The following is a 107698-nucleotide window of genomic DNA, read 5'->3' on the forward strand; positions in this document are numbered from 1 at the left end:
ATGACTCCTAATTATATGGAGAAAGTAAGATACTAGAACGTATAGTATAAGTGCATTGCCTGGACACACTTCATGAAAGTGGATTTTTTAATGAAAAATCAACTCAGAACTAAAGAAGCCTATGAGAGAAAGCAAAGGTTTAATCATGTTGTGTTGGACAATAGCAACCAGGCTATGATTTCAAATCACCAATATTTATGCAATCAAGGATGTGTGATTTGAGGAGAAAATAAAATTTTTGCATCTAGGAAATTAATAAGAAGGTACCAAGTAGAATTGGTTTGGGAATAGTGAAAAAAAGGATCCAAACAGCCGGCCCCAACTAGTTTGAGATTAAGGCTTAATTGTTGCTATTGTTGTTGTACCAAATATACTTGAATCTCTATATAGTATGTCTTCGATAGTTAATTTATTGAGCAATGCCCCAAAACCTGTAGTGTTGTTTTTTCTGATGGATCTTCTCTCCTGAAATTTCGCATAGTTAGTACAACATTGACACCATAATCCACTGTAAGGTGCTCGCCAAGATCATATTCGGATCTTCCATGGACATTGTCATAAAGTTGTGAGCAGTTTGTGTTTGTTATATAACCTGATGTTGTTAAATGTGTAAAAATGCACATTTTCTTCATACTTTAAATTACAGTTAAATGTGGTGTAGAAGAGGGTGATTTATTAGAAGAAATAGTCGGGTCTTGAAACTGCATCATCTTTTACTCTCTCACACTCCTTTAACAAACTTTTTCTACATCTGGGATTACTAACCTTTCTTTCCATATTTTATGATTGTTGTTGGATGACTAGATCAAACTTACAATATCTGTTTAGTATTTATTATTATATATAGTGAATTCCATAATTTGATCACAACTAAGTGGGTGATGATTTTCCTTTTCTCTTTCCGGTCATTGATTCAATCTTTGTGTGCTTTCTTGTCATTTAATAGCTTTTCTCCGGAAGTAATGATGCAACTATCTGAGTTTGGGATCTTGTAGCCAAAGTGTATAGCAACATTAGAAAGACATTTTTCAGCAGTGACCTCTTTGGCAGTATCTGAAGATGGATGGACATTACTTAGTGCTGGAAGAGATAAGGTAACATTTTGGCTAACATCACCCCAAAATGGTAAAATATATCTGTCAAATGCTAAACATGCCTAAATCTTCTTCCTTAATGGTACCATACAGACAATAATATCATTAAATAGAATACAAAGCACTTTAAATGCAAGAAGTCAAGTAGGTTTGTTGGTCCAAGAAGAGGATAAAGATGACCTTGAGATTTGGCTCTGGTTTTCATAAAGTTTGATTGGCGTTCTTTTTTATTCAGTCTGTTGCAAATGGCTACCAGATGATGACATTATTGGCATAGGCAATTTGTTAACCAGAATGCCAGATACTGATGCTTTAATGGTTTTAGGTTGTGAACTTGTGGGACCTTCATGGCTATGTCTGCAAGATGACAATTCCAACTTATGAGGTGTTGGAAGCTCTCTGCGTAATTCCTTCGGGGACTCAATTTTCTTCATTTCTGAGTTCATACAGTCAGCAGATTGGAAAAGACAGAAATGGATCATCAGCAATTTATTTTGTCACTGTTGGTGAGCATTAGGATTATGCGGATATGGAACTCTGAACGGTATTAATATAAAAATTCTTTTTGAGTAATTGTATGATTAAGGGGCGATGGAGGCTGCTTGGCCATGTTTTTCCTTAATTGTCGAACATAATTGGTTGTCTTTAGATTGAAATGAGTTTTACGACTGTAGTTTTCGTTATTTATCTCTTTTGACAGTGCGATTTGCCTTTATGAACAAAAGTCCTCAGATGTTACTGTCACCTCAGATGCTGATGAATCAAAAAGAGGCTTCATTGCTGCTACTATGCTTCCTTTAGATCAAGGATTGCTTTGTGTGACTGCAGATCAGCAGTTTCTGTACTACATACCAGTTGAACACCCTGAAGAGAAGTTCAAGTTAGTACTAAGCAAGAGGCTTATTGGGTACAATGAAGAGATTTTGGATATGAAATTTTTGGGTGAGGAGGAAAAATTTCTTGCTGTTGCTACAAATCTTGAACAGGCAAGTGGTTAGACAATTTCCATAACCTAATTACCTAAATCATTTTATGTGCTGTTGTATGGACGAAAAGGTTTTAGGTACCATATATTTGGAAGTAGTCTATTTGATATTGTATTTGATTAACAGTACATATCAGCTACCATATCTATTTGCTAAAAGGTTAGTATGATCTCTAGATTTAACTGTTTGTAAGATAGGAAAAAAGACGATTTTTGGTGCTTTGATACGATAGATATGATATGCATTGAGCATCTAACGATAGTTTTCCGGTTTTTCTGTGTTCATGAATATACTAACTAAACTATTCCTTATATTATTATCGTGATGAAATTTCACTGTCTTGCATGCTTGTCTCGAGAATTAGAGTGCTTTCATTTATGCATGCATGTGCATGCTGTACATTTTAAATTTCTTTCTGAAGTTCTGATTCCTACTATGTATCTCAATTTGCATAATGCAGATTCGAGTGTATGACCTGGAATCTATGTCATGCGCTTATGTATTGACAGGTCATACTGAAATTGTTTTGAGCCTTGACACCTGTATATCAAGATCTGGGAGGACACTTATAGTTACAGGAAGTAAGGACAATACTGTAAGTTTTCTTTCCTTCTTCTGATAATGTGGATGTAGATGGCTTGCCTTCAATTTTTTTACATTGTATAGCCATAATGGACTAATTTTCTTTAGATTTTTTGTGCATAGGTAAGGTTATGGGATTCAGAAAGCAGAAACTGCATTGGTATTGGCACAGGTCACATGGGAGGTGTTGGAGCTGTCGCACTTTCAAAGAAGTGGAAGAATTTCTTTGTTACTGGCAGCAGGTAAGCACTTTTTCTGGCACATGTATTCACCAATTATTTCTGTAGGCTATAGTCTTTTACATAATGTTATATGAGCAAATAACTACTCTTAGAGGCAATATCCAAAATTGAGAAATCAGTTGTTTTAAGAAGTTGTGATCCTAGATCTAAAATTGCAGTTGTTTGCAGTAGAACCAGGGCCATTGTGCCCTATATTAATGGTTGTGGCCTGCCACTATGTTAATTAAGAAATGCAACTGAATGATGAACATATATACATCAAAAAAAGATGTTGAATCCATGATTTATATTCATTGTCATCAATCAACTTCAGTAAGTAGCACAAAACAAAATGGAGATTAAAATACAACCTTATTGTGAGCAAAAAGAGTGGGGGATACTGGGGAAATGAAACCAGCCACCATAAAAAAATGCTGTTTTATGCTTGGATGTCTGTTGTTGTACTATTAATGGCTGTTATACCCTTTAGCATTACATAATGCATGTTACATAGGCAGTAATTTAATTTAATTTAATTTAATGGCTGTTATTTGAAGCTATGGTCATGTTTAGCCATGCATATTTATTAATTTGTATCATGAAACTTATGAACAATCTATGTCTATTTATAAATGAAACTGTTAGCTTTCATTTCTTTTAGTTTTTTCTTTTATCACATTGATGCGTAAGAGAATTAAGTGTGGAAAATACCTTCTCTCATTCTTCTCATTCAATTTGATACCAATTCTAAATGCTTTTTTCCTGAAAACAATCAAGCTAATTTCAGCTGGTCATCACTATTCATAATTTGATTTAGGTAAATCCTGCTTCTTTTTTAATTTTTTCCCAGTCTGTGAAAGTCATTCTGTTTTGGATTAAATAAAAAGTATTTGTTTATATATATATATATATATATATATATATATATATAATTTTTTTATATGACAACAAATTGGTGATCAATAACATATGCCATTCTCTTTTAGTGATCGAACCATCAAGGTATGGAATTTGGATGGTATCTCAGATGACATGGACCAGCCTGTTAATTTGAAAGCAAAAGCAGTTGTTGCAGCTCATGATAAGGACATAAACTCTCTGGCTGTTGCGCCGAATGATAGTTTAGTGTGTAGTGGTTCTCAGGTCCGTGGCATACAAATCAATAGCTCATAGTTCTCTCTTCTTTTTTTCTGGTAGTTGACAAATATGAATTTGTTGTTTGTTCAGGACCGGACCGCATGTGTCTGGAGGCTTCCAGATCTAGTATCTGTTGTTGTACTTAAAGGGCATAAAAGAGGAATTTGGTCCGTAGAGTTCTCACCAGTTGATCAATGTGTGATTACAGCTTCTGGTGATAAAACAATAAAGATATGGGCTATAGCTGATGGATCTTGCTTAAAAACCTTTGAAGGGCACACATCAAGTGTATTGAGAGCATCATTTCTTACTCGTGGCACCCAATTGGTTTCATGTGGTAATGGATCTTGCTTTTTCTTAATGGAATTTCTATATATTTGGATGATGTTTAATCTACTTGATTATTATTTTTAGGTGCTGATGGTTTGGTAAAGCTATGGACAGTAAAAACGAATGAGTGCATTGCCACATATGATCAACATGAGGACAAGGTGACGAAACTCTCTCTGTTTTCTTTGAACTATTCACCTCTAAAAATTTGTCTCCTTTGGTTAAATGATTCTGGATCTTGGCATAACTGTGCAGACATCATAGCCTACAGTTTTCTAGAGTGTCACAAATTGTAAACATATGTGCACTGCCTGTATTCATGCAAATGATCAAGAAGTTGAAAAGCTAGGCAGCATGAGTGGTGCTATCAATTTGTATGGTTGCAAAGGATAATTGTTGTGATGTTAACCTGGCTTAAATTTCAGTTTACAGAAGATTTTTAACGAGACAAATTGCTATCCAAGTATGTGTACTAACTGCAAAGTGATTTTTAATCAACTTCACTACTATAATAGGAGTCACAACATATCAGCTTTGGGATAAAGTAACCAACCAATGCTAAAAGTCGGGAATAACAGTATTCTCATGTCTTATGACATATCCTCAATCTTGTTAAATTTCTGTGAGGCCAAGTTGGAGAGTGATTAAGTGGGGTTTATGTGTGATAAAGGCTACTTCTAAATGCATAATTGACATAAAAACTAATCCTGCATCAAAGAGAAATCCAAGTACTGCAGTGAAAAGAGTTTCTTTGATAGATTATCCTGTGGCTGTTTCTAGAAATTTAAGTTTCTTCTGGATTATAAAACTAACACAAAAGCTGGTGAGGTAGATAGATGAATGAGGTCTGGGGCCAGGGTAGTCATGTTAGTTAGCATGTATTACATTACTTAGTACTTAGCAATCCACTTCTGATTTGTGACTTCACTGTCTTATTAGATTCTCAGTAGAAAACAAAATTTAATTATTACAGCTGCTCGCTTCCACTGGATGGGTGTTTAAGAAAAATATCAGTAAGAACTAAATGAAAAACTGCTAACATTCCAAGATGGCAGACGAGCTCAATTAGAACGGTGCAAATTATTAACTTCAACTTTTAAGGCAACAGCTCATTCCAGAATTCTTTTAGCATTTTGCTGCCTATCTTATGCATGCACATGATTGATGCCAAGGACTTTTGCATGTATATTCAAGTTTAAATTTATTTAACTTATTTATTTATTTTTTAAAAAAAAATTTGTTTGTTTTTCATGCATAGTCTATTCACAGAATTGGGAAGCCTTTAAATCATCAACCAATTTTGTTGTGCTCTATTTTGATCATCAAATTTTAGTTTGCAGGCTTGGGCCTTGGCAATTGGTAAAAAGACAGAAATGTTTGCAACCGGTGGCAGTGATGCAGTTGTTAATCTGTGGTATGACTCAACTGCTGCTGATAAAGAGGAAGCTTTTCGTAAAGAGGTAAATAATCTTCGCCTTATTTTAGTTTTGTCTTTAGCAAGCAAGAAAGAACATGGGCCTATTTTTTCTGCAAGCTTTATTGTTCTCTCATTACTTGGACATGGAATAACAAATGTAGTATCAGTATTGGATATTAGCTGACATTACTTTAATTCTCATAAATTATTTCTCTATGTTCAATTTATTGATAATAAAATTTGTTTTATATGTCCATCCTGTTATGTATGCAGGAGGAAGGAGTTTTAAAAGGCCAAGAATTAGAAAATGCTGTGTTAGATGCTGACTACACTAAAGCTATTCAAATAGCATTTGAACTCCGCAGACCTCATAAACTTTTTGAGTTATTTGCTGAACTATGCGGGTAAGCAAGGATATGATAATATATACAAATATGTCTATATGTGTTTGTGTCTGCACTGCTCTGATATCTTACCAAATGTCCTGCAGGAAGAGGGGAGTTGACTATCAGATGGAGAAAGCCTTACTTGCTATTGGTAAGGAAGAATTTCGTCTACTTCTCGAGTATGTTCGCGAATGGAATACAAAGCCGAAGCTGTGTCATGTTGCACAATATGTGCTCTTTCAAGTTTTCAACATCCTTCCTCCGACACAGATTCTAGAGGTGATTATTGGCTGTAGCTCAACTTTATTTTTAACTATTTCAAGGTTATATGAGAAATAATTCTAGGAATTTTGTACCATAGACACGGTCTATTTTAGATGTAATACTATCTGTAAATTACTTGTTGAGCATGCCTATTTGATGTTTTTGTCTTTCAGATTGGAGGGATCGAGGAGTTTCTTGAAGGTCTTATACCATACTCCCAGAGGCATTTCAGCAGGATAGACCGACTAGTTAGAAGCACATTTTTGGTGGACTACACTTTGACAGGAATGTCAGTTATTGAGCCTAATATTCAAGCTGCAGAACCAAAGGAGTTGTCCCATATACCCACTAATGTTAAGGATGATGACATCGTTCTTTTATCAGAACAAGCTGAGAAAGAGCAACAGCAGACTCCTGAAATGTTGAAAGAGAGAACAAGTTCAAAGAAACGGAAATCAAAGCGAGCCAACAAACCTAGTGATAGATCACATAAGAAAGTTAAGGGTGCAGCTTCTACAAGCGCAGCAGCAATTCCATTACAGGCATAGAACAGTTCATTCCTGTAGTGTACCTTTTGATTATTTCTTAGAACTGGGCTATTAATTTTATTGGAGAGGATGCAATTTTGACCATGTAAATTGTAGAAAATATCTTCCAATTTTCCCTCCAAAGAACTCTCCAGTATTCTCTGAATGGCTCCATTTATTTAATTTTTTTTTATCACTTTGTATCTGAACATTGTATGCTAAATTTTGTTTGTATAAGAGAGATTTAGCAACTTTTATTCTTTGGTCGGTAATGGACATAAATTTCATTTTCTACGAATTTCTGTTTAGTTTTGAATTTTATTTTATCAGAGGAGGGAAAATTTTATTAAATTTTAAACATAGAAATTCAAATAATGCAGTAATAAATAAATTTTAATTTGAAAATATTAATTTTTTTTGATAAAAAAAATTAAAATTATATATTGATATTTATGAGATTTCAGAGTTTAAATTCTAAGCTTTATAAGCTAAATCAACATTAAAAAAAAATGCAAATAACACAATTACAAGGGAAAAAAATTATTTTACAAAAATCATATAAAAATAATAAGAAAAAATTAATAAAATGGATATACTGGACAAACAACAGTGGAAGTTTTAAACCGTAAGGATGAGATGGGATGGCAGGCTGTCAATATAAAGCACTAGGAGGAGCGTTTGCCTTTTTTTTGGGCCTGTCCGGCGTCGGGCTGGTGATCTTTGGAACGTGTATTTTAAAAAAAAAAAAAAAAAAAAAAAACAGCGGAAGGCCTAAACTCTCACAGAGCTCTGAGCTTCGACCACTTTCGTCTCCTTCTCTCTTTCAGTCTCTCTCGTGCTTCTTGTTGTTAGCAGTGTGAACATAAAATGAACAACTTGGTGATCAAACGCTTTCTGGACGCCTCATTCTTTCGCTCCTTCTCCAGACCCACTGCTTCTCTTACTTTCTTGCTTTACCCGAGACGTGTGAGTCCTTCTCTGTCTCACTATGTACTCGCTTGCCTATATATGTTCTCATAGTTTTTCGTAGCTTGTCATATTGGGTTTAGGATTTATTGAGGTTTAATTTAATCAGTATGAAGTGTCAACTTTTTAGTGGGATTTCGTTACTGGGTCATTAATTTTGAAGCGGTAAATGCTACTTCTCGGTTCTGTTCATAATTTACCATCTAAATTGGACATGCTTGATCAACAATGTTTACCATCTAATGTTTTTTCTTTTTTCGCTTTTGGACTACTGCAGAACGTAGTTTCAGTGCCATCAGTTGAGGAGGATGGTGAAACAGTCAATTTTCCTAGGTGAATCTTCACTTGATGAGTTTGCAATTAAATGTTGTTATCCCAGAATCTATCTGGAGTTTGTATTAGCTTCTCTCTCTCTAGCTCACGATCCTGATGTTTAAGTTTTATGAAACTCAGAAATTTGTTGTGTTTAGGTATGATCTGATTGGATACTTTTCCAGTGTTCAAAACTATATTAGTTTCTTGGCAATGCTACATATTTGAAAGTAATACTAGGATTCTATGCCACCTTTGTGATAAGTTTATTTATTTTATATTAATGGAATCATTTTTTTTCCTCTTGGAGACGAAGAATTATTGGGGAGCATGCTGAGTTCAAATTTGCTCTTAGTAAAGGGAAAAATGAAAATTGGAAGGTTGGCATGGTTTGATAACCATTAATAGAAGCAGCTAATTAACCAAAATGTTTTCCATTGTCAAAGGCTCAAAATGCTTGTTGATGGGGTTTTTACTTTATTGTCAATGTGTTTGTTTGTCTTGTTCTATCTATGATAAAGTGTTTATGCGATTGAGAATGCTAGGAAATTAATTTGCATATAATTAACAGTATTCGATATATTGAAACAATCACACTTCAGACTTCAGAGTCACACAGTTTGTCAATGTTTCTCAGACGTCATTAATGCAGGGACAGGGAGGACACTGGATTTTCATGTGGTCTTAATTGGGCTTTAGCTGGAAAAGGTGTAATTGTGAAGGATAAAGCATTTAGAAACTTGAAGACTTCTGAGCTACGGCAGAAAGGTGCAACTGTTGCAGGTAAATTTCTGCACCTTTTTTTCTAATGCTATTTCTAAACTATAACTGAATTTCTCTTAATATTTTTTGTTTCCTATTAGAATCTTTGTCAGGACTTCCCGTTCTTGTTAGAGGAAATGCCCTTGGAGGAGCTTCTGAAATTTCCAAGCCACAATTTAGTAAACTGCTGAAACATGCATGTTTTTACCCTGTAATTTCAACATGTTTTACTGATGTATCCAAATGGCCGTGTTCTCTGTTTTCACCTAATATTCAATCTCTGCAGCTTTTGGATCTCTTCATAGAGTTCACAAGTGGAGATCAGTGAGGACACATTTATATGATGTCTACCATGTGTACTTATTAGTTTAGGGTGATTAAATCAATTATTGTATTTTCTCTGTCTAGTGAATTAATAAGTGAATTTCTTGCAGAAAAATGTAAAATTTTTGTGTAATTTTTAGCTAGGTGTAGTGTCCCTTAAGAATTTTGAGTCTTAAAAATATTTTTTTCAAGGCCAAGTGAATCTTTTGCTAGTTATTAGAATTTCCCACATATTTTCTTGCTTTTATTTTCTTTAAGTTGGAGAGGGTCTTTTCCTTTGCTAATAACTAGATTTTTTTTTTAATCTTTTATTGAAGAGTTTTAATCTGTGGCACTGTGCTCACAAGGAAAAGTTTTGAGAGTTTCTGTATTATATCAATATAATTACTAGTTTTCGTATACTTTTGATGATAAAGTACTGATTATCTTCGCTTGCTTTGAAGGCATACATGTCTAATGTGATATCTCTCTTTCTGTTTTTTTTTTTCTCTCTTTGTTCTGTTTCTTCTTTTTCTCTTTTATTAAATTCTGCTGCTACTGAACCTTGGGTACTACATCCGTGAAATTCTAACCATTCCTTGTTTTATTCAATCTTTAAGCTTATGCATGCATTTCCAACATAAACTATATTTCTCGCATATTTTTCCAACACTTTCTCCGAAGCACTAATTAACCATAAGTTTGAATTCTAGTCTCACATTGCTGGCCCAGCAAACATGTCCTCGCAACAATGCTTTAGAATTCCAATTCTAAGAGCTATTTGTTTCCAATTTCCATCACATCTCATCCAGTGAAATGCTATTCAAATCAAGCCCTTCAATCTTTTTTCTTATAGTTGAAAACCTAAAATTCCTAATTTTACCAAGCCTGATCCCTCTACAACACAAGTGCTTGAAGAAGAAATCGAATAACTTGAATAAATTAATATTTTAATTACCGATGCATTTACCGTTCTTTTACTTACCATAAAGAAGTATTACAAAACATTAGCGATGTGTGATAGGTAATGATGTTTATTTTGGAACATGTTGTGATGCTTGCCTTTTCTGCTACATCTGACATTTATTTTTCATTCTTGTTAGGTCACAACACATATATCATCCGTCTCAGATATTTATGTTCTTGATGGTGCTATTGCTTCATCATCAAAATGCAGTGCAAAAGTTCGCATAATAAGTGATAGTCCTTCTGCCATATTTAGTCTATCCAATGTACTATGGAAAGTTCCCTCTCGTGCCATTTCCCATGATCCTTGTCCTTTGACAGTTTATGTTGCTTCGTCCATAAGGTAGTTTAACCTTTCTTACATTCATTGCTTTGTTGCCTTGAGCAGCTTATAGCTGAACAAATTCAAGTTGCTTTTCTTGAATGACTTTTAACTATCTTCTTCATGATGCTATATTCATCTTTTAAGGATACCCTTGGTCACCAGCTCAACTGATAGGGAGTGGCTTTGTATCTAAGCTTCAAATCCAAGCAAACAAAAGAGATCATTTGGGGCCGTCAGTTCTTTTGGTTCTATGTGATGCAATGAGTAACCACCAGTTTCCCTGTTAATACAAATATATAATATTGACTACAGAAACACCACCAGTGATATCAGCAGTGTAGTTTACTTATTGCATCATTTCAGGGCTGATTCGCGGTATTAACGAGGCACAAATGTTTTATGCTCTTACAAAATTATTTTTCTGTAGGGATATATCTGTTTAATGTTTGAACTTTTGAAGGATTATGCATGTGTAGTCAGTTCTTCCTTGATGAGCTATGATGGGTGCACATGTTGATGAAGATGTTTCTTTTGTTGATTTCTTTATTTACCTTTTCGTCTTGCAGCCAAGGTGTGGTGGATGCTGTTCGTCTGGGAGCTCAAGCTAATGAGAATGTTATAGCTGCTGATATTGATTGTGCTTCACTCATTTTATGTGGTAAAGCTTTTTCTGATGCTAGTGCAACTAAAGAGGCACTAGCTACTTTATCTGAACCTGTCATATCTGCACGAGGAGGCATTCCTTTACCTGCAAGGTTAAATTCTCAATCCTTTGATCTTGTGTATTGTTGTGAAATCCACAATCCACTATTTACATCTGGAGGCTGCTAACTTCAGGCTTCTAGTTTCTGATGACTCTGTGATTCTACTATTTGCACCTGAGGATATCATCCAGAGCTGCGCATATCAGTTGGTCTCTGCGGATTCAGGGGTTGTTCTTTCGTCACAGGATGTTGCCCCATATTTTCCAATTAAAAATTCTTCAGGCCCTAGTCTTTTCAAATTCCCAATAGCTGTTGTCCTTGTAACCTCTGACAGGTAATAAATCGCATGATGTTCTGTGCACTTATATATCTGCATAAGGAAAAAAAAACATGTTCCTTGCATCATAAAATTGTAAACTTTATCACTATCGAGATAAATGTTCATTGATGATACCTTTCAGATTTTTGTCCCCCCCTTGAATGAGCATTAAAATGCCCCAGTTCTACATGTTGCACAAGAAGGTTTTACTGGTTCTGTGAAAAGCATTATGGGGAGGGATGCTGTGCCATGCAGAAACGTTATTTTCTACTTATGATAGCATACAATGTCACTTGACATTTATCAAGAAACAACAAAATTCACAAGACAATTGAACCATAGCAAACATAGTTAGTAAGTGTATCCCGGTTGTTAAGTGCTAGAATGTTTTCTAGTTGTAGACTTTATGTAGTCTTGGGAATTTCTTTTGAGGGAATATCTTGCAAACAGGCACTCCAAGTCCAAGCATGCAACATTTTGGGAGAAGAATTTGTTCTTAAGGTGCCTTTAGATTAACTACCTTGAGGTTGTGTTTGAATAGGTGGGAAATTTAGGGATTTGAAATGAATGCATGTGGTTTTGAATGAGATTCATAGTACATATATATTCTTTGAGTCATCAATGGAAATTGGACTCACTAATGTGGATGAGAACTTGTTTATTAATATGAATACCTATTGAAAATTTGGGGTGTCAATTACATCCTCTAAGATTTATTTGAAGCATTTTTCTTCCCTCCTTGTTTTCAATTCAAAATCTTTATCTATGTGAAATTTGAACTAAAAGCAATTTCAACTTCCCTATCCAAACTCAAAATTGTTTAGAGCACTGTGGTTTGCTTGGGATTTGGCAACTCAACTCAACTAAGCTTTTATCCCAAAAATTTGGGGTCGGTTATATGGATTCTCTTTCTCCACTCTAAATGATTTTGGGTTAAATCCTCGGAAATGTGTAATGCTTCTAGGTCATGTTGTACTACTCTCCTCCAAGTCAGTTTAGGTCTACCCCTTCTTTTCTTTCTATCCTCTAACCTAATGTGTTTTACTTGTCTAACTGAAACCTCCGTATGTCTACGCTTTACATAACCAAATTATTTCAATCTCCCTTCTCTCAGCTTATCCTCAATTGACACCACTCCTACATTTTCTCTAATACTTTCATTACGGACTTTATCTAGTTTAGTATGGCCACTCATCCACCTTAACATTCTCATCTCCGCAACTCTTATCTTAGACACATACGACTCCTTTAGTGCCCAACACTCACTACCATATAATATGACCCGGTTATATTTGTGCAGTAAAATTTTTCATTCAACTTATTGGGAATCTTGCGATCACATAAAACTACCGTGGCACGTCTCCACTTCAACCATCCGGCTTTAATCCTATGACTAACATCCTCCTCGCATCCTCCATCTACTTCAAGGTAGTCGAAATATTTAAAGTGATTAATTTAGGACAGTACCACTCCATCTAAACTAACTCCTTCCTTATCACCAGTTCGGCATTCACTGAACTTGCAATGCATTTATTTTGTCTTCGTTCTACTTAACTTAAAACCCTTTGACTCTAGAGTACTTCTTTAAAGCTCTAACTTTCTATTTACTCCTTCTCGCGTCTCATCTATCAGATATATATCATTCGTAAACATTATGCACTAAGTGATACTCTCTTGTATATGTTTCGTCAATTCATCTAAAACTAATGTAAAAAGGTAAGGGCTTACAGCTGAATCTTGGTGTAATCCAACTGAGATAGGAAAATCTCTTGCTCCCTCCCCTTTGTGCGTACACTAGTAGTTGCTACTTTATACATATCTTTCAACACTTATATGTACCTAATAGATACCCTCTTTTGTTCTAACACTCTCCATAAGACATCTCTTGGAACACTATCATAAGCCTTCTTCAAATCGATAAAAACCATGTGTATATCTTTCTTCACGTCTTTATATTTCTCCATCAAGCTTCTAATAAGAAAGACCGCTTCTATAGTTGAACGACCGGGCATAAAGTCAAATTGATTGGGAGAGATAGAAGTATCATGACGTAGTCGATGTGCCACAACTCTCTCCCACAACTTCATAGTATGGCTCATGAATTTAATTCCCCTATAGTTTGAGCAACTCTGTATATCTCCCTTATTTTTAAAAATGGGTACTAAAATACTCCTCCTCCATTCATCAGGCATTTTCTTTGAGTTTAGAATCTTCTTAAACAATTTAGTTAACCATGCCACTCTTATATCTCCCAAACACTTCCACACTTCAATTGGTATTTCATCGGGTTTACATGCTTTACCCACTTTCATTCTCTTAAGTACTTCCTTTACTTCTAAAGATCTAATCCTTCTAGTATAATTCACATTCTTTTCTATTACTCTGTAGATATTCACACTATTACCATTTTGACTATTATTAAAGAGATCATCAAAATAATTTCTCCATCTTTCTTTAATGTCATTATCTTTCACTAACACTTTTCCTTCTTTATCCTTAATGCACCTAACTTGGTTGAGATCTTGACATTTCTTTTCTCTCCTCTTTGCTAATTTATAAATATCTTTCTCCCCTTCTTTAGTTCCAAGTTTCTCATATAACTTTTCAAATGCCTGCACTCTTACTTGACTAACTGTCTTTTTTGCCTCTTTCTTTGCTATCTTGTACTGTTCATATGCCTCATTATTATCACACTTAGGTAATTTCTTATATCGTTCCCTCTTTCTCTTCACTGCCTTTTGTACGTCCTCGTTCCACCATCATCTCTCTTTTGAGGGTAGTCCATGTCCTCTAGACTCTCCAAGTACTTTTCTAGCTACTTCTCTAATCTTTGATGCCATCTGTATCTACACATCATTAGCCTCCATATCCAGCTTCCATGCTTCGGACTCAAGAAGCTCATTTTTAAACTTCACTTGCTTTACTCCTTTGAAGTCCCACCATTTTGTTCAAGCTACACTATTTTTTCTAACCTTACTTGAATTGTTACTAAACTTGACATCCAAGACCACTAACCGATGTTGACTTGTTAAAGTCTCTCCCGGAATGATCTTGCAATTCTTGCATAGAGCTCTATTTGTCTTTCTGGTTAAAGGAAGTCAATTTGGCAATGACAAAAAAGTCATAACTTGATGAGGGCTACTTCAAGGATAGCTCTCAACCCATCAGACCCTTAGAGGCTTTACAAGCACTAAATATATAGTCCTCAATTTTCTCATTCTCAAGATCCATTTCCTTGGTTCAACTGTTGTATGCCTTGTGCAGCTTATAAGTGTGCATATTACTTTGATTATACTACAAATATCTGAAGAAAACTTTTGTTGTTACATCGTTTCATACTCCTTTGTCATTGCCATTATGGATGTTTAATTTTTTTTTTCCCTATTTTTTGTATTTCGTATTAGAGCAGTTCTGGGACTATTCCATCAATATCAAAGCTCTCACCTGGCCAAGCAGCTTATCACTTCCTGGCTGGCTATCATAATGGGAAATTCATGCCTGCATACAACAAGGGCCCTTCATCTGTAGATGCCTTAGAACTTGCGAAGGCTTTTCTATCCAAGGTCAAATACAGAAACATGATTATTTAATGTGTGCATATTTTTCCTTTCCTATTAATGACTAGTTTAGCTCATTGATGTGAATTAATTTATTTTTCTACATTTAACTGCAGTTGAAGGACAACCAAACCACATCCTTCCTAATTAATGTCAATGAAGGTGAAAAGAGTGTTACAGGTAAGTGGAAAAATGTATGACCTGAAAATTTTCATAATATAAGATTAGCTATTCAAAAGAATCATCTGTTTTTGGATGAGATCTATTTCATGACGCCAATAGTAGGGATTATTTCTTCTGAAATGGTTAAGATTATGTACTTACTGGCCTACTGATATGTACTTGCTGAGATTTTAATCCTCTTATAAAGTATGGTTGATCCCTTTTATACCTCTTCATTTTCAGGCAGGGGTAGTTCTTGACTGGGTCACACAAGCTCTTTCATCTTTCTTTTCTGATCCAAGCCTGACCTGGCTGTGTAGCTTTTATTGTCATGTGGCCTGATCCTGACTTGAAAGATTGCCAGGTTACACATGGTTGGATCTGAAATTTTATCCATGGGTAAATTACAAAAACCACCTGACATTGAGAAAACATACACTTGGATCCCTGCGTTTCAAAACTGAAATAAATGGTTCTTGTCTTCTGGCAAAATATACCCTTTAGTCCTCCTTGTTTTAAGAAAAATAACCTTTCAGTTATTCACCTTTTAAATTTTATAATTTTTTAGTCCACACATAAGTATATTTTTAGGGAAAGTTGAAAAGTTGACTGCTGAATTCATGTTTGAAAAAGCAAGTTTGGAGCATGCTTCATTCAGCAAAGTCCTGACCATCGTGTGGTTGGGGGGTGGGGGTTGGGGGGGGGAGGGGGTGGGGAAGGGTGGTGTGGTTTTACAGCCCCACCTCTTCCAATATTAACCCAATTATTTACTCTTTTTGATCCAATATTAATCCAATTATTTACTCATTTTGATCCAATATTAACCCAATAATGCCTAAACACAATTCCTTTATTTAGTTTCATTTTGATCTACTAATTTTTATAGGCTTTATTACAAGCTCATTATTAACCATTAGACGTTAGTTTTATTCATTATATATAGCCTTATTATATTTACAATTATAACACACTAAGAGTCCGTTTGTTTTGCAGAAAATATGGAAAATGTCTTCCATAAAAATATTTTCCATTGTTTGGTTATAATGTTAAATTAATAGTATGTATTTATGTCATAAATGTATAAAGTGTTTTCACTTTTTTAGATTATCAAAGTCAGAAAGTCATTTTCCTTAAAAAATGGCATAGTAAGAAAATATTTTCCATTGATCCATTTTCTTGAGCGATGCAAACGTTAGAAAATGTGAAAAATATTTTCCATAAAACAAACAGAACCTGAGTTTTAATTTTTTTTTCTCCCCACTTGGAACACCTCTCAACCATACCATTTACTTTTTTCTTTGCTACTTATTATTCTTCTCCAATAAAGGCGCTCTTCACCAACAACTATTTCTCATTTATTTTTCAAAATTTCAAGGAAAAATTGTTGGATGGTGAGTGATACTGATGTATTGGAATTAATTTTTTCATTTTCTTAATAACATACTTTTGTTGACAATAAAAAGCTTTGCAACAAGCATGAACTTAAAATCAAATTTCTTGAAAGTAATAAGGTACTTCTCTCTTAATGATTTTTCTGGAAATTTATTTTACAGAAATGATTACTTTGTTATCATTCATATATATGATTGTTATGAAAATTTATGTGTCATAACACCGCCCCCACCCACCCCTCCTCCACAGCAAACTTGAAATCCTGGTTCTGCTACTGCAGAGTTGCCTTTGTTGTTATGATAGGCTGAAGGTCTTCTGTGATATTGCATACTTTTAATGTCTACCTAATGCTTTAATTATTTATTTCTAATATCATTTTGTTTGTTTGATATTCTAGGCAAGGTTTTCCTGACATTGGTGCAATCAGCTTTGTCAAAGAACATTCCATCATTTCATCCCAAAGGTAGCACTAATCTATCCATGGTCCATTTAGTTTACCTGTTTTTCTCTCTTGCCAACTTGGGAATTTACCACACCATATCTTGTTAGGTGGAGATCTTAAAGGAAAGTACAAAAGCTTTTTATCCTGTAAATTTCAAGAAATTCCAGAGGAGTTGTCATTTTGAGAGTTGAATCCCTTTGATGCACAAGTTTTTCACCTCACATGGCGTATGGTATACAGTACCAAAAGTGGAAATAAAATTTCACCTGTATATACCCCAACATATATCAGAGATTTTCTTTTGTTTTTTTGCTTCCCTTTAAATGAAGAATGAAAGGAACATTGGAAATTGAGAATTAATGTGAAACCCAAAAAGAGGTCTGCAGTTTCAGCATCCACCAGGCACCAGCTTCTCCTATTGCTGAAATAGCTGGTACCAATTAGAGGCTGAGGCTCCTCTCCTCAGCACCATGTGTTGTCCACTTTGTCGGTTAAATAAAGATTCAACTAATTTGTAGCCGTGAGTTATTACATCAACAACCAAGCAATTTCCAAAAGTATAAACTTAAAGAAATAAAGATAATAATAAAATTTACTTAATCTATCTATTTTAAAATAAATGTTATTAGTTTTTTAATTTTTAATCTGTTAAATTGTTTAACATATTTATTAATTTTTTTGTTAGTTAATAAATTTTAGTGTTTTTTAAATTATTATTTAATTTCTCTATTTTAATAAAATTAGATAGTTAATTTTTATATTTTAAAAATTATTTTATATATAATTTATATTTTTATTTAAGAATATGTTAGTAAAATATTGTGTTTTCTCAAATTATAAAGATGAATTAATTATTTTCATTAAGATAAATATATTAAATAATAAAATTTTTAAAATATAATTATTAATTAATTAATTTTATTAAAATGTAAAGATTAAATAATAATTTAATTAATATTAAAATTTTTTTACTAATATAAATTAAATAGTATACTCTTAAAATATGAAAATTATTTAATTAATTTTATTAAAATATAAATATTAAATAATAATATATATATATTTTTTTTTTTAAATCAATCATGCTTTGCAATCGCAATCACAATCACAATCACACACCTGCAATGAAATTATTGGTTTGAATTAATTGGTTTGAATTAATTCTTTATTGAAAAAAAAAAAAAGCCTAAAACAAGTCTATTTTCGGGTAAGAAAGCGGCACTTCCATTTTCTGTCAACCACCCACGACCACTAGTTGCAACAATCGGGCCAGTTGGTCCAACTCTTTCTTTGAAAGCTCTCTCATAAATGGATTCACTATACGTCTCACTCCTCCTTTCTCAATTACGACAAATTCTACAAATTTTAATTTTATATTTTAAAAATTTAAAGTTTTAAATTTAAATTTTTCCCATTTATTTATTGTAATATAATTCGTCATTATAAATAATTATCTCTTATTATATAATTAATTAATTATTATTGTAAGAAAATGTAACACCTCTGATTTTTTATATATTATTATTGGGCTTCGTGTAGGTATCCTCAATTCGCGAAAATTCGACAGTTGTCCGGATCTGTGAATTTCCGGCCGAACAGACCTCTAGGAAAAGTCTCGGGTGGATCGAGGTTTTGGCTCTCGGGCATCCGGCGCGTTCGAAGTCGGAATCGGCAAATGGCGGAACCTTTCTTTTAGTAATTTTCTAGTGCTTAAATAGGATTGAAAATCCATAAAATATTAAGTAGTAACTTAGAAAATTACGATTCTTTTTGCAATAACAGTAATATTTCTAATGACCGCAGGGCGAGTTTTATAATTTTTAGAGCTTATTTGGCGATTTTGCAAAAATGATCAATTATAAGGACTAAATTAAAATTTTACATATTGTGATGAATAATTGATTTGATGGGCGGGAGAGGCTGTGTGATGTGATTGAGTTGTGGATATATGGATTGTGGATATAGAAGTGTGTTTTGAGCCCTTTTGCGGGTTGGGTAGGTCCTAGGTATAGGGAGACTCTGCCGGATTTTACACGACTTAGGGCGTATTGGTCTTTTTCTTTGTTTGTATTGAGTCAAATTTATTAAATGATTGTAATAAAAATTGTCGAGTCTTGTATGACCTTCTTCCTCCATGACCGCCTCGGTGACCAATCAAGTGCGTGAGTAAAATATTAATTTTAATTGTAATTTCGATATTATTATATATTCGACATGCCCATGCATCACTTATATGCATATATTTATTTAGTTAAACTCTAGGCACGAATTATGTTGCATTCATAAGCGTTAATGTGCCATGGATGTTGTTGTGGTAATTTGGGCGGTGTCGTGCGTTGGCGTGCGTGTGATGTGGTGTGGACTATGGATGGGGCAGGCGATCACGGCTTGAGTAATTGACGGGACCCGATCCTTGAGGGTAGTCACGGCTTGAGTAATTCATTTGGGACCCTCGATTTGGTTATTAAGTGGAAATCAGAGCTTGAGTAATTGGCACGAGTTGGATTTAAGAGGCGTATGGGGATCGGCTCCATATGTTATGATTGATACTACGAGTGTGTGAGTGCTCCAAATTACCTTTTTGATGTTATGATGTGAAAATGTTGTGTATGTTGCATTTCACTCTCAGGTTGCATTAGTTTGAGATAGTTATAGAGATTATAGTTAAGATTGATATTTTACTCTGCAGTGACGCTCACTCTGTTCAAAAATTTTTACAGCCACGGAGGATATTTTGTTAGGTTAACTGCCTTTTTACCTCATGAGTTGTTTATCAATATTGTGTAATTTTAATTACTCTAGAATTTCGCATGTGTTAGCGATAATTATTTGAAATTGATGCGTAATATTATATTCATGTTGGACACTGTAAACTTAATATTTTAAGTCTGTTTGATGGATTGGATGAGGAGTGAGCTCCCATTTATTATTATGTTGATGAGTATGTGGAGGGTGGTGGGCTCCCCAATGGATTGTTTATTGTGTTTACAGTCGGGTGAGTGAAAACTCCCGTTGGAAAGTCCATTTTATGGCGGACTACTGTCAGTTTGTTTTCTTGATATTGGGCCCAAATGGGCCTTAGAGTTGGGTTAATGAATAGTTAAGGCTTACTACGGGCCTCGGGGCTTTAGGGTGGCCAGTCCTAGTGCGATCCGGCCCATAGGTTGGGTCGTGACAAATGTGGTATCGAGCTTAGGCTCCAGTTCATAGGGAAAAATTATCTAAGTGTTGGGAAGAGTCTACTAGGAGTCACATGCGGAGTATAGGATTACTGTTTCGTCTTTTCTGTAATTCTTTGTTTCTAGATTCTCGTTATACCTCGGAAATATAAGATTACCTCGGTTAGTGTCTTGATTTTAGTGGAGTACACGGAAATGTGAAATAGAGTTAGTAGACATGTGAGATCTATCATGAGGATCGTACTCCAAGAAATGTTATATTTTTGTCGGTATGGGTTTAAATGGTGTGCCCATTTCGTAAGAACAGTACATAAAAGTGAGTCTTAAAAGTATAGTTGCCTAGATAAGGATGAGGATACCACTCTTTGGCGGTCATCGATAGATGACCAGTCGAGAATAAGTTTGTGATAATAGAAGATTCGGAGAGATAAGAAATTAGGAGACCTAGTTTGTCGGGCGTATCGTAGTAACTATACAATATTCTCGATATGCTGCTCTGTAGCTGCGGATTCTGATGCAGACATGAGATTATTGTGTAGAGCTGCGTGCATCAGTGGTGCTCCATAATGAGGTGTTTGAGATGGCTTGTTTTGGTGCAGTTATGCGAGCGAGTTCTATATTTGCTGAGGAGTTAGGAACTCTGGCTGGAGTTTAGAGTTAGAATATTGAAAGGTCACGGTTAGGTGATAACTAAGTCGGTGACTCGATTACTGACATGAGCTAGAGTTTCATCAAGAGTTGCCATCAGACCGGAGGTTTCGGACTATGTTCAAAGTAAAGGTGACACTTATAGAGTGAGAATAGTATAACTTGTTTGTATCAGTATGGAATAAAGTACAACTCTACTACCTAGAGTAGGTCGAATCTATTAATTGATGATTTATAGAGCTATGATATGATAAAAGAGTCATTAACTTGACATGGTTACGGCAAGGTGGTAGATGTAGTACCTTTGTTGCGACAAGTTAGGATATAGTCCTATCTTTTGAGAATGGATCGAAGGTTATTCGCGATAATGATGACTTATGGAATAGTGTCCCGGATGGGATTTGTAGAGTGTGGTAGAGAGTAGTTGGCTCGGGTATCACGGAGAGGATACAAGTTCCATTATAGGAATCATATATAATCGGATCACGATGGATGTAAATCCTTTGAATTGGATAGCGGGTTTGGGTGCCCAAAATCTTAAGTTTTGGAATTGAGTAAACATGGAAAATAATAATAATAATAATAATAATAAAAATAATAATAAATAAAATTACTGAGAATCGGTTCTAGAGGTAGTAAGGGTATTATGTAAGTTAAAGGATAAGAATAGAGATCATACAATAAAAGTATGGTGTAATTTCTTTGAGTTCCTTTCTAATTTCAAATTATTCAAAACAATAGTATAATCTAATTATAATAGTGTTAAGAGTAATAAATTAGTGAAGATAAATCACGAAGGCCAATGGATAAAGAAAGTGCAGAATGAAAGTTTGGGCAATTGATTGCGGATGCAATATAATCTAAATGCTAGTGGAAGTACTAGCTAGAGTGGTCAAAGGACCAAATCGAGTAGCACGGACATATGATAGCAACGATAGAGACTCTAAAAGATATAGTTAGCAAGTACAACTATTATGTTAGGAAGAAGAATGGAACCGAGGATAGAATAGTCAAGTTCTATTTTGGGTAAGACAAATGAAATAAATGAAAGGACAACCTAAAGGCGCATAATAAAAGGAACAAAGTTAAGATATAGGATAGGCTAAGTGTTATTCTTGGCAAGGAGAATGACAAGGATGGAAAACCCAAAATGGGATCACATTAGTGAGAAAAGTGATGGAGTATGGAATACAATAATAATGAGTAAATGTTAGAAGGTGTGCGATGGTATTGCGGACTACCTAAATAGGTAGAGAAAGAGAAGTTAGTAAGCGGTAAGTTGAATAAAAGTCGATCTAAGGGATCAAATTAATGACCTAGATAAGGGTGGAATTAGTGTTGGAAGAATTTATTAGTGAGAGAAATCTTTGAGGAATCAACAAAGTTAAGGGCACAATAAAAGCGATGATAGATATGAATCATAGGTCAGTATAAGTAAAGTTAATAAATTATAAAATATTATGTCAAGAAGGAAAATGATGCAGTAAAGGGTTTATGCGGATGATAACTTATAGGTAGAGCATAATTGTTCTAGGAGATGATGAAATTTGGAGATAAAGACCAAGAAACTTAGGTGAAACGTTATAATATGACAATCGGGTGTAGTTGAATATAAGAGGATATTTTCTTTCTTTTCAAGTTTAGCTTGTGCTTTTAGTTCTAGAAGGTTATATAAGGAACAAAAAATGAGTCAAGGAGACCTAGTTATTGAGAGTTTAGTAGGCATAAATTCATACATAATTTCTGATATGAGAATGACGGTAAGTGCATACCTAGTATTAAGTATGAAAGGAATGACAATTAATGACGGGAGTTAAATTGAGTTAACTACTAAGGCTTACAATTATTTTAAACTATGGTGGAGGAAGTACTATTTATGGTTGAGATTCAATAGATGAAATTATTCTTTGATGGGTAATTTGAGGTTGAAATTTAGAAAGCTATGGGCGATATATATGATTATATTAAGGAGAATGAACACGTGAAGTATCTTGTTTGGAATTAAGGCATGACACATATTTCCTACAGTAGTGTTAGTTCGGATGGAACTTATAGTTTATGGGGCTCATATTCATCGGGATAAGCAATTTCCTACTAAGGTGATAGGGAATGATAATGTTACGATAGTTAAGTTGGAAAAAGGGGATACAAGAAAAAAAATTTTCTATAGGTAATTATAAGTGTTACATAAGGTGAAGAATGTCTTTGGTAGGAGTAAATCATAGGGTTAGAATTCTTGAAGTAATGAAACTAGTATTCAAGATAAGACTAAGAAATAAAAAGAAAGTTAAAGTTGATGATGGGATAGACATCTTTAAAGGAAAAGGTGTAAGGATGAGATAGGACTAAAATTAAGGAATAAATGCAATGAGTTGAAATGATACCAACAATACCAAAAATAGGAAAAGGGAAGTGGATAAGATGCAAGGGCGGGAAGAGAGCTCGATAAGTCGGTTATAATGATGAGGATAAGGAGTGTCTAACCACTTTGTGTTAACACTACCTATGGCGGTGAAGGATACAGTGTCTTTGTGATGCCTCCGAGTTGGCCTAGGGTGTGTTTGATGCGGAATGGAAAGGTAGTGGCTTATGCTTCAAGGCGGTGAAGAGGCATGGCGAACTACCCCACCCATGATTTGGAAATGGCGGGTGTAGTCTTTGCACTTAAAATGGAGACACTACATGCGGTGAAGTGTGCGAGATATACAGACCACAAGAGTTTAAAGTACATCTTCCAGCAGAGGATTTAAACTTGAGGCAGAGGAGATGGATGGAGCTTACGAAGACTATGATTGCACCATCGGTACCACCACAGGAAGGCCAATGTTGTGGCGGATGCCTTGAGCGAGAAAATCTTACGCGATTTGGCGCACATTTGTGGAAGAAAAGACCATTGATTCGGGAAGTACATGAGTTGATGGATCAAGGTCTAATCCTAGATCTTTCGGATGAGGGGTATTGTTGGCTCACTTTTGGTGAGGCGGACTTGAGGCGAGTTAGAGTTTCCCGGCCAGACCAACAATTGATGAAGATCATAGAAAGAAGTCTGACAAGGTGAAGGTGGTGAGTTTGGATTTGCCAATGATGGCGCCCTAGTGCAAGGTTCTAGGATATGTGTGCAGATGTGGACAACCTCGGGAATGAAATCATGCGAGGCACACTATACATGCTGATGTCCACCCGAGTTCCACCAAGATGTACCATGATGTGAAAGATAGCTATTGGTTGAATGTCATGAAGAGAGACATAGCGTACTTTGTGTCCAAGTGCTTTACGTTTCAGAAGTTGAAGTTTGAACATGAGAGAAAGTCAGGGAATATGCATGAGCTCCCTATCCCAGATTTTAAGTAGGAAATGATCACTATGGATTTTGTATTTGGTTGCCTCGTACCACGAGGATATGATTCGATATAGGTAATTGTAGACCGCACCAATCAGCTCACTTCTTACATAAAGACTACATACTACGTAGCACGGTATGTCAGCTCTACATTAGAAATAGTCGATTGCATGGAGTTAAGCTTCCATAATATCGACAGAGGGCTGATTCACTTCTCGGTTTTGGAAAGTTGCAGAGGCACTTGGCACAGTTGAACTTTAATCTGGCTTTCCACCCTCGAGACAGACGGACAGTCGAAAGGACAATCCAAACAACGGAAGACATGCTTGCATGAGTGTTTTGGATTTTGGAGGTCAATGGGATGATCGGCTAGCTTTGGTGGAGTTGCCTACAACAACGATTATCACTCCACCATAGGAATGGCGCCCTATGAGGCACTATATGGAAGAAAGTGTAGGTCTTCTACGTGTTGGGCCGGAAATGAAGCGAAGGTGCATGATGTAAACCTAGTGCGGTACACTTGAGAGATAGTTCCTTTGTCGAGAAGCAGTAGCTTGACTTTCGATGGCGAGAAAAGTTATACGGACCCAGACGGAGGATGTGGAGTTTGCGATGGGCGACTATGTATTCTGAAGGTTTCTCAATGAAGAGTCATGAGATTTGGAAAGAAGGGCAAGTTGGCACCTCGGTATATTGGACCTTTTGAGGTTCTTGATAGAGTTGGGCGATTGCCTCTGGTTGGAGCTACCACCCAACCTCTCTCACGTTCATCCGTGTTTCACATCTCCATGCTCAAAATACATTTCAGATCCTTCTCATGTCTTTGTAGGATGTGATAGAACTAAAGAGAACTTGACATTTGAGGAGCGACTGTAGCCATAGTGGACTACCAAGTGAGGCAGTGAGATCAGCAGATCCCTATGGTTAAGGTTTTGTGGAAGTCGATCGGTGGAAGAGTGCACAGGAGTTAGAGCGGGACATGCGTAGCAAGTACCCATATCATTCAATGTATAATCATGTGCTTTATTACGCCTTGTGTAAAATTCGAGGCGAATTTTTACGTAAGGGAAGAATGTAACACCCCTGATTTTTATATATTATTATTGGGCCGTGTAGGTATCCTCGATTGAGAAATTCGGTTGTCAGGATCTGTGAATTCGGCGAACCAGACCTACGGAAAAGTCTCGGGTGGATCGAGTTTTGGCTCATTGTCGGGCATCAGCGCGTTCGAAGTCGGAATCGGCAAAGGTAAAGGAACCTTTCTTTTTCGTAATTTTCTAGTGCTTAAATAGGATTGAAAATCCATAAAATATTAAGTAGTAACTTAGAAAATTACGATTCTTTTGCAATAACAGTAATATTTCTAAGGACCATGAGGCAAGAGTTTTATAATTTTAAAGCTTATTTGGCAGTTTTTGCAAAATGATCAATTATAAGGACTAAATTGAAATTTTACATATTGTGATGAATGATTGATTTGATGGGCGGGAGAGAGCTGTGTGATGTGATTGAGTTGTGGATATATGGATTGTGGATATAGAAGTGTGTTTTGAGCCTTTTGCGAGTTGGGTAGGTCCACAGGTATAGGGAGACTCTGTAGGATTTCGGTTAACGACTTAGGGCGTATTGGTCTTTTCTTTGTTTGTATTGAGTCAAATTTATTAAATAATTGTAATAAAATTGTCAGTCTTGCGGGATGACCTTCTTCCTCCTTGCCCGGCCTTTCATTGACCGTCAAATGCAGTGAGTAAAATATTAATTTTAATTATAATTTACGATATTATTATATGTTCGGCATGCCCATGCATCACTTATATGCATATATTTATTTAGTTAAACTCTAGACACGAATTATATTTGCATTCATAGCTTGTTAATGTGCCATGGATATTGTTGTAGTAATTTGGAGGCGGTGTGCGTGCGTTGGCGTGCGTGTGATGTGGTGTGGACTATGGATAGGGCCAGGCGATCACGGCTTGAGTAATTCGGGACGATCCTTGAGGGTAGTCACGGCTTGAGTAATTTGGGACCCTCGATTTGGTTATTAAGTGGAAGTCAGAGCTTGAGTAATTCGGCACGGGTTGGATTTAAGAGAGTGTATAGAGATCGGCTCCCATATGTTATGATTGATACTACGAGTGTGTGAGTGCTCCAAATTACCTTTTGATGTTATGATGTGAAAATGTTGTGTATGTTGCATTTCACTCTACGAGTTGCATTAGTTTGAGATAGTTATAGAGATTATAGTTAAGATTGATATTTTACTCTACAGTCGACGCTCCTCTGTTCAAAAATTTTCACAGCCACGGAGGATATTTTGTTAGGTTAACACCCTTTTACCTCGCGAGTTGTTTATCAATATTGTGTAATTTTAATTACTCCTAGAATTTCGCATGTGTTAGCGATAATTATTTGAAATTAGTGCGTAATATTATATTCATGTTGGACACATAAACTTAATATTTTAAGTCTGTTTGATGGATTGGATGAGGGTGAGTTCCCATTTATTATTATGTTGATGAGTATGTGGAGGGTGGTGAGCTCCCCAATGGATTGTTTATTGTGTTCTGGTCGGGTGAGTTGAAAACTCCCGTTGGAAGAGTCCATTTTATGGGACTATGTCAGTTTGTTTTCTTGATATTGGGCCCAAATGGGCCTTAGAGTTGGGTTAATGAATAGTTAAGGCTTACTACGGGCCTCGGGGCTTTAAGGTGGCCAGTCCTAGTCTTGATCAGGCCCATAGGTTGGATCGTGTGAAATTTCAATAATAAATATTTTTAGTAGGTGTCATTGTTTTGTTTAATTTATTTTCCTTGAAAAGAAAGAAAAGAAAAACAGTTAAAGGGTTAGGCAGTTTGACTCTACATTTCAAGTTTATAAACATTTTTTAAGACTATCACAAAATTCTTTTATATTAATTTTTATTTAATTTTTTTTATTCCTCTTTTAATTTTTATTATTATTTACAATACTATCTTAATATTTATAATTTAAATTATTATTTTTTTAAATTTAAGTTTTTAAAAAAATCTTTTTTAATAAATATAATATTTAAAAATTATTTATATTATTTTATAAATAATAATTATAATTTATTTTTTATTTTTCTTTTAATTATCATTATTATTTATGATACTACCTTAATATTTATAATTTAAATTATTATTATTATTTTTAAATTTAATTTTTAAAAATTAAGACCTATAATATTTTTTTTATAAATTTATTTATACAAAAATATTATTTATCACATATTACACTCTATAATAATAATAATATTAATAATAATAGTAATAATAAAAGGTTTTTGATGGCCATTAATTTAAAATAATTTATTATTAATTTGTGATCTCATAATCAATCATAAATATTATCTTTTGTACTAATTATTATTTAATTTTTTTTATTTCTCTTTTAATTATCATTATTATTTACAATACCACCTTAACATTTATTATTTAAATTATTATTTTTTTAATTTAATTTTTAAAATTTAAATTATTTTATAATTAAACGTAATATTTAAAAATTATTTATCATTTTATAAATAATAATTATTTTTTTTTACTTCTCTTTTAATTATCATTATTATTTACGATACTATCTTAATATTTTATGATTTAAATTATTATATACATAAAGCATAAATGTATTTCAAGGGAAATGACACGTAGCATTTTCCTTAAAAAACTTGTCACATGTTACCTTCCATAAATACTTTTATTTATACTAATTATTATTTAAGTTTTTTATTTCTTTATTATTTACGATACTAATTTTACCATTTATTATTTAAATTATTATTTTCTTTAAAATTTAATTTTTTAAAAAATTAAGACATTTTATAATTAAATACAATATTTAAAAATAATTTATATTATTTTATAAAAATTAATTATTATTTAATTTTTATTTCTTTTTTAATTATCATTAATATTTATAATACCACCTTAACATTTATGATTTAAATTAAATTTTTTTAAATTTAATTTATAAAGATTAAGACTTTTTATTATTAAATGTAATATTTAAAAATTATTTATATTATTTTTTTATAAATTTATTTATGTAAAAATATTATTTGTCACATGTTACCTCAATAATAATAATAATAATAATAATAATAATAATAATAATAATAATAAGTTATTGATAATCATTAGTTTAAAGATAATTATTATTAATTTGTGATCTTATAATCAATTATGAACAGTCTCTTTTAAATTAAGTATTATTTATTTTTTTTATTTTCTTTTTAATTATCATTAACTTATTTTATAATACTACATTAACATTTCTGATTTAAATTATTTTTTTAATTTATTTTAAGAAATTAAGATATTTTATAATTAAATATAATATTTAAAAATTATTTATATTATTTTTTAATACTAATTATTATTTAAATTTTTATGTTTCTTTTAATTACTATTGTATTTACAATACATTAACATTTATGATTTTAAATTATTATTTTCTTTGAAATTTTGATTTTTAAAATTAAAACTTTTGTGATTAAATGCAATATTTTAAATTATTTATATTATTTTTTTTATAAATTTATTTGTGTAAAAATTATTTACTACATATCACCCTCTATTATAATAATTATAATAATAATAATAATAATAATAATAATAATAATAATAATAATAATAAAAGATCATTTATGACAATTAGTTTAAAAAATTAACCCATTAATTTTGTGATCTTATAGTACTTTATCATATAATTTAATTAACCTTAGAATTATTTTATATTTTTAATAAATATTTTTTACTACTTGTTAAAAAGAATTTGAGAGATAAAAATGTAGTCTACATAAAAGTTATAAAAATGAAATACAAAAGACTTAACTTATTTGCCGTTAATTAGTATATATTATCTTTATAATGTTAATAATTTAATATTCTTTTTGTTTCACTTTTCTAAATTAAATTATTTAATTATATATTATTATTATTATTATTGCCAACATGATGATTTTTTTAATTGAAATGGTCAAGTAAATAAGAGAAATATTTTACTATTATAAAATTTCAATTTAAAATGATTTTTATTATCATTTTTTAATTAATAATTTTAATTATAAATTAATTTTTATTTAAATAAGTTTTTATATTTATTTGTCTATATATAGTACATAATATAAGGACATTTGATACACATCAAACACTTTTTTCACTAAATATTTTAATTCACCTAAATACTGTACTATTTTTTTATAGGTACTATTTTTATTATTTTTTTAAAAGTTTACTAGTTATCATTTTCAAAATTTATTTATTTAAATATATTCAATTAATATTTATTTAATTATTACTTTTTATAAATTTCTTTTTAAATATTACATAAACTTTTTAAATATTTTATTTTATTATAACTATATATCAAATGCAATGATAACTAATATTTTGATTATCCATATTTTGTCTTATTTTTCAATAGATTTGTTTTTAGAATTTTTAATCCACCCAGAAAACATGCCTTTAGGTTCCGGTTTCAACTGCACCCACTGATCATATGTAATGACCTCAGAAGGAAAATTGCTCAAATGAATGGTCCTGGAAGAAGAAGTTTCACATGTTGTAAATAATACACTTGCAAATCATAGTAATGAATATAGACTCAGCAAATACTTCAAAAATATTTGTTTCTCAAACTAGAAATACTTAGAATTTCAAAGTGTATCTGGTAGATTAAACTTTAAAATTATGTCCTTCACAAAATATAATAATAATGATGATGATTTATTGTTATTTAATATTGTTATAATACAAAAGTTTTAACTCATGCAACCTTATTTATAAAACACAATTTCAATCTAGAAATTTATTATTGAAGTTTCCTTTTACAGAAGATTTTGGAAACCAGGAAATCTGAATCATAATTTCATAAATAAATCTGAATGGGCAAGTCTGTTCATTTGCCAAAAGATTTTATGCATATATATTAAAAACTAGTTGAATTTTTTGATATCAAAGTTGTATGGTCATAAACAAACCATTATTCTACTATGATAGAAGATGAAATCCATGCAATGTCTAATGCTCAATAGTATGACAGCTTGTTAAGGTTTTGTAGTTGCACCATATCCCATGACAGCACATTTATGCTAACATTTACATTGATGACTTGTACAAGCTCCATTTCGTTCTTCATACTTGATGTTTTTCAAAACTATTTTAGCACAACATGATGCAGAGCATGTTCATGTGGAAGCTGATGTTTCATAATTCTTATTCTAATCAGGTTTTTATTTTAGTTTCCTATTCCATCTAGGACTTAGTTTCCTATTCTATTTAGGATTTTAATGTATTTTCCTATTCTAGTTAGAATATGTTTCTTCCAATTTTAATTAAGATTTAGATTATTTCTTCCTATTCTATTAGGATTCCTATTTTGGATGTAACAAGACTTCCTACTTTAGTTAGGATTAATATTTTCCTATTAGGTTTAAGAGATCAACTCTACAAAAAGCCCTTACTTCTAAGTATTTTCAGTCACTGTTGTTAGAATCTTACAATTCTCAATTCGATTCATAAGATTCGATCTGATTCTCCATCCTAGCAATTCGAATCTATGGGATGAATTGCAAATGTACCTGGATCATGACTGAATCTTACAAGTTAGTAGTGAATCAAGTGAATTGATACGAATCAACCGATTTAGTCGATTCTTTTTCTAAAGAGTTGTTAAGTCCTATAACTTCAAAATTTAAGATTTTAATTCATTTTTACCTTGAAAAGTGCACATAAAACCTTCCCCTAACTATTTTTCTTCCGCCAACCATTCTTTACCCTCTCCCTTTCCTTTCTTTTCTTTTTTTTTTTAATTTACTACTTTAATTATAATTGTCAAATTATAACATTTTATATTAATATATTTTGACGTTTAACTTAACCCGCTATCGTTTTTTACTATTTAATTATTAGATCAAATTTAAATGAGAGTTTCAACACATGATAATCATTGTCTACAACTCAAGAGTTCATAATTTATAACATAAGACTATATAACATGATAAGAATATATTGTTCTATTATAATGCATACTTCTAATTAGCTAAATGATAATTCTATATTTATCAAAATATATTATTGTGACACATTTTTTGACTTATTTTTTTTAGAATATATATCATTTTCAATTAATTTTGAGAATTTTTATCGAATCTTACGATTCGATTCAATTCAATTCTTGATTCTTGATTAACAAAATAAAGATTTTGATTCCCTATTTGAATCTCTGAATCTTGATTTGACAACCATGTTTTCAGTTTTTTGAGTTTTCAGTTAATAAAATTTCAGCAGAGATTTTCTCTAAAGCACTTGTGTTTGTTGTGTTTATCTAAGCTTCATGCTGCGTCACAACATTAAGGAGGTGACCTGAGATTGTATATAACGGGTTAAAGAACCATAATTGTGCCTCAAATATTATGAAAGTTAGTCGCCCTAATATTAAATGAAGTTGTTCACTGCTAAAACCCAATTACTCCAAACCTCTTAGAAGACATAATAAAGGATATTTAAGGCATATTGAATCCAGTTATATTAAATCAGACAAGCAAAAAAAATTCCAATAATCTAATGAAAAATTGTAGCCACAACCACAAAGCCCAAAGTGCAAATCTCAAACCAGAACATACCTTGTCCAGGATCGGCACGTGTGTGCGGGTGTATGTGAGCTCATTTCAATAATTCCCTTTCACCATGTTAATAAATACATCCTTAAGAAGGTTCAACACATACCAGAACTTTGGATTTGGAAGCACAACTTTGTAAGACAAATATCCTTCTGGTAGAGCAACTCCCCTTTGTTCTAAATATGATTCAAGAACAGATGCTTGTTTCTTTGTCTCCCCCACCTAAAAAATATTACTAAGAAAGCTTCAGATAAAAGGCAGCCACAAAAAAAAAAAAAAAGTGCAGATCTTTGTTTAATTGCACTGGATTCTCAAACAGCTTCGGCCCTTTTTTAAGTAGCTAATAAGAGCAATGGTATTTTACAGCAATCCTTGCAGAACTAAAATGTGGTTAAATTCTCTCACTGAGAAAGCAGCAACGATTTAAAATATGACTTACAGGATCAGGAAAATGCTCTGCCTTGTGTTTACTACTTTCACAAACCCAGCTGCCATCACCACTAATTGTTACCAATCCTGACAAATTCTTGACAGAGATCACCACTGCCTCCCTGTACAAATCCATAAACATTAGCACATTAAATAACGATCACTTTTTTTGCTAGTTTATATCCCATGAATGAGCATAATTGTTAAATTGAGTTTGGGAAGCATTCATGCTTGCTAGTCCAACAAAAAAATATAATTATTGAAACATTTGGAACTGCACTATGCTTTCCTACGCATTCACATCGAGCAAGTGCACAAGGGGGAAAAAATCCAACAAATTTGTAAGCATTTACCCTTTGGTAACAAGTACCATATCCACGTTCTGTCGTGAACCAGTATCAGCATCTGGAATTCGAAGACCGACATACACCTTTCCTCCATAAAGCTTTTCAAGTCTACAAGCCAGAAGTAAAAAAACAAATTTATGAACATACACACACATGAAACACAAAAAGCACATCAAATTTCAATAATTGTATGGACACAACTACTACACAATTAAAAGATGAAAAAAGAATCATCTGATATCAATTAACCAAAAACTTGAAATGAATAATATCAACATAGTGAGTTAAAGAGCAACGCGATTAGGCTATAGGAAGCATTACCTATTAGCGACGTTGAAAAGAGCAGTGGTATCCGAGGATTCGACCTCCAAAAGATCGTCGTCGTCGGAGAAGAAGCGGCGGTACAACTTGTAAATGATTAGACCACAAAGGATCTCCACCCACATCATGATGATAATGATGATGGTGATGCTGATGAAGGGTGTTTGGATGCTGAGAAATTGAGAATATTTTCTGATTTCTTCTGCGAGAAATTAATATTTGGGGAAATTATGACTTTTTTTTTTTTTTTTTTTTTACATTAAAGTGAGCGAGACAGCGTGGAAAGCAAATGAGAGAATGCCCACGCATAGAGAGGAATTCAACCCCTAAAATTATCTGGGAAAAAAAAATTATAATTACAAATAATTAATTTTCAATAATTTCAATTCTTATATTTATTTAATTTAATTGATCTTCTACCTCTAACTTTGATATAAATTATTAATTTTTTTATGAAGTTTTCAACTCAAAAAAAATTTTTTTTACAAAGTTTAATAATTATTAATTCAAAATAAAATTATAAATAATGAAAAAAAAAACATAGTATTAATTTTTTTTAAAGGAATTAAAGAAGATAAAAGGTGATGAAATGGCAGTAAGCATTGTACCAAATGACCCATTACCAAATGGACCTAGCTTTTGCCAAAAGCATTTTAAAATTATTGCATAAAAATCTTGAAATTGAAGGATTTTTTTTTTAAAAGGATAATTTATTTTTTTATTTTTTATTATATCAGAATCCTTACTTGAATTCATGCATTTTAAAAAATAAATGAAAATATTTTTAAATTTTGGTTTCATACACTTTCTTCTTTCATTCGTTTTCATCAATTTAAATATTAGTTAAGAGATTAAAAAAATACCGATGAAAAATAAAAATATTATTAATAATAAAAATTTAAAAATAAAAATATTTATTATAATAAAAATTGAAGAATAAAAGTATTTATCATTAAATGTAAAAATTGAGAAAAATAAAAAATAAAAGAAATGAAAGTATACGAATTCAAATTTAAAGGCATTTTCATTATTGCTTCATTATTATTTAATTGTTTTAAAATTTTTATATTTAAATTATAAATTTAATATGAAATTAATTTTTAATAATCTCTAATATAGTTAAAAAGCTAATGCCAAACAAATCTTTAGTATCATAGAATTTCAACAATTGTATTTTATTATTATTTTTTATCAAAAGTTAGAAATTGATTTTTATCAAAAGTTAGAAATTGATTTATTAAAAAAAAATGGCCAGAGGCCTAAATACATAAGCAAACTCATGAGCAGAATAAAAACTTTTTCCTGGAAACCCATAATGGACAGCCAAACCAGATAAAAAGAACCTTAAAGAAGGCAACGTCCAAGTTCCAGCCTCAAGAAGGATCTGTCTAAGCATTACTCGGTTTAAATCGAATAAATTGAATCGATTCATTTTAATTTGATAATTTAGTTTAGTTTTTAAAATAATTCGATTCGATTTCATTAAGTTTTATATTATAAAAATTTTAATTATTTCGATTCGGTTCGATTTTAAAGAGAAAAAAATCAATTAAATCGAACTGAACTGAATAGTTTTATTAATTTGTGAATTGATTTATTTTTATGGGAAATTTATGAATTATATGTAATTATATTTATATAAATTATTTAATTTCATTGATTAATGGTTATTAGGTTCAAATCAAGGTCAAAATCAAACTAAATAACTTGAAAATCAAGTCTAAATTAAAATATAATTAAAAATTAAAATCGATTGATTTGAATTGAACTGAACCGAAATAAAGAGATTTGATTCGATTCGATTTGATTTTTCATCCATTTCGATTCAATTTGATTTTTAAAATATATAATTTAATTTTTATAATTTGATTCGATTTAATTCGATTCGATTTAAACTGAATGCTCACCCCTACTACCTTCAACGCTAAAATTGAAGAGGAAAATAGAGCTCCATCTTTATCAATGAACACTAGGAGGTGTTGATAAAAACCTTGAGAATACTTTCCTCTCTTATATCGTCTCAAAAGCCCAACACCACTAAACAGATCCACACAAACCAACCCTTACTAAGAATCACCTACATCCAACCCATCCAAAGGCAGATGAATAAAATCCCTCACTCAATATGCACTAGATCTACCTCAAAATTATATAAAAAAAAAATATTATTTTTTTACAATCCCTGCTCGCTCGAAGGTTGAGAGGTAGAGACTCACTCTCCAAGCAATGGGGAAGAGTCATCACTTGCCCGGAAGGGACAGGAGATCACGACTCCAACAAAGAAAGCAGTCTAGACCCACAAAAACGAAAACTGTCGAGAACTTTCGAGAGAGCTAGCAATCGATAAAACAAAGTAAAGCATTTTATAGTAAGACACTGACACTAGATAAATGCTGACAAGTAGACTCCCAAGTCCCAATTCTCGGCAATTTCTTGATGCAATCAAACAGATTCAGGTAATTTCGTTTAGGTTCTCGTCCAGGAGACATTAAATCTTTAGTTGGCAGTTGCCAGAACAGTAATTTAACACAGTAGCTATTCCCATATATGATCAAACTATTAAGATATCAGTTCCTGGCACGTTCATGTTGCTTTGTAAATAAGCTATCCAGTACATAGAAACATGTACACAGAACAAGTTCCTGGATTTTCTCATAGTTGCTGGGAGTAATGGATGCATTTCAGGCTTTCTTCATATGAAATATCAAACATCGAGAAATTATCTCAATTCTACAAATTCTTATCACAAGCGTATCGTTTAACCGAAGCTGAAAGCATCTAGAATTGTCTCTGCCACCCAAGTAGGTTATTACCTGAGGCCATTGCTGAAACCCAAATGATTTTGTTTTGCCTGCATGAGCCATGAGCGAGGCATGTGTTGCCCAATAAGATAGTCATTTTGGCAGTGGATATACTCAAACCCAAACCCACAATCCTGTCAGAAGTGCGAATCAAAGAGATCTTCACCAAGACATTTTCCACCAGCATAAAAGTTTTATTCAAGCATTCTACAGTTCATCAGCTTTCATTTGGACAGGTTCAAGTTGAATAAAGTACCATGCTATGAGGAGATACTAAACCATATGAGTACACCTTGAGATTACTGGAATTTCATAAGCTGAATCAACTAAATAAACCATTTTTTCAAGAACAATATTTTTTCCCATGTAAAATAGATGCAAGCATATTAAAATACAGTTTCGAAGTCACCACTCCTTTTCATGAAAAGCAGCTAAGAAGGGTAAGGGGAAAAAAGAATCTCCATCACATACAATGTACTCCCCCAACTGGTAATCACATCAAAGGGGGGGAAACTAAAAGATAATACAAGCCTTTTCATTTTTAACCTATTCTGAAAATCAGATGCAAAAGCAATAATGCAAACACTCCGGTGCAAGATATTATCAAATATACCTGCCCGTTAATTGGACATAAGTCAGGCCATAACTTGTCTCTTCTCCTACTTTTGATTGCTAGTACCCTTCTTCTTGAGTAGGCTTCCAAACTTGCGGAACAAAGGTTTCTTCTTCTTCTGTTGTTGCTGCTTCGAAGGTGAGCTCTCACCATCACCATTTTCTGTTGAAGACAAACCATTTATCTGATCGAAGTTCTCAACACCCTCAGCCTTGGAGTCCACTTCATCCTCAAAGGATTCCTGTTCTGGTTCTCTTTCTGGTGAAAACTCTTTCTTTTCAATCTTGCAGCTCTCCCACATCTTAAACTCAACTTCTACCGAGTCATTTTCTTTTTCTTTGGTTTCATCTTCTTTTGGTTTCCCATTCACATTCTCAACTTTGGCAGCTACCATTGGAACAGTCTGGTTGTTAAAGCCATTATTCTGTTCCTGTGAATTTTCTTTTCCCAAATCCTCGTGTTGTTGTGGTGGAAGCTCTATTTTGGGCTTCTCTTCTCTCACATGCCCATTTTCTTCAGAGAATTCAACCACCTTTGGAAGCAAATCATAGTCCTTGTCACTGTCTGTAAGCTCGCCATTCTCCTCAGTTTGCTTCCTGGCCATAGCTTCTTCAAGCAAGTTAGACAACTCCTCCACCTTCTTCAAAGAAATAGCTTCCCTAGTTCGGAGCTCCTCGTTTTCTTGGAAAAGATTCTGCAGGTCATTTTCCTTGTCTAATAAACTTTTCTTCAGTTTCATGCCCTCAACATTCGATTCCCCAAGAGCTTCTTGCAATGAAATCACCTCAGCTTCAACTTCCTTTAGGCTATCTTTCAACTGAGCTTCTTCCTCCCTTGTGGCACAAGCTTCTTCCTCAGTCTGCCTGAGCAAATTTACCAGCCTATCAATTTCTCTTTCCAAAGAAGAGTGTTCTTCTTCTGATTTCTTTACACGGTTCATTAGATTTTGTTCTTTTTGCTCCCACTCAGTCTTGGAGTTCTGAAATTCATTCTTGGATTCTAAAATATTATTTTTAAGAAGATCAATCTCATGTTTTGCATCATCTAGCATAGTCTCATATCTCTGGTTTGCTTCCGTCAGGACCAACCTTAGATCCTCTATCTGGGTTTCGTAATTTTTATGCTCCTCTTGACCGGATAGCAGCTTTTCTTTGGCTTCCCTTGCTTCTGCAGACACTTCATGTAAAGCTGAAGCTAAACTTTCCATTGCCTTCTTGCTCTTTTCCTCCTCATCTCTAGAATACTCCAACTCATTTATAAGTTTGTTTCTCTCTTCTAATAGACTTTGAACACTAGAAGCTGCAAGTTTCTCATTGTTTAAAGCCTGAGCTTTCTCTTCCTTCACTATATCCAAATCAGAATTCAAAGACTCAACCTTTTTTGCTAATTCAGAAATTTCTTCCTTTGCCACACCAAGACAATGCTCTGATTCCTCAAGATTCCCTTTCAGTTTTGCAATTGTCATTTCGAACAACCCCACCTTATCTTTAAGGGCCGCAATTTCACTTTCTGCATCATGTAAGAGATCATTGTTTCCCTCAAGTTGTTTCATGACTGAACATAAAGATTTAGAGGCAGATCTCTCCAACTTATTTGATTCTTCAAGCTGCATCTCTAATTCCTCTACCCTACTTTTCCACTCCTCCACTAAACTGCGCGCATAAGATTCAGCCATCTTCGCAGCTTCTAACTCAACATTAAGCTGTTCTATGGAAGCCTCTCTTTCAATAAACTTATCCTCAAAAACCCTTGCTTTCTCAAGTTCTTGTTTCAAAGTCTCTATCTCGTCCTTAAACCTAGCCTCCATCTTGTTGCTTTCAGTGGTCTCTGTTTCAAGCTTTGAATCAAGTAAGGCCTTCAAACGTGTCAACTCAGCTGAAAGAATCTCCACCTTATCAGCATGAATCTCAGCAATCTTAGTTGCATCATCAGCATGGCTCAGTGCCTGATTCTTTGCATCAGTAGTCATGGCCAGTTCTTGCTTCATCTTTTGAAGCTCCTGAGTGGTAGAAAGAAGAGCAGCCACATCCAAAGCATGTTGGTTTCTCACAGTCTCCAGCTCTTTCTGCCATTCCTCTTCCTTCTTTTGGGCTGCGTCAATCCCAGCCTGTTCCAACTCAACAGCACGGAACTTCTCAATCTCAGAATTCTCCTCAGCTCTTCTTTGAGCCACCAAAGCTTCTTGAAGCTTCTCATTTGCCTCTTCAGCACCCTTCTGTGCTTGTTTCAGTTCATCAATTGCTTGTGCCTTCTCTTTCTCAATCAATCCTATCTGCTCCTTTGCTTTCTTTAGATCCTCCTGAAGAAGACTCAATTGAGCCTGTAATTCTGACCCCTTCACCACCCTTGTCTGTGGTTTCTGATAACCAAATAGAATCAATAAATGCAGCAAAAAATAAAAATGACAAAAGCATATTTGCAAGTCCAATACTAGTACTCTGTAATTTCTCCACAATAATGCCCATGTCAAGAAATATCACAAAGAAATTTTTCGTACGTTTAATTCCATTTTCTTCAAAAGAAAATCAAATCCATTAACACCCCAAAAGCACATTCTTTCTATTTACCAAAGTTCTTGGGGAATTCCAAATGCCAAATTGGACAAAAACTGAACATGATAAAATGTTGAAGAAAAAAAAAAACTACTAAAACATATGGCCATTGAGTAGCACTTACTTCAGGTGGTGGAGTGACCTTAGATAACCGTCGATCAATTGTAGGCTTTGAAGTAACAGATCTTGGGGATCGGTCAACTGAAAAGCGTGAACTCTGCAGAGGAGCAGGTGAATCAGGCTCTGATTTAGTGGCTCCCCGGCTCAGTTTACTCACTCTAGGAGTTGCTGGTGATGCTTTGCTGGGAGTTTCAGATAAACCAGATCTGTACAAGTTTTAAAGTATCATTATTACATCATCAGATGAAAATTCGTTGCAGGTAAAAATCCCAAGTTTCAGAAACACAATGCAAGAATGCCCATTCCGTGAAAATTGAATTATTTTTAAATTAACAATGGATCTATGCCAAATATGAGAACTTTGCAACAACAGTTTTTTTGTTCCATAAAAATATCAAATTCACCTGATAACATATGCATACAATTGTATAAACCAAATTTCCAAATTCCAGAAGAAACTATAAATGAAAAGATTCAAGTACAAAACAAAAATATCACAAGAAAGTCACCAAATGGACAAAGACCAGCAAAAATGAATTATAACCCATATCAAATTTTATATCAAAAAGCAAAATTGAGAAATATGTGTGTGTGTGTGTATACAGTAAAGAAATAGAGTAACAGTGAAGAATATGGAAGGAGAGGGAGATAAAGAGATACCATTTGAATTCAAATGAAGAAGTAAGGGGCAAAAAAACAAACAAAAGAAAAAAAAAAGAAGAAACCCCTAACGAAGATAGATCCAACACACACACACACACAAAACAAAAAAAAAAAGGAAGAAAATTCCATAACCGCACTAAAAAATTCAAATTTACAAGACCCATAAGAGTGAGCAAGAGATTCAGATCTAGGCATAGAGAGAAATAAGCAAGCATGGTCCTCTCCTGTATACTTACTTGATCTTGGAAGACATGTTAGTTCTTGATGATGATGATGATGATGATATAGAAGAGAAGTGGAAAATGGGAAGGAGTTGAAAATGAGTGAGTTTTGTTGAATGGGGCTATGGGTTATTTGTTGCAATGCTAAAATGCTGACATAGTGTAAGAGAATGTAGTCGCTGTTTCCTTTCTTTTTCAGACTAACAAAAGCAGCACAAATTGAAGATAGAAGAAGAAGGAGGACGAGGAAGAAGAGGGGAGAATTTACATAAGCAAAGAACCAAATAATTTGGGTTGGCGTTCCTGTCTGTAGAGTGCCCACACTTACAGAAACAACATAGTTGCATACTCTTTCTTTCTCCTCTCTCCGTTTCTTTCCCTGCAAGTTTTATAACATTGATATTCAATTTAAAAAAAAATAAAAGCATTGCTTTTCAGGTTCATATGGCTATGGAGAAGTACAGAAATGCCCCTGCTGGGAACTGTTGGTTTTTTAAATTTATTTGTCCCTTTGCCCTGTATCTGTCAAAGGCATTTCTAGCTTTATCCATTAGCTTTAAGCTTTTGCCCAATACTTGAGTATATAAAATTTCAAATTCAAATCATAATAAATATTAAATTTAAAAAAAAAAAAGGTATTTCCAACTTTGGCATAAAGGTGATAATTATTAAATTAAAAAATATATATATATTTTAATAATTTAATAATTTTAAATAAATAAATTTATATTATTAAAATATCAATATATGTAATTGTGTCGCAATTTGTATAGTTGGGAATAAAATAATTTTTTTATAAATATTAAATTAATAAAAAGAAAACATAATTTTTAATATAAGCATCTCATTAATAAAAATAATTTAAAAATTAACTATTAAATGATATAAGGATTTTTTATTAACTAAATTAAAGACTAAGGATTTTATATTATAAATTTAAATTTAAATATTTTATTATTACATATTCTTTTTAAGTTACTAAATAAATTTATTGTGGGTAATTCAAAAGGATTAATTAAATATTAATCATTCTTTTTCTAAACTTGTAACTTGCTTTGATATGCATTGCATCCCTTTAAATGGTGGCAAATTCATGCCAAAGTGAACAAATATCAACCATTAAATATCTTCAAACCCAAAAATCAAAGTCTTTTTCAGTTATAAATTTGCAAAATAAAATGGCATTTATTAATATTTATAGCATATAAAATTACTGTGTTTTTAAAAAATTAAATGAGCTAATGAATTGGTCTATTAATTGATTTATTGGTTTCATCAATCCAATTAGTTCCACTCAATGAAAAAATTTATTAAATAAAATTTTAAAATAAAAAATAGCAACTCTAAGATTTTTAAAAAAGAAAATAAATCATCTTTTGAGTAAAAATATTTGATGGAATCACCCTTCATAATACACAAACAAGTCTATATATGAGAAAATTTATAATATTAATATTATATGTATAATAATTTTTTAATTAATAGTTAAAATATATTTATTACATATAGATCAATTATACTAAATAAATTATGGAAAAAACTCAAAATATATAAAAATCAAAATTTTGTCTCAATTAAAAAGATGAGTGTGCTATCCACAATGTTATCAAGATTAGATTCCTAGATTAGATCATTAAAAAAAAAAAAAAACTTAGGGTAAATTTTTTAATTTTAATATGAATAATATATAATGGAGTATGGAAAAGTTGTATTTCCATCTAACTACAGTAAAGAAGAATACAACAAAACTCATTCTCCAAATCTTGATTTGTCTTTCTTAGTTAAATTCACTTGTCCATTAATCTTAAAATCACTTATCTAAATTTTGCTATTATTTTGGGATTTTGACTCCAATGGTAGCCTTATTATGATAATTTTTTTTAACAATAAAAAATAGGTATTTTCAGTGTAATTGATATCACTGGTTAATGTTCTCAATTTAACTCAATTCCATAAAAAAAATCTACTATTAAGGGCCTGTTTAGTTTAATTGTTGAATACAACTGATAGCTGTTAGCTGATAGTTGATAACTGATAATTGATGATAGCTGTTTTAAGTTAAGTGTTTGGTAAAATTAAATTTAGCTATTGCTGTTGATATGTGAAATGACTAATAAGGGTATATATCATATAATTTATTTTATTATTAAATTAAATATATAATTATTAAATTAATATATTATATTATTTAAATAAATATATAATTATTAATCTTTTATATTATATCATTTATTTTATTATTGAAATAAGAAAATAATTATTTTTAAGATAATTAAATAATTTTAAAAATATAGATAAAATAATAAAATAATTATTATTGTTAATAGAAAAATTTATAATTAATTTTAAGTTTTTAGATATAAATAAATATTTTATATTTTATGTTATTAATAAAAAATATTTTAACAAAGTTGAAATATGTTAATTAAAATGTTAAAATTATAAATAAAAAAAATAAAAATATTAATGATATTAATTTTCAAGTTAAATAAAAAAGGATAATATGGTCAAAATAAAAAATAAAACCAAATCAGCTATCAGCTGATGAAAAATAACTCTAAAAATAGAGCTGATACAAACTGCAGCCGATGGGTATCATATCAGTTGCCCATCAGCTATCAGCTCTATTTTTTTAAGCTTGTCAAATACTATAATTTACATGTTTGGGTGTCTATCAGCTATTAGTTACACCCAACAGTTAAACCAAACACCCTCTAAGTCTAAGATGACATTTCATAAAATGCACTATTAAACAATCTGCTCCCAATTTGTTCACACTTTTCAAATAGAAATAATATTTAATTATCAATACTGGTGTGAGAAAACGAATGAAGATGGAGTAAGACTATCTCAGCAAACTAATCACCAAATTATCAGACTTGGTGGTCATTATTATAATGCTTTCCATTTTCTTGGCTAAATAAATAAAGAAGTTGCACATTGAGACTTGCAAGTTGCAAAATCATATTCATGCAAATTTTATATATCTACCTAAAATATCTCTTTACAGACAACCTAATTCATGGGTTGGTCCCATCCAAATTAATAAGATCATGCAACTTTGGGGAAAAAAAAATGGAATTAAAGTCTCTCCTCATCTAGCTCACACACCATTAACTTCAACCATATCTACACACACATATATTAGAAATATTTACCACTCATGTGAACATTTTAATTAAGTAATTAATTATACTGAATGAGTAAAATGTCTTTAAAAACTAAATCAGACTGTAATAATAAAATTTTATAAAGATTTAATTTTGATGAAAAGTTAATAAAAATTATCATAAATAGAAATTTAAAAATTATAATTAAAGCATTGAAAATTAGGGTTTAAAATAATAAGATGTTAACCCTTCAATCACTAACTATTAACAATTAACATTAATTATTAACCCTTGAGAATAACTAGTAAACCAAACATGCTTAAGAACATAAATCGAAATCTTGATATAAGATTTGGGGATCTATATATATATATATATATATATATATATATATATATATATTGTGAAGTGACAGTAGATAGTGCAAGCACACCATGCAATTGGGTCTGCATAGCGTAATAAACAATTTTGAATTGTGAAATTAAAGAAACAATTTTTGTATGGTGAGAAGCTGACTGGCAACCAACAAACTTTCCTTTTCTTTTATAGGTGTTGCTATTTCATTGTTAATTATGAAAATTATATCTTCTCAAATCCCATCTTAATAAATTTTTTTTATTTTTATTTGTGTCTTTATTTGCTGACTGTTCCGTTTTTGAAAGGAAACTATGACTTGATTCATTATTATGATAGTTTATTATTTGATCTTTGAGTTTTGACTAATACGATAATTTGATATTTATATTTTAAAAATTAAATAATTTAATTTATTATATTTTTATTAAAATTAGAGGTGTTTTTATTTAATATTATCATTAATTCAAGTATAAAGATAAATATATTATTATTTAATTAAAAATAATTTACTATTTAGTTTACAACTTGATTATCGTATTTTGGAGTTTGAAGGATTTAGTATTTATATTTGATAATTGCTGAAGTTATTAAAATTTTTTTCTTATTAACTTTGTTCTTATTAAAATTTTTTCTTCAATTCTTTTTATAAAATAAAAAGGATTAATTTATTGATAATAATTAATTTTAATTTAAGAAAAATATAAGTGAATGATTAAATCGTTTAATTTTTAAAATATAAAGACTAAATCATAATATCAGTCAAACCTCAATGGCCAAATAATAAATTTTCTTTCATTAACTAAAAAGTATATTTATCTTCCACTTAAACTAACAGCTGATTTTAGCTAAATGACTAAATTATTTAATTTCCTAAATATAGGGATTAAGTTGTAATATAAATCAAAATGTAAAAATTAAATAAATTATTATTATTATTATTATTATTATTATTATTATTAAGTAAGATATTGAAAGAGTGATACTTGAATTTGAGTAAGCTTATAAATTGATCTAAGGATTATAAAGGGTTAATATATATATATATTTTTTTAAATTTTTTGTTAATATGAAATCTTTACCCAATTAACAGCAAACTAAAGCAGAAGCACATAAAGATAATCACAATCAAATTTATGATGAACAAGAACAAGAAACATCAATTTTCAACAAGTTAAAAGGGTTCCATCCATAAAATGAATCCACAATTGAAAGGAAACAAACAAGAATTGGTAAAAATTAATCCACCAGATTAAAGCAATCTTGATAACTTTACCTAATCCTTACTATTAATCATTGCTGTTTAATCACTGTCCATTCAGAATTCATCTTCTTTGCTGTGTTTATTTTCTATAGCTTTCCTTGATTTGTTAGAACTTCACTTTCATGGCTAAAAGGCAAAAGTGATTTTATGTATTTTTCTATTATTTCACATTTTTATTAAATCACGGTCACATTTTTTTCTTTAAAAAAAAAAACTGAAAAAATGTTATTAAATGAATTAATCACATACTAATTCAATTCAAAATAGTTAACTAACTAATAATTAATTATATATTAAAATATATAATATATCTAAAAATTTTCGAAAAAATATAAAAAAAATTAATTTTAATTTTTTTAGTATAAACTATTTTTTAATTTAACTCTTAATAAAAAATTAAAATCAAATTATTAAAATAATAAAATAAATTTAATCCAATACAACTCTCATCGATACAATCCTTCAGTTTGAGACCTAAAAATTGTGCATACTATCCATGGAGGTATCACCAACTTCAATTTTATTCTTTCATTTCATTTCTATTTAAGTGAAAAAATGTTAATGAAGCAATTAATGCATGAAAATTGCACTAGAATGCACATAATTAGGTAAAATCCATTACGAAATTATTCTCTCTCTCTCTCTCTCTCTCTCTCTCTCTCTCTCTCTCTCTCTATATATATATATATATATATATATATATATATAATTAACTTACCACATACAAGTTTACAGTTTAATAAAATATAATTTCAATTGAAAAACTAAGTAATAAAATATGGCTAGTTATTAAAATATTCTTTATGTATTTTTAATTAATTTATTATTAGTATTTATTTTAATTTTAATAATTAAAATTCTTAATAAGTGAAAATATAAAAAATTATTAATATAAATTTATATTTATATAAAAAATGAACTCAACAACCATTAAGTTAAATTAAATATGTTACATATAAACTGAAACTTTTATTAGATATGCCATTTTATTACAATTTAATTTTAAATACCACATTAAATTCACTCGGTTGTAGCCAAAAGCTGAAAATTGTTTGTAGTTGGGACCATTTGTTTCTTAATAACTGTGGAAAATCTGACAATATAAATGTCTGCTAAAAATACCATTTTATTAGCCTACTTTACAGATTATTCAACTGCAATCTGACACAGCATATAAGATTTCACAGCTAATTCTTGTGGCTTGATTTTTAAAGTTAAATGAATGATGTGGCCACTCAGTAACATGTTTAAGCAATCCACGTGTTCTCCCACATGGCACATGCCATGTTTCAATTTAATTTTATCCAATCTAATGCAAATTTAATCTTTAACAAAATTAAAAAAAAAAACTCATATAACTAACATCAACTAGTCTGATTAGCTAAGATGCAAAATCATTCTTTCACAAAGCAGATGGAGCTCATATCAACTGCCTTAATAAATAAATAAATAATAAGTAAATAAATAAAGATGTATTTAATATAAATTTAAATTTATATAAAAATAAATTTAATTATTATTAAATTAAATATTTATATTAAGATGTATATAAAATTAATTAAAATATATTTATAAAATATATAAATTTATATATAAATATTTAATATAATAATTGAGGAGCACATTTTTATATGAATTCAAAATAAGCAAAAGGCCAGCATTGACACCTAAGCTCACAATCCATGAACATTAAAAACTAATAAGACAACTAAGTCTAATAGTCAAATAGTATTAAAGAGAAAGTTGTACTTATTAGGGATCCAAGAACCCACCAGCAAAAATCCAAACTGTCAGGCACATGGAGTGGGATCATAAATGCCTGAAAATGCAAAGAGAAACAAAAGGTGATCGAGGTCAAGCAAAGACAACATGCACTAGCACAGCCTGACATGCCTTTTTTTCTTTAAGATAATTCTTTTGCCACGCTCAATTATTCAAAACAAAATGCACTCACTTCATGAGATTCATGCCTATCCTTAAAAAGGGTAGTGCTTCAAATTTTCAAATTCATCACCACGCATGTTCGTTCAGATTTCCTTTTACAATGCACAGCACGGTTCTGTCCTATCTTAAAACATGAGGATGTGAAAGGATAAATAGAAAATGTGTTACACTGTTTGTGATAATCAGCATAGTACAGTATTATCTTAAAACCCAAGGACCTGAAATGACAAATAGATAATGTGTTATACTGTTTGTGATACTTTTCTAAACCCTGATGTGGATACTGGATAGCTTGTTCAACTGTTCTGCACTTATTCCCAAAGACAGCTGTTTCTAAATGGAAAACTACTTCCACAAGTAGATTCTGGGTTCATATCCACAAGTAGATTCTGGGTTCATATGTTTCAACTATAAAGACAGAGCATGGAGGCTTTTTTTTTTTTTGGCCTTTTTTGTCACTTTCGAGCATTTATTAGAGAGCAAAAGAGACCAACTACATGAAAACAGAGAAAGTAATAAGGTTGTCCCAGAGCAAAATACTCGAGAAGAACTTCATCATTAGATGCTACATCATTAGTAGCATCGAATCCCATTAACATGCTTTAGACTCGAAAAGTAGGTAGGTAGGCAACTCATTTCAGTATCCAATTACCACTGGTGTTCTTGCCCTTTGTTTTCTCGTCCATACCTCTTACAATCCTTTCCTTTTTCTCTATAAATGCAAACCTTCTGCAATGATATAGCTCAGGTCACAGGAAGCCAGAATGCGTCTCATCAAAAGGATCTCACAGTTTCATGAATAGTCTTTCACTTGCACATCAACCTGGAAATCAAAACCTCATCTACCTTACTACAAATTTGCGTGATTTACCCACTCAAATGTTCCCATGTGGCCAACGTGAATCACCATAAGATATGATAATCCACTTAAAATCTAGCCACGTGGAAATTGTTCCCAGCAAATCCCAACAGGTTGAGTAAAACACATGCCATCTTCAAATGATCATTAGGAAGCACCTAAGACCTAACTACAGGCAGAAGATGTTATTATTTATTGTTCTATCTGAAGCAATTATTGCATGATAAATTTATTGAGGCACAAAGCTGCAAAGTAAATATGAAGAGAAATAATTAGCTGGAGAGGAAGTATGGAAACATATACAAGTTTAATCCAGTCAGACTCTAGGTATTAAGGAGAAACATTACATCAGTCATCATATGAAACATGAAAACTGGTGGTGCAGCCAGGCGCCTCAGGATACTCAGCCCCACAACAGTCATAAAATTTGGCAGCATATGGTGGATCATCAGGTCCCAATTCATAGTACCTTCAACCAACCAAAAAGCATAACTTAAACCTCCAGATTAAAGAGAAAAAATAAATAGTAAAAAATATATGTAAAAAAAGAGGAAATTTTTCTTCAGTTGACTGATAGACATTTCATCAGAAAAAGGATAACTGCAAAATCTTGCATCCTCTGATTATTTGAAAGATCTAAGCTTCCCAATTAAAACACCATGATGCAGGTGTGTATCGTTATTTATTTAACAAATAAAACAAGCACAGCGTACCAACTATTTCCTTTCTCTATTCTCCCTCTATCTTTCAGTAAACATACTACGCTACCCCCACCCATTCACCAATAAAAGAAAATTTTTTGATCCAATAGAGAAACAGAAAATAATCACATTAAACCTTAATTCAAAATTCATATACAACCCAAGTACTGTTTATAATTGGAACCATTTCCTCTGCAGTCAGTCTACAATAATGTAGACAGACTACCACCGTTTACATAATTTATGGGTTTAAAACATCAGCAGATCACCACGGCATTGAGACATAAAAAACTCCTACATTCTTTCTGAACTGGAATTACTAGAAAGACAATTCTGTGAAAGGAAAGTTTCCCTAGCATTTCACGCAAATAAAAAATTCTAACTTTTTTTCTTTAATTTTCCATTTTCTCATGATGCGTTGCAATTACTTTCTACACTTTGTTCCAATTTAATATAAAAAAAAAAAGAAAAAAAAAAAACCCTTTACCTCCTCCTGTTTATGATGCCCTATGTATTCATCCTTATATCTTATAGACATTAGGATTTTAAGATGAAAAAAAAAAAAAAAAACACAGTGAATGAATGTGATATGTACCACAGTGATCCAAAATGCAGATATCAAGGTTAAGAATGAGCATGCTCACGCTTGCAAAAAGAAAATCAACTACCACAGTTATTACAGTAAAATTCTTAAAAGTTTCAAAGCTAACAAACAAAAAGTTTTAAAAAAATCCCCAATACTCAAGGAACCAGAATACGATCATACGCATATTTTTCACGTTTCTTGCTTTTATTAATGCAGTTTCAGCATTAGTTGAACAGCACACGATGCTTTTATTCAATGTTTAAGAAAATTAAGCCGGAATAAATTGTTTACACGTTCCATTTTATTACAATCATATAACCATAATGACAAAAAGCACTAACTTTCCTTCTTTTGGAATGGCTAAACACATGCTACCACCACCAATAAAATCACCATCCCCACCTATTTTTAACACTCACCTTCCACACTCCACAGCCTTCAATACAGCCACCATCAGGACCACTGCTTTTGTCATCTTTTACAGCTCTACCAAAAATACCTTTTTCTTTTGTTAAATAACAAATGAATACAACAGGAAATTTTCATGAGATATTCAAAATAATGTATCCGCCATCAATATTTGTTAACATTAGCAATGTGACAGCAAGTGTAATGGCATTTAGCAAAGAAGATTGCATAAGAGGCATTGATTGCAGAAATGCCAAAATTCACAGTGAAGGGGTACCAACAGCAGTTCTGCTTGAAAAGACCATTTTTACAGTCTAGGAGTGAACTTTGCAATTCTACTGGAATTTTCCCCATTTGAATGTGGTAACAAGTTACGATCGTGTTCATGTGCAAATAAAGGGGAAAATCATCCAATTACTTCAAAATTCATTATCATTCCAAACCAAAACACTAATTAAATTACAAGATCAACTGAACTGAATTCCACTTATGGAATCATTTGATTGAATTCAGCATAAATCATGGAATTGTAACATAATTTCAATTATCATTACTCTGAGTTCTATTAGCAATTAATAAACAAACAAACGACAATTGGATTGAACATATGAACCGTAAAACCTCACATAGGCATCTAATTTGGGAAAAAGGGTATGCAAAATTTGCACCAAATGATCGAAGTGGAGTACCTTTTCTGGTCATCGTGACGGCGACAGACAAAGAAGGAAGGATGGAAGCGGCAAGCAGAGGAGGCGTTAGAAGAGGAGGTAAAAGACTGTTTGCACCTCTTGCACAGCTTCTCCTTCTCCTTGACCTTCCCTATCTCTTCTTTCTCCATTTCACACTCTTTGCTCAAGCTTATGGCTCTGGCAGAGGCACTACAAATCGTGCAATGGATTTTCGCGTCTTCCGATATCCTCCTCCTGCTTTACACAAACCAGACCACAGATTCCACCTGAAAAAATACAAACTAGCCCACCGGCCCCGCCCTTGGGTTTGGAAAACAAGCGCACAGTACTGCCGGCCCAAAATATGCACCTTAAACGACTTGTCGTATAAATCAACTGCTATCGTTAAAATGAGATCATTTACAACTTTTTTTTTCTTAAAATGCATTTATGCAATAAATTCTTTCCTTGCATTCTTATCATATTATATATGGAATTTCAGCTAATTAACTTTGGATTAAAAATGGAAGCAAAACCTAAAATTGGATTTCATTTGGTTTGATTAACAAATAATTAATTTTAGTTTTTTTTTCTACTTTTATGTTTCACTCGTGCGCCTTAATTTAGGCAAAAATAAAATTTAATTTTGGATATAGTTTCCAAATTTATCATTCGATGTGTTTCATTGTCATAAAATAATTTGGAATGAATATATAAGAAGAATAAAGTTAATAAATTATATCATTTGTATTTTTGGACTGACCCAAATTAAATAGGTAGTGATTAATTAAAAGGAATTTTTTTTAATATTTTAAGACTCTAACTTTAAGCTGTTGGTATTTAGTGGATATAATTCAATAAGTCAGCATCTTATTTAGATTCCTTCTACTTATAGTGCTTGAGCTGTTACTTTTTAAGAAGTTGTTAAATTTTTGACATACCATGATATTTGGGATAATATATATATATATATATATTCAGGTTTTTTTTATCTTTCTTTATTTCTAATAATAAATATTTCTAGATAATATTAAATTGATTTCCATTTCACTAAAAAATTAGCTTATTATCACAATATTTGTCATTGAGAACATTATTTTCTTCAGGATATTTTTTGGTGAGAAAAAATTAATGCAATGCTATATTATGACTGTTAATTCCTTAAACAAAACTAATTAACTGCGGTTTATCTCAGCCAGATCTCTCTCTTTTAGCTGCTGGGTATAAACCATATCTAATTACTTCAATGGCATCACCACCTTCATCATCCTCTACTGTTTCTGATTTCATGAGTGCAGGGAGTACTGGTGGCTTCCTTAGCAGTAATATTGAAGGTCAAATAATAATGGAAGAGTTGATGATGAAGAGAGCAGAACCCTGTGACCATGGGGGTGTTGAAGAGAGTGGATATGGACCATGCAAAATCAACAAGGAATACCTTCCCCCGGTGGCTCTGTTGGGGAAACCAGCCAATATCTTATGCCTTGGAAGTTAGTCAAGAAGTACACTAATGGGAGGCTGATAATTGGAGCTGAGATACTGAAAAATCATCAGTACTTTGAAGCATATAGAGTTAATAACAGGCTTACCTTGAATCTGGTGTATGAAACCATCAAGTTTCCTTGGAGTGTTGAGAGCCTGGAACAAGCAACAAGCGTTTGCACAGTGAATCAATGAACAAATTCAGGTGCATTTTTATTAAGCGAATTATTAACATTTTTTTTTCTAATAAGGGATTGAGAGAGTGAAAATTTGTCTTTGCCAAGTGAATAATATACTTTCAACTACTAAATCAAGTCAATCAATTAATTAATCATTTTTATCGGTTTTTTTTTTTATATGATTCTGTTACCATGGGATGGATTCATCCAGAAGAAAAAAGGAGCACTGAAGGCCTCAAATGATGAATAATTCCCTGAAATTCAGTCATAAAACTGTTAGCAGCAGAGAGAAGGGGTTAAAAAGCTGCATAAATCAATGAATTATAGAAATAAACTCCAAACATTCCCATTGTGAGATGGCATTATTGAACAACCAAGGAACTATCGGATCATACATACACCCAAAAAGAAATTAATAAATAAATAAATACCTCAGAAACTATAAAAAATATTCCGCAATTTGGTAAAACAGACTAATTCTTTCAGTTTGCAAGTAACTGAATGTCTAGTAAAGAAGAGTTCTTATCAAATATTAATCATTGTGACAAATAACCAAGAAGCTGACTTCAGGGTCCCTTCATTTTATGCAGTCCCACAGCAGATGGCGTAAAACCATTGCACTATTATTACACACTTTGAACATCGAATCATGCCTGCAAAAAGCTTGCGTACTTTGCGCCTAGGAAAAGCCTTTGAATGCAGAGTAGAGCATTTTTGGTAACTTCAGCATTTTCATGGTTCATCAGTTTCATTGCCCGTTCCTTGGCCTTGAGGTCTGTCACTACAATCCGCCCAGCAGGGTGGTGCTGGATAAATTGTGAGAGATCAAAGCAAGCAACAGCCAGAGCTCTTGGGTCACTAGATGTGTCCAAAATTGTAATAAGGACCCTCAGAATCTGTCACAGAAGATCGCACATTAGTATTGCAGAAAGTTGCAACTTTTGAAGTTCAGTACTCCAAAACAATTACTATGTAATAAGGTCCAAATTGCAAATTTTGATCTATCAATTTTGAACAAGATTTGTTTTTGTTTTTGTTTTTATTCTTTCATGACTAATTTTAACTTATTTGTTTTGTTTTTTAAAAAATTTTCTTAGTAACTAATAGTCTTGAAAGAAGTTGAAAATTTTTATGTTAATTAGTATAAATAATTCTATAAACATCAATTCAGTCCCAGGGAAAAAAGATTTAAATGGAAACTAACATATTAAGAGCGTAAAGAAAAATGCTATTAGTAGTAGTTGATCAGAATATTTCTAAAAAAATATATATATAAGGCAATTTTAGAGCATTAGCCACAAGGACAATTTTGTCCAATCAAAATTTAATATCTTGCCCAGACAAGGCATTTATGCACATGAGATCACTAGTTATTTTCTTTTTTCTTCTCCTCACCACTGCTTCTCTTGCCTCATGTAGGCTCAACCAAGCAGTTACTTTATATGATTCATCCATTTATCAAGTGACTCGTAACAAAACATTCTTCGATCAGTTGACCACAAAGCAATGGATCAAGGCATGAGAAGAAAGACAAAAAATACCTGGAAATCATTCTCTTCAAAATTGTTAATATTTTCACGCCAGAATATAGGATCTTTGTGCATAGGAGACCAGTCAAGATGCCCAAGGAGGGCTTCTTGCTTATACTTATCGAAAGAACTCAGTTTCTTAATGTTATCCCTCAAGCCTTCTTCCAGTTGGTTCAGAGCCTCCAACAAGTCCTGCAAAACATTCAAAGCAATTATGAGACACTAGTTAAAAAAGTAGGAGAGTCCAAACATTGAAATTGAGACTAATTTCTTTATGGAATCATATAATAAACTACCAGATTAAGCTTGCAAATTATTTAAATTTGACTCAGTTCTAATTGAGTCAAGCTTTGAGTTTAAGTAGCAAGTGACCCTCTACCAAAGACTATATATATCTAAGAAAACAAAATGCTAAGACACTTAAGATGTTAACTTTGATCCTAACAAAAGATAAACATGAAAACTCCAAATTTTGGGAGGGGAAAAACCTAAACACAAGGACTGCTACAATAACCCCTCAACCAGACCTTAAGCTTTTTGCCTGTCAGAAAGCAATTGTACTGCTCAGAACATAGTATCATTTATGAAGAGATACAATTCAAGTTGCTCAAGATGATACAAATTAAATTGAACATTTGTCAAGGAAAGAAAAAATGCAAGGCCACCCAGCCATACATATAACTGAAATACATTATTTGACAGCATAGCCATACAAAGTGCTGAGCTAGTGGCTGTACTTAAGAAATAAACAAACAACAACAACAAAAAGATAGAAAAAGATATGCAAGGATCATCACCAGTAATGATCATTAATTACTATAACATAAAAGACGAACTCTATACCAAATTTATATTAAATGTAAAATGATTGATAATAGTAATCGTTCATCATAGCATGATATCAATTTAGGGGCAGGCATGAAAGTGGACCAAGATTCATAGTATATTAAAAGATCAGTACATCCTCATTACCTTCCATTCCTTATTCAATATAGTCACAAAATAAAAACAGCTGAAGAAAAATAAGCTAGGCCATCTAGTTGTCTTACCTCATCACTCCATGCTTGTGCTTTCAAACTTTGAACAATTTGTGGTAGACCAAGGTCTACCATCTGTGCACCAAAAGTACCTTTGGCAAGCAAGTTCCTAAAGGTCAAGACAATCACCCTGACAACCTAGCAGAAAATATTGCAACCAACTTCACAAAATCAGATGGAGCATAATATTTAATCTTTGAATAGGGATAAACATGACAAATTGCAAAAAAAATGGCATGGTTTAGCTCAGAACCATGTGCAGATTTTCCATGTGACTAGTCAATTTATAATCCACAAAAAAGCAATATAATTGCAAGAATGGAAATGTGAGAACGGTTTACATTTTAATTAGTAGATTGAATACTTATAAACACAATCTAAACGACGCAAAAATGAGACCTTACCTTTTCTTTAGTGGAACTCTTTACAACCTCTATTAGTCGCGGCAAGGTTCTTGAAGTAGCCAAGTATTCAATTGCTGGTTCATAGTACGATAATAGCCAGACACAGAGACATGTTTCATAGAGAAGCTGTAACAAAGAATAAGTTATCAATATTTAATTTTTCATTGCAAGGTTCAAATAAAATGTTCTTAATTTTCAAAGATTGCATAACAAATATGGGTCCAAATAAAATGTTCTTAATTTTCAAAGATTGCATAACAAATATGGGCATGCTTGTTCAGCCTGCCAATAAACATGATAAACTCATGAAAATCCACAAGTGATCAGGACATATCAGTAGCTAATGTGTAGAATTACATAATTAAATATAGAATACATTAATGAAAGACAGCAATCTGGAACGTGGTGACAGCTACCTGGATAGATTGCAGGGTAGATGCAGGAGAAATTAAAGGTATCAACAGCTTCACTCCATCTGCTTGAACAAATGAAGACCTCACTACAGGTTCCCTGAGTAATGTTGCTAGGCAACTAATAGCAGTTGGAACACCCCGACTCGGATGAGAAGGCTTCTTCAACTGCATGACATTCGGTATCAAGAGCAAAGCATGGCAATTAGTATAACCCAACTTAAAGCACTAACTGATGTTCTTGAAACAGTACACAAACCTGAGCACAAAGCCATTCAACCAATCCTTTTAACACATCATCAATGAAAGTGACTTTACTCTTTGAGTTTGACGCTTGTCCATTTGCAGTGATGCCATCTTGAGTTTTTGGCCTAGCACTACGGCAGTAGTGGAGTTATTATAAAAGATTCAATTTTGTTATTATGTAAACTTCACCTCTTCAACAGTTGTGAACTAATATTTTAAGTACCTTACTATTAGAGCAAGAATCTTGCAGCTCTTTTCTTGGATGTACCAGTTACCTTTCCAAAGCAACCTGAGAATGACCAAATAGGTTGTTTTAGTTTCCAATATTTTAACTGAAATAGAATGACTTAAGGTGGTGAAATTCAAATAAGCAAAACACAAATGAAAAAGACCAATTATTTTGTTTATGTCTTGGAAGAGATATGGCCAAAGGTAGAAGGTTAAAAATATAAATCCAAATATGCATATATTTAAAAATATTAAAAAGATTTAGGTATAATGTACAATGCCCCACAGTGTTCAACGAACTAACCATAAACCATGTTTCCAATGGGCGTAAACCAGCTACTATATTTATGCCCCAGGAATACCTTCATACATACTTTCAAGTGCTAATGTGGGCCACAACGAAAATAAACTGATACTCATCAGATCAGCTATTATTGGATTTTTTTTTTTTTTTTGGAATTGGAAGGACGTGTTTGATGCTATTAAGTGTAGGAAACTAATATTCCCTGGAATGCAAGAATAACCAACTTAAATTCAACTTATTAAATTGAGTTAAGCACATTCAACCAATAGGAAGAAAAGTTGGGTGCTCATATTGCAGTAGCCACAAATCAGCTTTTGACAGAGAAATGGCTATTGAAATGCTGCACTCAGAATAACCAGAGTGCTGAGTCTCAAGAAAATTGAAAAAAAAAATAATAATAACTCAAATTCAAACAAGAAAATGATGGATTCAATAACTGAATTGAACCTTATTGCATTGAAAGATAAAATCCCATCATACATCTAAAACATTGCTTAAAAAGAAATAAAGCTCAAATAAAACAACACAGCAAACTTTGAACAAATACTCAACTTAAGAAAGGTTCATAAGTATCCTCATTTGCAAGAGACTTATCATGGAATAATCTAGCTCTTTTTGGATTAGCTGCCAATCAAAATCAACAATAAGTTAACATGTAAATAACAAAAATATAATTTGTAAAGCAAAAAAAAAAAAAAAAAATCAGTTACCTGTTAGCAATTCATCAATTAAAGCAAGAACATATTCAACTGTTTCTTCCTTAAATATATCCCGTAAGATCCTAACAAATACCCGAACATAAGCTGGACCATCCTGTCATAATCAAAAGCAGATTCAGGCAACTCTCCTAGAATCGTAGTAAGGTATTGAAACTAGAAAAACACAGCTTGTAACAAACCAAAGGAGGAATATAAGTACTGAAGTATTAAATAGCAAGAGAGAGAACCAACACATCAGACATATTCAAATCAAACGAAGTAGAAATACCATTGATTGTGCACCTCTAAGTTACCTCTCATTTTTCTTAAAAAAAATAACATATGGTAAGCGTAAAATTGCTATTCCAGAGATAAGAATTCCACATGGCTCATCATGCCTGCCTTTAAATAATTCCAGTACTCATCAAGTGACTGGTGACATATTAAACAGTTTCGAAAGAAGGAACAAAATTTTTGCAAAAAGATCATTACTTATATTCCCACTGAAGAGAGTTCTAAGTAGGAGAATTCAAAGACAATCCTAGACTCGCATATTCTATATGAAGAAGCTACTCGCAAGATATGAACCTAAAATCATAGGCCGCAGACCCATAATTGCTACCATGGACCAAAAAAAAGTAACCTCTACAACAAGCATACAAGTCTAAACACACATATACAACTTGAACTTTATGCCCAACAAAGATTAATAAGAGATTACATCATCTAACAATTGTGCCCTGTAACTTTCAGATCGATTTTCATAGCGCCTCAACAGCTGAAGGTCAGTTCCTGAGATCAGCTTTGTCATCATATATGTCTCCCATGGGATATCCCTCTTAAGAACCTATTAAATGGAACAGAGGTGTTAAAATCAAAACATAATCACATAAATAAAAATAAAAATAAAATTTAATATCAGACTAGATCACTAGACCATTTAAAAAAGCATTATTTCTATGAAATTCAGAAATTAAATGGTCACAACAGCAAGTGAAGAAAAAAGAGAAATTCCAAATAAAATTACAAGATTAAGAAAAAAAAAAAGGACCGTAAACAAGATATTTTGATTTGCATAAATTAAATAGGAGTGATCAGATCACCAACCTGTTCCGCAGTCAGTTCGGCTTGGGCCATTGATACTGAAACAACTCAAAACGACACAAAATTAACACCAATTCAATGACCTACAGAATCCAAAATTAGATGAATCTAACTCGAGTTTCTCTTCAATTTTCCACCAGGCGACAAAAAATCCAAATTCAGAGAGTGAAGGAAGAGGAATACAAAGAATTTTTCACTACAAAATACAGAAAAAATCAGATCATGAAGCAAAAATCTAGATTAATTCTATTTCACATCACTGTAAAGAAAGGTAAACAAAATGCACCTGGAATTGGCCACTGACAGATTATGATTGATTAAATGATAAACGAATTAAAAGGAAAAAAAATTGCAGAAATTAAGCATTAAAATCCAGTGAATTTAGCAGAGATAAAATGATAGATTTTAGTTCAGAAGACAAATCGATCGTCTACTTACCTTTTTTTTTTTTTTCTTCCTTCTCGGTGTACTCTGGTTATGTTGCGAAAGGAAAGAGCTGTGCTCGTGAGGAGTTTCTTCGAAAGAGATTTGTGATTGGAGTGTTGGAGAGCCACAATTAGGTACTTGTATGGTTACTTTGATCTACTAATAACTCCTAAGCTTATGCGTACACGTGTCCTATATGAGTACCCCAGCTTCTTTCTATTAAGAAATAATAGCAAAAATTTTAGGCTATTTGGGCAAATCACAAAAAAAAAATCTCAACTTTACTATTCCTATAATTCTATTTCTTTTTTTTAATTTTATCCTAATCTTTAATACCTAATTTAATTTTATCGTCAAAATTTATTATTAAATTTAATAATAATATTATGTCATCATATTTAATAGAAATTATAATATTTTATTAACTACTAACTCTAAATTATCTTAATAATAAAATTTAGATCTTTATCCCAAAATCGATTCTACACCTTTGATTTATTCTTCTATGAGTAAGAATAAACAAGAGAAAAATGAAATATAATAGCATAATTAATTTTGATTTAGAGATTATAAGTGAATTAGTGATTAATTAGATATGATAATACTTATTAAACATGATGATATGATATTATTGTTAAATTTAATAATTAATTTTGACAATAAAGTAAAATTAAATCGAGAGCCAAGATTGGAGTAAAATTATTAAAAAAAAACGATAGAATTATAAAAATTGTTAGAGATTGTGTTTTTTTGGGCGATTTCTCTTTTTATTTTATTTTTATTTGTGAGATATTTCTATTTCTTTTGAAAAAATAAAGAGATGCGTCTATTTTTTATAATTTTTTATAATTAACTTGAATTTAAATTTGAGAATTCATATTATTAAAAATAACTCCAATAAGTTCACTAATTGTTTTTATTTATCATTTATTGATTCATTTTATATAAAAAAACCTTAATTTTCTATAACAGTGGAATTAAGGATTTAAAACTTATAAAAACTCTAAAATAAAATAAATACATAAAAATGTAAATTAATTATATATACGCATATTATAGTGTATATGGTTTTTTAATAATTTTTATTTTTTTCAATTTTTTATATGAAAGTTAATCAATAAGATTTTTTTGGTTCATTTTTAATAAATAAAATTACATATTATTTATTAATAATTGAAGTATAAAAGATCAATAATTCATCGAGGATAAAAAAAAATTAATATAATTAAGATTGTGTGATAAAAATACTCTTTAAATAATTTTGGTTGCCCCAATTCAAGCTATAGGTATAAATAATAAAAACTATTTATATAACAAACATGAGTTAATTAATGAATATATATATATATATATATATATAAAGGCTTGCTCAGTTCATTTATGAGAAATTACAAATGCAAGTACATGGGTTTAACTCATAGATCCCAACTCGACACGACCTAAAACCCAGCTCTCTTACGAAAAACTTTAACTTGAAAGCCTAACTCAATCATCAAAAGAAGGCACTTGAAAGCCTAACTCAATCATCAAAAGAAGGCAGTTGAGATTGCACTTAAGATTGAGTAACCAGGTCAATGGTGGCACCAAAGATGGTGAGAAGCTCGAGGACTAGGGAAGTTGAGAACCAAGTACAGAAGTAAGGTAAAGCTCTAAAACCAGCTCAACCTGCAACTCAAGTGAACAAGCTTCTGTCAAGGAAGGACCCCTCCTTCAGAGATTAACCGGGAGGCAGGCAAAACTCAATAGGCTCTTATGGCCACTTAAGAGACTGGGTGCCTATAGATGGCATCGGAAATGTCACTTAGAGATACTAACACCAAAAATCAGACCCAGTAACACACAAACCAAATGATCAATATCACAACAGTAATCATTTCTTCGTCAAAACTAATGGAGTCTGGAAGAAGTGCATGCAACCTTCTCAACTTAAACAAACACCCTGATCAACGCAACAAACAAGCAAGCAAGAAACAAACCCAAAGCCACTAATAAAGAAGGCAGATTAAGACAAGGCTCTCTCTCCATTGAAGCTCTAATTTGTCAAGAACCATGAACTAAAAACTTACATACAGCCTCCAAGGGGTGAAGGAGAGTAACCCACAACCGGGAGAAGGGATGGAGAGCCACCCCTCCCTTGTAGGGGCAGGGGCAACTACTACTTCGCAATAGAAAGACTTGAAGTCTCAAGGAATAAATTACTTTTTTCAGAGAAAATTTCTCTCTCAAAATAAAAGAGAGAGTATTTAACTTAAAAGATATATAAATTTCGGTCCAAATTTTACTTGAAAAATGAATTTAAATCACCAATTCGCCGAGTCTAGCTAAAATTGTACCCATCTAAAAACTTAAACAAAACAAAATCACTGATATAATACCATTGCAACCTTTTACTATTTTTTTTGCTAACTTTATCAAGTAAGATGCTTCATTGATCAAGGATACTTTGATATCTTCTAAAAAGAAAGATGAATCATCTGCACGCTTTTGAGTTTCATTTGCAGAGATGTGAAATTAATGATGGGAATTGAAAATGAGCTATCAAATATTCATGTCTTTTAGCTATCACCACTATCAAATTAATATTAGTAATATTTATGTGAATTGCATGAGTTTACATTTTTAATAGTTTAATTTAATATATTTTTCTATACATCAAAATAATCATATTGGCAATTATATTTGAATTATGAGCGTACATAAAAAATATTTTACTCAATAGGTGTGTTATATTTGTTTAATGATTATGTGATACATACGTTGAATATAAAATAATTAAAAATATGTGATAATTATTTTTTTTTAGACTGTAATATTTATAAATTAGAAACATATATAAGAGAGTATTCCTTGATGCATTATGTTTGCGGATGATATTGTTCTGATAAATAAGACGCGAGAATGAGTCAATAGAAAGCTAGAGTTTTAGAGTAAAAATAAAGAGTGCAAGGGTTTTAAGTAGAACGAAGGCGAAAGCATTTTGAGTTCAGTGAAGGCCAAACTGATGATAGTGAAGGAGTTAGTTTGGATGGAGTGGTACTGTCCTAAAGTAATCACTTTAAATATCTCGACTCAGCCCTTCAAGTAGATGAGGGATGTGAGGAGGATGTTAGTCATAGGATTAAAGCCGGATGGTTGAAGTGGAGACGTGCTACGAGAGTTTCATATGGTCGCAAGATTCCCAATAAGTTGAAAGGAAAATTTTACCGTACAGCTATACGACGTTATGTTATATGGTAGTGAGTATTGGGCACTGAAGAAGTCGTATACGTCTAAGATAAGAGTTGCAGAGATGAGAATGTTAAGGTGGATGAGTGGCCATACTAGACTAGATAAAGTTCGTAATAAGAGTATTAGAGAAAATGTATGAGTGGTACTAGTTGAGGATAAGTTGAGAGAAGGGAGATTGAGGTAGTTTGGTCATGTAAAGTGTAGACATACGGATACTCTAGTTAGACAAGTAGAGCACATTAGGTTAGAGGATAAAAAAAAAAAAGAGTAGACCTAAATTGACTTGGAGGAGAGTAGTTCAACATGACTTATAAGTATTACACATTTCTGAGAATTTAACCCAAAATCGTTTAGAGTGGAGAAAGTGAATCCATATAGCCGACCCCAAATTTTTAGGATAAAGGTTTAGTTGAATTGAGTTGTAACATTTATAAATTAATTAATTAATCATATGATAAACTATTTATTAAATTAATTTAATTAAATAGTTTATTAAGTATATTTTAAATATTAAATATCACAAAATAGAAAATTAGTAACATCCAATGAAGTTTCAATTTTTAATGATATATTTTTCAAAGTCATAATTAATTATAAATAAATATTATTTTTAAATTTCAAATAAATAGGTTAATTGATCCAATCAATCCATAAAAAAATAAAAAAAATTCAAAAATTCCTTAAAAAAAATATTAGCTTGTCCTTTACCATTATATATATTTATATCTATTTATATAGATATTGACATCCTTTTTAAAGGGAGTAATTTTTATTTTTTCATGTTATTATAAGTGAAAAATATGATATTTTAAGAAACTAAAATTTTTAAGAAAATATATATATAAACCTTGATTGGGCCAACGGAATCCGGCCCGGCCCCGCCCCGCCCCGCCCCTATGGCCCGAAAAACAACTGGTCTAAAAGGAACCAAGTAAGGGGTTTTGCGACGTAAAAGAAAGACAGGCATTGGTTTTATGCTCCATCGTTATACACAAAAAGCTGTTATCTTTGTGCTTGAAAGCTGAGGCCTGAGCCTCCCTTTTTTGTGGATGCATCCATCCTCAACAATCTCACGATAAAAGTACCAAGAACCCATCAACCTATACTTAGACAATGTCCTTCTCTCTTCTCTCTTCTCCTCCCACCACAACCTCTCTTCTCTCCCCTCATTATCATTCTCCTTTCTTTCCTCCTATTTTCTCTCTTTATCCCCATTCTTCCCTATATGGCTACACCACCACAATAACCATTCTTCCTTGTCATTACAGACCAAGAGAAAGGTGTGGACGAGTTGGTTCCATGGACAAAAGGCTAGATGGGCATTTCAGGGTAAGTTCTTGTTCTAGCTTTGAAGGTGGTAGAGAAGAAGGAGAATTAGAGGGTAGGAGTTGGAGAGGACAGAATGAAAAAGGGCAAGTGGGGGAAGAAAATTTTGAGAGTGGTCGCGAAGAAGAAGAGGAAGATATTGAGGCTTTAAGTCCTACTGCTGTTTTGCCTGAGAGATGGGATGTTCTTGGTCTTGGTCAAGCTATGGTATTTCTCCTTTTCCAACCTTCTTTTAAATGTTAAAATTTCCCTGTTTGTTGTTTTGGATATCAGATTTTCTGTTTCTGTTTATTTGCTGGGAAAAGAAAATGATGGGCCAATTGACATACAAGGAAAGTTTGCTCAACACCACTCTTCCTTCCTTTCGTCCTTTCTGATTGTTTATTTGGGGTATATCATGGTTCAACTATTTAATCAATTATCTAGAATTTCTTTAATGGTCATGAAAATGTAAGAGCTTGTGTGGTTCAATTCAATTCCACAAAATTTTGTGGAATTCAATTGAATTCTATGTTTTATGTGTTTGGTTTGAATAAAATTTAGATTTCAATTTTAGGAATTCAATTATATAGAATTGGTTATAACTAAAACCAATTATGGTACTTGAAACAAATTCCACATAACTCATAACAATATTTTTATGGACTAAAATGTCCATATCAAACAATTTTTTCTCAATCTTAAGTTTGAAACTTTGACCACCAATGTGGTCAACAAGAATTTGTTACATCCAGCAAATACCATTAATTAATTAAAAAAAATTAGAAGTGATCTAATAAGAATATGCACTTAGTAATGACACTATTTATGTTGTTATATAAATCTCTTATATTATGAGACTTGTGACTTTTATTAGTATATTATTAATTGGTTTACATGTTTGTTAATTGTTATAAATTTTTTAGGAATAAGATTTTTTTGATAGAGTAGAAAATTATAATTTTTTTTACTTTTACTCTTGAGAGTATTTTAGGAAATGAGGACAAATGAATTTCAATTATGAAATTATATCAAGCATGATTTATATGTAATTCAATTGAATTATGTATTATTATGTATTTTAAGTCATGTCATATCAAACAGTGGAATTCATTTCAAATGAATTATAGCAATAATTCAATTAAAATGAATTCCAAGTTTGTGATTGAATTGAACCTCACACTATGTAAGAGATAAGTGGAAAACACAAGTCCTCAGTTTGTGTTGGGTGGATTTTGGATACTATAATAATTAAAACATCCTCAGTTTTTGATGGGTGGATTTTTCATACTCTGCTATTTTGGTGAAATAATTTATTTGTAATCTGCTTAATTATTCTTCTGCAATTGATGAGCATGCTTTTATTTTTGGAGATGAACTCTTTTGTGTTCATATTATCAGATTTCATAATAAGTTCGTATATGATTAAAGTAGTTGTTACCTTTCAGCCATTGTATATACTGGAAATTGTGTTGTGTGGAAAAAAAATTATGAACTCTGACAATGTTGACTATTTGATAGTTGCTTTAAGTTTCATTTATGGCATATCTTTTTTGTGTGTGTGTGTGTGTGTGTGTGTGTTTCTTTAAGTTTATGGTACGGAAAAATCAATTAATACTGGTGTTTCATCTCTGTTATTACATATTTAGGTAGATTTTTCTGGCATGGTGGATGATGAATTTTTGGAAAGATTGGGATTAGAGAAGGGAACAAGGAAAGTTGTGAACCATGAAGAGAGGGGTAGAGTTTTGCGAGCTATGGATGGTTGCAGCTACAAGGCAGCTGCTGGAGGATCTCTTTCAAACAGCCTAGTGGCATTGGCAAGGCTTGGCTGCAAGCCCATTTCAGGCCCTGCCTTAAATGTAGCCATGGCAGGCAGTGTAGGGAGTGATCCATTAGGTGGCTTTTACAGGTTAGGTGGTATTTTGATTTCATTGTTGTTACTTATTCTCTCACCTTGTTTATATAAAAGACCAAGTGGATGAGACTTTGGCTTTCAACTTTCGAGATTATTCTTTGTTTGGCTCAATAATGTTGGACAATAGATCTATGATGTTCTCCCTTTTTATATTAGGAGTATTTATCTTCTTTAGTTGCTGATGATATCAATTGCATATTATTGCTATAATAGAAATAAAATTGCATATTGATGACTTTTGGCCATTTTCCCTTAGTGTTTTTTTTATTTTTATTATTTTTTTTTTAACCAAGTCATCAACAAAAAGAAACAAGACATTGGTGGTTGCTTTATGAGTACTACGGCATGATTGCTGATTTTCCTTGAGGATGATAGTTATTCTCATTGAGCAATTTAATTGGGTCAAGAGCTGCTGTGGTACCATATGTGACAAAAACTCTGCATGATTCAGAAATTGGTCATATATATATATATATATACATATGTATATATAAATATATACATATGTATATATATATATATATATATTGATGCAGAGTGCAAGCTTGTGCATTTCTTATAGTTTTTCCAGGAGTATAAGTAAACTACTCACCTCATATGATAGCTATGGATCCATTATGGTGAAGTTAGATTTATTGGAAGATGGTGGTCTGTCCTTGACACCCTGTGGATTCTTATGGCATTGGATTAAGTTAAGTTTGAAACAGCTCAACTAAAGGCACATAATAGATACATCTGATAGCCATCAGTGCTCAGGTTGATATGAAGTTTCTGATTCAATAGAAAGGAATTTGCTAATCCTTGTGGTATTGAATTGAGTTCAGTCTGAAACAACTTGATTCAAAGCCTATATATATAGTATTTGACCACTGATCAGGCTTCAAAATTTTCCCTATGAATTAGATTATAAGCCTCAGAATGAAAAATTGATAGTGCTTCATATTCTTCTTCTTTTCTTTAAATTTTTGAGCCTATTGGAAGTCCCATTGGGCCAGAGATGCACAACAGGGTTTGCCTGTCTTGTTTCCTAATATCATCCCATGCAACAACAATTCTTCTTTTCTAGAAGGGTGCTACTTGCCTGAGTGTCTGATCCTAGAACTTAAGAGTTAAGGCAAGGAATCACCAGGCTGCTGGACGGTTTTTTGCTTTTGTCCCTATCAATATTGCATCTCTTCCATCTGGTTTACAAGTTGATTGTTGTTGATTAGTTTATCAATCTTCCTTCATGATAAAAATTTGTGGTGTCTACTCTTTATGTTTTCTATTTTGCTACTAAGTCCAAAATTAAATAATCTTAATTGACCAATCCCAATCTATAATCAAAATTTGAATTATTTGATCTTATCATCGCATTTAACTATGATCAGATGAACTTAAGCATTTTCTTTTGATACATTTTATAGAGCAAAATTACGTCGGGCAAATGTGAATTTTCTCTCTGCACCTGTCAAAGATGGGACAACAGGAACAGTGATAGTTCTTACAACTCCAGATGCTCAGCGAACTATGCTTTCATATCAGGTAATATCTGCTTTGAATGACAGAATTGGTGACAAGTCCTTTTAATGTTTCATTTTTAGAGATCTATAGGTTTTTTATTTTCCCAAAAAGAACTTGGTTAATCTTTAAAGTTATAAGTTTTTCTCTTTCTTTCTTTTGATGCAAATATGAAAAATATGACTTGTGCTTTCTAAAACTGTGGTTTCTGCTTGCTAGTTCTATCCATTCATGTCCAATAATTATATTTTTACTTCATTCAACATAAGACTTATGCTGCTTGAAGGTTGACTATGTAGTGAACTTATTTTTCTTTGTTGAATTGTGGAAAATATTTATGGAATTAACTGGAACCAAAAGGCAGGTTTAAGATCGTGCACATTTTTTGGCTTTATTTTGAGAGTAGATTATTCATTTTATTCACTTTTTACTCTCTTCAGTTTACAACATTTATGAACTTGTGTTGCATGCTACCGATTGTCATTTTTAAGCAGGACACACATGAAATTATTATTGGGTATGTATTGGCATCTGAGTCTTTCCTTGAGAAATAAATAAGAAATTGGAGGTGTACAGTATTTAAGGGTAAGGACATGCAGATTCAAATTGGAAATGTAAATGTCATTTGAGCTATCAAACATAAAGTTTGGAATTGATCCTTCATGTATAATCTTTATGTATTTAATTAGTCACATTAGAAGCTTACTCCTTAGTACATTTATCCCTTAATTTGCTTTAGAATTGTTTTTGGTACATTAAGTGACTCTAATATGAGCCTCTTTTAGGGTACATCTTCATCTGTTAATTACGACCCATGCTTGGCTACAATAGTTTCCAAGACAAACATATTAGTAGTTGAAGGTTATTTGTTTGAACTTCCTGATACGATTAAAACAATTACAAGAGCATGTGAAGCAGCACGCAGAAGTGGTGCATTGGTGGCAATCACAGCTTCAGATGTGTCCTGCATTGAGAGACATTATGATGATTTCTGGTAAGCTACATGATTCTGTTGATTGTTTAGTTCATTTGTTTTTGAATTTTACACTTTTATGTTGGAGGAATTAGGAATTGCATTACCAGAGGGAAAAAAAAAAAATCTTAATGAGGAATTGTGATAGAAGTACGCTCAGAGAGTGTTGATGGAAAAACAATCACGACATCAAGTTTTTGTGTGTGTTGGATAGAACTTGTACTTGATTTTTGTTTAATTTTGAATAAGAGACATCAAAATAATGATGATAAAGCTTTAATGAGGCAACAGTTTTCATCCTTCATGAGAAGCCCTTTCAAAAGGGGTTTTTATTTTCTGAAGTCCTTTGTTGGAAAACTATCTTCTTAACCAAAAGTAATGCTCTTTTTTTTTTAAAAAAAAAAAAAAAGAAAAGCCTGCCACAGAATTATTCACCTCCTTTGCCATGTTGTAAAATTTGGTAGTCACTTTTGTGGAACTTGTGGCTGTTGTGAACTCCTTTTGAGTCAAGATGAATATGCTCACATTTTTGGTAAATGAGGCATGCATGGAGATGAGATGGCCATGTTCAGATGTAAAGGGGAACAAGCCTAGTGTTCATGGTTTTACCATCTTTTGACTAAAAAAAGATTCGCTTTTAAATGGAACATTTTGTCTAATTCTGAATGTAGGGGAATGATGACATCCTGTTGGGTTTTATTAATTCCCTGAGATAAACAGGAGCTAACAGAAGATTAAAAGTGAGACTGTTTACTAAAATACTTAAAAGTAATAAATTACTCTAGTTTGTAAGTCCAAATGCCCTAAGTTCATGGCTATTTAAACATCTGGATATTTTCCATCTAACCATGTGCCTTGTTGGTTGTGTCTTTCAGTGGAAGAACACCCATGTTTTCAAGAACAAGTTTAACTGTATACCTCTATTTGAGATTACGAATTGTTCATGGTAATGATTCAACACAAAGATTTTAGAATTCGTCAAGGTCCCATTTTGTTTTCATCTTCTTGGTGTAAAGAAAGAAAAAGTATATTGTTGCTTAACCCAACAATAATAGTGCTCTTATGATCTATTTCCAGCCGCTAGTCTTTGCCAAATCCACACTTAGCTGGTTTAATCTAGCAATGGTAACTTCTCTACTGTTCCACAACCCCCCACTTGCGAAACAGAAAGAGAGTTTTGTAAGAGGGAAGGGGGACAGTGGGGTTGGCTTGTCTTTTGATCATCTCAAGTGTCTTCTTGGGGATTATGAACATTTTCTCTTTCATGGTCAGTATCTAATAAAAGTGTCATTTTTCTCTCCTTGTGGCTCAGGGAAATTGTAGAGAACTATGCAGATGTTGTGTTTGCAAACAGTGATGAAGCAAGAGCTTTATGTGATTTTGCCCCAGAGGAAAGTGCAATTTCAGCTGCAAGGTATCTTAGTCACTTTGTTCCCCTAGTATCTGTTACAGATGGGCCAAGAGGCTCCTACATAGGTGTAAAAGGAGAAGCTGTATATATTCCTCCTTTCCCATGTGTACCAGTCGACACCTGTGGTGCCGGGGATGCATATGCATCTGGTATTTTGTATGGCATTTTGCGGGGCATATCAGACCTGAAAGGAATGGGTACACTAGCAGCTAGGATTGCAGCCACAGTTGTTGGGCAACGGGGTACTCGACTTAGAGTTCATGATGCTCTTAAGCTAGCAGAGTCCTTTGCATTTAATCTCGAGATTAACACCATTAGGTCAGATGTTGGTTCTGATCATGTTTCCAGCTTATAACATGGTGGCTCTAGCCATTTTGATTTCTCAATTCTTTTTGGAGACCGTATTCTCTTTGTCAATAGCCTTTTACCTGTGTACATTATATTATAAATATATTACATTGATTACATTGAAAATGAATTTGCCATGTTCATCTAAATTTGTCAGGAGTAAAGTTCTTGTGCAAGAGAATACCACCTAAAAATGTTCTTTATTTGCTCAGCTAACTTGAATTTTGACTTGTGACATCAATAGAAATTTATCAGAACAGTTTTTATTTAGGCAAGAAAAGGCATTGAGATGCAAGAATTATTTCTTCATGATATGAGTAAAGATTGGGATCATAAGCCCCTGGCAGGATAATTTTCTTAATTTGCTTCCCAGGCAAAGCAAACAAGTGTTGCTCCAAGAAACAAGGGCCTGAGAAAGAGGGAAAGAAGAGAATTAACCAGCTGCCAATCTTGGCAAACCTGCAGCAGATCACTGGTCCTCTGGTAGCTAAGAAATGAAAGGACAACTAATATCTGAGTTTGGACAAACAGCCCTTAAAGTGATGTCCTCGAAAAATTTATTCAGGTGATAGGGTTTGGTGCAATGGGAATGGTCCCATTCCCACATAGCCAAATGGCCTCTGATAGTGAATTGGTGGTTACGCATGCCATATGCTACATTTAAGTTGTCTGCCAATTCATTCTTTGGCATAAGCTGGTGGTTGGCCTCACAACTTAATCACAGGGAAAGAAGCTTATTTTCTCGCTAAAGCAGGAATAGATAGGGTGCAATTTTGTTGGTCGTAATTGTGCCAGCTTGAAGCAACAAATTTAGTAATTTATCTTCATTTCAAGATATAGGTTGTCAATTGTAAATACTTTTAAGTTTCTTATTAATGGTTTCTTTAGTTAAATCTGCTAAGGATAGATGGAAAGAAATTCTTAAAAAAAAAAAAAAAAAATCCCAAATCAATTCTATTTCTTAATTTATATAATTAAAAACTTAAGCAGCATTATGTCAGTCCATTTATAAATTCATTGAAGCATTGACTTCTTCATTATCAGTCACTATATTAAAAATTTTCCAACTAACTCATTAAAAACCAAATGGGTAGCTGGAGTTAAATTGACTTAATTCAGCTAGGATTTTTTTTTTTTTTTCAAAGGAGAGAACCTCTAAATTTCATAGAGGTGAAAGCTCTACATTAATAGATGAGTAGAATTGAATTTGTGATTTTTTTTTTATAATTTTTAAAATATATAAAGAGATTAATCAAATTATGATGGAATCAATAATTATTAAAATCACTATTATACAGTTTTCTGTTAGTTAATAGGTACAAACTAAATGCATTAACAATGCAATAAATTCTTAGGATATATTTGATATTATTGTTGAAGCTGTCGTTAAAAAAATATTTTTTAAAATATATTAATTAAAAAGTATTAAAAAAATAAAATAAAATTTTCAAAATAACATTTTTAAGTTGTTATTTTCAACAATGACTTATTTTTCTTTAAAAGTAGATTTGGACGTTCAAATTTAATATCAAACAAACACTTAGTCTGACTTAGTTTAATGACTAAAAATATATTATTTACCTAGCAAAATTAAGTTTAAATCTCTCCTTCTCTAATGTTTTATTTAAAAAAAAAAACCAATGATCACTTAAAAAAAATAGTATAATCTATATCTTAAGGGTGAAAAATTGTACAAGAAAAAATATTTGGCTATAGAAAATTAAAGATGAAACAGAAAGTGGAGAAGGTCATACATTCAGTGGTTTGCTTTATGTGAGTTTGGTCCATCTTCTGAGTGGAACATTTTAGTGGTCAGAATGATATGTAAGACTTTAAAAGTGGATTTCATTGAGGCTTTTAGTCAATTTTGGTCTAGAGAGCTTTTGATTTTTGAAAATCACTTTAAAAAAATACTTGAAAATGTTAAATTTTGATAAAATTTCACATTTTCAGGAAAGTTAAATTTTTAATTATGTAAATTTTATCCTTACCTTTTCATGGGTGTGAAAAAATATAAATATATATTTAGATATTAAAATAATATTTTTATTATAGATAATATTTGAATAAATATATAATTATTTAAATTTTAGGATAAATTATAAAATTAATAACTTGTAGTTTGATGTCTTTTTCAATTAAGATTTTATAATTTGATTATGATAAAAAAAGATATCATGTGATTTCATGTGGATAAAAAATAATTTTTTATTGTAAATATAAATCTTACTTGAAATAAAATATAAAAAAAAAATATATATTTTTTTTGGTCATACTATCCTCTCTTACCCACCCCTCACACGTACTCTCTCTAGTGACTCTCTCCTCTACAACAAACTCACCATAATAATTAAAGAAATTAACAATTTCAATTTAACTAGGCTTTCTGCTTGGCCTTTTCAACTTATCATTATCATCACAAAATAAAAAAGAATATAATGGTTTCATTTTTTTCATTATAAAAATAATAAATCTTATAATAGATAAATAAAAGTTTAAATTCAAGATCTTTTTAGTCTTAATTCATTAAATTTAAATTTTAAAAAAAATAATAATTTTAAGAAAATAAAAAACTTAAATTTAAATTATTAACTTCATGTATTTTATAATAAATATTTGATGATTTAATTAATTAACTATAATTTTTTGGGGTATATTTTCTTTCCAATATGCAAAGAAAATAAACTGAGTCTAATTTTATTGAAATTTTACAAGCAAATACATCATTTACTGATCTAATATTAAAGTATAAAGAAAATAGATCAGATTTAACTCTATTTCAAAATTTAACTCATTGAAATAAAATTTTATTCAAACATTATATATAGTATAAACACTTTAATCCAAATCTATATGGGATAACATAACACATAATACATATATTAGGTCAAAAAAGAATACCTTAATTGGAAATTTGAACCTGCAAAACTTTATGCCATATAGCTCTAGGTCTTTGTCAAACCTACATCTACCACTCATAATTCACAAAAAGGAAGGGTTACTATTCATATTACCTTTATCATGTAAAGATTTAAAAAAAAAATTATCAATTTTTTTAATTTTGAGACACTAATCTATTAATAACTTAATTAAATCTCACATTAATTTTAACAAAGCTCAAATGAAACAAATGTTTATAGTGTGAAACACATGTAAAGCTAGAATTTAACATACCCAAAAACCCAAGTTGGTGATGTGGGTGACCTAACAATAAGATTTTAGCCAATGGAATAAATATATAAATGGGGACAAGAAGTCCTAGTGGAAGTGCAATCCTCTTTTCCTTGCATTTATTTTTAACTAAATAATGTGAAATAATTGTCACCACAATATGATAGTAGAGGATTGGGTTTTGGGGTTTGAGAAGTAATTGACATCATGGCTTAGGCAAAGTTCATTAAAGAAGGTGGGGTCCAAAACCCTATCTATCCTTTAATGTGATGACTAATGCATAATATGACCCCATGTTGGAGCAAGTGGACCAAAAAGGAGGAGGAAAGGCAACCATTTTACAGTTATTACAGAATCCATATCTCTTAAAATATGGTTATGATCACCCACCCAGTTACAAGGCCATGATTTTATTATATGAAAATTTATTTTATACATAAACTCATTCATATATTTAATAAAGAAATTTTATTATTTATTTTATATTTTGAATTTATGATGAATAGATTGTAAATAAGAAAATTTTTATTATATATATAATTTTTTTAGTTTAGTAGGTCAAAGTTTTATCACCACTTATTTATGAAAATATTTTAATTAAAAATATTAATAATTAGTTTGAAAAAAAACGTATTTTTGGAAATTATTAAACATATAAAAAATAATGTTTATGATAAAAAAATTAATAATTAATAAAAATTAAATACACAAAAAATAATGTTTATACTCCATCCGTTCATAAATAATAGTTATATTTAACTTTTTATTTTATCTAATATTATCTATCATATTTAAAAGATCAAAGAGAATTAATTATATTTTTTCAATCTTACCTATTATCTCTATAAAATATAATAAATATTTATATAATTTTTTTAAATTAATATTATCACATCTTTCTTAATTAAATTAACTGTTTATCATGTTAATATTTATTTCTTCAAATTTCTAAGAAAAGAGAATTAAATAAATTATTAATATTTTTTTTATAAAAATCAAGTGATCTAATTATTTTTTAAATCACCATAAAAACTTTAAGTGTGACTATTATTTATAAACGAATGGAGTAATATATAATTAAATTTAGCAAATATATTTAAATGCCATCAAATTTGTGATTATGTAAAACATTTAGAGGACATAAAGTAAACACATTTCTAAAAAATTATGTTGCATTAATAAATAAGAAAACATTATTTATTTATTTATTTATTTATTATTATTATTATTATTATTATTATTATTAATGTAACATTCTCTTTCACTTCTTTTGTCCTGCTAAAAAATTAACTTTCTTTGGGCTAAAAGAGTATCCTTTTTCCCTTGAAAATTGCAAAAGAGTGGACAAAATTGAAAAGTTCAACTACCAAGATTTAAAGCATTCTCTCTCTCTCTCTCTCAAAATCAAACTACAACTCTCTCTATCAAAATCAAACCATATTTACTAAAAAATAAAACTTTTTTATTAGAATTAATTCTGTTTGATATATAACACAATTTTAAAATAGAAGAAATACTAATAATGATATATAAGAGTGTTATTTTTTTAAAAAAATTCATAAATCTCTTTTAAAAAATAAAATCAAACAATATATTTAATTAAGATAAAAGAAATGTGGCATAAAATAATTTCTATTTTATTTAATCTTGATATTAAAGATATAAGAGTACAAAGTCAATAAGGTAAGTATCAAATGGTCCAATAATTAATTAGAAAATCAAAGAAAAGTAAGAAGTAAGATTGAAAGAAGAAACTTCATACTAATTTCCATAACAAATGTACATTAATTTTGTAAATATTTAGAGTATCTAATCTAATCTGCTTGATGGATTTTCTTGTTCCTTGTTGCTCTCATAATGACAAAAGCTGCCCACAATCAAATATTGACCAATATTATTAATCTCCTACAAAATAACTGTTCTATTCATATGATATTCTACCCTCTAGCTAGTCTAGTACTCTTTGGTAGTATTAGGACTTGTCTACATAATGCATTCAGTGCTTGAATATATATAAAGTAGATCGTTTTTTTTAATAAAATATCACATGACATTCTCTTTTATAATATTGTTACGTTATTAACACTTAAAAGAATATTTTATAACATTCTATTTTATAATATTTCTATATGGCTAACACGTAATATTGTGTTATTCCATGATATTTTTTATTATACATAAGTAATAAATTATTTAATAATTATTATATTAACACTATAATAAATAGTCATTATTATAATGTAACTTATATATATGAATAAATTTTAATTATATATAAATAAATTTTAATTATTTATATGATGAAATCTTTATTAAAAAGTTTGAAAGATATACAAAAGTAATAAACATAAAATTTAAAATAATTAATAAAAAAATTTAAAATATTATATTATTTTTATATATTAAAATTAAAAAAATATATATATATAAATTAAAATTATTAATAGCTACACACATTAATACAAATAATTTCCTAATTTCTCAATAAAATTAATGGTATGTTAAATTTAAAAACCTTCCCTCACCTATATTTCTTAAATATATTTTTAAGACTACAATGCTTTTCTTAGAAAAATAATAAATGTGAGTAAATTCTACAAAGATTAGATTCTAATTTTCATATTGAGAATATTAATGACATAAAAAATATTTAAAAAAAAATATATGTCTCCTACTAGTTACTATTATGGCACCACCAACCAATCAACCAACCACTATAAAGAAAAATAACCAATAATAATAAATTAATAATAATAATAATAATAATAATAATAATAAGCTAATGATGTAGTTATTCTAAATTGATTCTCTTATTATGAAACTAAACCCACTTATTCTAGTGGGTCTTGCAACCTTTTTCAACAAAGTACAACGCAAAAAATGGGTGATGAAAATGGACGGCTGAGAAGTAATCAAAGTACAATTATTGGGGCTAGTGGGACACGTGGCATTCAACTTAGCAAACGAATGAATCATGAAAGTGACTGCAATTTTTCTGGTACGGCAACTTGCGAACGACGGCGTGTACTGTGTCGCTGTCTTAACCATTTTTTTTAATAATAAAATATTTTAAATGTTAAAGAATGACTACTGTGTTTACCGGTATTACCGGTAAAACGGACAAATTACGTGTCAAAATCATACAACTTCCAGAGAGTACATCGCCTCTTCCGTGACTATCTCTTCTCCTTCTACTTTACCTTGCAAAGTGGGACCCACTCCTTCCGCCATGGAATCTATTGCCATTCTAAGTTTTTGTGCCTGAAAGATTATTACTTATTTGTGCAATCTATTAATAAAAAATTATTAATTAATATAATATTTATAAATTATTTTTCATTAAAAACATTAATTAAACATATAACTATTTAAAATTTTAAATATTTATAAATTTTAATTAATTTAAAAATATAAAATATTTATAAATTAACTTTTACAAATTAAAATAAACACTTCCTATATTAAACTATACTTAACTTATATGACAATTATTAAAAACTTAATTAATTTATATCAAAGGTTATTCCAAAAATTTTTCCAAATTAACTAACCCCACCAGTGAATTAGTCAATTTAGGAAGATTATTTTTCAAAGAAATTTATTCCTTTCATATGTCATATAAAATATAATTTTTTTAAAGCCCAGATCAACATAAAAGTAAACATTTATAGGCTTGTAATGATTCTTTAATAATGTACTGAAATGACAACAATGTGGTAAAATATATTATTAAAGTTCAATCTAGCTAGTTTCTTTGTATAAAAATTAAACTTAATTATGCCAAAATCTTCTTGTAATCAACTAATTAATCAGTTACTTTCATTTTCTCATGAATAATATTTAATTTTTTTTTTTACAAATTTTTATTTAATTGATCTCATTGACAGTTTTATTCTTTTATGTAAGAGTTTTTTTTTAATCTCTTTATTATGAGTTTTTTTTTTAATCTTAAGGATGGATTATGGTGTTTAATTTATGCATAATTTTATATCAAACTTAGTGGAAAAATATTTTATTATTTAAAAATGGAGTGAAAAAATTACAAATTAATATATCATATTTTTACATAAATAAAACTAACGATTTATATAAAAAATAATATAAAAAATTTAAAAAGTTCGATAGTATTAATAAAGAATATAGATTGAACAATAGCAGACTAAACGGTCCACTCCACTCTTCGATTTCATGAATTAAAATTTAATTAAATTTTATAAATTATTTAAAATTTTATATAAATTAAAAAGAGTCAATTAATTTAAATATTAATCTTTTCTTCTAGAGAAAGTTATAAAAGTAGTGAGACAAAGGAACACAAAAGGGGAAAAAAGTGTTGAGTTTTTAAGCCTAAATTATTGGATACTGAAAAGAAAGAGCTATAGTGATTTCTATGTTTTTACAGTCCTTTTAGGATGAAGCTTTGTTCACAGTCCTTTCGGTAAATCTCTCTTCACAGTACTCTTCTTCCCTTTGGCAATTATCAAATTCCAGCTATTTCTACCATGTGAGACAATTTCGAAACACTTCATTGAATGAGAAAGTTTCTCCATTTACCACAAACCAAAAAGCTTCTCTCTATTTTTCATAAACCTAACTAATAATAACAAAAAAAATTAGAAAATTATTAAGTAGTCTCATAGTATTAAGAAACATTCTCTTGCTAGTGTGATGGAAAAAAAAAAAAAAAACCCTCAAAAGTAGCCCAAAAAAAAATACAAAACCCTAAAAATATCATTAATGAATATTTATTTTGCATATAAATTCTTTAGAAAGATGATATAATATTTTCGATGTACATGAAAGTAATATTCTCCCTCTTTCATAGAAAAGTAGACAATCCTTATAATATGAAAATTGGATCTTACATAATTGTAAGAGATGGTATATATGTATTAGTGCATTTAATAATTTCTTTATTCTTTATCTGAGAATGCATAAGATTAAATATTTTTATAATTATATTTATTTTAAAAAGTAATTAAATAAAGAAAGTATAAACAGTAACTCAAAACATATATATATATATATATATATATATATATATATATATATATATATATATATATATATATATATATATATATATTCTTACATTCATTCATTCATTTCTCACAGTACATTATAGTTGTCGACAAGCTACATACCATATGTACATATTGCACATCTCACAAATTAGTATCAAAAGCCTACATGATACGTAGATAAACTCCAGCTAAAATCTAACACCCCCATCTTAATATATCATTTTCTATTGTTGATTTGTTCTTCATCTTTCTTTCTTTCTTGTGCACTTCACCATTTCACTTATTTCTGTTCTTTCTATATACAAGAAGGAGTTTTAGACGATGATCACTCTGCAACACCGGCCTCCTAGCACAAAGGCTCAGATGTGAGTGACCAACCTGCAGCTGGGTTCTGAGGATTTGTATATGAGTAATATCTTAGAGTGGTAGATAGAGCTAGTATTCTATGATGAATCCTCCCATTGGAGATCTATGGGGGACTCCCTTCCTCCTCTTGGCAGTAGCCCTGTAATTCACAGAAGTTGGTGGTGGTGTTGATGGTGTAAAGCTTTGGATTTTCCTTTTATTCCCATTTCCATTATTTCCCTTGTTGTTGATAATGCCATTGCCATTCATTGATTCTTCTGTGTCTGATCCATTCATTTCCTTGCGCATTTTCTTCTTCCTGAAGTTCTTTGATGTCCCAACAATCTGATGATCATCTCACAATTAAGAAAAATAATTAATTAACCATATGTGAAATTAAAATTAAAATTATTTATTTATTTATTTATTCATTAAAAAAATTAAAAAGAGATTGTGTATATGCACATTTTTCTTGTTAAAGGGTTGTTGGGGCCTAGCTTGGGGAATAATTCCTTTACCATGTGGAATGCAATTTTAATCACCATTAAATTTAACTTAATTACCAAGATAAAAATATGCAATTGGGTATTTTCCTAATAAAAATATGAAGAAATGGCAGAATCCATCTTAAAATTTTCCTGAAACAAGAAATTGAGTTCAAATCATACCTTGCAACCAAGGGAACAAATGAGAAATTGAGAAGAATTGGAAGGGGGAATAGAAGAGAAATTGTGAAGAATTCATACCTTGCAACCAAGGGAACAGAAACTGAAAGAATCAAGAAGGCTACGCTCACAGACTTGACAAGTGTTGGTGACACCTTTACCAGGCCTAGGCTGAGGCCTCTCATTCAAAAACACAATTCTAGCACTGTTGATAATGTAGGTCTGCACTCCTGTAATGTCCAAGTATTTCTGAATCTCAGAAACTCTAATCACATCATGGTATGATGATCTCCTTATCTGCAAAACACAAACACCCAAGCAAAAATTAATTTTTGTCAAGAACAGCAACCCCAAAAAATTGATTATTGTAGTACAACAAAACCATGTGCCATATGCTCTTAATTCCCTTTTCTGAAGCCATGGTTTCAGGATTAGCACATGTCATTGGTGAAACCAATGCAAAGATTCACAGTTAATGTGTTTGGATTTGATTCAGAGTTTTTACATGATTAAGGTGATGAAAAGAAAAGCCGTACCTGAATAGCTTTATGGTCTTTGTGAAATGAGAGACAGAGAGAACAAAGGGCTCCATTCATGCAGTCCAAGCAATACATATTGCATTCGCTCTTGTGAGCATCAGCATGAAGTTTGCATTGAACGAAGAAGCTTGTTTGGAGAAGAGGACGCAGCCATGGCGGCCACTCGATATCTTCTTTATCAGCATCAGTTCCATCATCATCATCAGGGCCTCCACCACCCTATACATATATAAACAAGAAAACACACATGGGTTTTTCCATATCAATGCAAGAATTCATCAAACAGAAACATATAAATATGTAAATCAAATGTGGTGACACTGATATACTGACCATGATTCTTCTGCTTTTGGGTTTGAATTCTCTCACAGTGGTTTCTTGATCAGTGCTGATCATCCGGACAAATTTGGAGAAAGAAAAAGGAGCTTTCTTTCTATCTTTCTTGCTAGGAAAGAGAGAGAGAAGAGGAGGAAGAAGGAGGTGGGGTAGAAGCTTGTAGTGGTGGGTGAAGGATGGGGGAGGGGTGTGTGTGTGGGAGGTGCTTATCTTTGGCTCAAAAGTCTACCACCGAACCTATATCCGAAGCTAAACCAAAAATTAGATGCGTTTGGTTTAAGGAACTGACCTTTCTATTCTTATATTCTCCATTTTCTTTCTTTCTTTCTTTCTTTTTTTTTTTTTTTTCCTTATTCTCTTAATTATAATTTATTGTCCTTTCATTAGATATTTTTTTTTCTAATTTTTCTGAGATAAAAAAGAAAAATTTATACCCAAATTTACTTGGACATGATATGTTTTGGAGTGTATAGATGTGTTGTCTCTAGTGTTTGAAACTTGGAAGTCGTTCCTTTGAAAACGTGGAAAAAGTGGGTGAATCAGCAAAACTAGAAAGAAGTTGAACAATCCCATGTGTTGCATTTATATTTCAGGGTAATTTTACAAGGTAGCAGCAATCTGGATCCTCGTTTGCCTTTTTACAATGGACCTTCTTTTCAGGGCCTGGAAGAAATTATGTATTTTCCTTCCAGGATTCATTTACTAACTAGCTAATTACTATTGTGAACGATACATTCCAATTTAATAGTAACAGGGAATTTATTCTTTTATCACATAATTTGGTCATGAATTGAAAGCTATATATTTTGTTGATATGAAAATTACAGAGGTGAGGCTGTAAAAAAAAAAAAAAAAAAAAAAAAGCTATTTTTGGCCTGCTGGAAGTATTCCATGACTACCGTCGTGAGTCTTTTAGATCAGCACTGAAAATCTGCGAAGAGAAAATGTGAACTTGATAGCCTAGATACTATTATTCTGACGCTTAAGTTATAAAATGTTTTAAGAGTTTATAGGTTTCTGATGAGAGATTTTCAGTAATCAATGAAGAAGAATAAGCGTACTAAGGCTTTAGGATGTGTCACCTTATATAAACTATCTGTAAAGACATAAGAAGTTGTTCTCCTAATCTGATAACATTGGAGATTAAATTTCAAAATTCTGAACGCTCAAATCTCAAGAGTTAATAACTGTGGTTCAAATCTTGAAATTGGCCGAGCGATTCTCTTGGATATTATATCATTCGGATCAGAATGATCTGAACAATTTCGAATATCAATGATTTCTAAATTCGGGTTAAAGACTGGTTTAGACTTCAATTCGAATCTGACAACGCAAAATCATAAATTGATCCTAACCTGTATAAATACTCGGAAGAGGTTTTATAAGCCATTTAAGTACCCATATTTCACCTATATCTATCCAAATATTACTCTGACACTTAATCCATGTGTCTTTCATTAAATATATCACCTGTATCACTAGTTATCACCACTCAAACCCTAAAGTTTTAAGGCCTATCAAGAGTCACTATCAAGAATGAAGACTCATCAAGTTCATAGCAAAATGGAGCCAAGAGATTGAGTTAGCAGAGTCAAAAAAATTTTGCTCAACTCAAAGGAATATTATTCATGTGTATATATACATTTTGCTAATTAAAGTTGCTATCCCTTTTCAATTGATCATTAGTAATACAAGTGAATTGCACTTGAGATGCAGATGGGCTCATTCATCCATTTAGACTTGGGTTAGCCAGTTCAATTTAAGTGCTCATCCTCAGGTTTTTTGAGCCATAGATTGTGAGACTAGGATTGGTTTTCCAATTTTTTAGTCTTTAGGGTTTTAGGCACACATGGTTAATAACCCTATCAATCAAGGATTTAAAATTCAATATATATATATGGGATTTTTTTTTTTAATTGAGTAGGTCAATCACACTACAAAAAATTGGAAAAATAGTTATGAATATTATCGATCAAATATGCTTATATTTCATTGGTAATTAGGATTACCGAGGAATTATTGAGGAAATTTTTTTATCCATAAATTTTAGTGTAAGTAATTTTTATTGATAAAAAAAAATATATTATCACTAAATTTACTGGCGAACAATTTCGTAGTTAAATTATGATTTTTTTGTACCCAATTTTGAGGGAGGATCGTACACTAATAAATCACTAACTATTTACTAGCAACACTTTTTATTGGCAATTACTAACGAAAATAAGTTGTTATAGATAATTATCGACGATAATAAGTTGTTGTAGATAATTACTAATGGTAACTTTTCGTAGCTAGTTTTTATTTCATATTTTTAATTTAATTTAACTTTTAAATTTAATTTTTAAATTTAATTTAAAATTTTAATTTATTTTTTATTTTTTTAATTTTTTTATTATTTTTTAAATTAAATATTAAATATTTCAATTTAAATATAAAATTATTTTTTAAGATTTAAATGACTTTAAAAAAATAATTAGTGGGCCCAAAATAGGCCCTACATATTGTCTATGCCACAATTGTCATATGTTAGAAAGTGGCTTTTCTTTTATAGAGAAATTAAACCTTCTCTTATCTATTCATAAACGATGAGAAAATTTTACATTTTTTATAATTTACCGATGGATTACAGACAAAATTAATATTTGTTGGTAATTACCAATAAAATATTTTTGCAAGCAAAATTTTTTAAACTTTGGTAAATTTTTTTTTCTTCTTAATATTATCGATTTAAATATGGTTCGTTGGTAATTATCAATGAAAAATTTTCTTAGGTAATTTATTTTAAAATTTTATTTTTTATTTTCATTTTAATATTATTTTCATTGGTAATTACTGATGAAAAATTTTCGTAAGTGATTTATTTTAATTTTTTTATATATTTTTTTTAATATTATTGACTAAATATGATTCGTTAGTAATTACTGAAGAAAAATTTTTATAGGTAATAATTTTTAAACTTTTTTAATTATTTTTTTTATATATTACTGACTAAATATTATTAGTTGGTAATTAATTATGAAAAATTTTCATAGGTAATTTATTTTAAAATTTCTATTTTTATTTTCTTCTTAATATTATTTAAAAAAAGTTTATTTATAATTACAGATAAAATATTTTCGTAGTTAAAATTTTTCAAGTTTTTTAAATTTTTTTAATTTTTTTTAATATTACTAACTAAATACGAGTTAAGTAGTAACTACTAATGAATTTTTTCATTGGTATTTTTTTATTTAGTCATTAATTTTATTATCAATATTAGGTGTCATTTTTAGTTACGTAATTGCGTCATTGGTAAATTATTCATCGATAATCAGTTTATCATTTTGTTGGCATAAATTGATTTAAATTTTGTTTTTTTTTTTATCGATAAAGTGTTGATAAATTATTAATAAATTATTAATGAAATTCGAATAACTTTTATAATTATTTTTAAAATTTTTTGTAATATCACCCCACTCACCACCACGTAACTCCGGCCATGAGGCCATCAAGACTAAAATTATAAACAAAATTGGATTTTTATCTTTAATTTAATTTAATTTATAATTTTTTTTAATTATTTTGATTCGGAATGCACACCCTTAAAAAAAACTATAAAAAAAAGAAAAATTAAAAAAAAAGGGAAAAAATAGGTGCAAAGTTTGGGTGTGATGTGGTCATTTTATTTTTCTTCCATCTAAAAAATGTTGCATGATTAGAGGTGAGAGTAAAGTAATTTTATTTTTATTGGGTACATGGTAAAATAAGCCAGCTGATTGCTATGGTGAGCACTTAATTAATTTGAGGCGATAAGGACAGAATCCACTTGCTGTGTTTGATAATTATTTTGGCATGTATTTTGGGGGACTTTGATGTCCACTTGTTGGAAGCGATTGATGCTCTTCTTTTTTTTCTTTTTTTTTCTTTAATCAATTTATGTGATGGCTCTTTTGTCTTTCTTGATTTCAGTATCTTCTCTCTTTGTGTTATTTGTTTTTCATTAATTTTGATTTACTATCAAAATATCTGAATTTTTATTAATATATTCACATTCAATTATATTATATTTTATTAAATATTATTATCCCGGCTATTAAATTAAGAGTTCAATTATATGCTTTCAGGATAGTGGTGTGATTTTTAGCATTAGGCCCATTGGGCTGATTAGCAACTGTGCAATTATCACAGGAGGCTGAACTGAAGCGCTGTTCAGGTTTCTGAGTAGTTGGGCTAAGCCCAACCATCGTAGAAAACTTGAATTTTATTATTTTATCATGTCTTGAATCCAATTCATCACCTGGGGTCTTCTGAAATTTATCAATCAACAGAAAATGAAAGATTTTAATGTTAATAAAAATTCAGTCCAATAACTTAGTAGCTATACGATTCGGTGTGGTTCTTTACGGTTTGATCTAATCTGACAAATCACAATTGATTCGTCCAATTCATTTTGATTTTTTCCTTAAACGGTTTAAATATAAAATCAAATCGATTTTAATCAAATTTAAATCAATTTATTAGTACAAATAGTAGGTAGGAGAGATCGGTGATCGTGCGGAAAATGTGAAAAGATGGAAAGACAACGATTGCGTAAAATGGGAATGGGGTTGGGGGTGGCAGATTCGGAAAGTTTTCAGTATGCCGGCGTCGTTTGTTAATTTTGGTTGAAGTTTTGGTTTTGTGCGGACTACGGAACTGAAATTGTTGAAAAGGGAGCCGATTCTCGGCGAGCCCATTACGCAGCCCAACGAAGTGGAATTTTTTTTTTTTTTAATAAAAAAGCCTTCCGTTCATTTTCCTGCTTTATCATTATAAGGGAAATTTTTGCATACATTTGACGTTATCATCACATGAACATATAATATTTATATATTTAGTAAATAAATTTTATAACATATTTTATATATTAAATTAATTATGAATCTAGTTTAAATTAAAGATAGTAATAAATTAAGTTATTATGAGTATTTAATCTTATCAAATCTTAATAGAACATATTTAAATTTAAAAAATAATATTTACAGTTGGTGTAAATTTAATTTAAATATTATATATTGATTATCTATCATTTGAATATATTTATATAAATATTTAATTAATATAAAATAAATATTTTTATAATAATATTTATAAATTTTTATATTTTTTATTTTATATAAAATAATATTTAAATATTTTATAAAATTATTAAATTTTTAAAATAAAAATTATTAATAAAATAATTTTTTATATAATTTATTAATTAAAATATATAAAATTAAATGATTTTAAGTATTTTTTGAGTAATAATAACTAAGTTTTTAATAAATTTAATAAATTGAAAATAAATTTTGATCGAGTTTAGTATAAATTTAAATAATAAAAATAAATTTTAATTAAATTTATGATAAATTTAAATAATTAAAAATAAATTTTAATTTAATTAAAAATAAATTTAATTTTTAAAAATATTAATATATTCAGATTTGAGTATGATAATTTTACGAGTACCATACTCATTGTGATCAATAGCTTAGATAAGAAAAGTTCTCATTACAAGATAAATACAAAAACAGAATGGGGAACCACTACCCACCATGTTCATAAGATGCCCAACTTATCAACATTTTTATCATCACAAATACATATACATCTCCACCCATTTTTCATCTCTTTAATCTTGTTTTTATTTATTTTTTTTACCTAAAAGAAAAATTCTTTTTATTAACATTGTTTATTATTATTATTATTGATAATTATATTTTATTTCAAAAAATATGTTAAATTTTAAATAGCATGCTAAATTATTATTTTTAAATAACTTCAAACTTAATGAATTAATATATGTCAATTTTCTTTGCCCATTATTTATTATATTGAGAATATAAAAGTATTCAATTCTCATATCGAAAAAAAGATGGAATGAGTGAGTGAAATATAAATAAAAAAAATTTGATTTAAACACATAAATTTATCAAAAAAGGATTCTCCTCAAGCGTTTTGGTATTTAAAATATTCTTAATATTAATTAAAAATTATTAAAGAAATTCTCAACGTCAATTAAAAAAATATTTTTATATTAAAAATATTATTTATATTAATATAAAGCGTTCGATTTATTAAAAATATTCCCAATGTTAATAAATTAAGTATTTTTATTTTAATTAGATTAATTTATGCTTAATTTGGGATAATTTAAGGATTAAGGCAACTGATGTGATATTTTTGTTAATTTTTAATAGATTGATTAACAGTAGGGTGTGATTACACTATTGTTAATAGTACATAATGAGGAAGGTTCATAATTTTTTTTTATTATTTTCTTTATTTAAATTTAAGAATTTATAATTTTAAAGCTATTATAATATTACTAATATAAAAATCATTATAATCGACTAATATAATATATGTTTTGTTAAAAATACTAATTTTATTCTCACCTACCTTATAAAAGTACATTATAAGATACACTTCATTGCATTAAAATCATGGCAAGTGGGATTTATAATTTAAATGACTTTTAGAAAAATTATATATATAAAATATTGAATTATAAGATACCAATCCAATATCAATGTGAAACAATAATATGAGGAAAACAAAATAACCACAAAGACTGATATTTTTTGAATCTATAAAGGCTTAAAAGTTAAATTAGAGAAAATTTAATTTAATTATTTTTAATTTTTATTCAAAATTAATGTAAAAATTTTAATTTAAACACAATCTAATTTAAAAATAAAAAATTAAGAAATTAAATTTTTTAATTTTTGAGCTTAAATAATAAGTTTAGTCCTAAAATTAAAAAAATTAAACTTCTTAATTCTTTTTTTATTTAAATCAAGAAATTAAGAAATTTAATTTTTAGGCTAAATTGATCTTCAAGATTAAAACTTTTGATTTAGTTTAGATAAAAACTTAAAAATTAGTTAAATTAATTTTTTCTATAAATATAAAGGTTAAATTTAATATTTTACCAATTGATAAATCATGGTATTTAAAAATTTTACTTAATTTTAGGCCAAAAAGTACGAAAAGGTAATGGATCAAAGGGTTGTAATCTCTTCTTTTTCAACATACTTCATTATTTTTTTTGGGAAATTATATATAATATCTATTCTTAGTTTAATAAGAAATAATTCATTTTATATTTATAAAATTTTAATTATTATTAAAATTAATTAACCAACAAAAGTTAATTCAGTCGCTAAAATTTATTCAACACTCTCAAATCTTACCAACCGTCTCTTTTAATAAGTGATCGGTAAATTTTACAATAATAAAAAAAAATTGATAATATATTCTAGCCTGTTTTTCCTCATTTAAATTTTTTTAAAAAATAATTAAAATAAATAGTATATTTCATATATATGTGAGAGAATAAATACTCTAGAAACAATCAATAATCTCTCATGTTTTAGTATGAAAATTGGGTAACCCAAGATTTCATCATGCTTTATTTAATTAATGTACAAAATTAGAATCTCCTATATGCCCATTTTGCACAAATTTCTTTGCTTAAAAATCAATTATATTTGGTGACATTAAATCAAATAAAAACAAAAGTAATTAAATTTATTTAAATAATTTTTATTAATTATAATTTTTAATTTATAAATCAAATAAAACATTAATCTATTTAAAATTAATTGCCTTGTAAGTTAAATAAAATTTATTTTATTATTTAGATGTGATGTTATAATTAAAAATATATAAGTACGGTAAAATCAACTTAAGGCCGCTATAAATGGAGGATCTCGTTCCTGGGTCATCGTCATCATCCCTAAATTCAACAAAAGATCTCTCTCTGCAAAAACTATCTGCTTCCATTTCCATTCCCATAATCAGTTCAGAGAGAAGCCAAATGGGCTTTCAAATAGCAGAGAACAAGCCTGCACCATCAACGCTCATATTCACTTACGGTACCTTAAAGAGAGGCTTCTCCAACCACGGACTCTTGCAAGATCTGATGCGAACCGGAGACGCTGTCTTCAGAGGTACGTACCGAACCATAGACAATTATCCTCTCGTCTGTGGTCCCTACAGAGTCCCATTCCTCCTCAACCTCCCCGGTGCTTCCGGATCCAAGCGCGTCACAGGCGAGTTGTACGCCGTCACGGCTAGAGGACTCTCTCGCCTCGACGAGCTGGAGGGTACCACTCGTTGTCACTACGAGAGGTTGCCGATAATGTTGGAGCCGATAACGGCAACGGATGATGGTGAGGAGTACGGAGGCGACGGAAAAGCGTGCGCGGCGGAGGCGTATTACGCGCACAGGAGCTACGCGGTGGAGATGTGGAAGCGGAACGGGAAGAGAGGTTATGGTGCGTACGGAGAGAAGGAAGCAAAAGGGTATGTGAAGAGGAAAGATAGACCTCAAAATCTGAGCTTTTTAGATCAGATTCATGTTTTTGTGAGCTCTATTGATAGTAATTAGTGGAAAATTTTTTAAATAAAAAAATATTTAAAATTGTGTACCGTAAGCCATAGCCAAAGCTTCTTCTTCTCTGTAATCTGTATTTGTTTTGGATCGCAGAGTAGATGTAAGAGCAAACCATGAATGATGAATCCTATCTTCTTCTTCTGTTCCTCTTTCTTGATCTTCAATTTGTAGGAATATAAGAAAAAATAAATTTTATCTTCTTAAAATTTTTGTTGAAGATGATGAATTAACACAATTTTGTCTTCGTATCTGATTTGCAGTTAAAAGAAAATTGGTTACTGCAAATTTGCAATTTAAAAAGAAAAATCAAATCTTTTAAATTTTGTAAATTTTCTTTTACACTTGGCTGATGTTCATAATTTAACTAATAAATTTTAACTAAATATATGTTAATAACTTTTTCAAATAAAAATTGATGTCATAACATGACAAATAATATGCTAATAATTAAAAAAAAAAATTAACATTCCGTTGAGAAGTATCAACGGAATAATTAACGCCTTGCAATGAAGTTACGGTCCGTTTATGGGGTTGGTTAAATCAATATATTATCGATTCATAAATATTATAAATTTATTAAATATGTCTGATTTAATATTAGTGTGCAAAAATTAAATATTTCGATTGCAAGTGAAAAAAAAGTTATTCTAATATAAGTTTGATTAAGGAGATTTTGTTTTTTTGAAAATAAAAGAGTTTTCATTTACAATTTTAAAAGTATAAAATTTTTTAATATAAAAAAATATTTTAAAATAAATTTTTTATTTAAAATATAATATCAATTATCTTGATTTAAAAATCTAATTATATTGATATAGCATTTAATTGGATCATTTGACGACCTGCATGCCCTATTCTAATACTCATTTATGACCACCTCAAGTTATATCAAACAAATTTTAGGAGTTCCTGTCAGCTTGTTTCAAAGAGAGGATCAAAGAGTCTGGCATTATGATTTCCATGGGTTCTATTCCGTTAGGCCAGGCTATACGATAGCTAGGCAACGAATGCTATCTGATAATTGCTTGAATTCTGGTGGTCCTGGCCCTAATTCTCAGGTTCGAAATAATTCTTTTTGGAATAGCTTCTGGAAAATTCAATTGCCTAACAAATTGAAAATGTTCCTATGGTGCCTTTTAAGGGAACGACTTCCTTGTAATGACCTCCTTCATAGGTGAATCCCTCATATGAATCCGGAATGCAATTTTTGTAGTGAGAAAGAAACCCTGTGCCATTTGTTTTTCTCTTGTCCTCAAGCTTTAGCTATTTGGATCAATTCTCCACTAAGACTTCGCTCATCAACGGTGATCAGCTCAAACCTTATGAATTGTTGGATTGAAGTTTGTTCTTATCTTGCTAAGCATCCTGATGGCTCATATCTTATTCAATCAATGGCTTTCATCCTTTGGCATACTTGGAAGTGCAGGAATGCCCTCAACTTCCATCAGCAAACACAGACTTGGCAAGAAGTAATTTCCAATGCTTTAAAACACCAATAAGACTTTCTTTTAGTAGCAATAGATGGTCCTAGTAACACTTATCATCAATAACAGCAGAACTTGAATTGGATTCCTCCAATGGAAGATATGGTGAAATATAACTTCGATGCTGCAGTGGATAAACAGAACAATAAAGGAGCAGTAGCAGTGATAGCTCGAGAATCATTGACTGGAGATGCAGCCTATGGCCTTTTATTGTTGATCCTCTCTTATTAGAAAGCATTGCTTGTAGAGAGACTGCTCCAGATGCTGTTTTATGGGGTTTTCAGAAAATTATCATAGAAGGAGACTCTGCTATTGTTGTCAATGCTCTTCATAATTAGACCTTTCCCATTGCTATTCGAGGGATTCTTCTTGATGTTTTAGATGTTTCGTAATTCTGAGAATGTTCAGTTTTCTGCTGTTAAAAGAACAGGTAACCAAGCGACTCATGTTCTTGCTTCAAAGTTTTTACATGATTTATCCTCCAGATGTAATTGTCATTGCCAGACGACCTTGTATTACATTTTCGGCCTGTTTTGAGTCTTAATGGAATCTGATACCTTTGAGGAAAAATACACTCACAAAGGAAAGGGGAGGGGTAAATGGAGACTTGAGCAGGATTGATTAAGGAGGATTTGAATCTTATTATTTGCCCCGCTTCATCCATTAAGGTCCTGCTAAAATTTCAACTGCTGCTGCTGATGATTCTCAATTATTCATTTCTTTTTCTTTATAAATTATAATTAATTCTAATTGAGATCTGTGCTATTTAATCAATCATACAATGTGGCTGTATATGTTTTTTTTTTTTTTTTCCCACTTGATGGCATGTAAAAAAATATTTTTGATGAAGTGATGGGTGCCACAACATCCAAATCTCCATTATATGGTAATCCAATAAATTAGAATAAGGCACATATCACTGATATCAAGGGGGTGATTACAAAAATAATGCAAATGAGTAATAAAACAAGGTTAATTGCAGACTATACACATAGGAATCAAGTAATAATAGTAATAATAATAATAATAATAAATATCTTGTAATAAAATCCAAGGATTTGATCCCTGGCTAAGCAATAAGCATCATCAATGTGAAGACTAAGCTAAAAGAACTTGCAGCTAAGTCAATTCCTAGAAAATGTATTTATTTGTGAATAATGAGTGGGATGCATCATGCATCCCTCCATGCAATTCTTATTATTTCAAATCTTGAAGAGGTACTAGTTTTTTAAAAAAATTATATAATTGCCAAGGTCATCAATCGTCATGCCACCAAATCAATCTATTATTTAACTTCATAGTTTTATATGGGGGAAAAAATCCCATTCAGTATTTGCTAAGGTATGTTTTGGCATTCCTGTAAAACACATTTTAAAGATAATTATAAAAAAAATTTCCCAATCTCAACCCCAAACATGGCCTAAGTTGAAACCACAGGACTAACCAAATATTTGGTCTTAATATAAAATAAATGATACAAAGAAACAAGATCAAGAGTTGTGATTGCCGCATAGTTTATCTCAACCTATGCAGTATCTGATTCTGAGTATCTTCCACACAAAATGAGAAGATTCACTTCCTTCTCAAAGTAATTGTCCTATATGTCAACCATTTGGGTTCACATTTATATTCATCAACATATTAATACAGACACACCTCCATCTTCAGATTCAGAAAGAGTTTGTTTCTATGCTGCTCTTGCAACATCGTTCGTATCTCTAACTCTGATTGAATCATCATAGCATGCATCTCAGCTGATACCAGGGAATGTAAAATTTACAGTCACTGACGCTTGAATATTCACAAGTAAACTAAAAGACAGTTGTATAGGTTCAAATATTTCAACCACACCTTATTTTTCTGCAAATTCATTGGTGTCAGTCAGTTGCTGTGTCCTGAAGTACCATAAAGATTGTGAGTAGAAGACTGCTACTTATATAAAGCTACACGTTAGTTACAATAGAATTGCTAATCAACTTTACTAACAGCCTATTAACAGCTGATAATCAATTATTTCACCTACCTCATTCACCATTCACTACAGTACAAATGTAAAGCATGCATTGAAAATTATGTATTGTGTTCCAGCTTTTCCCTTGTTCTTGACCTCTTACAGATGGCTCCAAGAAGCCACCAAATACTTAGAATAAGCTAGGTTAGATTTATGTTGACCTTGGTATCATATGAATAAGAGGAAGGCGAGAGAGAGAGAGAGAGAGAGAGAGAGAGAGAGAGAGTCCAAACCCCAGTTATAGGTTAATTATAGAAAGAGAACATCTATAACCTTGGGCTATAGAATGGACTCTAAAGCAGGCCACATAACGTAATACAGAAGGATCTAAATGCACTGCATAGTCCGGGAAATGAAGCTTTATTTGTATGCAGCCAGTAACATTGGTTCAAACCTAACTTTTTGCTAAACTGCAAGTGCCAGACCATCTCCCATCAAAACTAGGAAGTAAAAAGATAAAACAATATGATTCAAGAGTAAAATGCACATAGCTCATTCTGGTCATTCAATAGCCACCCTTTTAAGCTAAAATCATGATAGACAGTCTTGAAAAGATTACCATATTGAAGTATGACTTATACCAAGCCCATTGCAGGTAAGTATCATTCCTTTAAATCTGGCAAGATATTCCTGTATAGCAATAACAAAATTGACCAATACTTGTTAATATTAGAACCTTCATACCAACTTGAAGTGTATGTTTGCGTTCTGGGACTGATGGTATCATATAGAATTCTTACCCGCAAAGTGTACTTATCAATCTCATATATTCCATTTAAATCATAATCAGAGCGTTTAGCCGGATCACTCAACACTGCAAAAGAAAAATAGTAATCAGAAAAGAATGAGCAGAAGTTTATCATACACCCACCCTATTACCTATCAGCTTTTGTACTGCATCACTGAATATCATAAAATCTTAAAATGCATCACATATAAGCTTTAAGCCAATAGAGAAATGTTGCTTGAAATGGGATATTGTTATGTATCAGCCTCGGATCAATCTCTGAACTCAGAGATTGTGAAAGAACTCTAAGGAATTGAGAAATAGATTTGATAAGAAGAGAAACAGATTGGAGGAGAAGAGAAAATAGAATTCAGAGGAGAGGAATATTTCTGTTATTGATTCTGGAATGGAATGAATGAATACAGATAAGGATTCTCCTTTTATACAAGAATAGTGCAACTTCTACTAACCAATTCTGTTATTCTAAACTACTTCCCTCCAAACTAACAACATTTCCCTCCAAAACACTTTCTACCAGACGCTTCTATTGCTTATTACTATTTCTCTTCTTTCTCCTATAGTATGTAACAGATATCTATCCTCTTTTCAGCCTGATTTTCTTTATCTATAAAGAAATGTGTCCTACTTCTGCATAGATCAGAATTAATATCCTAGAGCCTTCCCTGATTCAAAATTCACTCACACACATTACTCGCTATTAGCTCGCAACAATCTGTCGACTTGCATAGTAAACTGCACTCACCCTATCATGCTTTTGCAAGAAATAATGACATATCAAAATAATCAATTGATATCTAAGACCTGTAAATCCTGTAAGTTGGCCAAGACTACATACTAAATTTTCCTGATTCACTAGAAGCAATAAGCATTATACCACATAGAGAATGTGGACTTTGGTGCTTATCTTCAATAAGGATTACCTTTGTAAGCTTCATTGATCTCTTGAAATTTTGCAGTAACAGCACTATCACCCTGGTGTTTATCAGGATGCCACTTCTGTAGATAAATGAAATTATAATGAAATGTCTTGTATCAATCCCACAGTAATTAAATAAGGAAATTATTGCAATCAAGAAATGTAAAAGCTCACATAAGAAGCTGCTCATAGTAGATGCACCACTAACCAGCGCAAGCTTTAGGTAGTTTAATCTTATCTTCTCATCTGTTGCATCATAATCAACCTCCAAAATTTTGTAGTAATCCTGCATACAAAGAGAGTTTCCCATCAGAATTCAGAGGTAAGTTGATTTAGATCACACTGTAAAAATACAAAGCAAAATATTGACATTGGGAACTGAGTAAAATTGTTGATGGATGCAAATGCATTTTGAACAAACGCTTAATATACAAAGCAAAATATCCACATTGGCAACTAAGAAACTCGTCAATGAGTGCAAATGCATTTTGAACAAATGCTTACAGATATGCAATCTGAAATCTTCAACAAATGGTATCTATGGCAGGAATGAATTGGATAACTCGATTGTAATGAGTTAAGCTATTTAACAAGAATAACACAACAATAATAACTGAGCCTTAATTCCAAACTATTTGAGTCAGCTATATGGATCATTTTTCTCCATTCAACTCTATTAGACACCAGGTCTGTATCAATATTCAATACTTGTAAATCCTTTCATACTATTTCCCTCCAGCCATCTTAAGGCCCCCCTTTCCTCTTCTCCCTCCTTCCCTGACTAACATATCACACTTCCGTATTGGGGCATTTAATTCTCTCATTTTACCTCCAATATGTGCTACATGCATTTTCTACTGGACATGATCATTTCTAATCTTATCCATTACCGTGTTATCAAACGTACAACTTAACATCCACATTTCTACCACAGTCATCTTGTGGAGATAGCTATTTAAGCATGTGACAATGATGCTTGATTTATAGCAAAAGGCGCAAACAAGCAGATAATTAGCTAGAAGACATTCAAGCATTTTTCTTTCATTATTTGATCATTGAAAGAAAAAAATCTTTCATCTATCTTTCATTGCTCTTGACTTTTTCCACAAGATAGACCTTTCATTGCCAAATTTTGTAAGAAAGGATATCATTTGTAAGGAAAGGTATCATCTCATAGTAAATGAATGCACCTAACCATGCCATTCAAAAGTCACCACCTTCACCTACAATGCTTGTATAGTTGCAGCAAACAATGTCTTATGTGAGACACATATATAGAAATTAAGCCAAGTAAAGAACCTGCCTGCTAAACTTATAGACCAACAATTTCATAAGAGCTGGAAATTTACTGGAAAGGAGGTTTTCAAAAAAAGCAAGTTTTGGCATAGTATTCCCACATGGAACTAACTAAATCTGCCAAACAACCTTCATTCATGAATCTTCTAACTTAAGAGTCCATCAATAAAACTACGCCACCTAATTTCTTAAAATTTTATCACATTTTATTCTTTGTGTTAAATTTGGAGAGAGTGCTGATAAATTACACATTAATTCATTTTTAATTTGAGCTTATATAAATGACTGGGTTCCTTTACTCATCAAAATAACTAACCAATTTAATGTTGCAACCAACCACTTATATTTACCTTTTCCTTTTCATATTTTCCGATGTGGGACATTCTCAACACTCCCCCTCAAGTGCAACTGCATGGTTATCACTTAACAATTATGTTTATGTAGTATTAACCCGATATATGATTGGATTTGGGCTTATATAAGTGAGTAGATTGATTTACACATTCAAATGACTAATCAATTTAATGTTGCAACCCAACCATTTATATTTACCTTTTCCATTTCATATTTTCCCGATATGGGAAATTCTCAACACTCTCCCTCAGGTGCAACCACATGGTTGCCACTTGACAATTATGTTTATGTAGTATTAACCCAATACGGGCTCAGTTATACAGTCTTATGGGCAGCTGAAACCCATAACCCAACCGGGCTCTAATAACATATTAAATTTGGATAAAGTTCTGACAAATTACATATTAATTCATTTTTAATTTAGGCTTATATAAATGATTGAGTTGCTTTACACATCAAAATGACTAGCCAATTTAATGTTGCAACCCAACCATTTATATCTACCTTTTCATTTTCATATTTTCCCGATGTGGGACATTCTCAACACTTTGCAACTTCATCTTGCATTGTAGCTAGACAAGAGCACTAGTGACAACAAACAAACAAACAAACATACATATTGATCATACTGAACTAACTTTGATAAAATGAATACATTATGACAACAGTAATATTTATATAAAAAGTTTCACTAAGAAGACATCTATAATAGGCAAGAATCGATGAATCAAATGTCTTTTATGCCAATAGAAGTAAAAAATGAAATAGGTGAAATGAATGCATTCCATGGAACCATCAATGATAAATCTAAAGGACCATTTCACACTTCAAGGTACTAAACACTACAAAAAATGCAGATAAGAAATACTTGAAGAGGCAAATCCACACCATTCCAAACAGGCTAATTGCACTTTATGTGAGATCACAAGGCAACTAACACTAACTATGCTTACACTTAGATAAATAGCCAAAGAACTAGCACAAGCATTTCAATTATGTCAAGACAATAATAATTTCACAGCAAAGCAAGGAAGGGTAAGAAGAAAGAAAAGGGTTAAACAAAAACAGAATGGGGAAGAGCATCATTCTTGTGGAACAAAACTCTCATGGTACAGCATTTCTTTCCTTTCATATATTATATATATCAGGAAGAATTTCATTATAAAAAAAGAGATGATGTCTATGCATCAAACTAATTTAGCTAGCCAAAAAGTTAGGTACTTCAGTATAGGTCCTGGGACTCTGATTTAAGTCATCATGTAAATGTAGAAAGCGAAGCAATATCAGGTCGTGAAATGATAAGCAAGCAGCCAAAATGCTTAGAATACTCATTTTTTATTCATTTACGATTCACAAACATCTTTGACAGAAAAGCTCTACCCCATTGGTTGCATAGATGATGAATTTTCGTTCCATACTTCTCAATGTTCTTATATTTAAAGATGAAAATAAGCTAAATCTTTGGAATCGGATAGGCTTAGGAGGGTTTTTCTTTACCAAACTATAATATATATATGGGGGCATGAAAACTTTAAATTATTCCCTTGCCTGCAATTTCTGAGCAACCGAAATACTAAACTGCACCAATATGTATAAAAGGTAACAACTTGCTAATCAAACCAACTTCCCCAATGAAAACAAAAAGAAAATCCTATAAGTTTTTGTATATAGTAATTCCTATAGTACTTCATCTGGTACAAAACTTATATGCATGAAACCTACACTTCATAAAACAATGCATCCAACAGCATCAACTGGATCCCTGTAGACGTGAAAAAAAAAATGCAAATAGTCCCAAATTAAATTCAACTATTTGAGTAAATACTTATTCCATAAGGCCCCACACCATGGAAAATCTAAATCCAATTCATTGCATTTTTTTTCCCTTTCCCTTTCACGCACCCATATATAAATCAATGGAAAGATAAGAGAACCAGAAACAGAACTCCGAAATCCAAACTGGGTTAATAAGAAATTAACATCAGCATCGTCATCATTTGCAGGAACAATAGGACTAGAAACTCAGTAATAATTAAAAAAAAAACAAAAAGAAAAGAAAAATAAAAAGGAACAGAAGCAGGAGTGAGACTAATTTTGTGCACCTTTTGGGTGGTGTTCTCATCGCCTTCCATCTGCTATGGTTATGGATTTAGCATGCAGATGATTTTTTGCACACTTCATCTCATGGAAGAAAAAACCCAGAGGATGCTTGAAATCTTCTAAAAATAGATGAACTCAGTTTAGTTTTTACAGATATTTTAAATAAAAACTAAAACAAAAAAGGAAAACTGGGTTTTGTGTGGTGGAATTTGGGTTTCTTGAAGGAAAAGTGAAGATTGAGGGACAGGTTCTTCAGATGCCACGACTGTATCGATTAGGGTTTTTTTTTTTTTTTTTTTAGCCCTTTCTGATTGAATTTTCGTTCGGAAATTTTCATTGTTATCTGTCAGTTCTGCGCGTGTCTGCACGTGGAACACTTAGGTAAATTGTTTTTCTCGGCTTCTCTTTATTAAAAAAATAAAAATAATAAAGGAAAATATCTATGAATATTACAACTGTTGCTTACCATAAATCGAGAAGAATCGGTCTTTTAAGGGTATTTAGGTCCGATCATTAAAAAATAAATAAATAAAGGATATCCTGATATATAAAAAGAAATTCTTTTACAAATTATAAATCTTGATGGAAAAATAAATAAATAATTTATAATAATTTTTTAATTCTTATTTTATATTTTATAAATTTAAAAATTTTTAAAAATTTATTAAATGACATAAATATTCTTTTGAAACAAATAAAGTAGCAAAATTTGTTTTATCTTGTTAATTAAGAATACATATATTATGTTGTTTTTAATAAAAATTAAAATACAAAAATTAACTGATCACATAAAAAATTACAAATAAATTAATATTTAATTTAATATATAATGTAAAAAATTTTATTTTAAAAATAAATAATATTAACATAAATAATTTATTTTTAATACAATATAAAAAAATATATTTAAAAAAAAGTATTGTAAAATTTGTTATCGTTTTCTGACATAAGAGGTGACGAATTATTGAAAGGAAGGGTACCACGTACAACCTCACTTATTAGTCGTCTGGTAAATTAACCATAGTTGTAGTGTGTGGACTGACATTAGAAGCTCTCTTCTACTTTATATAGAGAGAAGATTTTGTCTTTGCCCCAACCTCAAAAGTCAAAAATCACCATTGAATCTGCAGGCAGCCAGCTGCAAAACCGTTCTCTTATAGCAATGATTCTTGTGATAAATCTGTTTCAGAATTGATAAGAGACTTAAACTTGTGGGAAGGGGGTGGATTATTGCTTCGAATGCACTGGAGTTGCTACTTGATTGATGAAGCTCTATTATCCCTAAAAATTGTACTATGACTTTAATATCTTTAAATTAACGAAATCGAGATAACATACATTAATAAGTTGTTGTCTTGTGGGGTTTTCAGGGAAAAGGAAAAGCAATCATGGTTGGTGCAGGATATGATACAAGAGTTCAGATCAACATCAGAGCCTTCGTAAGTTGAGGTACTTTGAAAGGTAGCCTATTTGGAGGCCTGATAGTGAAATCTGATCTCCCAACTATACTTGAAAAATGCAAAAACAAGGTGCATTTCTCTTCTGGATATATGGCAGGTTAATCTTCACTAAGACTATCTAGTTATCTCTGTCAAACTATTGATATTGACAGAGTTAGTGCACAAACAGGGCTGAGAATTTTGTTTTCTGTTCAGAGGATTTTTTTTTTTTTTAAGTTCACTGAGGATGGGCTATACTCTATTCTTGGCAGGAATTTCACCTTGATGAACTTTTGACTGGATTTGAATAAAGCATTTGAATTGCAGAAGCAACCAGACTGTGTCAAGGTTCTAAGTAAATGTTGTTTGGGCCACTTGGATTAGGGAAAAAGAGAAAAAAAAAATTACTCTATTAGTATTTTTTTCATTTGCCAATATTATTCCTATTTTATTATTAGGACTATTTAATATAATTTTTTAGTTGCTTAATGTTTAATATTTTTCTTATTTTTATTATTACTACTAACATGTGACTTTTTAGAAGTTAGTCTTATTATTCACTAATTAATATATAACTTTTTAATTTTTTTATTAAAGATATGACTTACTTATTTAAATAAAATTAATATACATCCATATTGTCACGACCCGATCCCATGGGGCAGACCGACACTAGAACTTGTGCCGGCATAAAGCCCCCAAGGCCCGTAGTAAGTATTACTGTTCCCAAACCTATGACAAGACCCATAATTTAGGCCCAACATGCATATAAAAATAATTTAAATTAAAATATTATAATTTTATTCCAGGCCAACTTAACCCAATAATTATCAGAAACTCAAATTAGGGGAGTCCAGCTCAACCCAATTACATCATTTACAATTTGTTTAAGTATCATACAAATCTTTATTTATTAACCTCAATAATTTAAATTAACATAATTACTAACAGGGTCTATACTACTGCTAACACATGCGGAGTTCTAAATTACAAATTTAGAGAATAATAATAAAATTAAGTAATTATTGATAACTTGCGAGAAAAGAAGTAGGTTATTCTGAAAAATGTCTCCTCCTGTAGCCTGAAAAAATAGGGTGAACAAAAGTGAGCGTCTGACTCATAGAGTAAAATATTAATTTTAACCACAATTTTTATAGCTAACTAAAGCTAATGCATTATAAGGAATGGAATGTAACATCATAATTTTCATACAAATCTCATCATAGCAGTAAAAAGGCAATTTAGAGCACTCATCCAAAGGCAATTTGGAGCACTCACCCACCCACCACTGTTCAAACAGTACATATATGAGAGTTGATCCCCTATACAGCTCTCTTAATCCAACCTCTGTCAGTGAGTGTCTCTCAAGCCGGACTTTCACTTAATAAACCAAATGCGGGGTCCCAGCGAGTGTCTCTCAAGCCGTGTCTACCCCGACTTATCCATAAAGGACCGGGTTCTAGCGAGTGTCTCTCAAGCTTTGTCTACCCGTCATGTCCATATCCAATACCATACCACATGCACGCCAACGCACGCACACTACTTCAAATTACCGCAAACAACATCCATAGCACTTCATCAATTAAGATTGCAATATAAATTATGCCTAGTGTTTAACTACATAGATATATATTTATAAGTGATGCATGGGCATGCCTGAACATATAATAATATTGAAATTATAATTAAAATTAATATTTTACTCACTGTGCACCAGAGATGACTGTAGAAGTTGAGTGAAGGAAGATGGTAGACCCTGATCACCTACATAATTTTATTGTGAATTTATTAGTGCTAATTCAAATAAAATTAAATCTAAAGAGGCAATCTTAATTTATGCCGAAAATTCGGTAGAGTTTCCCTTATACTTAGGACATACCAAACCTGCAAAAAGATTCAAATAACACTTCTAAATTCTCAATTTCTACAATCACATCTCATCAACATCATATGAACCTTCATGGGCTCTCCAAATCAGACAATAGTCATAAACTTGAAAAATTACGTTTTAGTCCCTATAATTGACATTTCATAAAAATTCACTCCGACAAGCTCTAAAAATTCTAAAATTTTTCTCCGCTGTCCTTAATAATATTATAAGGCTTTTGCGAAAAAAATCATAATTTTCTGATCATCCACAAATATTTTATGAATTTTATTCTAAATCGATATTTGCCGGAAATGAGCAACTTGGAGTTCGGGTTTACCTATGCCAATTCTGACACCTTGAACAAGTCCAGAACATCTAAAAATGCTAGTATTGATTATAATATTGATCACGTCCAGAACAAGTCCCACCGGTGCCTCGCTGGTGCTGGTGCTGGCCGACTGGCCGGAAAAGCTAGAGGGAGAAAGTGAGGGGGAGGGGGGAGAGGGGGTTGCTGTTGCGTTTTTAATTTTCTGATTTTTTTTTTATCTTTTAATTACATAGCTAGTCCCTCAACTTCTTAGAGGTTTACAATTAGGTCCAACATTATTTTATTATGTTAAAGTTTAATAAAACTCTAGTAATTATAAAATAAATATAATTTAGGAAAATTTAATTATTTTATTCTCATTTAATAAATTAACTTTAATTAAATTATTTATTATTAATTTATTTATTATTATTATTATCTTCCTCTATTTTAAAATCAATTCAAATAAATCCTATAATATTAATAACATAATATTTTCTTTTCATTTTATTTATAATTTAAAAATTTTGGTTGTTACACATATTTATGAAATATAATTATAAAAAAAGTATAAATTTTTATCATTAATAATAATTAATATGTATATATTTAATAAAGTTTATTAATCTTATCAATATCACTAATTAATATGTGATTTTTTAGTTTATGAATATTTAATATAAAAATTTAAATAAAATTAATATATATTTATATTTAATTTTAATGTATCATATTTTTATCTATTTTAGCTGTATTTTATCATTAAATACTAATATGTATATATTAAATAAAATTTATTAGTCTTACTAAATTTATAGTCATATTATTATCACTTATCAATGTGACTTTTCAATATCCTAATTCTTAATATAATATCGATATAAATATTGCAAAATTAATTTATAAAATAGTACTATAATATATAAAAAAATTATGATATGAAGATAAATAGTCTAGTAATAAGTAAAATAAAAAATAGTTAGTGAATATAATAGGATATAATAAGTCACAGTTACAAGTATACATTTATGAATGAATACCATGTAAAATTATTATTAAAAATAATTTTCTAAATTTTAATATTAAAAAGCCAAAATTTAAAATAATTATAAATCTCTTATGAAAGTTATAGTGAAAAAATATGAGATAATACAAAGTTTTTACAAATATTTAAAAGTTTAAAATTTAAGGTTTTTACATTTCTAATATTTTTTAAAATTTTAAATATTATATTTTTATTATTTATTTTATTAAGTGTCCAATTTAAAAAAAGTACTGTAAAATTTGGTATTATTTTCTGACATAAGAGGTGACGAATTTTTTAAAGGAAGGGTACCAAACACAACCTCACTTGTTGATGGTCTGGTAATTAATATTGCGTATAGAGGTATAAAATTATTTTTTTAAATAAAAATATTATTTTAAATTTTATTAAAAAATATTTTAAAAAATATTATTTTATTATTTTAATATTTTTATGATTAAAATTTATTAAATTTAATTTTAAATTTTTTAATATTCTTTAATTAGTATCTTAAAAATTTTTTCAATCAATAATAATGACAAACAGTACATGGTGTGTGGACGGCCATTAGAAGCTCTCTTGTACTTTACATAGAGGGAAGATTTTGTCTTTGCCCCAACCTCAAAAGTCAAAGTTCACCATTGAATCTGCAGGCAGCCAGCGGCAAAACCATTCTCGTATGGCAATGTCCAAGAACACTTCTCAAGTCATAACATGCAAAGGTACAGAGCTAACAAAAAAAGCTGTAGCTAGTACCAGTTTATGCTCACGTTTTCATGTATCTTGTAGCTGCTGTATGCTGGGGAGGCGAGGAGTTGTCGGTGAAGGTGGAAGAGATACAAGTAGATGCACCAAAATCATCAGAAGTTAGAGTTAAGATGTTATGTGCTAGTATCTGCCACACTGATATAATTTTCTCCAAAGGCATATTATTTGTGAGTATCTTTGATTAATGACTCCTTGTTGAGTTAATATTCTTATGTGTTTGTTTAATCTCTTCTTTCAGCCTCTTTTCCCTCGAGTTCCTGGGCATGAAGGTGTTGGGTAAGCCCTCCCTTTATGCATTATTCTTGTTTAAGTAATCCCCTAAAATATCTGCAATTTCCTTTAACTTTTGCCTTGGAAAAGAAAAAGGGTATAATATGTTATATAGAATGTTTGATTCTTTCCTCTGTATTGCATTTGCCAAGAATTGTGGAGAGCGTTGGTGAAGAAGTCAAAGACTTAAAGGAAGGAGATGTTGTGATTCCAACATTCATTGGGGAGTGTCAAGAATGCGAATATTGCATATCAGGGAGGACCAATTTTTGCCTAAAATACCCTTTAACCATCAGTGGCCTGATGCCTGATAACACTTCCAGAATGTCCATTAGAGGTCAAAAATTATACCATTTTTTTTCTTGCTCCACATGGTCTGAGTACACTGTTGTGAATGTCAACTACATTGTCAAGATTGATTCAAGCATATCACTACCACATGCTAGCTTCATCTCTTGTGGATTCTCAACTGGATTTGGGGCAGCTTGGAAGGAAGCTGAGGTTGAGAAAGGATCAAGTGTTGCTGTTTTTGGCCTTGGCGCTGTTGGATTAGGGGTAAGTATATATATACATATTTGCACACTCATTGTGATCCTTTTGCTTTATATGTTTTCAGGGTATCAATTAGTCTTTAACGATAAATCATTATGCATTTTGTTTTAGGTGGTAGAGGGTGCACGAATAGCTGGGGCACAAAAAATAATTGGCATGGACAAGAATGGAATGAAGAAAGAAAAGGGGCAAGCTTTTGGAATGACTGATTTCATAAACCCTAATGACTCTTGTGATAAATCTGTTTCAGAATTGATAAGAGACTTAACTTGTGGGAAGGGGGTTGATTATTGCTTCGAATGCACTGGAGTTGCTAGCTTGATTGATGAAGCTCTACTATCCCTAAAAATTGTGCGATAATTCCCGAGATGACTTTAATATCATTAAATTAACAAAATCGAGATAACATATATTAATAAGTTGTTGTCTTGTGGGTTTTCAGGGAAAAGGAAAAGCAATCACGGTTGGTGCAGGATATGATACAAGAGTTCAGATCAACATCAGACCCTTTGTAAGTTGTCGTACTTTGAAAGGTAGCCTATTTGGAGGCCTGAAAGTGAAATCTGATCTCCCAACTATACTTGACAAATGCAAAAATAAGGTGCTTTTCTCTTCTGGATTTATGGCAGGTTAATCTTCACTATCTAATTATCTCTGTCAAATTAACGATATTGACAGACTTAGTGCACAAACTGGACTGAGAAATTTGTTTTCTGTTCAGAGGATTTTTTTTTTTTTTAACTTCGTTAAGGATGGGCTATACTCTAATTCTTGGCAGGAATTCCACCTTGATGAACTTTTGACTCATGAGGTTTCATTGGAAGATTTGAATAAAGCATTTGAGCTGCTGAAGCAACCAGACTGTGTCAAGGTTCTTATCAATTTCTAATTAATATGTAATTAAAAGACAATGCCACAATCAAAGAACAAAAAGGTCAAAGTTAATGTTGTTGGGCTGGCCACTTGGCTTAGATCTGTCCGTTGTGACCAATGTAATTCAGTTATTTGTGTTATCAGGTTGGTGTTTCAACCTTTAGATAATATTTAGTATAAATGAATTTTACGAAATTTTATAAAATTTATTTGTAAATCTAAAATTTTAGTGGTTGATTTGAATGAAAATTCATTTAAAATTTTTAATAATCAATTCCATGAAATTTATTATAATTAAATTAAATTTTATCAAAATTAATAAAATTTACAAATAAATTCTAAATTTAAAATAGTATATATTTCAAGTGACAAAATTATCCTCTTATTATATATCATTTTATTTTATTTTATTTTATTTTTTTCAAACACAATTTATTTTATTTGAAATAAATTTCATATTTAATATAAACTATACCAAACAAAGAAATTTATTTGTAAATGAATTCTATCAGGAAATTTATTTACAAATAAAATAAATTTTATCATAAAATTAAATCAAATAGGGTTTTAGAATAAATTACATTAATCATCCCTCATTTTATATAGTTATTTCATTGTAGTCACTTACTTTTAATTTATTAAAATAAAATTCCTCCATTTTAACTTTGTTGGGGGAAAGTCTTCCTAACCTATAATAAGTTTCAGGTCAAAAGAAAAATTGCAATTTTTTTTTAATAATATGATACCTAAATTAATGTCTATTATTAGGGGAATTTTATAATTTCTCTAATTAACTCTAATAGTTCAACTCCGATGCATCAAGTTTTGCAAATCGCTTTTTGGCATAATAACTTTTTAAATTCCTAAGAAATGTTTCAATAGTCATATAAGCTTTAGTCGATCTATTTGATCCATTTGAATCCTAATCTGCCAGCTGTGTTTGCGATAATTATTTATTCAGATAGTTAGTGCATGCCAATTCATGCTGTCAATAAATCTTATATTTGTAATTAATTTTAAATATTTGTTTTTTTTTAGACATGCAGATATTGCATTATCAAGGCCAAAAAGGGTAAGAGCACATCTGCACATGAGACTAATAATAAGAAATTGAGGCCCTAAATCAGTTCCAACCTAAAATCAACTAAGTTCAAAATTGCCTAGCATCCTTAGGCACACAGAAACCAAAACCGCCCTAACCGCCTGAAAGTATTGCCGGTGATTTGGAAGCACCCACGCAGGTGAAATCAACCGAGACACCAAAGCAACAACGTCAAGCCTCCTAAGGTCAGGATCTGGTGCAAAGATTGAGGAAGAAATCCTGAAGCAATTAACTTCCAAGAAACGAAGAAACAAAGACCTCAAGCTTCCGCAAGCTCATCAGCAATAGTGCTTACGGCTGGGAAAGGAGACATGAAACTCTAAGGTCCAGGGTGTTTCAGTTTGGTATAGCTCTGGGTTAGCCAAAAGGCATCCATGCAGCTCTAGAAAACCTCTTTCTACGTGGAAGCCCAAAATACTATGCCAAGCTCACAGACAAACTAAGTTCTCGAAAGCTCCCAATAATAAGGCACTGCCTAAAAGGCCATAATACAAAAATGCCAATACATACCAAATCCAGTTGAGGTAGAGCTACCCCAAATTAGGCTGAAAACCCTATCAAATATCCTTTTCTGTCATGACTCAACCTATGGACCGGACCGGCATTAGGAGTTGGGCCAGCCTAAAGCCCCCGAGGCCTGTAGTAAGTCTAACTATCCCTCAATCCAATCCTAAGGCCCATTTGGGGCCAATTTTAAGAATTCAACCGGACAGAGTCCAGCCATAAAATGGACCATTCAACGGAAAATTTTTTACTCGCCCGACCTGTAAACACAATATATAATAAATTGGGGAGCTCAGCTCACCCTCTACATGCTCATAATATCAAAAATCTAATGGGAACTTAGCTCCCTCATGCAATCTAGTCATACATGCAATTAATAATCTTGCAAATTCAACACCATATTATATTACAGACCCAAATTAATTAAAACACTCCTAACACATGCGGAGTCTAAAATTTAACTCAGTTGTACAAAATACATCAAATACTACTAATTGACCTGCGAAGAAGAAGAGCAGGTTAAGCACAACAAGTAATCCTCCTGTAGCCTGAAAAAATAGATGAACAGGAGTGAACGTTCGACTCAGAGAGTAAAATACTAATTTTAACCACAATTTCTATAGCTATCTAAAGCTAATGCATCCTAAGGAATGGAATGCAACATCATCATAAATTTCATACAAACCACATTATAACAGTAAAAAAGGTAATTTGGAGCGCTCACACACCCAACACTATTCAAACAATACATATATGGGAGCTGATCCCCTATACTGCTCTCTTAAACCTACCTTTGCCAGCGAGTGTCTCTCAAGCTGGACTTTCGCTTAATAAACCAAATGCGGGGTCCCAGCGAGTGTCTCTCAAGCCGTGTCTATCCCGACTTATCCATAAAAGACCGGGTCCCAGCGAGTGTCTCTCAAGCCATGTCTACCCGTCCTGTCCATATCCAATACCATACCACACGCACGCTAACGCACGCACACTGCTCCAAATTACCGCAAATAATATTCATGGTACTTCTTCAATTATGAATGCAATATAAAATATGCCTAGTGTTTAACTACATAGATACATATTTATAAGTGACGCATGAGCATGCTTGAACATATAATAATATTGAAATTATAATTAAAATTAATATTTTACTCACAGACTTAATCGAGGTCACTGCGGTGGCTGAGTGGAGGAGGAAGGCTGTCTCGGCTCAACTGAAAAATTTCATTGTAATTATTTAATATATTTGACTCAATACAAGCTTAGAAAAGATCAAAGACACCCTAGGTCGTACTGAAAATCCGGCAGAAAGACCATATACCTAGGACCTACCCAACTTGCAAAAGGGTTCAAAATACACTTCTATATCCAAAATCTACACATTCTCAACTCAATCACATCACATGGCCCCTCCTGGGCCCACCCAAACAGTCAACAATCACAATTTAGAAAATTACAATTTAGTCCAAATAATTACCCCTTTTGCAAAAACTACCCATTTGAGCTCCAAAAATTCTAAAACTTTGCCCCGCGGTCCTTAGCAATATTATAGAGCTAACGCAAAAGGAATTATATTTTTCTAACCTACCATGAATATTTTATATATTTTTAATAAAAATAAAGTACTAGATAATTAAGAAAAATGAGGGTTCGGGTTTACCTATGCCAATTTTGAACCTGGAGACGTGTTCAGAACGTTTGAAAATGATGGGGCAGCCTATAACCTCGATCCAATTCAAATACTTTTTCGGTAGCCTGTCTGCCCAGCCCGAAATTATAGATCCGAGCAACCGTTGAATTTCTGCGAATTGAAGATACCTATGTTAAGCCCACAACACGGGGTTAGTATATAATTTTTACTAAATTTTCTAAGCTCATTTAATGCTCAGAAAAATACTGTGAAGTCTCGCGGGACCCACCAAAAAATGGTGTCAAAAAAATTTGAAATGGGTATTGCTACGAATTTCTTGACGAGTGGAGCACTCTGGTACTCTCGGATTTTTGGTGGGGTTTACGGTTTTTGAGAAATCTAGCCCGAAAATCAAAATGGGCTAAAACTTTCCAGACAAAAATTGGGCAAAACCGCTTAATAGATTTTGGTGTTCTTGGTGTCTATGGAAAGCTCTCGAGGTGTAGAAGTGTTTTGGGATAAGACCTAGTTTGATTGGTGGCCGGATTGACCGAAACCGGCCTGGGAAAGTGAAGCAGCGCGCTCGAGTAGGAGCATTTTCGCGCAACTTTTTCGGCCGCCTAGAGGCCTGCCGGTGGAAAGAGAGGGGTGGGGGAGGTGCGCCGAAGTGTGGGGGAGGGCTGGGTGGCAGTGGGGCAGCAAGGGGAGGAGAGATGAGAGAGAAAATGGAGAGGGAAGGAGAGCAGCCGGGAGACGCAGGGGAAGGAGAAGAAGAAAAGAAAAGGTCAGGTACGATTCAACCGGTTAGACCTGGTCTGGTTCGATTCGGCTGGTCCGATTCAAGATATAAAAATTTGAATTTTTACTCTGTCCTAGGACAAAAAACGAGGCCCAAAATTTTCGAAAAAATTCTAGAAAACTCAGAAAAATTCGTAGAGTCCAAATATATTTTTAGTTTTATCACGTGATCTTTAAATTAATTTTTAAAAATCATCAAAGTTTTATATTTTTGAAAAATCGAACCCGATTTCTAAAATCCGAAAAATTTCAAATAATTTCCTAAAATTTAAATAAAATAAAATATTAATATTTACCCATAAAATAATAAATTTAAAAATTAGGAGTGTTACATTCTTCTCCCCTTACAGAAAATTCGTTCTTAAATTTTTTTTATACAAGGCAGAATAAAAGAACAGAATTACACATTGAATAAATAAGAGTACTTGCTACGCATGTCCCGCTCTGACTCCCAGGTGCATTCTTCCACTGACTGGCTCCTCCACAAAACCTTAACCATAGAGATCTGTTTTGATCT

General features: G+C 31.2%; 11 protein-coding genes across 19 annotated transcripts; 5 read left to right on the forward strand and 6 right to left on the reverse strand.

Annotated features, from left to right (window-relative positions):
• The first annotated feature begins 963 nt into the window (after window positions 1-963).
• LOC131178732 (protein TORMOZ EMBRYO DEFECTIVE-like) lies at window positions 964-7195 on the forward strand. Its single transcript, XM_058144325.1, has 12 exons — window positions 964-1094; window positions 1420-1638; window positions 1795-2080; window positions 2541-2675; window positions 2786-2904; window positions 3870-4026; window positions 4111-4357; window positions 4435-4511; window positions 5691-5810; window positions 6041-6171; window positions 6258-6432; window positions 6591-7195. Exons 2-12 carry the CDS (start codon window positions 1568-1570, stop codon window positions 6963-6965), a joined length of 1893 nt encoding a protein of 630 aa, XP_058000308.1. The 5' UTR covers window positions 964-1094; window positions 1420-1567; the 3' UTR covers window positions 6966-7195.
• A 509-nt stretch (window positions 7196-7704) lies between these two features.
• Window positions 7705-17503, forward strand: LOC131178733 (uncharacterized). Of its 5 annotated transcripts, none has more exons than XR_009147699.1 (12): window positions 7705-7910; window positions 8188-8243; window positions 8875-9005; window positions 9086-9195; window positions 10391-10596; window positions 11145-11333; window positions 11416-11616; window positions 15006-15164; window positions 15275-15338; window positions 15564-15719; window positions 17110-17175; window positions 17262-17346. XR_009147699.1 is itself a non-coding variant. In XM_058144326.1 (11 exons), exons 1-11 carry the CDS (start codon window positions 7812-7814, stop codon window positions 17336-17338), a joined length of 1353 nt encoding a protein of 450 aa, XP_058000309.1. In that variant the 5' UTR covers window positions 7754-7811; the 3' UTR covers window positions 17339-17503. The 5 variants fall into 5 exon arrangements, 2 of the variants coding, with proteins under 2 accessions (XP_058000309.1, XP_058000310.1); XR_009147697.1 differs by having other exon boundaries at window positions 7739-7910; window positions 15011-15164; XM_058144326.1 differs by lacking the exon at window positions 15564-15719 and having other exon boundaries at window positions 7754-7910; window positions 15011-15164; window positions 17262-17503.
• Window positions 17504-29788: 12285 nt separating this feature from the next.
• LOC131178434 (uncharacterized) lies at window positions 29789-33203 on the reverse strand (the record flags this gene model as incomplete). The annotated part of the gene is made up of 5 exons (XM_058143390.1): window positions 33064-33203; window positions 32749-32850; window positions 32406-32517; window positions 32073-32188; window positions 29789-29885 (listed from the first exon to the last, which is right to left on the reverse strand). Coding segments are annotated over exons 1-5 (555 nt in total), but the record flags the coding sequence as incomplete, so codon positions are not given.
• Window positions 33204-36250: 3047 nt separating this feature from the next.
• On the reverse strand, window positions 36251-40434 carry LOC110647195 (WEB family protein At3g02930, chloroplastic). The gene is made up of 3 exons (XM_021800909.2): window positions 40049-40434; window positions 39154-39355; window positions 36251-38836 (listed from the first exon to the last, which is right to left on the reverse strand). Exons 1-3 carry the CDS (start codon window positions 40063-40065, stop codon window positions 36524-36526), a joined length of 2532 nt encoding a protein of 843 aa, XP_021656601.2. The 5' UTR covers window positions 40066-40434; the 3' UTR covers window positions 36251-36523.
• Window positions 40435-46373: 5939 nt separating this feature from the next.
• On the reverse strand, window positions 46374-50281 carry LOC110647198 (uncharacterized). 4 transcript variants are annotated; one of them, XM_021800917.2, is made up of 3 exons: window positions 49949-50254; window positions 47912-48033; window positions 46374-46580 (listed from the first exon to the last, which is right to left on the reverse strand). In XM_021800917.2, the coding sequence occupies exons 1-2, from the start codon at window positions 50095-50097 to the stop codon at window positions 47913-47915; spliced, it is 270 nt and encodes an 89-aa protein (XP_021656609.1). In that variant the 5' UTR covers window positions 50098-50254; the 3' UTR covers window positions 46374-46580; window position 47912. The 4 variants fall into 4 exon arrangements, with proteins under 4 accessions (XP_021656609.1, XP_021656610.1, XP_021656608.1 ...); XM_021800918.2 differs by lacking the exon at window positions 46374-46580 and adding an exon at window positions 47064-47528; XM_021800916.2 differs by lacking the exon at window positions 46374-46580 and adding an exon at window positions 47619-47809 and having other exon boundaries at window positions 49949-50253.
• A 1637-nt stretch (window positions 50282-51918) lies between these two features.
• On the reverse strand, window positions 51919-57587 carry LOC131168875 (V-type proton ATPase subunit H-like). Its single transcript, XM_058144328.1, has 11 exons — window positions 57552-57587; window positions 57166-57291; window positions 56457-56559; window positions 56305-56370; window positions 55438-55510; window positions 55228-55345; window positions 54975-55136; window positions 54559-54684; window positions 54167-54292; window positions 53130-53309; window positions 51919-52484 (listed from the first exon to the last, which is right to left on the reverse strand). The coding sequence occupies exons 1-11, from the start codon at window positions 57579-57581 to the stop codon at window positions 52236-52238; spliced, it is 1359 nt and encodes a 452-aa protein (XP_058000311.1). The 5' UTR covers window positions 57582-57587; the 3' UTR covers window positions 51919-52235.
• Window positions 57588-62211: 4624 nt separating this feature from the next.
• LOC131178734 (uncharacterized) lies at window positions 62212-68787 on the forward strand. Its single transcript, XM_058144329.1, has 5 exons — window positions 62212-62735; window positions 64157-64419; window positions 65832-65949; window positions 66711-66919; window positions 68211-68787. Exons 1-5 carry the CDS (start codon window positions 62316-62318, stop codon window positions 68662-68664), a joined length of 1464 nt encoding a protein of 487 aa, XP_058000312.1. The 5' UTR covers window positions 62212-62315; the 3' UTR covers window positions 68665-68787.
• An 8112-nt stretch (window positions 68788-76899) lies between these two features.
• On the reverse strand, window positions 76900-78941 carry LOC110653000 (protein RGF1 INDUCIBLE TRANSCRIPTION FACTOR 1). Its single transcript, XM_021808623.2, has 4 exons — window positions 78735-78941; window positions 78399-78620; window positions 77944-78159; window positions 76900-77542 (listed from the first exon to the last, which is right to left on the reverse strand). The coding sequence occupies exons 1-4, from the start codon at window positions 78795-78797 to the stop codon at window positions 77288-77290; spliced, it is 756 nt and encodes a 251-aa protein (XP_021664315.2). The 5' UTR covers window positions 78798-78941; the 3' UTR covers window positions 76900-77287.
• A 7486-nt stretch (window positions 78942-86427) lies between these two features.
• LOC131178735 (putative gamma-glutamylcyclotransferase At3g02910) lies at window positions 86428-87344 on the forward strand. The gene has a single exon (XM_058144330.1). The coding sequence runs from the start codon at window positions 86443-86445 to the stop codon at window positions 87130-87132; it is 690 nt and encodes a 229-aa protein (XP_058000313.1). The 5' UTR covers window positions 86428-86442; the 3' UTR covers window positions 87133-87344.
• A 2718-nt stretch (window positions 87345-90062) lies between these two features.
• On the reverse strand, window positions 90063-96404 carry LOC110640392 (uncharacterized). Its single transcript, XM_021791682.2, has 7 exons — window positions 96050-96404; window positions 92506-92583; window positions 92302-92377; window positions 91374-91447; window positions 91193-91263; window positions 90474-90517; window positions 90063-90376 (listed from the first exon to the last, which is right to left on the reverse strand). Exons 1-6 carry the CDS (start codon window positions 96077-96079, stop codon window positions 90475-90477), a joined length of 372 nt encoding a protein of 123 aa, XP_021647374.1. The 5' UTR covers window positions 96080-96404; the 3' UTR covers window positions 90063-90376; window position 90474.
• Window positions 96405-101254: 4850 nt separating this feature from the next.
• Window positions 101255-103307, forward strand: LOC110640374 (8-hydroxygeraniol oxidoreductase-like). Of its 2 annotated transcripts, none has more exons than XM_058144331.1 (7): window positions 101255-101409; window positions 101477-101622; window positions 101694-101731; window positions 101878-102280; window positions 102389-102628; window positions 102720-102878; window positions 103056-103307. In XM_058144331.1, exons 1-7 carry the CDS (start codon window positions 101367-101369, stop codon window positions 103164-103166), a joined length of 1140 nt encoding a protein of 379 aa, XP_058000314.1. In that variant the 5' UTR covers window positions 101255-101366; the 3' UTR covers window positions 103167-103307. The 2 variants fall into 2 exon arrangements, with proteins under 2 accessions (XP_058000314.1, XP_058000315.1); XM_058144332.1 differs by having other exon boundaries at window positions 101477-101559.
• Window positions 103308-107698: the final 4391 nt, after the last annotated feature.

This window comes from Hevea brasiliensis, chromosome 3 (assembly GCF_030052815.1).
Source record: "Hevea brasiliensis isolate MT/VB/25A 57/8 chromosome 3, ASM3005281v1, whole genome shotgun sequence".
Taxonomy (NCBI): domain Eukaryota; kingdom Viridiplantae; phylum Streptophyta; class Magnoliopsida; order Malpighiales; family Euphorbiaceae; genus Hevea; species Hevea brasiliensis.

Coding starts and splice junctions, on each gene's coding strand:
- LOC110640392 (XM_021791682.2), bottom strand. CDS start 96,079: ATGGAAGGCGATGAGAACACCACCCAAAAG. Junction 91,264..91,373: donor TTGATAAGTACACTTTGCGG/GTAAGAATTCTA, acceptor ATTGCTATACAG/GAATATCTTGCCAGATTTAA. Junction 90,518..91,192: donor ATAAGTCATACTTCAATATG/GTAATCTTTTCA, acceptor ATGGTACTTCAG/GACACAGCAACTGACTGACA.
- LOC110640374 (XM_058144331.1), top strand. CDS start 101,367: ATGGCAATGTCCAAGAACACTTCTCAAGTCATAACATGCAAAG. Junction 101,623..101,693: donor TCTCCAAAGGCATATTATTT/GTGAGTATCTTT, acceptor CTCTTCTTTCAG/CCTCTTTTCCCTCGAGTTCC. Junction 102,879..103,055: donor TTGACAAATGCAAAAATAAG/GTGCTTTTCTCT, acceptor AATTCTTGGCAG/GAATTCCACCTTGATGAACT.
- LOC110653000 (XM_021808623.2), bottom strand. CDS start 78,797: ATGATCAGCACTGATCAAGAAACCACTGTGAGAGAATTCAAACCCAAA. Junction 78,621..78,734: donor CCAAAAGCAGAAGAATCATG/GTCAGTATATCA, acceptor ATATATGTATAG/GGTGGTGGAGGCCCTGATGA. Junction 77,543..77,943: donor TCTGTTCCCTTGGTTGCAAG/GTATGAATTCTT, acceptor GATGATCATCAG/ATTGTTGGGACATCAAAGAA.
- LOC110647195 (XM_021800909.2), bottom strand. Junction 38,837..39,153: donor AGGTCACTCCACCACCTGAA/GTAAGTGCTACT, acceptor TTTGGTTATCAG/AAACCACAGACAAGGGTGGT.
- LOC110647198 (XM_021800917.2), bottom strand. CDS start 50,097: ATGGAGAAAGAAGAGATAGGGAAGGTCAAGGAGAAGGAGAAGCTGTGC. Junction 48,034..49,948: donor CGTCACGATGACCAGAAAAG/GTACTCCACTTC, acceptor GGTTGGTTGAAG/GTACTATGAATTGGGACCTG.
- LOC131178734 (XM_058144329.1), top strand. CDS start 62,316: ATGTCCTTCTCTCTTCTCTCTTCTCCTCCCACCACAACCTCTCTTCTC. Junction 62,736..64,156: donor TTGGTCTTGGTCAAGCTATG/GTATTTCTCCTT, acceptor TTACATATTTAG/GTAGATTTTTCTGGCATGGT. Junction 65,950..66,710: donor GAACTATGCTTTCATATCAG/GTAATATCTGCT, acceptor AGCCTCTTTTAG/GGTACATCTTCATCTGTTAA.
- LOC131168875 (XM_058144328.1), bottom strand. CDS start 57,581: ATGGCCCAAGCCGAACTGACTGCGGAACAG. Junction 54,685..54,974: donor CTACCCTGCAATCTATCCAG/GTAGCTGTCACC, acceptor TCTTTGTTACAG/CTTCTCTATGAAACATGTCT. Junction 54,293..54,558: donor AGAGTTCCACTAAAGAAAAG/GTAAGGTCTCAT, acceptor ATTTTCTGCTAG/GTTGTCAGGGTGATTGTCTT.
- LOC131178732 (XM_058144325.1), top strand. CDS start 1,568: ATGGATCATCAGCAATTTATTTTGTCACTGTTGGTGAGCATTAGGATT. Junction 2,676..2,785: donor CAGGAAGTAAGGACAATACT/GTAAGTTTTCTT, acceptor TTTTGTGCATAG/GTAAGGTTATGGGATTCAGA. Junction 4,358..4,434: donor CACCCAATTGGTTTCATGTG/GTAATGGATCTT, acceptor TATTATTTTTAG/GTGCTGATGGTTTGGTAAAG.
- LOC131178733 (XM_058144326.1), top strand. CDS start 7,812: ATGAACAACTTGGTGATCAAACGCTTTCTGGACGCCTCATTCTTTCGC. Junction 7,911..8,187: donor TCTTGCTTTACCCGAGACGT/GTGAGTCCTTCT, acceptor GGACTACTGCAG/AACGTAGTTTCAGTGCCATC. Junction 8,244..8,874: donor GAAACAGTCAATTTTCCTAG/GTGAATCTTCAC, acceptor TCATTAATGCAG/GGACAGGGAGGACACTGGAT.
- LOC131178735 (XM_058144330.1), top strand. CDS start 86,443: ATGGAGGATCTCGTTCCTGGGTCATCGTCATCATCCCTAAATTCAACA.